The sequence below is a fragment of the Haliotis rubra genome, unplaced genomic scaffold, assembly GCF_003918875.1.
Source record: "Haliotis rubra isolate DU_JTF1 unplaced genomic scaffold, ASM391887v1 Scf1263, whole genome shotgun sequence".
In the NCBI taxonomy this organism is placed as follows: Eukaryota; Metazoa; Mollusca; class Gastropoda; order Lepetellida; family Haliotidae; genus Haliotis; species Haliotis rubra.
This window is the reverse complement of record NW_025765185.1, coordinates 125,267-237,144: the sequence shown is the minus strand read 5'-3', so window position 1 is coordinate 237,144 and position 111,878 is coordinate 125,267. Positions and strand designations below refer to the sequence as shown.

Below are 111,878 nucleotides of genomic sequence, written 5' to 3'. Positions count from 1 at the left end.
TGCCATCACTTCCTACACATATATATTCTATCATCCTCTTCAATACTCATATGTTGTTCCTCCTATACTTATATATATCACTTCCTACAACATCTTATATATATTACTTCCTATTACAACATCTTATATATATTACTTCTCCTTCTCAACATCAAGCATACATATACTGTTCCTTTCAACATCTTACATACATACTTCCTTTCAACACTTTTACATAAGCAATGCTCTCAAATGGTTTTACATACATTACTTCCTTGTATAAACACTTATATATATATTACTCTCCTACAATAATACTTTTAAGTATATTATTTCTCCTATAACACTTTATATACATATTTCCTCTTCTCAATACTTAGTATATATTATTCTCTTAAGCAACATTTTATATATACTCTCAAATACTTTATATAAGTTTTCCTCATGCAAATACTTTTATATATGGATTCTCTCTTTCAATACTTATATATATTATTTCTCTTTCAACACTTTATATTCTATCACTTTCCTAAGCAAATACTTTACATATTACTTACTCTCTAGTATAATAATGTATATACATTTCTCTTACTAAATACTTAGTATCTATCACTCTCCTTCTCAACATTTACTTACTTTTTACTTTTAACAATTATATCTACTTCACTTCCTAAGCAACACTTATATACATACAGCTATCACTTCAAATACTCAAATATATCATTCTACTATTGAACACTAGACATACATCACTTCTCTCCTTTGCACACTTATATTCTTACTTTCACTCTTCTAACACTTACATCCTATCACTTCTACAACACTTGTCATACATTACTTCTCTTAAATACTTATATTAAGTATCACTCTCCTACAAATACTCTTTCTACATATACATCACTTCCTCTCCAACACTTCTTATATACATATTCTCCTCTTCAACACTATATATCACATTACTCTACAATACTTTTATATATTATCACTTCCTACAGAATATTCTTATATACATCACTCTTCTTAACACAAATATACATCACTCTCCTTTCAATACTTTTACATACATTACTCTCCTTCAACACTTACATACAAGCACTCTCTCTACAACACTTTTATATATTACTTCTCCTACAACACTTACATACATTACTCTCCTTCAACACTTCTCATATACATTACTCTCCTCACAACACTTATATACATAAATTATTCTCTCAGACTATCACTTTATATAAGTATCACTTTCACATTCTTATATATCATCACTCTACTTCAACACTTTACATCATTACCCTCCTCTCAACACTTAATACATATTCCCTTGCAACAAATTTCATATATACTATATTCTTCAATACTATAATACTCCTACAACACTTATATACATTCTTCTCTCTTCTACAACACTCTACATACATTAATTTCCTACAACACTTCTTATATATATCACTCTCCTTTCAATACTTATATATATTACTCTCCTATAAACACTTTGCGATACATCACTCTCCTTCAACACTTTATATATAGCATTACTCTCTTCAACACTTATATTCACATCACTTCTTCTAACACTATATATACACTCCTCTCCTAACATATATTACATTCCTCCTATAACACTTATATATATTACTCCTTCAACTCTTTATTTACTACTCCTCAAATACACTATCACTGTCATCTCCCTTGAACACTTACATATATTATTTCTCCTTTCCCTCAATTTCTTACATACATTACTTCCTACAAACACTTACATATATCACTTCTCTTCTTAACATTTACATATGATTATTTCCTTCATATACATTACTCTCTCTTCAACACTCCTATATACATCACTCTTCTACAACACTTACATACATTACTCCTCCTACAACACTTACACATATCAATTTCTTCAAACACTTTTGTATATATATTACTTCCTCCTACAACCTCTCTACATACTTTAGTATCACCTCCTTTCAACACTTACATATAGATATTTCTCTTCACAATACTTATAACATTATTTCCTCTTACAATACCTTACATACATCTCTATCACTACTCCTAATAACACATTTATATTGTTACAACACTGTAACACTACATATACTTCCTCTGTTTCAACACTTATATATACATTACTTCAACTCTTCAACATTACTTTCTATTAACATTACATGTCATTTCCTTTTACAACACTTACATACATTACTTTTATCTTCACAACACTCTTATATATACATTACTCTCTCTCAACACTTATATATATTACTCTCCTAAGCAATACTTACATTTTACATTCACTCTCTCTCAACACGTCTATATACATTACTCTCTCTAAGCAAATACTTAAGATATATGATTCCTCTCCTTCAATACTTATATATTACTTCTCTCTCTCAAATAGTATATATCATTACTCTCCTACAACACTCCTATATTACTTTCACCATCACTCTCTATAATACTTTTACATATTTTACTCCTCCTACAATACTTATATCTATCACTCTCCTTCTACTCCTCCCATATATATCATTCTCCTTCAACTCTCTTACATACATCACTTCTCCTTCAAAATATTTCTTACTATCATTTTTCCACTCAATACTTAAATATACATTACTCCTCTCAACACTTATATACATCACTTCTCCTTCAATACAACACACTTCTAACTATCACATATCTTCATTACTCTCTACAACGCGTACATTAGTATCACTTCAACACTTATATACATCACTCTCCTACATACATCACTTTCTACATATTGCACCTAATTCTCTCTAAATACTTATATCTATCACTTCCTCCTTCTCAACACTTATATACATCACTTCTCCTTCAACTCTTATATACATACTCTCCTCTTTCAACTCTTCAATACTTATAACATTATATTACATCACTCTCCTTCAATACTTATGCATACATTACTCTCCAATATATACCACCACTATTATCTCCAACACTTACATACATTACTCTCCTACAGCCACTTACATACCATTATTTCCTACAACACTTTACATACATTACTCCTCCACAATACTTACATATATCTCTCCTCCTACAACACTTATATACATTACTCTCTCCTACAACATATACATTCATCACTCTCCTTCAACACTTATATACATTACTCTCCTTCTTACAACACTTATATATATATATTACTCTCCTACAACACTTACATACATTACTTCCTCCTCTTACATTCATCACTCTTCTAACACTTACATACATTACCTCCTTCTAAACACTTATATACATTACTCTCCTACAACACTTCTATATTACATTACTCTCCTTAACACACATATACTTTTCTCCAACACTACTTACATTAACACTCTTGCATACATTACTCTCCCTCTCAACACTTTACATACATCACTCTCCTTTATAACACTTACATACATACTCTCTCCTTCAACACTTCTTAAGCATACATTACTCTCTTCCTACAACACTTTAAGCATATATCAACTCTCCTATACAACACTTCCTATATACATTACTTCTCTCCTCTAACACTTACATACATCACTCCTCCTACAACACTTACATATATTATCTTCACTCTTTCTAACACTCCTAACTCTTATATACATACTCTCCTTCAACACTTAGCATATTATTACATACAACTCACTTCAACACTTCTCACATACATTACTCTTCCTCTACAACACTTATATATTCATTATCACTTCTTCAAATACTTATATACATTACTTCTCCTTCAACACTTGTATACATCACTCTCTCCTACAACACATATTCATCACTCTCCTTCAACACTTTACATACATTACTTCTCCTCATAACACTTAAGCATACATCTACTCTCCTTCTACAATTTTACATACATTACTTCTCCTACAACATCTTATACATTATTACTCTCCTTCAACACTTACATACATCACTCTCTCTCATTTCTTGCTCAACACTCTAACACTCAAGCATACATTACTCTCCTTCAACACTTACATACATTACTTCCTACAACACTTTTATATACATTACCTCCTTCAACACATTACATACATTACATTCTCCTTCTAACACTTACATACATTACTCCTCCTACAACACTTATATACATTACTCCTCCTACAAGACTCTACATACATTACTCTCCTCTACAACACTTACATACATTACTCTCTTCTTCAATTCACTATATACATCACTTCCTACAACACTTACATACATTACTCTACTCTCAACACTTATACACATACTGTCCTTCAACACTTACATTCATCTACAACACATAACATTTACATTCCTTCTCCTCCTTCCAACACTTACATACATCACTTCTCCTAAATTTCACTTACATACATACACTTCCTCAACACTTACATATCACTCCTCCTACAACACTTCCTAAGCATTACCTCCTCTCCAACACACTAGATACATTACTCTCCTACAACACTTACATTACATTACTCTCTACAACACTTACATACACATCACTTCCTACAACACTTACATACATTACTCTCCCACAACACTCTATGACATACATTTCTCCTCCTACAATACTTTCATATACATACATTACTCTCCTACAACACTTACATACATTACTTACCTCTTCAACACTTACATACATACATTACTCTCCTACAAACACTCTACATACATGACTCCTCCCTTCAACACTTTATATACATTTACTTCTCCTACATACATTACTTTTCTATATTGTATCACTTCTCCTACAACACTTCATACATCACTCCTCTTCTCCTGCATACATACCTCTCATACACTACATTATTACTCTCCTTCTTACAACACTTACATAATATCATTGCTCTCCTTCAATACTTACATACATTATTCTCTCCTTTTTAAAACAATTACATATATATCACTTCTCCTATAACACTTTCATATATCACTGTTCTTTCTTCAACACTTCTATATATTTTATTCTCCTACAAACACTATATTACTCTTCTTCAACACTTTTATATATTACCTCTCTTTAACTCTTATATACATTACTTCTCCTTCAACATTTCATACTATCACTCTCCTTAATATCTCATATATACTATTTACTCTCCCTTCAACACTTTGTATACATTACTTCCTCTCAACACTACATCACTACTCTCTCTTCAACACTTTATATATATCACTCTCCTTCAACGCGTACATATACATTTCTCTCCTTCAATACTCCTCCTATATACATTACATCTCCTATTTCTAACTAATTTCTTACATACATTACTTTCCTACTTATATAAGATATATATTACTCTCCTTAAACACTAAGCATACATTACTCTCCTTCAATACTTCATACATATTTCTATTCATAGCACATATCTACTTCTCCTACAACACTTATATACATTACTTTCTCCTTCAACACTTATACATATGAGCATTACTTCTCCTTGGCAACATCTTTATATATATACTACTCTCCTTCTAAATACTTATATATATATTTCCTCTTTCTAAATAATTTATATCTATCACTTCTCCTATACAACACTTTCTATATACATCACTTCTCTCCTTCAATATTTTATACATATCTTCCTTGCCAACACTTTCATATATACTATCACTTCTTCAACATACATACATTCTCCTTCTTCAATACTTAAGTATACATTACTTCCTCCTACAACACTTATATATTACTTCTCCTTATAAATACATTATATATATTTACTCTTCTCAATACTCTTATAACATACATTACTCCTCCTTCAACACATACATATATTATTTCTCCTCTCTTCAACACTTATATATTCTGCCATTCACTTCACATTACTATATACATCACTTCCTCCTCTATAACACTTATATATATTACTTATATACACTTCTAAACATTCCTCCTTCAATACTTATATATCTATCACTTCCTAGCAAATACTATACATACATATACTTCCTCTTCAACATTTATATATTACATTACTTCTCTTCAAAATACTTATATATATATCACTCTCCTACAACACTCTACTTATAAATACTTCTCAACACTTACATACATTATTTATGTATATACTTATTCTACATTTCTCCATACGCCATATATACATTTTCCCTCTTCAACATCTTATATTCATATTTACTTCCTCTCAACAATTTCATATACATTACTCTCCTCTTCACTTATATATATATTTCACTCTCCTCTCAACACTTATATACATTACTTTTCTACAACACTTATATATACTCGTATAATCAACACTTTATATATATATTACTCTCCTACAACACTTACATAAGCATATGACATTTCCTCCTACTATTTCACATATATCTTATTACACTCTCTTCAACACTTTCATATTATCCTTCAATTTCTCTCTCAAGAACACTTATATACACTTATATTCCTTCTACTTCTTCCAACATTACTTCCTTGGCATACCTATTATATTCATCACTTCCTCTCAACACTATATATACATAAATTAAATGTCTTATCATCTCATAACTCTTATATACATCACTTCTCCTTTCAACACTTATATATATATCACTTCCTTCAACACTTACATATATTACCTCCTACAACACTTTACATACATCACTCTCTAACAAATAGATTTTACAGATATGATTATATCTATCCTACAACACTTATATATATATTACTTTCTCTTCAACACTTACATATATTACTTTCTTCAACACTTTATATATATTACTTCTCTCTTCAATACACTTATATATATCACTCTCCTCTCAACATCTTAAGATATTATATCTCCTTTCAACACTTGTACATCACTTAAACACATAAGCATTACTCCCTACAACATATGTATATATTACATTACTCTCATAACACTTTTACATACATCACCTCCTTCAACACTTATATATTACTTCCTACAAATATATTCATCACTTACTCTCCTTCATACACTTACTTTACTCTCCTATATATACATATCCTCTTATACACTCTTCTACAACTCTTTCCTTATATATATTAATTCCTCCTGCAACAATTACATATATACTTCCCACAAACACTAATACATATCCTTATCACTCTCTCCTTCTCCTAAGCAATTTCTTATATTACATCACTCTCCTTGTCAACACTTATATCTATCACTTCTCCTACAACATTTTTATACATATATCTCTCAATTTTCATTTTTAATACTTTATTCATCATTTCCTCCTAAATACTTTTATATACATTCTTTCTCCTAATATTTATACATTATTTCCTCCTCTCAACTCTTACATACATATTCTCTCTTCAACTTACCTCAATTTTCATTATACTTACTTCAACACTCTCTACATACACTGCCTTTCCTCCTTCAACACTTACATATATTACTTTCTCTTACAACATTTTACATTACTCTCCTTCTCAACACTTTGTATACATCACTCATTTCTTTTCAACACTTATATTCTACATATGTTCTCCTACTTCAACAATTTCATATATCATTACTCTCTCCTTTCAATACTTACATATACATTACCTCTCCCACAACACTTATATACATTACTCTACTAAGGCTAAATATAAATATCTATCATCCTACAACACTTTATATACATTACTTCCTACAACAACTCTTATATATACATTTACTCCTCCTACAATACTTACATACATATTTCATTCAACACTTACATATTCTCACTCCTATCTTACATTACTCTCCTGTACAACACTTCATACATTATTCCTCCTCCTTTTACTTATATACATTACTTCCTACAACACTTACATATATTATTTCCCTACTTCACTCACATTAAACACTGTATATACATTACTCTTCCTTCAATACACTCCTTACATACATCACTCTACTGCTACAACTCTTACATACATTATCATCTCCTTCAACACTTATATACATCACTCTCCTTCAACACATACATACATTATCACTCTCCTAACAATACTTACATACATTACTCTCCTACAACACTTACATATATTTTTACTCTCCTTCAACACTTACTATATACATTACTCTCCTACAATACACTTTACATACATTATTTCTCTCTTCTTTATACAATTCTTATATATACATTACTCTCCTTCAACACTTACATATATTACTCTCCTTTCAACACTATATACATTTTCATTTCCTTCACTACTCCTTCAACACTTCATACATAATCATTACTTCCTCCTTCAACACTTATATTACATCATTTCCTACAACACTTATACATACACATTACCTCCTTTCAACATAATATATATTTTACTCCTCCTACAATACTTACACATTACACTTCCTCCTACAACACTTTATATATTGCATTACTATCCTTCTAATACTTACATACATTACTTCCTCCTACAACACTTATATACATACTCTCTACAACACTTACATACATTACTCCTCAACATTTTAGCATAGCATTACACTACAACACTTACATCTCATTACTCTCCTTCAACACTTACATACACACTTACCTTCACATTACTTTCATCACTTCTCCTACATCACCTTACATACACATTACTTCTCTCCTCTTATACACATTACATACAACACCTACAACACTACAACACACATACACTCCTCCCTTCAACACTTACATACATTACTCTCCTACAACACTTTACATTACTATCCTCCTCCTCAACACTTACATACATTACTCCTTCTACAACACTTATATACATTACTCTCCTTCAACACTTACATACATACATTACTTCTCCTCTTCAACACTTACATACATTACTCTCCTTCTACAACACTTACATACATTACTCCTCTCTTCTCAACACTTGTATACATTACTCTCCTACAACACTTACATACATTACTCTCCTTCAACACTTACATACATTACTCCTCCTACAACACTTACATACATTACTCTCCTACAACACTTACATACATTACTCTCCTTCAACACTTACATACATCACTCTCCTACAACACTTACATACATTACTCTCCTTCAACACTTACATACATTACCCTCCTTCAACACTTACATTCATCACTCTCCTTCACACAACACTTACATTACTTCTCCTCCTTTAACACTTACATACATCACTCTCCTACAACACTCTTACATACATCACTCTCTCCCTCAACACTTACATATTCACTCTCCTACAACACTTACATACATCACTCTCCTTCTCAACACTCTACATACATTACTCTTCTACAACACTTATATACATTACTCCTCCTCAACACTTCACATCTCACATCACTTCCTACAACACTTACATACATTACTCCCTTCAACACTTGTACAACACTTCTATACATACATTACCTCTTCAACACTTTACATACATTACTCTCCTCATTACAACACTTACATACATTACTCTCCTCCTTCAACACTACTTACATTACATTCCTCCTACAACACTTACATACATCACTCCTCCTTCAACACTTTATACATTACTCTACTCTCTTCAACACTTACATTCATCACCTCTCCTACACTTACATTACATCCCTCACTCTCAACACATACATAAATTACTCCTACAACACTTTACATACATCACTCCTTCCTTCAACATTTTTACATACATACATTTCCTCCTACAACACTTACATTCATCACTCCTCCTTCAACACTTACATACATCACTCCCTCCTACAACACTTACATACATTACTCCTACAACACTTTACATCTCATCACTCTCCTACAACACTTACATTTCATACTCCTCCTTCAACACTTACATATACATTACTCCTACAACACTTACATACATTACTCCTCCTACAACACTTAAGATACATTACACTTCCTCCTTTCAACACTCTTACTTCCTCATAACACTTACATACACCTCCTCTCAACACTTTACATACATTTACTCTCCTTCAATACTTACATACATTCACTCACTCCTTCACCTCACACTTACATACATCACTCCTCCTTTGTAACACTTAACGTACATACATTATCTCCTTCACTCTTACATACATCAATTCTCTTCTTACAACACTTATACATAAACATTCTCCTCTTCAACATCTTATATACTTCATTTCTCTCTAAACTCTTATATACATATTTCTCTTTACATACATTACTCTCTCTTCAACACTTAAATCATATTATTCCTTCCCCTACAACACTTTATATAAATTACTACTCCTACAACACTTACATACATTAATCTCTTCCTAATACTTTATACTTCCACTCCTATCAACACTTTATACATTACTTCTCCTTCAACACTCACATACACACCCTGACTTCAACATTCTATACTTACTACTCTCCTACAACACTTACATTCATCACTCCTCCTTCAACACTTACATACATTACTTCTCCCACAACACTTTTCTACATACATTACCTCCTCACTAACACTTACATATACATCTCCTCCTTCAACACTTACATTACATATTCTTACTTCCTATTACATTTAAGTTACATACATTACTTCTCAACACTTATATCATCACTCCCTCACTCTTCAACACATACATTCATCACTCTCCTCTTCAACACTTCTCACATACATTACCTCCTACACACACACTTCTACATTCATCACTTTCTCCTACAACACTTATATACATCACTCTCCTTCAACACTCTTACATACATTTTCCTCCCTACAACACTTACATATACTTTTCCTCCTATAACATAAATATTTACATCCTCTCTACACACTCTTACATACATTACTCTCCTTTTCAACACTTACATACATCACTCTCCTTCAACACTTTACATTACTTCTCTACTTCAACATTTATACATATTACTGTCCTCAACACTATATCATCACTCTCCTCAACAACACATATATTCATTTTCTTCAACACTTTCATACATTACTTCTCCTTTCAACACTTATATACATTACTCTCCTCTACAACACTCCTACATACTACATTACTCTCCTCTTAACACTTATATATATATCACTTCTCCTTTCAACACTTATATACATTTACTCTTTTTCATCAACACTTACATTACATTACTCTCCTTCTAACACTTTACATACATCACTCTCCTACAAAGACTTTACATACATCACTCCTCCTCTTCTCAATACTCTTACATACACTTACATATCCTACTACACTTCCTTATTACATTCCTCTCCTTCAACACTTATATACATTACTTACTCCTTCAACACTTACATACATTACTCTCCTACAACACTTTAAGCATACATACTATCACTCCTTCAACACTTACATACATTACTCTCCTCTTCAACACTTACATACACTCACTCTCCTACTTAACACTTAAGCATATTACCACTTCTAATCTCTTCCTTACATTACTCTCCTACAACACTTATCCTACAACACTCTTTCAACACTTATACATTACTCCTCTCCTCCCATAATTTCACTTCTAATATTCATCACTCTTCAATCACTTCTAACATTCATCACTCTATCCTTCAACACTCTTACATACACTTCTCCTACAACACTTACTTACATTACTCTCCTTCAACACTTACATACATTACTCTCCTTCAACACTTACATACATTACTCTCCTCTACAACACTTACATATTCTCCTGGCATTCACACTCTCTCTTCCCATAATACCTTCTAATACATCACTCTCCTTTCAACACTTTACATACATTACTCTCCTTCAATACTCCTACACTTCACTCTCCTTCACTTAACACTCCTATCTAAATTATATACATTACTCCCTTCTAACACTTACATACATTACTTCCTCCTACAACACTTTACATGACTCTCCTACAACACTTTACATTCTTCCTTCTTCAACACTTACATTCATCACTCTTCAATGACTCTCCTATTTAACACTTTACTCATCTTCTTCAATAACACTTATACATACTACTCTCCTACTAACACTTATTCATCACTCTCCTTCAATACATACATTTCTCCATTCTTCTCTTACTTACTTCCTATAACTTTGTTACTCTCCTCTAAGCAACACTTCCTCTTACATTACATCACTCCCATTCTTCTAACACTTCATCTCCCTACATATACTCTCCTCACAACACTATCACTATCCTTCAATCACCTCCTTCTAACATTTCCTAATATACATTACTCTCCAACATTCTACATATCATCACTCTCTAAGCTATAACCTCTTACATTACTTCTCCTTACTTAACACTTACATATCATTACTTCCTTCTACAACACTTACATACTTCTTACCTCTCTCTTCACTTGAACACATTACTTTCTCTTTCTAATTACCTTATACATTACTCTCTTCAATTTTCTCACTTGTTCTACATTATTCTTCTTCTAACAACACATTTCCTTCTATACCTTCCTTCTCCTACAACACTTAAGATCTTACTTACATACACTCTCCTCCTACAACACTTAATGATAAGACTTAACACTTTCTAATAATTTACATTCATCACTCTCCTAATCAACACTACTACTCTACATAAGCATCTACTCTTCTACACTTATTTTACATACATTACTTTCCTTTCCAACAATTTCTATATTTCATTACTCTCCTATAAACACATCCTATATTCATCACTCTCTTCAACACTTCTACATACATTACTCCTCTCCTACAACACTTACATACATTACTTCTCCTTCAATACTTACATATATTACCTTCCTACAACACTTTACATACATTACTCTCCTTCAACACTTACATACACATCTACTCTCCTCTAACACTTATATACACTTTTCATTACTTCTCCTTCAACACTTATATACATCACTCTCCTTCAACACTTACATACATTTTACATCTCCTTCAACACTTACATTCATCACTCCTCCTACAACAATATACATACATTCTCATTCACTCCTTCCAACACTTACATACATTACTCTCCTCTTCAACACTTACATTCTCTACATTTCTCTCCTTCAACACTTCCTACAACATTTACACTGCATCATTACTCTCTCCAACACTTACATACATTACTCCTCCTTCAACACTTACATACATCACTCTCCTTCAACACTTACATACATTACTCTCCTTTACATACACAATTCTCTTTCAACATTACATCACTCTCCTTCCAACACTTTTGTACAACACACTTACATCCATCACTATACTCCTCACTCTTCAACACTTACATACATTACTCTCCTTTTCAACGCTTACATACATTTCTCTCCTTCAACACTTCTACATACATCACTCTCCACTACAACACTTACATACATCACTCTCCTTACATACACATTACATCACTCTCCTTCAACACTTACATACATTACTCTCCTTCAACACATCTCTCCTATACATTACTCCTTCAACACTACATACATACTCTCCTACAACATTACTCTCCTTCAACACTTACATACATTACTCTCCTACAACACTTACATACATCACTCTCCTTCAACACTTACATTCATCACTCTCCTTCAACACTTACATTCATCACTCTCCTTCAACACTTACATACATTACTCTCCTTCAACACATTCAGTCATGACTCTCCTTCAACACTTACATACATTACTCTTCTACAACACTTACATACATTACTCTCCTTCAACACTTACATACATTACTCTCCTACAACACTTACATACATTACCCTCCTACAACACTTACATACATTACTCCTCCACTTCTCCCATATACACTCCCACATACTTACATACATTACTCTCCTACAACACTTACATACATTACTCTCCTTCAACACTTACATACATTACTCTCCTACAACACTTACATACATGACTCTCCTTCAACACTTACATACATTACTCTCCTTCAACACTTACATTCATCACTCTCCTACAACACCTACATACACCACTCTCCTGCAACACGTACATACATTACTCTCCTACAACACTTACATTCATCACTCTCCTTCAACACTTACATACATTACTCTCCTTTAACAATTACATTCATCACTCTCCTACAACACTTACATACATCACTCTCCTTCAACACTTACATACATTACTCTCCTACAACACTTACATACATCACTCTCCTTCAACACTTACATACATTACTCTCCTTCAACACTTACATACATTACTCTCCTTCAACACTTACATTCATCACTCTCCTTCAACACTTACATACATTACTCTCCTTCAACACATACATCACTCTCCTTCAACACTTACATACATTACTCTCCTTCAACACTTGCCCACATGAATGACCTCCAAAACGTACCTACAACGCTCTCCTGTAACGTTATACACTTGATGTTTTGTTTCATCCGGAGCAAAGCAGTTGTTACTTACATCTACACTAATTATGCCTCACACAATCTGAACACGTTATCTTAAAATATTTCAGGTAGTCAATTACATCAACTCAATCAACCTACTTTCATTGGTGAAGTCGTTGAGAGGCGAGCAGGTGAGTTGCCTAGAGATACGCATGATGCGTCTGTCATTGTGTCGGTGGCGACAATACGTTGAGGAGCGTCTCACAATCATAGAGAACGTTAAAGCATACTCTGATACGCAAGGCTTGGAAGCCTTGACAACTTATGGGGCGGTGTGGTCGCCTAGTGGTTAAGGCGTTTGCTCGTCCGACCGAAGCTTCCAGGGCACTGTGAAGCACTGGATAAAGTTGTCAAGTGAGTGAGTGGTGAGTTTAGTTTAACGCCGCTTTTGGCAATATTCCAACAATATCACGGCGGGGGACACCAGAAAAGGGCTTTACACATTGAACCCATGTGGAGAATCGATCCCGGGTCCTCGGCGTAACCAGCGAACTCTTAACCACTAAGCTACCCTGCCGTCCCGCATCATAACGAACAGTAGACGTCCCGCATCATAACGAACAGTATGGTTTCAGGCCGGGGCTTACTTCGGTGCCTCCCTTTGTACGGTAGATGTTAATGGAGACGACTTCGACGACCTGCTGGTCGGGGCTCCGTACTTCACCGACAGCAACGACGACAGTGATCACAAGAAGAAAATCTACATGGATGAAGGGCGGGTGTTTGTCTACCTGAACCTCCTCAATGACAACAGACAGGCAAGACAAAACCCACAACTCTCCATATCTTAGTTCATACGATCGATATCAAAAAGTTCTAATTATCACCAAGAATTCAGGGTACAAAAAATATTTTGCTGTCTTGTCCTTATGAGTTCTCTACATAGTCACCATCCCGAGCTACACAATTCTGCCACCGTTTCTTGACCTTGTGCAGACCGGCTGAATAGAAGTCCCCTGATTTCATGCACCTTGGCCTTTTTCGGAGGTGGTGATGAGGCATGTTTCCACTCTTTACTCTAAGCGAGGAACCCAGCGTGCTGGCACTTTGGACATGTGCAGCTGGTTATGAATGATGTCCAATGCACTGCCATAACTCCAGTCGGTCTCATGCATATCCATGTGTATTGTTACACGGCGATCTTCCAGATCCAGCGCCTCGACTTTGTTCGCGGTGTCCATATCATAAGTAAGTGAGGGGCGTCAACTTCTTGGCTCATCTGTGAGGGACATGTGACCGGTTTGGAAATACCTTTTCCATCTCACAACAGTATCATAGGATGGGCCATCATCACCATAAACAGATTTCATCTCATCGTTAATTTGTCGTGCAGTGCAGCCCTTCAAGTGCAAGAACTTAATTACACTGCGCGCCTCAATCTTCTCCATACCTGGGGATTGGTGTGTAGGGTCAAACTTGTATCCTGATTGCTTAGTAACTTCTTAGTGATAATTGGAACATTTTGATACCCCCTCGTATAACTTTCTATGGCTACAGGACATGTGAAAGTGTCCTGCTTACGTGTGCGAGCATGTTGCATGTGCCCCACCCTATTTCCTGAAGAAACCCAGTCAGTTTAGCGCTGTTATGTTCTCTGCAGAGTACACGAGAGCATTCCGCTTAAAGACTTGTTGAAGAACATGCATCTGTACTGATGAAAGAAACAGTTGACTTACCGTTGGCCATTATTTTCTCAGCGGCTTCTATTCGTTTATACGTTTCACAGCGGGTCTTGACACAGAGCTCGGTTCTCAAGGGGAAGAATGAATACGGAGCCAGATTTGGAACTTCCATCAGTAACCTTGGAGACATCAACGGTGATTGTTATGCAGGTGAGATTGAGATTATCGTGGTAGCCATCGACTCATCAACGGTGATGGCTATGCAGGTGAGATTGTGATTATCATGGTAGCCATCGACTCATCAACGGTGATGGCTATGCAGGTGAGATTGTGATTATCATGGTAGCCGTCGACTCATCAACGGTGATTGTTATGCAGGTGATTGCAGGTGGTAGACTCATCAGATTGGCTATGCAGGTCGTGTGATTAGCATGTCGACTCATCAACGGTGATAGCTATGCAGGTGAGATTGAGATTATCGTGGTAGCCGTCGACTCATCAACGGTGATGGCTATGCAGGTGAGATTGAGATTGTCGTGGTAGCCGTCGACTCATCAACGGTGATGCAGGAAGACATTAGTTAGGAACTGTTATCAGTAACCTTGGAGACATCAACGGTGACGGCCATACAGGCTACCTGGGGAATGACTTTGGTACCTTTGGGGACATCATAATTGATGGTAATATGTTTCCTTGAATACGTCTTAAGATATGTGTCGTTACTGTCGTAAATGCTGAATAGGCTTTAGTAACCCTACTACAGTTACCTACTAATGATGGCCGTCAGGGGAGATAGTAGCTCAGACTCTCCACTTGCTTGGTCCGTCCAAGGAGTGAGGGGGTCGGACGACCGTGACCCCTAACTAACCACATTATATTCATGTACTGGCACACATACATTAAAAAATGTACGCGACACCAGGTTCTATACTCACATACGTTTACTCTGTCTCAGTCCATCTCTCTACTACAAGTTCACCAACGGACATGGTAGGCTCGTGCCACAGGGGGAAACTGAGTCGCGTGGACTTTTAGGGATGCAGTTTTACCTGACAACATTACCATCTTCCAGATGTTGCTGTTGGAGCGCCATATGAGGATGAAGGACGCGGGGCGGTATACATCTACCACGGAGGGGAAGGAGGGGTGAACGCCGAGGCCATGCAGAGAATAGGAGGCCGCGACATCAACGACACGGAGACAGTGGCATCTTTTGGCTGGAGCATCTCCAAACCTGCCGACGTGGACAGGAATGGCTACCCCGGTACGACCACCGCACTCAACAGTAAAACGCTCTGTTTTTCTCATGTTAAATATAAGATCGGATAATGTCCAAAGTGTGCCATGCGTCTGTGAGTAGACTCTTTACATTTTCGTTGTAGTTTTGTTGCCTGAAAGTCTCAATACACTGTGCTACTGGATGATCCTGTTTTGATCCTTTGATCACCATCTGTTTTGATCCTTTGTCTGGCAACGTTCTTTCGGTTTCACCAATGTCGTTCATATCAACGGTTGACGACCATGATTACTCCGGGACTCCCCCTTCATGAAACAATTCTACAATAATAAAACTGAAACACTGTTCAGACCGAAATAACTGACCAAGCTGTCCTTTGCAGATATCGCTGTCGGGGCGTACCTCTCGGATTCTGCAGTCATTCTCAGAACGAGGCCCATAGTTGACCTCCACGCCAACGTCACGACTGACCCCCAGCTGATCATCAAGGACAGGTCTAATTGTCCGGCGGGGACTAGCGCCGACAGGTGTTTCCTGCTGAGGATCTGTTTCCACTACACTGGAGTCAGCCTACCTTCCAGCCTCAGTAAGGTTCTACTTCATTGTTGTTGTCTTTGCTTTTCTGAATTTCTGTATGTAATTTTTAAAACCCAAGCTCCAGTCCAACCGTGACGTATCGGACATACGGTTGTTTTAGGGTGAAACCTTGTTCACTGCCTATTCCTTCTTTAGTCATTGGTTTTTTTTATCATTTTATTACCTACGAGGGTGAAAATATCGGGGATCATATTTTTCATACGATGCCCCAGGGCAAAATATCACTTTATCATGGTGTCGTGACGTCATGAACAATGCTTTGACGTCACGTTTCTTCTCTAACGTTGCGTTCTACATGCGGCGACGGCGGGTAGCCAGCCTATGTTTGCAAGTAGATTTGAATATATTTTCCTCCATTTGACGACTTCGGTAATAAACAAAATATTATTAGAGTGCCCATGTTATAATATGTATTTTTTATTGTATCAACCGCTGATTTAATAATCTATAGGGTTCCTTCATTTTCGACATTACGGTGTTAAATTGAATGTGCATGGTGTAACAACTAAACAACATGGATATGTGTCATACAATCAATCCCTTTTGCTGTAACGCTATACAACATGGATATGTGTCATACAATCAATCCCTTTTGCTGTAACGCTATACAACATGGATATGTGTCATACAATCAAACACCTTTTGCTGTAACGCTACACAACATGGATATGTGTCATACAATCAATCCCTTTTGCTGTAACGCTACACAACATGGATATGTGTCATACAATCAATCCCTTTTCCTGTAACGCTACACAACATGGATATGTGTCATACAATCAATCCCCTTTTGCTGTAACGCTCAACAACATGGGTAATGTGTCATACAATCAATCCTTTTGCTGTAACGCTACACAACATGGATATGTGTCATACAATCAATCCCTTTGCTGTGCTGTGGATATGTGTCGCTACACAACATGGATATGTGTCATACAATCAATCAATCCCAACATTTGCTGTAACGCTACACAACATGGATATGTGTCATACAATCAATCCCTTTTGTAACGCTATACAACATGGATATGTGTCATTACAATCAATCCTTTTTGCTGTAACGCTACACAACATGGATATGTGTCATACAATCAATCCCTTTTGCTGTAACGCTACACAACATGGATATGTGTCATACAATCAATCCCTTTTAACACACAACATGGATACAATCAATCCCCTTTCCTGTAACGCTACACAACATGGATATGTGTCATACAATCAATCCCTTTTCCTGTAACGCTACACAACATGGATATGTGTCATACAATCAATCTTTTGCTGTAACGCTACACAACATGGATATGTGTCATACAATCAATCCCTTTGCTGTGTACACATGGATATCAATCCCTACAATCAATCCCTTTCCTGTAACGCTACACAACATGGATATGTGTCATACAATCAATCCCCTTTGCTGTAACGCTACACAACATGGATATGTGTCATACAATCAATCCCTTTTGCTGTAACGCTACAACAACATGGCTGTAACGCTATGTATGTGTCGTACAATCAATCCCTTTTGCTGTAACGCTATACAACATGGATATGTGTCATACAATCAATCCCTTTTCCTGTAACGCTACACAACATGGATATGTGTCATACAATCAATCCCTTTTCCTGTAACGCTACACAACATGGATATGTGTCATACAATCAATCCCTTTTCCTGTAACGCTATACAACATGGATATGTGTCATACATAAATCAATCCAACTTTGTGCTGTAACGCTACACAACATGGATATGTGTCATACAATCAATCCCTTTGCTGTAACGCTACACAACATGGGTATGTGTCATACAATCAATCCCTTTTGCTGTAACGCTATACAACATGGATATGTGTCATACAATCAATCCCTTTGCTGTAACGCTACGCAACATGGGTATGTGTCATACAATCAATCCCTTTTGCTGTAACGCTACACAACATGGATATGTGTCATACAATCAAACACCTTTTGCTGTAACGCTACACAACATGGATATGTGTCATACAATCAATCCCTTTTCCTGTAACGCTACACAACATGGATATGTGTCATACAATCAATCCCTTTTCCTGTAACGCTACACAACATGGATATGTGTCATACAATCAAACCCCTTTTGCTGTAACGCTACACAACATGGATATGTGTCATACAATCAATCCCTTTTGCTGTAACGCTACACAACATGGATATGTGTCATACAATCACCTAAGCTGTAACTCTATACAACATGTTTATCTGTCACACACCCCTATGCCGTAACACCATACAACACGTGTGTTACAGTATTTGACTACGTACTCTCGGTGGATACATACAAAGGAAATGGACAAAAGCGTATACTCATGAACTCGACACAGGGCTACGTCGACTCCATATCTGATGTAATAACTGCTAACAGCCAAACAGGGGCGTGCCGGGAGTTTCAAGCCATCAGTGTAAATGTAAGATAAGCACTGCATATATACAGTACAGCCGGAAATTATTGAGAATTTAAAGATTGTAAAATTTTTTTATTTTGTTCACTCATTACTCACGTATTAAATGTGAATATTAGCATAAATTAACTCCAGATTCAAAGGCAGGTGAACAGTTAGTATTTTGTCAGGTCACCATGGGCAGAAATGCAGGCTTCAATGCGGCGGGGCAAACTACTGATCAAAGAAGTGAGAAAGTCGTGGTCCATGCTGTCCCAATATCGGACCACCTCTTCTTTCATTTCAGCAATGTTAATAACATTATCACCAATATAATTATTTATTATCCTTTATGTATGAATCTTTGTAGGATCGAGCAGATAAGGATCCGTTCACTGTGGTCCGTGTTGAGGCCACGTACCAACTCCCACAACCGGCGGATCCCAACTCCGACATCCAGCCGGTCACAAACAAGTCACGTCCCGACAAACTCATCAAGGATGTGAGTGGTTAATAGCTGAGGTTATCTCCTCCTTACAAACTACATACTACATTTCCAGAACATCTTTCGCTATTTGTTCAATTGCATGATTAATCATGACGAAACAATAGGTTTTCAAGAAGAAACCAAATTTAGACTTAAGTCTGTGGAAAAAATCAAGTTTAAACTATTCGTTTATTTTTATTGAACGTCATCCGTTTCACAATCCACTATCTTGTCCGATGCCAGTACATGTATTTCCTTCCCCGTGAAGATCCTGGTTAGAATTGGTCTTCAGCAACTCATGCCAAGAGGCGACTAACGGGATCAGGTGGTCAGGATCGCTGACTTGGTGGACACATGCCATCGTATCCCAATTGCGTAGATCGATGCTCAAGGTCACTCGATTGTCTGGTCCAGACTCGATTATTTACAGACCGCCGCCATATAGCTGGAATATTGCTGAGAGCGGCATTAAACAAGAATTCTACCATGACTTTGGGAAAAACTTGATTGTGATTGGTTAATTAAAGTCATTCAGAGGTATATAATCACGTTATATACCTCTGACACAGTATGTATTTTTTTTTAAATCTTAATAACACGGGTATGGTAGAATGGAGATAAACATACTGTGTTGGAAAATCAGAGGTACATAACGAAATTGTTATAGCTCTATTTTTTTAATTTAAAACCTCACACTACGCGTTCGGTTTTAAATCAAATTTAGAGCTATTATAATCTTGTTATATACCTCTGCCACATGTTTATCTCCTAAATAAACGAAACATGTATTTCCTAACAAAATATCTATTCAAAATACCGTTTGTCCATGTAAGGATGTCAACATATAACAAATGATGAAGCAAATATCCTCAGTCAAATTTTCGTCAGACACTTTTGTCCTCGAAAGACTACCAACAAAACACGGGAACACGAGGTGAACCTTATCCCTCAATTGCATGTCAGTAGAGTAGCAATGGGTAACATGGACGATGTCCTGTCGCTTGAGAAAATCGATAAAGGATATTCAGTAAACATTATTTATGTGATGACTAGGAAACATGTCATTATTTCAGACTTGCTTGAAATGTTCCCCTGACAACCAGCTTCTTCAATGCCGTGATTTGATAAGTTACTGCCTTGAAGATTGTTCAAACCTTACAAAAACAGTAGATGGAAACCCAATTATGTGGCTATTTCTGTATAAAGTATCTACACATTCTGTAGATTGGGAGCTCCCTGTTGGTATTCTTCTGGAAGGTTCAAGTCGATGACAGTGAAATCTTTCCTATATATATTCTAACCTTACATTTACGCTTGATTACTGCCTTCTTGTAAGTTTGTATGGTGAAGCTTTCATGATTCAATGCTTAAGTGCATGATTCAATGCTTCAAGTGCATGATTCAATGCTTCAAGTGACTAGTGACATTTCGGTTGCTTCAGGTGGCCTTTCAACTTGAGTGTGGTGAAGACAACCAGTGTTGGTCTGACCTTGTCGTTGACCTGGAGGCGAGCATCAATAACGCGGATGGGGCCGTTATTAGGGAAGATATAAACAAGGATGTCGTTATCAACGCGACAAACGGCCTGGTGCTGAACGTGGCTGTCAGGAACGACATGGAAACCGCATTCGCCACAGTAGTTTATGTCACGTGGTCTGGGACTGTGTCGATGCAGACGACAGAGTCATCTTCTCAACAACCTGTCGTCTGCGACGGAGACGCCGAGGAAATCGGGGTATTCCGAAATCGGCTGAAATGTGACGTTCTCCTTCCGGTGTATTCCAAGGAGATGTTTGCCTTTCAAGTCTTCTTCACGGCAGATGATATCAGGACTGATATGTCCCCGCTAGAATTTAACGTCTTTGTTCAAACCGGAAGTAACGAGACGACACCGGATGATAACAAAGCCAATCTAACTACTCGCGTCTGGATCGATGCTCAAACAGGAATCATTGGGTAATTATACACACTACCTTGTTTCGAAATGGATCGATACTGATCGATATGTATTTTACGATCCGTAAAGATCTGGGTTAGAATTGGTCTTCAGCAACCCATGCTTGTCATAAAAGGCGACTGACGGGATCCGGTGGGCAGGCCCGCTGACCTGGTTTACACTTGTTGTATCCCAGTTGAGTAGATAGATGTTCATGATGATAATCACTGGATTGTCTGATCCAGACTCGATTATTTTCAGACGCCTGCCATATACCTGGAATGTTGCTGAGTGCGTCGATAAAGAACAAACAAACCAAATCATATTTATTTCTCCAAAGCATATCACCACGAAACGCAGACAAAATGTACACATTTTGGCTTTTATCACCATTTTTAATCGACTCAAATAGAAACACATATCTATGCATGAGATATGACAGTCACTTTAATGCACTGCAGAAAGTCAGATCCCGACCAAGTTCTGGTACGGATGGATGAACTGGACAAAACCAAGGTTACTATCGGGCACAAATACGTCATCAAGAACGCTGGTCCTAGTTTCTTGCCGTACCTTACACGTACACGAAGAAGGAGGCGCTGTCTCCGTCAACCTTCCATATGTGCTTCAACCAGATGAATGTAAGGCGTATGAGATGTAAGAAATGTGTGTATCTCAGGGTAAGGACACGATGTGAGATGTGCTGCTCTGCCTGGTGAATGTAAGGCGTATGAGATGTAAGAAATGTGTGTATCTCAGGGTGAGGACACGATGTGAGGTGTGCTGCTCTGCCTGATGAATGTAAGGTGAGTGAGTGAGTTTAGTTTTACGCCGCACTCAGCAATATTCCAGCCGTATGGCGGCGGTCTGTAAATAATCAAGTCTAGAACAGACAATCCAGTGATCAACAGCATGAGCATCGATCTGCGCAATGGGAACCGATAAAAAGCGTTCGATCTTCACGCCGAATACCCGAGTTCGCGTTACAATATGGGTACAATGTGGGAAGCCCATTTTCTGGTGTCCCCCGCTCTGATATTGCTGGATTATTGCTAAAAGCGGCGAAAACTAAACTCACTCGCTCACTCACTATCACTTCCGGCTCCATTGTCTTTCTCCTTGTCAAAACAAGGCCTGTAAATCTATCCACACTCATATGGTCCCCGCAGATCCTACATGAAGACGGAACAAGCGTCGGCTGTCAGCGATACATAAAAAGTAAAGGCATCGCGCAGAGTTCCACCACATCAACAACATCAACGACAACGTCGACTGAACCAGTGGAGACAACGACTGCTTTCTTACCCGTCCTGCCTCCTTCCAAATTAAAGGAGCGCAAAACAGGAGACATCGCAAAAAACATCCTGGACATGGTAGGTTGAGGGTCAGAGGGGGAGACTGAAAATTGGTTTTGGTTTGGTTTTGACGAGTTGAGGGTATTTTTTCGTTGTTTTAGTTGGGCTTGGGGGGTGATTTTGTATTTGTTTGGATTTCTTCGTAATCGCTTCCTTGCTTGGGGAGACAAGCCGTGTAATCCCATTTGTTTTCAAAATATATCTCTTGTCTCCTCGGAAAATCCTGCATGTATAGCAATTCAGAGTAAAACCTGAGGAAACATTTTCTTTTGTCAGTATTTTCTGGATTTTGTTATAGTTAATAAAGTTTGCATAGTTATGCCCATTATGTAATAAACTACTGGAGGTGGGTCTCTTTCAAATCCTATCTTATCTTTGAAACTAAAAAGTAATGTTTTCACCGTATTTGCACCATTTAAAACATAGGAGGGTTATTAGGTTCCAAATCCTTTTCTTACCAATATGTGTTTTCATAAATTACTCATTCAAACTGTTGCACGATTGTTGGACTGTTGGATGGAGGTGAAATTGACATAATCATAGTTAACAACAGTTCCTCTATAGGTGAAGTAACATAACAAACCCCTTATATTTGCTTTATGTCCTTCAGTCTAGATAAGATTCAGGTGATATATTTTGCCGTTATGATCACGTACGTTTAGTAACTACCTGGTGTTATCATTAAATGTATGGTTCAGTTTTCTTCCTGGCTTCTGATGGAGGCTGCTACTGAAGTCGCTGTGGTTGTCTGGTTCACAGGACTGTGCTGACTTCAAGTGTGTTGAGTACACGTGTCCTCTGCATCATCTGAGCCCGGGGAGTAGCGCCATCGTCAACATCACCGTCTGGATCCCAGGAAGCAACCTGCCCTTTTATGATGTGGGTAACTTCGCGTTCAAATTTAGACCCGTGAAGGTCCGAGTTAGAATTGATCTTCAGTAACACATGCTTGCCGTAAGAGGGGACTAACGGGATCGGGTGACTTGGTTGACACGTCATCGTATCCCAACTGCGTAGATCGATGCCCATGCTGTTGATCACTGGATGGTCTGGTCCAGTCTCGATTATTTACAAACCGCTGCCATATAGCTGGAATATTGCTGAGTGCAGCGTTAAACAACAAACCAGCCAACCAACCATATGCTATTACGGGTATATAACTATTTATGAAACTACGTGTCACTGCGGATGTGACGAAGCATGTGTAAATGTAGATGTAATAACGAACGTATTCAGCTGCATGCAATTCCGGTTGTAACGAACGACTAGTTGCTCCGGATGTAACGATCTGCGTTTTCTTGCAATGAAAGTGATAAGTGCAAAACGTGTTCGTTTGTTTTGGATCCAGCGGGTTGACTTCCTGAGGTACTACACTGAAGCCACCGTGATCCAACCTGACCACCCCCTGCTCTACCCCTGGGGACAGGCTGTCGAGACGAAGGTAAGACGGGTGGTATCCTAGCCATCCCTTCCTGTGCTCTTGGGACAGGCTGTCGAGACGAAGGTAGGGTGTATGATATCCTTGCTATTACATCTTGGGGACTTGTTTTGACGGAGGCAAGGTGGGTCATATATTGAATATTTGTTCCTGTGCACTTGGATACAAGCTGTTGAAACGAGGGTAAGGTGTGTGATATCCTGACAATCACTTCCTGTACTCTTGGGGACAAGTTGTCGAGACGAAGGTAAGGTGTGTGATATCTAACAATCACTTCCTGTACTCTTGGGACAAGTTGTCAAGACGAAGGTAAGGTGTATGATATCATAACAATCACTTCCTGTACTCTTGGGACAAGTTGTCAAGACGAAGGTAAGGTGTGTGATATCATAACAATTACTTCCTGTACTCTTGGGACAAGTTGTCAAGACGAAGGTAAGGTGTGTGATATCATAGCAATTACTCCTGTACTCTTGGGACAAGTTGTCGAGACGAAGGTAAGGTGTGTGATATCCTGACAATCACTCCCTGTACTCTTGGGACAAGTTGTCAAGACGAAGGTAAGGTGTGTGATATCATAACAATCACTCCCTGTACTTTTGGGACAAGTTGTCGAGACGAAGGTAAGGTGTGTGATATCATAACAATCACTTCCTGTACTCTTGGGAGAAGTTGTCAAGATGAAGGTAAGGTGTGCGATATCATAACAATTACTTTCTGTACTCTTGGGACAAGTTGTCGAGACGAAGGTAAGGTGTGTGATATCCTGACAATCATTTCCTGTACTCTTTGGAACAAGTTGTCGAGAGGTAGGTAAGGTGTGTGATATCATAACAATCACTCCCTGTACTCTTGGGACATGTTGTCAAGACGAAGGTAAGGTGTGTGACATCATAACAATCACTTCCTGTACTCTTGGGACAAGTTGTCAAGACGAAGGTAAGGTGTGTGATATCATAACAATCACTTCCTGTACTCTTGGGACAAGTTGTCGAGACGAAGGTAAGGTGTGTGGTATCACAACAATCACTCCCTGTACTCTTGGGACAAGTTGTCGAGACGAAGGTACAGGTTTACACCTGGCCAAATACGACCTGCAAGATGTAACCACACGATATTTAACGACAGTCCTCCTCTCGTTTAAAGGTAATGACGCCAATCTACCCAGAGAATCCACCTGGCAAAGTCAACATCTGGATCATCATCGGCAGCGTCCTTGCCGGCATCATCATCCTTATCATCATTCTCCTCATACTGTGGAAGGTAACCTTTGCCAAATTTGGTCACATATGATAAGAGTTAGTTAACATATGACAACGAAGAGTTATTGTTAGTGTTTCTGAGTTTTCTTTAAGGTGTAGTAAACTTGGATTGGGTTGTCTGGAAAACGCTCTGTGCTTGAGTGTCAGTCTTTCTCTGAGTTGCGAGTAATATTTAGTGTACTTTATGTACTATAGGCCTGTGGCCTTTTCAGTGCAAATTAAGATTTTACATCGGTTTTAGATATATAATATACATGTAGATAGATTGATACATAGATAGATAGATATTGATATAGATAGATAGATAGATAGATAATATTAATTTGAATGGTCTCTATTGTAAACTTTTCAATCTCTTGTTAGTATCGTAAAGAGAACTGGCTTTGAGCATTCAGCAAATTCCTATATTTGATGCCAGTATTGTAAAGTGCACTACCTTTACAGGTGTCTGTACAGTGGTCTCTGTTTGGGTTTTCTGTAAGGTGGTCTCTGTTTGGGTTGTCTGTAGGGTGGTCTCTGTTTAGGTTGTCTGTAACGTGTTCTCTGTTTAGGTTGTCTGTAAGGTGGTCTCTGTTTAGGTTGTCTGTAAGGTGTTCTCTCTTTAGGTTGTCTGTAACGTGTTCTCTGTTTGAGATGTCTGTAACGTGTTCTCTGTTTGGGTTTTCTGTAAGGTGTTCTCTGTTTGGGTTTTCTGTAAGGTGTTCCCTGTTTGGGTTGTCTGTAAGGTGTTATCTGTTTGGGTTGTCTGTAAGATGTCTGTAAGGTGTTCTCTGTTTGGGTTGTCTGTAAGATGTCTGTAAGGTGTTCTCTGTTTGGTTTGCCTGTAAGGTGTTCTCTGTTTGGGTTGTCTGTAATGTGTTCTCTGATTGAGATGTCTGTAACGTGTTCTCTGTTTGAGATGTCCCTAACGTGTTCTCTGTTTGAGATATCTGTAACGATTTCTCTGTTTGGGTCGTCTGTAAGGTGTTCTCTGTATGGGTTGTCTATAAGGTGTTCTCTGTTTCAGCTGTCTGTAAGGTGTTCTGTGTTTGGGTTGTCTGTAATGTGTTCTCTGTTTGGGTTGTCTGTAATGTGTTCTCTGTTTGAGATGTCTGTGAGGTGTTAACTGTTGGGTTGTCTGTAAGGTGTTCACTGTTGGGTTGTCTGTACAGTGATCTCTGTTTGGGTTGTCTGTAAGGTGTTCTCTGCTGGGTTGTCTCTAAGCTGTTCTCTGTTTGAGATGTCTGTAAAGTGTTCTCTGTTTGGGTTTTCTGTAAAGTGGTCTCTGTTTGGGTTTTCTGTAAGGTGGTCTCTGTTTGGGTTTTCTGTAAGGTGCTCTCTGTTTCGGTTGTCGATAAGGTGTTCTCCGTTTGGGTTATCTGTAAAGTGGTCTCTGTTTGGGTTGTCTGTAAGGTGTTCTCTGTTTGGGTTATCTGTAAGGTGTTCTCTGTTTGGGTTGTCTTTAAGATGTCTGTACTGTGTTCTCTGTTTGGTTTGTCTGTCTGTAAGATGTCTGTAAGGTGTTCTCTGTTTGGGTTGTCTGTAAGATTTCTGTAAGGTGTTCTCTGTTTGGATGGTCTGTAAGGTGTGTGTAAGGTGTTCTCTGTTTCGGTTGCCTGTAAGGTGTTCTCTGTTTGGGTTGTCAGTAGTATATACAATGATAGTCCGAGATCAAGTCCAACAAAAGCCTCTGTAAAGCTTTATTTCACAAATAAAGCTTTTGTCAGGCCCTTAGATCTCGCCCCCATCGTATATACTACTTTTGAATCCCCAGTTAACTTCCCGGACACACGTGACACTATTGGGTCACTATGACTGCAATCCTGATCATGTGACACTATGTCGTGTTGACCTCGAGGAAACAGTTTAATGTGAGTCGCCTATGATCTCTTTGGTGTTCGTAATAAAGGCTTGCTGGGCTTTTCGTACCCCCTGTTCTATGTACTTTTTTTTCTCGTCTTCACTGATAGCAGGTTTGCGAGACTTGGACCGGATTTCTTGTTTCATCTTACGGTACTTGTCGAGTTCAGAGAGGATTGAACGAAATTCCTCCTCTGAGATCTTACTGTCAGTGAGTGCCGTGGAAATACGTTCACTTACCGTGTTCAGCTTTGATTCGGCCAGAACCCTGATCTCGTCATGTTTCAACGCTTTACGATGCAGTCTGCGGGATGCAAACTTAAACACCAACCCTGCCACCCCTACCACCCCAGCTGTTATTTCAATGCCTAGCACTATAGGTGCGGCCACGATGGTGGCTAACAACCCAACACCTGCTGCCCCTAGTCCCATGCTGGTTGTCGTCAGGGCAGTATCAGTCCCGTCCACGATATTGAAAGCTATATGGTACTTCTTATATAGTGCTTTCCGTGTGTCGCGGTCTTGTTCTAGTTGGCGTTTTACATCACATAACTGTCTCAAGCGGAACCCGTCTATGGTTTCCAGGGTCTTCGCGACTTCTTCTACGACAGGGTACAGCCCCATCCTGTGTGCATATAATTTATCTTATGAGATACTTTCTAATTGTGTGCTATTTAATTCTTGCTCAGTGTATTTGAGACTTACAAGGTGTAGACTCTCAGGCAGGGAAATAGGTGAGAGGCTAATAGGCCACTCTGCTCTCACACGAACCCTATGGAGGCTTACTAAGGGGTCTATAGGATCCTTGGAGCCCGGTCCCGGTTGTATGACGATACAACAACGTTGGTTCCTGTGTATGGCATCCCAGTGTATTGTCAACCCGGGTAAAAGTGGTAGTGCTGAACTATAAAGGGTTCCCCTGAAATGGACTTCTATGATGAGTGTGGAGCGTAGTCTCACACCCATAAACCTCAATTGGGAATCGGGGGCGTCAAACCTTAATTCATTATTTTTGTCGGAAACTAACATGCTGCTCGTTCGACCCGGGGCTAGCTGGACACTTGCATCAGACTCCGGAATGAAAACCCTGAGAAAGGTACCGTTGTTCCTAATTTCGGAGACATAGCCATCTTTGTTTAACGAGATATAAGGTGCGGTGAGGGTCATGTTGATCAACCATTTGGGCTCTCTAAGGCCGTCTGCCAGAGGCTGCCGTATGTACACGCCGTCTCTTAATAGCAGGACGTACGAGCCGCTGTCCTCGCCGGGCAGATCGAATCCCTCCGTGTCCCCTAGGTCGTTAAGTGGGGCGTTGGGTCGATGACGATTGGACATTGCTATAATACTATTATGAGATAGTTTCCAATTGTTTTTCTGATAATTTCTCAGGGGGGCACTTCACCCTCATGAAGTGTATGTTGTCGGGTAGGAAGATCTTGGTGAGTGATATCGTGTCTTCCACAGTCACGGTGACCCCCTGCGGACTGGTGTGAGAGTCAACACCCACCCGCACGTAAACAGTGCAAACCTGATATTGCCGTTTCACCACCCGGAGTTTGATCCCCTTCACGATTTCGACTTCATCCGTCGATGGTTCCCCTAGGTAGACTTGTATGACCAGCGTGGAGTTCACCGGTAGGCTCGCCAGGATGTTGACCACGCCAGCGAATTCAGACACCAACTGCAATGCCCCGTCTTGCACTCCCGGTTTACTCGATAGCATGTGGGCTGCCATACTGGAGAGTGGGCTGATGATTACACTACGTCTATGCGCCGGAACGTACGCCACGAGCAGGGTTCCGTTGTTCACGACTTTGTTTAGGTAGTTGTCTTTGCTCTCCGTGAACACGTAGGGGGAGCCGAGACTAATGTTGAGAAACCAATCTACTCGAGAGGGTAACAACACCCACTTGTCGTCGTCGGTGAAGACGAGGGTATACTGCTTGTTTCGGGCGACGGTCGTGCTATCAACATCTTCTAAGTCGAACAGTTTGCCTCCGAACGATTGGGATACCACCCATCTATCATCACCGATTCGGACTAGGTCGAACCGAGTGTTGAGGGCCGCTCCTGAGACATCTACTATGTCACCTAGGGTTCCACCGATGGAGGGGACTTCAACGCGTTTGTAAATGTTGTTTTTCAGTTGCAAGTTACCTTCTACTCGGGGATCGTCGAATCCGCGTGTGTCCCCGAGGTCGGAGATCCCCGCATTTATGCATTTTTTCAACCTCATTCCAGGCGCTAGTCATTTTATGTGCAGCGTTATCCTGAGGTATCCTATATTCACAGGATTATGCTTTATATCTAACACCGATATTATCAACTCAGGGATGTTGCCCCGAGTTAACTTCTTATAGTGACGTGGTGAAAACGACTCGGTTCTGCCGTCGTTGTATTTCTCCGTTTTCACCGGTACGGCTCTCAGTATCGTGGAAGGGTGACCACCTTGAATGTTGTCCGTTGTGCTCAACTGACTGAGATGAATGCACAGCGGTACGGCACTAGGTCGGGTAACTTCGTGCCTGTGACGGTAGTTGTGGGTTTTATCTCGCCCGGCGACATCCCGAGTGCCCTCGCCAATGGTCGGCTGAGCCTCAAGGGGTTTATTCCGTTGTTGGTTAACACCACTGTGCCGTTTGAGTCGTTCATCTTGAGTTCGGCTCCCAAGGGTTTGAAGATCTCGTCGCTTAGCGAGCACACGCTGTAGTAGCCGTCAGTTATCTGGTTGCGGGCGCCACTGACGAACAGCTTCTTGTTGTTGGCGTTGATGTTAATCCATCGCGGTAGGTAGGTGATATCGCAGAGTGCAACTTCGAGTTGGCCCGACGTGTTATCGATCGCGTGCATCAGCTGAACGGACTCGCCGCTCTATATTCCTGGAAGTGTTACGTACATGTTAGAGTATATATACTCATTATATAATACTTTAAAAATGTGCAAGCCGGGAGGATTCTCCTCCCCAGGAGTGTTTTACCCTAAACTGGATATAGATTTCCCACATATGAAGATCGTGGTCTCTGATGAGTTGTATTTCGGCACCCAGTTTATAGATGTATTTGCCAGGTATAGGTTTTCGGTGACTAACGTTAAGGTAGTCCACGCTTGGTTCAACAACCCGATGCAGTTCTGGCAGAATCAACTCAACTTCGCCGTGTGGTGCGCTACAACGGGGTGTGGCTTGACATTGACCGACACTAGGCGGGGACCGCTGAGTCAGTCTGTGTTCACGTTTCACGTGTACTACCAGGTCAGGCGTATCCTCAAAGAGATCAGCGCTCTGCTCCCACAGGACAAAGCATGGGACGACTCAGTAAACAACCAGTACGATAGACGGGCCTACGAACGCGTTTGCAACGAATTTAAGCTAGACCCGAAGACGGATTGGCGTTTGCCGGGCCCGAACCATGGGTTGGTTATCCCCATCGCTCACAATATGTACATCGTGGAAGCCAGCGAGAAGATGAAAAAATGGGGGTACAAGTCGTATCATTACATCCCAGCAAACGAGTGGGATGACCCTTACATGGCTTTCGACACCAGCAAGGATTACCAAGTCTGGAGGTTCGAGCAGGGGCCCACGGACGATTGGAAAATGTTCATGGTGGACACGTCGAAAGGGTTTACTCGTGCCGGTGTCACCAGATTGAACGACTCGATTCGAACGTACGTGTGGGCGCTGTTAGGTGCGCAGACGCAAACGCGTTCCAGTATCATCGGTAAGGGGACTGCTTACGATGCGCAGAAACAGTTCGTGTCCAACGTCGAGAATGCCATCTCCGCCCCAGTTGATATACCAGGTGCCATCCGACGATACGTGTTGGAATATGCCCGCTCGAAAGTCGCCTACGAGTTCAACGTGGGACTGTACATGGCTCCGAGCGACACGCAACTGAGAATCAACAAAGTGGTGGGCTACAACAACAAAATCGTCATAGCCACGACCGACCAGAAGCAGGGTATCACGTACCAACCCCCACTACCGGTGAAACGGGTATAGTCGTACCACCCCCAGAGCCTAGGGTTCAACCAACACCACCACAGCCCAAATCCCCACAATCCAATCAGCAGCACACCGACCGTAAAACAGCGCTGGTGGTCTGGGGGATCGCGGTTGGTTTGGGTCTCATTTGGTTAAAATTCCTTAGCCGCTACGTACACCAGACCCGCCACGGCAACGATGGCTGCCAACAGGTTTTGGCCGAGCCACGTGACAGTTTTTGCCATCGTGCTAAGTAACCACAAGACAATGCTACCCAGGATGCCCGGCAGGGCTTCGGCGGCCTTACCAGCGAGTTTAGCCAGGGCCTCCCCGAGTGATTTCAGGTGTTTTTTTATCCAGTCTCTAACATCACCGCCACTTGGTGGTGTGCCACCACTTGGGGGAGTACCACCACCCCCACTCAACGGTCGTACACAGGGTCAGTCCAATGTTGGGGAAACCGCAACTGGGGGGTCGCCGCGTGATCAATATATTCATGATCCAGCGAGGTGATAAGTATCACTACACGTGGATAAAACACCTCAGCAGGCTGTTGCACGACCAGTCAAAACACGTTGGGAAAAAACATTTTTGCGTACGGTGCCTGCACGGTTTCAGCCGACCCACCCTGCTGGAATCCCACCGGTAGGATTGCCAAGGTGTGGGGCAGACAGCCATACAAGTCGACATGCCCAAGGAAGGCGACAATATACTAAAATTCGACAACCACAAGAACCAGATGCCTGTTCCTTACATCATCTACGCCGACTTCTTCGAAGCCTTGGTCAAACCTGTTGAGGCTGCTTGGGGTACCCCCAACACACAAAAAACACAGGAGCACGAGGCCTGTGGGTTTGGATACGTGGTCGTCCGATGTGATGGGGAAACGAAAACTCCCGTAGTGTACAGGGGTCCTGACGCGGCTGAAAAGTTTCTAAAGTGTTTGCAGGAGGAAGAGAAAACTATCAGGAATGCGCTGTATACAGTCGCTCCCATGCGTATGACTCAAGCCGACCGGCTAGCTCATGGCTGCAGCACTCACTGTCATGTGTGTGATAGCCCGCTGAACGGCGATTTGGTGAGTGATCACTGCTACGTCACCGGTAAGTATAGAGGCGCCGCTCACAACGCGTGCAACCTCAAGCTCAGAATCAACCCCAAGACAATAAACATCCCCGTGGTCTTCCACAACTTGAGAGGGTACGACTCTCACTTGATCATGCAGGCCATCGCGAAAGTCGACGGCAACCTGACGTGCATCCCCAACAACATGGAGAGATACATCTCCTTCAGCTTGAATGGCCTGAGGTTCATCTACTTGGTTCAGTTCCTCCTGTCATCACTCGACAGTTTGGTCAAGGCCAACGATACCTTCCCCATCACCGATCGATACACCGACGCCGAGACTCGACCCCTGCTGATGAGGAAAGGGCGTGTACCCCTAAGAGTACATGGATGGCTGGGCCAAGTTCGCCGAGACCCGACTACCCCCCATCAACCGATTTTACAGCAACCTGACTGACTCAACAATCACCCAAGACGATTACTCGCACGCGATTAACGTATGGAATAAACTGGGCTGTAAGAATCTGGGTGACTACCATGACCTGTACTTGAGAACAGACGTACTCCTGCTAGCCGACGTGCTTGAGACGTTTAGGAGGACGTGTTTTAAGCAGTATCAACTCCACCCCGCATGGCACTACACCAGCCCATGTCTATCTTGAGATGCCTTGCTGAAGAAAACCGGAGTTAAGCTGGAATTTGCTAACCGATTACGACATGCACCTGTTCCTTGAGAAAGGCTTGCGAGGTGGGATTTCCATGGCCTCTAAACGCTACGCGAAAGCCAATAATCAATACGTGAAGGGCTACGACACGAGCAAGCCAACCACTCACATCCTCGACCTTGATGCCAACAACCTGTACGGTTGGGCCATGAGCCAGTATCTACCGACAGGGGGATTCGAATGGGCATCACCCGAGATCGACTTTATGAGCATCGCGCCAGATTCGAAGTGGACTTGGAATACCCTAAGGCATTGCACATATCACACAACAGCTACCCCCTGGCCCCAAACGTTTGAGGGTTAACCCAGACTGGATGTCCGAGTACCAACATAACTTGCTGGGTGGGCGGGTGGCAGACGTTGAAAACCCGTGCCCAACTTAATGAATAAGACCAAGTACATGGTGCACTATCGCAACCTACAGCTGTACCTGTCATTGGGTATGAGGCTGACCAAAATACACAGGGTGCTCGTGTTCGACCAGAGCCCCTGGATGGAGCCCTACATCAGAATGAACATGGACCTGTGAAAGCTTGCCACCAGTGACTTTGAGAAAAACCTCTACAAACTCATGAACAACTCGGTGTTCGGTAAGACTATGGAGAACCTGAGGAAACGCGTGACCGTGAAGCTGGTTCGGTCTAACGAGGAAGACAAGCTCAGGAAACTGATAGCCAGCCGGGCATTCAACCGGAGCAAGATATTCACCGACGACCTGGTGGCCCTACACATGAAGAAAAGCCACATCAAATTCAACCGGCCTGATGTACGGCTTTTACTACAACGAGCTCAAGAAGCAGTACGGTGCCAGGTGTGAAGTGCTGTACACGGACACTGATTCCCTGCTGATGGAGATTCGAACCGAGGACGTGTACGAGGACATGAAAAAACGCCTCGATTTGTATGACACCAGCGACTACCCCAAGGACCATGCCATACACAGCACGGTAAATAATAAGGTCCTCGGTAAGATGAAGGACGAATGTGCTGGCACGACCATAGCTGAGTACATAGGCTTGAGACCCAAGATGTACTCCATCCTGAAGGCCGACAATGGGGAGATCCGAAAGGCGAAGGGTGTCAAGAAGTACGTGGTGAAACAACACATCAAACATGCCAGATCCAAGGAAGCCCTGTTCAAGACCCACACCTTCAGCATCAAATGAATATGCTTAGAAGCGACGGGCACAGGATATACAGACTGACGATAAACAAGACGTCCCTGTCGCCAATGGACACAAAGCGTTGGATAGCCATCAACGGGATCAACACGTACGCGTACAGGCATGAGAAAATTGAACCAAGAACATAGGTGTATAAATACAATGTCACGGAACCCAAGAAAGTTTGAGGCTATTTACTACAGCCCGCGTGGGTACTGGAAAGGAGCTAGCGCCGTACATAAGCTGGCTAAAATGGCGCGAGTACCCCCGGACGAGGCCAAAGTGTGGCTTGAAAAACAAGCCCTGTGGCAGATCTATTTACAGGCACCACGCTACGTGCCTAGAAGGAAGTTCGGTATTAACATACCCAATAGCGTTCACCAGGCCTACCTCCTGTTCCTACCCCACGACAAGAGGCACAAGTATGCCCTAACCGTCGTGGAATTGGCCAGCCGCTACAAAGAAGCCGAACCCTTGACCGCGAAAGACTCGGCCCAGGTAGCCCGTGGATTCAAACGCATATACAAACACAGCCCGCTGACGTGGCCCACAGAGCTGCAAGTCGACCCCGGGCGGGAGTTCATGGCTGCCATGTCACAACTGCTAACCAAACATGATACCAAGGTCAGGCGTGGCGCGGCCGGAGCCCATCGCAGCCAAGCCATAGTTGAGAGATTCAATCGGACTTTGGCCGAGCGCTGATTCGGGCATCAGTATGTGAGAGAGATGACCAACCCGTGGAAACGATCGACGGAATGGGTAGCGCGGCTACCTCAGGTGGTGTCGGCCATCATCCACGAAACCACCCGTCTCACCGGCAAGAAAACAGCCGACGCTATCAAACTGAAATCAGTGATAGCCGAACCGGCTGCACCATTGCGTGGGAAGGAGAAACAGATACCCAATAGGGCCCTCGTGAGGTACCTCTACCAGCCGGGGGAACACGAAGGGGACACTCGGAAACGAGCCACCGATCCGATATGGTCAGTCAAAACTTACAACATAGATAAAGTGGACATCAAAGCCGACGAGCCGAACTTGTACTACTTGAGAGATGGGCCAGGGAGAGGTTTCGTTAGAGAGGAATTATTAGTCATACCGTACGGCACAATGTTACGCCCCAAGCAAAATATTTAACACTTACCAAGTAATCCCAATAGTATCCTGTCACATTAAACTGTTTCCTGTCAACACAACATGTCACATGATCAGGAAAGTGCTAGTTCACGGTCATAGTGACCCAATAGTGTCACGTGTGGCAGGGAAGTTAACTGGGGATTCAAAAGTAGTATATACGATGGGGGCGAGATCTAAGGGCCTGACAAAAGCTTTATTTGTGAAATAAACTTTACAGAGGCTTTTGTTGGACTTGATCTCGGACTATCATTGTATATACTACTTTGTCTGTAATGTGGGCTCTGTGTGGGTTCTCTGTGAGGTGTTCTCTGTTTGGGTTGTCTGTAAGGTGTTCTCTGTTTGAGGTGTCTGTAACGTGTTCTCTGTTTGGGATGTCTGTAATGTGTTCTCTGTTTGGGTTGTCTGTAAGGTGTTCTCTGTTTGGGGTGTCTGTAAGGTGTGTTCTCTGTTTGGGTTGTCTGTAAGGTGTTCTCTGTTTGAGTTGTCTGTAAGGTGTTCTCTGTTTGGGTTGTCTGTAAGGTGTTCTCTGTTTGAGGTGTCTGTAAGGTGTTCTCTGTTTGGGTTGTCTGTAAGGTGTTCTCTGTTTGGGTTGTCTGTAAGGTGTCTCTGTAATGTAAGGTGTTCTCTGTTTGGGTTGTCTGTAAGGTGTTCTCTGTTTGAGGTGTCTGTAATATGTTCTCTGTTTGGGTTGTCTGTAACGATTTCTCTGTTTGGGTTGTCTGTAATGTGTTCTCTGTTTGAGTTCTCTGTAATGTGGTCTCTGTGTGGGTTCTCTGTGAGGTGTTCTCTGTTTGGGTTGTCTGTAAGGTGTTCTGTTTCAGATGTCTGTAACGTATTCTCTGTTTGAGATGTCTGTAACGATTTCTCTGTTTGGGTTGTCTGTAAGGTGTTCTCTGTTTGGGTTGTCTGTAAGGTGGTCTCTGTGTGGGTTCTCTGTGAGGTGTTCTCTGTTTGGGTTGTCTGTAAGGTGTTCTCTCTGTTTGGGCTGTCTGTAAGGTGTTCTCTGTTTGGGTTGTCTGTAAGGTGTTCTCTGTGTTTGGTTGTCTGTAAGGTGTTCTCTGTTTGGGTTGTCTGTAAGGTGTTCTCTGTTTGGGTTGTCTGTAAGGTGTTCTCTGTTTGGGTTGTCTGTAAGGTGTTCTCTGTTTGGGTTCTCTGTAAGGTGTTCTCTGTTTGGGTTTCTGTAAGTCTGTTTGATGTCTGTAACGTGTTCTCTGTTTGGTTGTCTGTAAGTGTTGTCTCTGTTTGTGGTTGTCTCTGTAAGGTGTTTCTGTTTGGTCTGTAAGGTGTTCTCTGTTTGGGTTGTCTATAAGGTGTTCTCTGTTTGAGTTGTCTGTAAGGTGTTCTCTGTTTGGGTTGTCTGTAAGGTGTTCTCTGTTTGGGTTGTCTGTAAGGTGTTCTCTGTTTGAGTTGTCTGTAAGGTGTTCTCTGTTTGGGTTGTCTGTAAGGTGTTCTCTGTTTGGGTTGTCTGTAAGGTGTTCTCTGTTTGGGTTGTCTGTAAGGTGTTCTCTGTTTGGGTTGTCTGTAAGGTGTTCTCTGTTTGGGTTGTCTGTAAGGTGTTCTCTGTTTGGGTTGTCTGTAAGGTGTTCTCTGTTTGGGTTCTCTGTAAGGTGTTCTCTGTTTGGGTTGTCTGTAAGGTGTTCTCTGTTTGGGTTGTCTGTAAGGTGTTCTCTGTTTGGGTTGTCTGTAAGGTGTTCTCTGTTTGGGTTGTCTGTAAGGTGTTCTCTGTTTCAGTTTTCTGTAATGTGTTCTGAATTGTTTTGAAGGTATGTGATGTTTGAGTTTTCTGTAAGGTAAAGTACACTTTGTTTGAATTGTTTTGAAGGTATATGATGTTTGAGTTTTCTGTAAGGTAAAGTATATTTGGTGTGAATTGTTTTGAAGGTATATGATGTTTGAGTTTTCAATAAGGTAATGTACACTTTGTTTGAATTGTGTTGAATGTGTACTCTGTTTGAAGTTGTCTGTAAGTTGTATTATGTCATATCACAGGTGAAATCAGTACAAATCACTCTGTGTCAACTCTTGAGGACCCGGCTTAGAATTGACTTTCAGTAACCCATGCTTGCCGTAAGAGGCGACTAACGGGATCGGGGGGTCAGGCTCGCTGACTTGGTTGACACATGTCATCGTATTCCAATTGCGTAGATCAATGCTCATGCTGTGATCACTGGATTGTCAGGATCAGACTCGACTATTTACAGACTGCCGCCATATGGTTGGAATATTGCTGAATGCGGCGTAAAACTAAACTCACTCACTTTGTGTCACACACCGTGAGGTTTTATACCGTGTAAACGGTAACCAGGTCCAGAACCATGTTCGTGGTTTATCATGGTGCTCGTAAATGATACTTTGGAGCTGAAAGTAGCGTTGATGAATGTATGTAATTTGGGCCAGTCTGTCACTTTGTGCAAACTGTTATGTAAGTTGCCCTTGGTGTTTTGGTTAAATTCTATTTCGGCTTTGTTGGCCTCACTGTGCTGTTGCTTGATGTTAAAGGCACTATTTCACATCACAATTCTCTAAAAATAAGTAATGCATTTCTCTCAATAATACTAACTATCAGCCCTCAGGGAATCTACCATATAATTTATTCCAAAAGAATACGTATTTAGATAACAGTAATATATGAATGTTCGAGTGAATTAATCCAACGTTGCATTAAATCGACTCTCGCGCCCACTACCGGCTGAACATTATTTCAAGCGAACCCCACAGAGTTATGTCCCTTGGAGCGCTCTTACGAATATCCTATAACTTCTTTGGAGAGAGAACTCAGTCCTAGACAAAACATACGCGCAACTTGTGATTGAAACCAGTTAGGCAAACACCGACAACACCGGGTGCGACAGCTTTCGATGTACGGAACAATTGTTTACATCCATATATGGCAGGTGTTCTCTGTTTGGAAGCTGTTCGCCTCGAAGTTTGAATTCAATTATAGATTTTAGGCATGTCGTAAGGGATAATAAGTCTTTTACTGCATAAATAGGAAGCTAAAGTGAGTGCATATGCCCCAACATATATAATATCGGCCAAAATATTGTCGAAAATGTATGACATGGTGCCTTTAAGATAGAAATTCATTAATTTTGTTCCATTCATGAATCTGTTGAGATTAATGGGTCTTTGCGTGAACTGGCTTATAAAATTGCCAAGGTCATTTGTAGAGGTGCAGCTCTCTATGGCTCGCGGACAACCCCAGAGTCACATAGTTGTGTTACTTTACGATGTACATATTCTATTACATCATGAATAATATATATGTAATAAAGGTTGGTATTGTCATTTACAGTGCAACTTTTTCAAGCGTGAGAAGAAAGGCCAAGTCCAAAAATGGAAGCGAGAAAGCGGTTACTACGGGAAAAAAACGTCAGGTGCTCCACGAAACAGCAAAGTCCCTGGAGAATCGACCCTAGGAGAATAGAGTTAGGGGTGGGGTGGGGTATTAGAGAACCTATATGTATTGTTGGGACTGAGGACCCCGGGAGTTTACCGTAAGTGACGCTGTGATGACCGAAATCCCCAGAGAGTTGTTGATGTGGTGTGATCATCGGAAGTCATTCACTTCGTGTTGCTCATTTTATAATTTACTTTTTGTGTTACGTCCCAGTAGAACACAAAACAGAAGTACAAAATGGTTTAACTCCACGTATGATATTCTCTGAAATGTAAAGCTGTGCCTTGGTCTGTGCAACGTCAAGTTATTGCCAACTCCTGAAACATGATGCCTACTGCCTAGTACATAATGCCTGATGTCTAGTCCCTAGATCATTATAACTCATACCTTTTGCCTAGTACATAATGCCTGATATCTAGTCTCTAGATCGTTATACCTTATGCCTACTGCCTAGTACATAATGCCTGATGTCTAGTCCCTAGATCGTTATACCTCATGCCTACTGCCTAGTACATAATGCCTGATGTCTAGTCTCTAGATCGTTATACATCATGCCTACTGCCTAGTACATAATGCCTGATGTCTAGTCCCTAGATCGTTATACCTTATGCCTACTGCCTGATGTCTAGTACATAATGCCTGATGTCTAGTCCCTAGATCGTTATACCTTATGCCTTCTGCCTAGTAGATAAGACCTGATGCCTAGTCCCTAAATCGTTATACATCATGCCTACTGCCTTGTACATAATGCCTGATGTCTAGTCCCTAGATCGTTATACCTCATACCTTCTGCCTAGTACACAATGGCTGTTATCTAGTCCCTAGATCCTTATACCTCATACCTTCTGCCTAGTACACAATGCCTGATATCTAGTCTCTAGATCGTGATACCTTATGCCTTCTGCCTAGTAGATAATACCTGATGTCTAGTCCCTAGATCGTTATACCTCATACCTTCTGCCTAGTACACAATGGCTGTTATCTAGTCCCTAGATCCTTATACCTCTACCTTCTGCCTCCCTGATATCTAGTCTCTAGATATACCTTATGCCTTCTGCCTAGTAGATAATACCTGATGTCTAGTCTCTAGATCGTTATACCATCCTACTGCCTATACATAATGCCTTCTGCCTAGTACACAATGCCTGATATCTAGTCTCTAGATCGTTATACCTTTTATAATTTCTGCCTAGTAGATAATGCCTGATGGTTTAACTAGTCTCTAGATCGTTATACGTCATGCCTACTGCCTAGTACATAATGCCTGATATCTAGTCCCTAGATCGTTATACCTCATGCCTACTGCCTAGTACATAATGCCTGATATCTAGTCCCTAGATCGTTATACCTCATACCTTCTGCCTAGTACATAATGCCTGATATCTAGTCTCTAGATCGTTATACCTAATGCCTACTGCCTAGTACATAATGCCTGATATCTAGTCTCTAGATAGTTATTCCTAATGCCTACTGCCTAGTACATAATGCCTGATGTCTAGTCTCTAGATAGTTTTACATAATGCCTACTGCCTAGTACATAATGCCTGATGTCTAGTCTCTAGAGCGTTTTCATCATTCCTGCAGCCTAGTACATAATGCTTGATGTCTAGTGTCTAATGGCTGATGCCTATTGCGGAGTACGTAATGACTGATACCTAAAGCTCATTGCCTATAACCTAATGCCTTATGTTTGATGTTGATACAGTAATCTACGGTTATAACGAAATCAAAGGGACCACTGACTTCAGTTCAGTTCGTAATACGCTACTTGAATATATATTTGATAAAAATAACAGTTATATGCCGGATTAAAATATATTGTATCACGTTGCGTTATAAGCGTGTTCTTTATAAACGTAGTTTACTGTACCTGATACCCATTGCCTGTAGTGTTGACGCCTGATCTCTGATGTTTGGTGTATGATGTCGGATGGATTTTACATGCAGACTGACACTGTTCGACTGACTGACTGACTGAGTTTGGTTTTACGCCGCTTTTAGCAATATTCCAGCAACATCACGGCGGGGGACACCAGAAATGGGCTTCACACATTGTACCCATGTGGGGATTCGAACCCGGGTCTTCAGCGTGACGAGCCAACGCTTTAACCATTAGGCTACCCCACCGCCCCTGACACTGTTCGACAGACCATAGGGCCTGTTAGTATCGCGAGGCGCTACTTCCGGTACTAAGCTGGTTCCCGGCTCCTTCTGCGCGCACCAACTTGCGATGTGCGAGACGGGGCCCAGTTTACTTCCGGTACCAGATTTCCGGTGACAAGGGTATATTCAAGAACCAGTTCTGGTTCCACATTGCGCGACCGCCAAATATGACTTTACTAGACCGGACCAAGTGTACAACCATGCGTGGCTGTCACAACTCTTGACAGTCGTAATAGTTGGTTAAGTTGGAGATGGTTAGATCGGGAATGTGTTATTCCTACAAGGAATATCGGTTCCTTACTGTCAACTGACAACCATGAGACCAATCGAAAAGCATTCGTAACCACTTGCCCCTTTCCGTAACCTCCAAGAAGATCGCTATTCAGCTTGTCCCGGACTAACACGAGTTGGTCACCAATGTTCGAAAAGGTATGAAACGTTGTTTGTCACCGGAAGTACTAAACAGCATAAGGTCTCGCGAAGTGCCGTGACCTACTTACGGGCCCTCATGTTACTGTTGCTCTATTGTTAAACATACTATATAGACCGTTGTGATATTACTGTGATATTACCAGTTGCAGCTCACTGAGGCATACGGGAGCAATGCTGAACGATGTTCACCTTGACTTCATTGTTGAATTCAGGCTGTCGCGTTGGTTGAATTGAGCCTTTTAGTAGGGTCTTCAGTATTGTGAAGTGTAATACGTTTTGAGATGTCTGTACAGGGTGCGATTTCGGTTCATGTTAACAATGTTGTACCCGGTGCAGATGACAAATGAATAAATCCTCCAACATCTTATATAGCTGTCACTGTGTGTTTTAATTGTTTTGGTTCGTTGGTTTGTTGTTTAACGCCGCACTTAGCAATATTCCAGCAATATGGTGACTGTCTGAAAATAATCGAGTCTGGACCGGACAATCCAGTGATCAAAAGCATGAGCATCGATCTATGCAACTGGGACACGATGAATGTGTCAACCAAGTCAGCGAGCCTGACCACCCGATCCCGTTAGTCGCTTTTACGACAAGCATGGTTTGCGGAAGACCAATTTCAACCAAAATTTCACGGGTTGTTTTAATTGGGAAGTAAGTGACTGGAAGTAATACGTTTCTCTCCGCATGACTTGTTACAGGCAGAAACATTTGTGTACTCATAAATCAGTTATATAGCAGATTCTTGTGTGTGTTTGTTGTCATGGTAGTAAGTGCAGAACTGGTGTTATGAGCACACATTGAACTGACGTCTAATGACAGGTCAGGGGTCACTGTGCTATATGTCATCAATAATGGGTCCTTGACTTTTAAACTACAGGAAAGATAAGGTGATATGTAGATCTAAGCAGGGTCAAACTTTCCCCAAAATGTTCGTTCTTGAATGGCTAGTATCACGAGTATTAAGAAACAACCTTCGCTGAAATCATTTTTTTTCATAAGGTGCAAGCAATACGTGAACTGAATAAGCACTTACAATCTCCCATCTGCCGATATTGTTTGCCCCTAATACATCCAGTGGCGATAAGCGTAAACAGAATCATTCATCGTTTATCTGGTTACTTGTTATGAAAATTGCTAAACAATTATTATGTTACTTTTCAGAACCAGTGACATTATTTTATAATGCAACCAATATTTTAATGGTGTAGCCGAACGTATGATCCAGGTTTTACAGTACTGAAAAAACAACGAAATCGCACCCTGACACTAAGCTCTACTATATTCGAATTGTTTATAAGGTAAAGGGTTATTTGTGTGAATTCAAGCTTTCGTGTCGATTGGATCAAGACGTATTAAGGGACCGTTCATAATTTATGGCAAGGGGTGATGATGATGTTCTATATACAGAAGCATGTACAATGTGACTGACTGACTGAGTTTGGTTTTACGCCGCTTTTAGCAATATTCCAGCAACATCCCCTTGCATGTCATATGCAGAAATGGGACACACACACACACTGCCCATAATTTTTTCGCATAATTTAATTACGAGCCAACGCATTTACACCATTAGCTGACCCCTAGTACATGTGTACAAGATGAATGACACCCTACCCAACCCCTGAAATTGACGTACAACCAAAGTTTTACGCCGCTTTTAGCAATATTCCAGCAATATCACGGCGGGGGACACCAGAAATGGGCTTACACATTTTGCCCATGTTTTAATCATAATTTAATTACATTTTTCGTGACAAAATTGCCAACGCTTTAACCAGTACACCCCACCGCCCTGACCCCTACTCCCTACAACAAAATGGGTTCCCCTTAAGTCATCATCTCACACCCTCCCACCACCACCACCACCACCACCCCTAGCCATTAATTGTGAATGGTCCCTTAACCACATAACTGTATAATTGTTGAACGAACAATGTCACATCTTTCAATATCACTTATTGACAGGCTGCCGTACTTATGGCTGAAAAGTAATTTTGTCCTTTCCTGTAGTCCATATGTGTTGTTTCTCTATTGTTGTTTTTAATCTGCCGTATTTACCACGGACTGTGCATATACTATTCAGACTTGTAAAACATTTACGAAAAAAAGTAGCAAGTTTGTTGATTTGATTTCGTTGTTCTTTGTTTGTTTGGGGTGGGGAGGGGTTGAAGGAAACTTTGATTCTGTATAAAAAAGAAAATTGATGAACGCTATTTTACAATTCGGCATACATGGCAAACTGCAACGCCTTTTGAAACATGTACTCGGAGGTAAGTCTTCCCCTGAAAACGAATAAACACCCAAGTCCAACCAAGACAGCGACACCCGATCCCGTTAGTCGCCACATACGCGAAAGCATGGGTTACTGAAAACCAATAAATCACGCAACTCTAACTCAGATCTACACGGGGTGTAGGGGGCTGTGAGGAAGGCTACTGAAGAATAAACATATGCATTTTCCATAGAATCACGGCGAAAATTACATGATGGATCAGTGAAAATCAGGACACCTTATGTGAAGAGTAAACCAGTCCAGCCCTACCATACCCATAGAAACAGGACTGAGTGACCGAGTTTGGTTTTACGCCGCTTTTAGCAATATTCCAGCAACATCACGGCGGGGGACACCAGAAATGGGCTTCACAAATTGTACCCATGTAGGGAATCGAACCCGGGTCTTCGGCGTGACGAGCCAACACTTTTATCACTCGGCTACCCCGACGCCCCCATAGAAACAGGAAGATGGACTAGCGTTGTAAGATCTGACAGACAACGTTCATAATGTAAAGAAGCACGGTGTCCGTATGGTGTCTCTTACGTCAGGGGTTCAGCATGTCCGGAGCACTTGATCACCCTTTCCGCTGGGCCCCTCGCCTCTGAAGCTGACGACCCTCGACCAGTGCACACTTACACTGTATCCAACATGGCGACAGCTGGAGCCGCCATTCTTCCACTTCTTCTCTGTTTATGTCTGGTAGATGTGTGTTCCGGTTACAACATTGACGTTGTCCACGCCCGTGTCCTCCATGGACCAGAAAAAAGTATGTTTGGATACGCCAGTGCCTTCAAGTGGACTCAGTCTGGATATAAGTAAGTGCAAGAACTTATAGTCACATCTTTCAACAGGAAGTTATTGCAAACGAGACGATCACAGTCACTACCACGCTTCCCCACTTTCTTAGTGATGTAACTATCATATGATAAAATGTGATAATTTATAATGAATTTAAAGGGTAGGACTTAGAGGGCTTTGTGGAACTGATCACAAGGTTGGGCGTGATGGCACTATCATTTTGTTTATGACTAAACACAGCCACCGCCTTTATTGTTGCCATTTTGTGTCAAGGAAGTAGATCAATATATTTAGGACCTAGTTAGTTGTTTCGCCACTCAAGTGTCCATGTTAAACAGACACCCTACTCTGGGAAACAATGGGCTGTCTGCAGCTTACTTTAGCTCTATGCCAGCGACCAACCATCCCCATCAACGCTTATCTATAGTTTAACGTTAACGCAATGCTGTTGTCACTGCCTGTAAGTGGAGAGCAATTTGCGGGATGTCATCCTTCACGCCGACCGTATCTGCATCCGTATATTCTCTCAAGAGTACTCAGTCTGGATATAAGTAGGTGAAGGAACTTATAGTCACATCTTTCAACAGGAAGTCACTGTAAACGATCGGAATCTGTACCCAAAGTTATCTGTTGCTACAATTTTCGTTACCTTTACGTTAAAATTTTGAACTATGCTAAGATCGCTTCGTGGAATTGGATCAATGTATTCAATTATAGGTCTTTTTAAATGCTTGCAAGACGCTTCCCGAGTCGATATTAACAACTCGTGAAGGTCCGTGTTAGAACTGGTCTTCAGTATCCGACGCTTGTTGTAAGAGGCGACTAACGGGACCGTGTGGTAAGGCTCGCTGACTTGGTTGACATATGTCATCGTATACCAGTTGTGTAGATCGATGTTCATGATATTGATCACAGGATTGTCTAGATTGACTCAATTATTTACAGACGGACAACATTACTGAGTGCGGCGTAAACAACAAACAAAACTATATTAACACGTTCTCAAATCTTCTTTGTTATTTGGTTATGGCTTAAACGTACAATGTACGAACTGGATTAGGCTACCAATGTCCTTGATTGTTCGGTGAAGATTCACTGCTTGTATTCCATTGTATGTAGTGAGGTGTAATGTTATTACCTAAATAGATGCAGCATTGAGTTGTTTCATGAAGTTGATTATAGTCCTATGTAGTGTCAACAGCTGGTTGTAGTTCAATGAGGTGCCATAACGTTGTTGAGGCCACACATATCCCAGCCATATGACGTCGGTGTTTAATCGAGTCTGGGCGAGACAACCCAGTGATTGGCTCATGAGCATAGATCTACGCAATTTAGAAACGATGACATGCGTCAGCGAAGACAACGAGCCTGACCATCTGGTAGTAAAACTATTTGTGTCATACAGCTGACTGAAGGCCGATATATTGTCATATTGCGCAGTATAGCTGGCTATAGTGCAATGTAGTGTCATACAGCTGACTATAGTCCAATATTATACAGTATAGCTGGCTATAGTGCAATGTAGTGTCATACAGCTGACTATAGTCCAATATTATACAGTATAGCTGGCTATAGTGCAATGTAGTGTCATACAGCTGACTATAGTCCAATATTATACAGTATAGTTGGCTATAGTGCAATGTAGTGTCATACAGCTGACTTTAGTCCAATATTATACAGTATAGCTGGCTATAGTGCAATGTAGTGTCATACAGCTGACTTTAGTCCAATATTATACAGTATAGCTGGCTATAGTGCAATGTAGTGTCATACAGCTGACTTTAGTCCAATTTAGTCCATATATTTAAGTGTAGTCATGAATCGTGACATATTGTTGTAAGGGTGCCTCTGCACCACATCTAGTTTGTAGTTTCAATTACAACCAACATCTCGTGTCTATCCCTGTGTCGGTTCCACCTCGTTTGTCTTCCTGCCTCGCTCTTATCTCTACAACAAGCCCGCAGCACACACACATATCTCGCATTATAGTCATCGCTGCAGCGGTATTCGGAAACCACCCTTCCTTTCGCTTCAAACTTCCTGAATCCTATGAGAACGCTTTGTCACTTTATGATATTGCATGCCTTTGTGCCCCATATGCTTATTTAACACAGGCAGATGCAAATGCAGGGGTGACAATATACTTTTATGGCATAGTCAGGGTGTACAGGTGATAAACAGATACAGTCTTAGTCAGAGTTTTGTAGGTATTATCTATCAGTGCGTGAGTGAGTTTAGGTTTACGTCACACTCAGCAATATTCCAGTTATATGGCGGCGGTCTGTAAATAATCAAGTCTGGACCAGACAATCCAATGACCAACATCATGAGCATCGCCATCTATCAGAGTTCTTGGAGAGAAACGTAAAGCAATGATATGTTACAGAGAAAGTCTTCTCCTAAAGAGAGATGCATGCAGTCATTTTCTACACACACACACACACACACACACTCTCTCTCTCTCTCTCTCTCTCTCTCTCTCTCTCTCTCTCTCTCTCTCTCTCTCTCTCTCTCTCTCTCTCTCTCTCTCTCTCTCTCTCTCTCTCTCTCTCTCTCTCTCTCTCTCTCTCTCTCTCTCTCTCTCTCTCTCTCTCAATATCAATCCAACCGGACTCCCCGTGCAATTCTTATTTTTCGTTCCAGGCTTACTGTGGGGGCCCCCAAGGACAACTCTACACGAAGGAACGCTACTGGCGCCACGCACGAATGTGACGTGACAGCACCTCTGAATTGTGTACAGACATATAAGATCGATCAAGATGATCGTGAGTTATCTATTTGTCATTCGAATTTCAACATCGAAACTTGTTTTACATCGAGTTCATACATTAGGTGTGGAGTCAGGATAATTGTTGTGTTTTTGCTGTGTTTAAAAAGATCAGATTACTGAAGTCCTCGGGGTTCCCAAACCATGTTTCATTCTGCAATCTCTGAATGCAACGACTGTCTATGCAAGGTTGGTGGGTTTGTTGTTTAACGCCGCACTCAGCAATATTCAAGCTATATGTCTGCGGTCTGTAAATAATCGAGTCTGGACCAGACAATCCAGTGATCAACAGCATGAGCATCAATCTACACAATTGGGATACAATGACATGCGTCAATGAAGTCAGCATTCCGACCACCAAATCCCGTTAATCGCCTCTTACGACAAGCATGGGCTTCTGAAGATCAATTTTAACCCGGATCGTCACTGGTCTATGCATGGAGATGCTATTGTCCAACAGTCTCAGTTCCCTGAGCAAACATACCCAACAGTTGGTGTGGCCTTATTGTTATAATGGCGACATGACGAATTCATTGCACAACTAGTAAGACGTGTATCACTGAGCAGAAAAGTTTCCCTATAATGATGAGAGATGCATGCAGTCATTTTCTACACATACACACACACACACACACACACACACACACACACTCACTCTCTCTCTCTCTCTCTCTATATATATATAAATAGAGAAATTTGGATTTAAATGTTGTTACTCTTTGTTAACAAATAGCTCTTAGTACCTTCACATTTTCCGTTTTGCCATTAATTCTTATCCACTGTCAAGTAAAATAGAGGAGACTTTCAATTACTTTGTAAAATGACTAACATACGTACGGATTCTGAAAATGGCCAAGACGAATAACATTCTAGGACTGACTGAATTTACACACTGAAGTCATGAAGTATTGAAGATTTTTTGAAAATGTTATGTTTTTTTGTCTTGAAGTTGATCTGGAGTCAAAATCTGGAACCTGGTACAATGCCCATGAGATGTATGGTTCTATCATCGTGCAGTCAAACGACTCAACAACGGTAACTATGTCAACGCACAGGCACAACCCTAGTTCAGTCCCCCCACACGTAGCCATTCACTGTCCAGAGTTGCGTCCCTTGGCATACCAGAATTGAATGATCTTCAGTTCGATTTCCATAACTGCCCTGAACATGATGCCCAGCTGCAGGTTCTCTGTACCTTCACTGTGCGAGTGTGTTTCACGATATTAGTGGGACGGTGGAGTAGCGTAATGGTTCGATATTCCACATGACTAAAATGTGTGAAGCCTATTTCTGGTGGTATATTGCTAAACTCGGCAAAAAACTCACTCACTCACTCACTCACTCACTCACTCACTCACTCACTCACTCACTCACTCACTCACTCACTCACTCACACACTCTCACTCACTCACTCACTCACTCACTCACTCACTCACTCACTCACTCACTCACTTACTCACTCACTCACTAGAGTAAACAGACACAACAGTGAGTCAGCATAAATCTTAGAATAAAAAACACCACAGTGAGTCAGAATAAATCATAGAGTAAACAGGTATTACAGTGAGTCAGCATACATCATGGAATAAACAGACACCACAGTGACTCAGCATAAATCATAGAATAAACAGGCATTACAATGAGTCAGCATCAATCATAGATTAAACAGACACCACAGTGAGTCAGCATAAATCATTGAAAAACCGACACCACTGTGAGTTACCATCAATCATAGAATAAACAGGCATTACAGTGATTCAGCATAAATCATAGAATAAACAGACACCACAGTGAGTCAGCATAAATCATAGAATAAACAGACACTGGAGTGAGTCAGCATAAATCATATATTAAACAGACATTCCAGTGAGTCAGCAGAAATTATAGAATAAACAGACACCACAGTGAGTCAGTATAAATCATAGAATAAAGATACACCACAGTGAGTTAGCATAAATCATAGAATAAACAGACACTACAGTGAGTCAGCATAAATCATTGAATAAACAGACACTACAGTGAGTCGTCATAAATCATAGAATAAACAGGCATTACAGTGAGTCAGCATAAATCATAGAATAAACAGACACTGGAGTGAGTAAGCATAAATCACAGATTAAACAGACACCACAGTGAGTCAGCATAAATCATAGAAAAACCGACACCGCTGTGAGTTACCATAAATCATAGAATAAACAGACATTACAGTGATTCAGCATAAATCATAGAATAAACAGACACCACAGTGAGTCAGCATAAATCATAGAATAAATAGACACCACAGCCAGTTAGCATAAATCATACAATAAACAGACACTGCAGCGAGTCAGCATAAATCATAGAATAAACAGACACTACAGTGAGTCGTCATAAATCATAGAATAAACAGGCACTACAGTGAGGCAGCATAAATCATAGAATAAACAGACATTACAGTGAGTAAGCATAAATCATAGATTAAACAGACATTCCAGCGAGTCAGCATGAATCATAGAATAAACAAACACCACAGTGAGTCAGCATAAATCATAGAATAAACAGACATTCCAGTGAGTCAGCATAAATCATAGAATAAACAGACATTCCAGTGAGTCAGCATAAATCATAAAATAAACAGACACAACAGTGAGTCAGCATAAATCATGGAATAAACAGACACCACAGTGACTCAGCATAAATAATAGATTAAACAGACAGTACATTGACTCAGCATAAATCATAGAATAAACAGACATTACAGTGAGTCAGCATAAATCAAAGAATAAACAGACACTACAGTGACTCAGCATAAATCATAGAATAAACAGGCATTACAGTGAGTTAGCATAAATCATAAAATAAACAGACACAAAAGTGAGTCAGCATAAATCATGGAATAAACAGACACCACAGTGACTCAGCATAAATAATAGATTAAACAGACAGTACATTGACTCAGCATAAATCATAGCATAAACAGGCATTACAGTGAGTCAGCATAAATCATAGATTAAACAGACATTCCAGTGAGTCAGCAGAAATCATAGATTAAACAGACACCAGAGTGAGTCAGCATAAATCAAAGAATAAACAGGCAATACAGTGAGTCAGCATAAATCATAGATTAAACAGGCATTACAGTGAGTCAGCATAAAACATAGATTAAACAGACACCACTGTGTGTTAGCATAAATCATAGAATAAACAGACACCACAATGACTCAGAATAAATCATAAAATAAGCAGGCATTACAGTGAGTCAGCATGAATCATAGGTTAAACAGACAACACAGTGAGTCAGCATCAATCTTAGAATAAACAGGCATTACAGTGAGTCAGCATAAATCATAGATTAAACAGACACCACTGTGTGTTAGCATAAATCATAGAATAAACAGACACCACAGTGAGTCAGAATAAATCATAAAATAAACAGGCATTACAGTGAGTCAGCATAAATCATAGATTAAACAGACACCACTGTGTGTTAGCATAAATCATAGAATAAACAGACACCACAATGACTCAGAATAAATCATGAAATAAACACGCATTACAGTGAGTCAGCATAAATCATAGGTTAAACAAACAACACAGTGAGTCAGCATAAATCATAGAATAAACAGGCATTACAGTGAGTCAGCATAAATCATAGATTAAACAGACACCACCGTGTGTTAGCATAAATCATAGAATAAACAGACACCACAGTGAGTCAGAATAAATCATAAAATAAACAGGCATTACAGTGAGTCAGCATGAATCATAGGTTAAACAGACAACACAGTGAGTCAGCATAAATCTTAGAATAAACAGGCATTACAGTGAGTCAGCATACATCATAGGTTAAACAGACAACACAGTGAGTCAGCATAAATCATAGAAAAACACGCATTACAGTGAGTCAGCATAAATCATAGATTAAACAGACACCACTGTGTGTTAGCATAAATCATAGAATAAACAGACACCACAGTGAGTCAGAATAAATCATAAAATAAACAGGCATTACAGTGAGTCAGCATGAATCATAGAATAAACAGACAACACAGTGAGTCAGCATAAATCATAGAATAAACAGGCATTACAGTGAGTCAGCATAAATCATAGATTAAACAGACACCACTGTGAGTTAGCATAAATCATAGAATAAACAGACACCACAGTGAGTCAGAATAAATCATAAAATAAACAGGCATTACAGTGAGTCAGCATAAATCATAGATTAAACAGACACCACTGTGTGTTAGCATAAATCATAGAATAAACAGACACCACAATGACTCAGAATAAATCATGAAATAAAAGACATTCAGTGAGTCGCATTACAGTGAGTCAGCATAAATCATAGGTTAAACAAACAACACAGTGAGTCAGCATAAATCATAGAATAAACAGGCATTACAGTGAGTCAGCATAAATCATAGATTAAACAGACACCACAGTGAGTTAGCATAAATCATAGAATAAACAGACACCACAGTGAGTCAGAATAAATCATAAAATAAACAGGCATTACAGTGAGTCAGCATGAATCATAGGTTAAACAGACAACACAGTGAGTCAGCATAAATCTTAGAATAAACAGGCATTACAGTGAGTCAGCATACATCATAGGTTAAACAGACAACACAGTGAGTCAGCATAAATCATAGAATAAACAGGCATTACAGTGAGTCAGCATAAATCATAGATTAAACAGACACCACTGTGTGTTAGCATAAATCATAGAATAAACAGACACCACAGTGAGTCAGAATAAATCATAAAATAAACAGGCATTACAGTGAGTCAGCATGAATCATAGCTTAAACAGACAACACAGTGAGTCAGCATAAATCTTAGAATAAACAGGCATTACAGTGAGTCAGCATAAATCATAGATTAAACAGACACCACTGTGTGTTAGCATATATCATAGAATAAACAGACACCACAGTGAGTCAGAATAAATCATAAAATAAACAGGCATTACATTGAATCAGCATAAAGCATAGAATAAACAGACACTACTGTGAGTCAGCTTGAATCATAGAAAAAACACGCATTACAGTGAGTCAGCATACATCATAGAAACAACAGACCTTCTAGTGACTCAGCATAAATCATAGAATAAACAGACATCATTGTGAGTCAACGCCAATCATAGAATAAGCATGCATTACAATGAGTTACAATAAATCATAGAATAAACAGACGCCACAGTGAGTCAGCATAAATCATAGAATAAAGAGACACCACAGTGAGTCAGCATAAATCATAGAATAAACATACACTACAGTGACTCAGCATAAATCATAGAACAAACAAGCACAACAGTGACTCAGGATAAATCATAGAATAAACAGACACCACAGTGAGTCAGCATAAATCATAGAATAAACAGACATTCGAATGAGTCAGCATAAATCATAAATTAAACAGACACGACAGTGAGTCAGCATAAATCATGGAATAAACAGACACCACTGAGAGTCAGCATAAATCATGGAATAAACAGGCATGACAGTGAGTCAGCATAAATCATACAATAAACAGACACCACAGTGAGTCAGCATAAATCATAGAATTAACAGGCACCATAGTGAGTTAGCATAAATCATAGAATAAACAGACACTGCAGTGAATCTGCATAAATCATAGAATAAAGAACAAGACAGTGAGTCAGCCGAAATCATAGAATAAACAGACGCTGGAGTGAGTAAGCATAAATCATAGATTAGACAGACATTCCTGTGAGTCAGCATAAATCATAGAATAAGGAGACACCACAGTGAGTCAGCATAAATCATTGAATAAACAGACACCACTGTGAGTCAGCATAAATCATAGACTAAACAAGCATTACAGTGACCCAGCACAAATCATAAGTTAAACTGACAACACAGTGAGTCAGCATAAATCATAGAATAAACAGACACTACTGTGAGTCAGCTTGAATCATAAAATAAACAAGCATTACAGTGAGTCAGCATACATCATAAAATAAACAGACATTCTAGTGACTCAGCATAAATCATAGAATAAACAGACACCATTGTGAGTCAACGTCAATCATAGAACAAACAGGCACTACAGTGACTCAGCATAAATCATAGAATAAACAGGCACCACAGTGAGTTGGCATAAATCATAGAATAAACAGACACCACAGTGAGTCAGCATAAATCATGGACTAAACAGGCACCACTGTGAGTCAGCATAAATCATAGAATAAACAGGCATTACAATGACTCAGCACGAATCATAAGTTAAACAGACAACACAGTGAGTCAGCATAAATCATAGAATAAACAGGCATTACAGTAAGTCGGTATGAATCATAGATTAAACAGACACCACTGTGTGTTAGCATAAATCATAGAATAAACAGGCATTACAGTGAGTCGGCATAAATCATAGATTAAACAGGCAACACAGTGAATCAGCATAAATCATAGAATAAACAGGCATTACAGTGAGCCGGCATAAATCATAGATTAAACAGACACCACCGTGTGTTAGCATAAATCATAGAATAAACAGACACCACAGTGAGTCAGAATAAATCATAAAATAAACAGGCATTACAGTGAGTCAGCATAAATCATAGGTTAAACAGACAACACAGTGAGTCAGCATAAATCATAGAATAAACAGGCATTACAGTGAGTCAGCATAAATCATAGATTAAACAGACACCACTGTGTGTTAGTATAAATCATAGAATAAACAGACACCACAGTGAGTCAGAATATATCATAAAATAAACAGGCATTACAGTGAGTCAGCATAAATCACAGAATAAACAGACGCTACTCTGAGTCAGCTTGAATCTTAGAAACAACACGCATTACGGTGAGTCAGTATAACTCATAGAATAAACAGACACTGCAATGAGACAGCATAAATCATAGAATAAACAGACACCATTGTGAGTCAACGTCAATCATAGAATAAGCATGCATTACAATGAGTTATCATAAATCATAGAATAAACAGACACCACAGTGAGTCAGCATAAATCATAGAATAAACATACACTACAGTGACTCAGCATAAATCATAGAACAAACAGGCACTACAGTGACTCAGGATAAATCATAGAATAAACAGACACCACAGTGAGTCAGCATAAATCATAGAATAAACAGGTACCACAGTGAGTTAGCATAAATCATAGATTAAATAGACACCACAGTGAGTCAGCATAAATCATGGTCTAAACAGACAACACAGTGAGTCAGCATAAATCATAGGTTAAACAGACAACACAGTGAGTCAGCATAAATCATAGAATAAACAGGCATTACAGTGAGTCAGCATAAATCATAGATTAAACAGACACCACTGTGTGTTAGCATAAATCATAGAATAAACAGACACCACAGTGAGTCAGAATAAATCATAAAATAAACAGGCATTACAGTGAGTCAGCATACACCATAGGTTAAACAGACAACACAGTGAGTCAGCATAAATCATAGAATAAACAGGCATTACAGTGAGTCAGCATGAATCATAGATTAAACAGACACCACTGTGTGTTAGTATAAATCATAAAATAAACAGACATTCTAGTGACTCAGCATAAATCATAGAATAAACAGACATCATTGTGAGTCATCGTCAATCATAGAATAAACAAGCGTTACAGTGAGTCAGCATACATCATAGAATAAACAGACATTCTAGTGACTCAGCATCAATCATAGAATAAACAGACACAATTGTGAGTCAACGTCAATCATAGAACAAACAGGCACTACAGTGACTCAGCATAAATCATAGAATAAACAGGCACCACAGTGAGTTAGCATAAATCATAGAATAAACAGACACTACAGTGACTCAGCATAAATCATAGAACAAACAGGCACTACAGTGACTCAGGATAAATCATAGAATAAACAGACACCACAGTGAGTCAGCATAAATCATTGAATAAACAGACATTCGAATGAGTCAGCATAAATAATCAATTAAACAGACACCACAGTGAGTCAGCATCAATCATGGAATAAACAGGCATGACAGTGAGTCAGCATAAATCATACAATAAACAGACACCACAGTGAGTCAGCATAAATCATAGACTAAACAAGCATTGCAGTGACCCAGCACAAATCATAAGTTAAACAGACAACACAGTGAGTCAGCATAAATCATAGAATAAACAGACACTACTGTGAGTCAGCTTCAATCTTAGAATAAACAAGCATTACAGTGAGTCAGTATACATCATAGAATAAACATACATTCTAGTGACTCAGCATAAATCATAGAATAATCAGACACCATTGTGAGTCAACGTCAATCATAGAATAAGCATGCATTACAGTGAGTTATCATAAATCATAGAATAAACAGACACCACAGTGAGTCAGCATAAATCATAAAATAAAGAGACACCACAGTGAGTCAGCATAAATCATAGAATAAACAGACACTGCAGTGAGTCAGCATAAATCATAGAATAAACAGACACCATTGTGAGTCAACGTCAATCATGGAATAAGCATGCATTACAATGAGTTATCATAAATCATAGAATAAACAGACATTCTAGTGACTCAGCATAAATCATAGAATAAACAGACACCACTGTGAGTCATCGTCAATCATAGAATAAACAAGCGTTACAGTGAGTCAGCATACATCATAGAATAAACAGACATTCTAGTGACTCAGCATCAATCATAGAATAAACAGACACCATTGTGAGTCAACGTCAATCATAGAACAAACAGGCACTACAGTGACTCAGCATAAATCATAGAATAAACAGGCACCACAGTGAGTTAGCATAAATCATAGAATAAACAGACACCATTGTGAGTCAACGTCAATCATGGAATAAGCATGCATTACAATGAGTTATCATAAATCATAGAATAAACAGACATTCTAGTGACTCAGCATAAATCATAGAATAAACAGACACCATTGTGAGTCATCGTCAATCATAGAATAAACAAGCGTTACAGTGAGTCAGCATACATCATAGAATAAACAGACATTCTAGTGACTCAGCATCAATCATAGAATAAACAGACACCATTGTGAGTCAATGTCAATCATAGAACAAACAGGCACTACAGTGACTCAGCATAACTCATAGAATAAACAGACACTGCAGTGAGACAGCATAAATCATAGAATAAACAGACACCATTGTGAGTCAACGTCAATCATGGAATAAGCATGCGTTACAGTGAGTCAGCATACATCATAGAATAAACAGACATTCTAGTGACTCAGCATCAATCATAGAATAAACAGACACCATTGTGAGTCAATGTCAATCATAGAACAAACAGGCACTACAGTGACTCAGCATAACTCATAGAATAAACAGGCACCACAGTGAGTTAGCATAAATCATAGAATAAACAGACACTACAGTGACTCAGCATAAATCATAGAACAAACAGGCACTACAGTGAGTAAGTATAACTCATAGAATAAACAGACACTGCAGTGAGACAGCATAAATCATAGAATAAACAGACACCATTGTGAGTCAACGTCAATCATGGAATAAGCATGCATTACAATGAGTTATCATAAATCATAGAATAAACAGACATTCTAGTGACTCAGCATAAATCATAGAATAAACAGACACCATTGTGAGTCAGCGTCAATCATAGAATAAACAAGCGTTACAGTGAGTCAGCATACATCATAGAATAAACAGACATTCTAGGGACTCAGCATCAATCATAGAATAAACAGTTACCATTGTGAGTCAACGTCAATCATAGAACAAACAGGCACTACAGTGACTCAGCATAAACCATAGAATAAACAGGCACCACAGTGAGTTAGCATAAATCATAGAATAAACAGACACTACAGTGACTCAGCATAAATCATAGAACAAACAGGCACTACAGTGACTCAGGATAAATCATAGAATAAACAGACACCACAGTGAGTAAGCATAAATCATTGAATAAACAGACATTCGAATGAGTCAGCATAAATAATCAATTAAACAGACACCACAGTGAGTCAGCACAAATCATGGAATAAACAGACACCACTGAGAGTCAGCATCAATCATGGAATAGACAGGCATGACAGTGAGTCAGCATAAATCATACAATAAACAGACACCACAGTGAGTCAGCATAAATCATAGAATAAACAGACACTGGAGTGAGTAAGCATAAATCATAGAGTAAACAGACATTCCTGTGAGTCAGCATAAATCATAGAATAAGCAGACACCACTGTGAGTCAGCATAAATCATAGACTAAACAAGCATTACAGTTACCCAGCACAAATCATAAGTTAAACAGACAACACAGTGAGTCAGCATAAATCATAGAATAAACAGACACTACTGTGAGTCAGTTTCAATCTTAGAATAAACAAGCATTACAGTGATTCAGTATACATCATAGAATAAACATACATTCCAGTGACTCAGCATAAATCATAGAATAATCAGACACCATTGTGAGTCAACGTCAATCATAGAATAAGCATGCATTACAGTGAGTTATCTTAAATCATAGAATAAACAGACACCACAGTGAGTCAGCATAAATCATAAAATAAAGAGACACCACAGTGAGTCAGCATAAATCATAGAATAAAGAGACACTACAGTGAGTCAGCAGAAATCATAGAACAAACAGGCTCTACAGTGACTCAGCATAAATCATAGAATAAACAGGCACCACAGTGAGTTAGCATAAATCATAGAATAAACAGACACTGGAGTGAGTAAGCATAAATCATAGATTAAACAAACATTCCTGTGAGTCAGCATAAATCATAGAATAAGCAGACACCACAGTGAGTAAGCATAAATCATTGAATAAACAGACACCACAGTGAGTCAGCATAAATCATAGACTAAACAAGCATTACAGTTACCCAGCACAAATCATAAGTTAAACAGACAACACAGTGAGTCAGCATAAATCATAGAATAAACAGGCATTACAGTGAATCAGCATAAATCATAGATTAAACAGACACCACTGTGAGTTAGCATAAATCATAGAATAAACAGACACCACAGTGAGTCAGAATTAATCATAAAATAAACAGGCATTACAGTGAGTCAGCATAAATCATAGATTAAACGGACACCACTGTGTGTTAGCATAAATCATAGAATAAACAGACACCACAGTGATTCAGAATAAATCATAAAATAAACAGGCATTACAGTGAGTCAGCATAAATCATAGGTTAAACAGACAACACAGTGAGTCAGCATAAATCATAGAATAAACAGGCATTACAGTGAGTCAGCATAAATCATAGATTAAACAGACACCACTGTGTGTTAGCATATATCATAGAATAAACAGACACCACAGTGAGTCAGAATATATCATAAAATGAACAGGCATTACAGTGAGTCAGCATAAATCATAGAATAAACAGACACCACAGTGAGTCAGAATATATCATAAAATAAACAGGCATTACAGTGTGTCAGCATAAATCATAGAATAAACAGACGCTACTGTGAGTCAACTTGAATCTTAGAAAAAACACGCATTACAGTGAGTAAGTATAACTCAGAGAATAAACAGACACTGCAGTGAGACAGCATCAATCATAGAATAAACAGACACCATTGTGAGTCAACGTCAATCATAGAATAAGCATGCATTACAATGAGTTATCATAAATCATAGAATAAACAGACGCCACAGTGAGTCAGCATAAATCATAGAATAAACATACACTACAGTGACTCAGCATAAATCATAGAATAAACAGGCACTACAGTGACTCAGGATAAATCATAGAATAAACAGACACCACAGTGAGTCAGCATAAATCATTGAATAAACAGACATTCGAATGAGTCAGCATAAATAATCAATTAAACAGACACCACTCTGAGTCAGCACAAATCATGGAATAAACAGACACCACTGAGAGTCAGCATAAATCATGGAATAAACAGGCATGACAGTGAGTCAGCATAAATCATACAATAAACAAACACCACAGTGAGTCAGCATAAATCATAGAATAAACAGACACTGGAGTGAGTAAGCATAAATCATAGATTAAACAGACATTCCTGTGAGTCAGCATAAATCATAGAATAAGCAGACACCACTGTGAGTCAGCATAAATCATAGACTAAACAAGCATTACAGTGACCCAGCACAAATCATAAGTTAAACAGACAACACAGTGAGTCAGCATAAATCATAGAATGAACATACACTACTGTGAGTCAGCTTCAACCTTAGAATAAACAAGCATTACAGTGAGTCAGTATACATCATAGAATAAACATACATTCTAGTGACTCAGCATAAATCATAGAATAAACAGACACCATTGTGAGTCAACGTCAATCATAGAATAAGCATGCATTACAGTGAGTTATCATAAATCATAGAATAAACAGACACCACAGTGAGTCAGCATAAATCATAAAATAAAGAGACACCACAGTGAGTCAGCATAAATCATAGAATAAAGAGACACTACAGTGAGTCAGCAGAAATCATAGAACAAACAGGCACTACAGTGACTCAGCATAAATCATAGAATAAACAGGCACCACAGTGAGTTAGCATAAATCATAGAATAAACAGACACTGGAGTGAGTAAGCACAAATCATAGATTAAACAAACATTCCTGTGAGTCAGCATAAATCATAGAATAAACAGACACTTGAGTCAGCATAAATCATAGAATAAACAGACACTGGAGTGAGTAAGCATAAATCATAGATTAAACAGACATTCCTGTGAGTCAGCATAAATCATAGAATAAGCAGACACCACTGTGAGTCAGCATAAATCATAGACTAAACAAGCATTACAGTGACCCAGCACAAATCATAAGTTAAACAGACAACACAGTGAGTCAACATAAATCATAGAATAAACAGACACTACTGTGAGTCAGTTTCAATCTTAGAATAAACAAGCATTACAGTGATTCAGTATACATCATAGAATAAACATACATTCCAGTGACTCAGCATAAATCATAGAATAATCAGACACCATTGTGAGTCAACGTCAATCATAGAATAAGCATGCATTACAGTGAGTTATCTTAAATCATAGAATAAACAGACACCACAGTGAGTCAGCATAAATCATAAAATAAAGAGACACCACAGTGAGTCAGCATAAATCATAGAATAAAGAGACACTACAGTGAGTCAGCAGAAATCATAGAACAAACAGGCTCTACAGTGACTCAGCATAAATCATAGAATAAACAGGCACCACAGTGAGTTAGCATAAATCATAGAATAAACAGACACTGGAGTGAGTAAGCATAAATCATAGATTAAACAAACATTCCTGTGAGTCAGCATAAATCATAGAATAAGCAGACACCACAGTGAGTAAGCATAAATCATTGAATAAACAGACACCACTGTGAGTCAGCATAAATCATAGACTAAACAAGCATTACAGTTACCCAGCACAAATCATAAGTTAAACAGACAACACAGTGAGTCAGCATAAATCATAGAATAAACAGGCATTACAGTGAATCAGCATAAATCATAGATTAAACAGACACCACTGTGAGTTAGCATAAATCATAGAATAAACAGACACCACAGTGAGTCAGAATTAATCATAAAATAAACAGGCATTACAGTGAGTCAGCATAAATCATAGATTAAACGGACACCACTGTGTGTTAGCATAAATCATAGAATAAACAGACACCACCAGTGAGTCAGAATAAATCATAAAATAAACAGGCATTACAGTGAGTCAGCATAAATCATAGGTTAAACAGACAACACAGTGAGTCAGCATAAATCATAGAATAAACAGGCATTACAGTGAGTCAGCATAAATCATAGATTAAACAGACACCACTGTGTGTTAGCATATATCATAGAATAAACAGACACCACAGTGAGTCAGAATATATCATAAAATGAACAGGCATTACAGTGAGTCAGCATAAATCATAGAATAAACAGACACCACAGTGAGTCAGAATAAATCATAAAATAAACAGGCATTACAGTGTGTCAGCATAAATCATAGAATAAACAGACGCTACTGTGAGTCAACTTGAATCTTAGAAAAAACACGCATTACAGTGAGTAAGTATAACTCAGAGAATAAACAGACACTGCAGTGAGACAGCATCAATCATAGAATAAACAGACACCATTGTGAGTCAACGTCAATCATAGAATAAGCATGCATTACAATGAGTTATCATAAATCATAGAATAAACAGACGCCACAGTGAGTCAGCATAAATCATAGAATAAACATACACTACAGTGACTCAGCATAAATCATAGAATAAACAGGCACTACAGTGACTCAGGATAAATCATAGAATAAACAGACACCACAGTGAGTCAGCATAAATCATTGAATAAACAGACATTCGAATGAGTCAGCATAAATAATCAATTAAACAGACACCACAGTGAGTCAGCACAAATCATGGAATAAACAGACACCACTGAGAGTCAGCATAAATCATGGAATAAACAGGCATGACAGTGAGTCAGCATAAATCATACAATAAACAAACACCACAGTGAGTCAGCATAAATCATAGAATAAACAGACACTGGAGTGAGTAAGCATAAATCATAGATTAAACAGACATTCCTGTGAGTCAGCATAAATCATAGAATAAGCAGACACCACTGTGAGTCAGCATAAATCATAGACTAAACAAGCATTACAGTGACCCAGCACAAATCATAAGTTAAACAGACAACACAGTGAGTCAGCATAAATCATAGAATAAACATACACTACTGTGAGTCAGCTTCAATCTTAGAATAAACAAGCATTACAGTGAGTCAGTATACATCATAGAATAAACATACATTCTAGTGACTCAGCATAAATCATAGAATAAACAGACACCATTGTGAGTCAACGTCAATCATAGAATAAGCATGCATTACAGTGAGTTATCATAAATCATAGAATAAACAGACACCACAGTGAGTCAGCATAAATCATAAAATAAAAGAGACACCACAGTGAGTCAGCATAAATCATAGAATAAAGAGACACTACAGTGAGTCAGCAGAAATCATAGAACAAACAGGCACTACAGTGACTCAGCATAAATCATAGAATAAAGCAGGCACACAGTGAGTTAGCATAAATCATAGAATAAAACAGACACACATAGAAGTGAGTAAAACAGCTGAAATAAAGACAAATCATAGATTAAACAAACATTCCTGTGAGTCAGATAAAATCATAGAATAAAGCAGACACCACAGTGAGTAAGCATAAATCATTTAAAACAGACATTCCTGAATAAACAGACACCACTGTGAGTCAGCATAAATCATAGACTAAACAAGCATTACAGTTACCCAGCACAAATCATAAGTTAAACAGACAACACAGTGAGTCAGCATAAATCATAGGTTAAACAGACAACACAGTGAGTCAGCATAAATCATAGAATAAACAGGCATTACAGTGAATCAGCATAAATCATAGATTAAACAGACACCACTGTGAGTTAGCATAAATCATAGAATAAACAGACACCACAGTGAGTCAGAATAAATCATAAAATAAACAGGCATTACAGTGAGTCAGCATAAATCATAGATTAAACAGACACCACTGTCAGTAAATCATGAAATAAACAAGCATTACAGTGTACCAGCATAAATCATAGAATAAACAGACACCACAAATGAGTCAGAATAAATCATAAAATAAACAGGCACAGTGAGTCAGCATAAATCATAGGTTAAACAGACAAACACAGTGAGTTAGCATAAATCATAGAATAAACAGGCATTACAGTGAGTCAGCATAAATCATAGATTAAACAGACAATTCACTGTGTGTTAGCATATATCATAGAATAAACAGACACCACAGTGAGTCAGAATAAATCATAAAATAAACAGGCATTACAGTGAGTCAGCATAAATCATAGAATAAACAGACTCAGCATTGTGAGTCAGGCATGGAGGAATCATAGAATAAACAGACATTACAGTGAGTCAGCAGCCAAATCATAGAATAAACAGACACCATTGTGAGTCAACGTCAATCATAGAATAAGCATGCATTACAGTGAGTTATCATAAATCATAGAATAAACAGACGCCACAGTGAGTCAGCATAAATCATAGAATAAACATACACCACAGTGAGTCAGCATAAATCATAGAATAAACAGACACCACAGTGAGTCAGCATAAATCATAGAATAAACAGACACCACAGTGAGTCAGCATAAATCATAGAATAAACAGGCATACACATAGATTAAACAGACACTGCAGTGAATCAGCATAAATCATAGAATAAAGAAGCATGACAGTGAGTCAGCCAAAATCATAGAATAAACAAACACTGGAGTGAGTAAGCATAAATCATAGATTAAACAGACATTCCTGTGAGTCAGCATAAATCATAGAATAAGCAGACACCACAGTGAGTCAGCATAAATCATTGAATAAACAGATACCACTGTGAGTCAGCATAAATCATAGACTAAACAAGCATTACAGTGAGTCAGCATAAATCATAAGTTAAACAGACAACACAGTGAGTCAGCATAAATCATAGGTTAAACAGACAACACAGTGAGTCAGCATAAATCATAGAATAAACAGGCATTACAGTGAGTCAGAATAAATCATAGAATAAACAGACACCACAGTGAGTCAGCATAAATCATAGAATAAGGAGACACTGCACTGAGTCAACATAAATCATAGAATAATCAGGCATTACAGTGAGTCAGCATAAATCATAGAATAAACAGGCATTACAGTGAGTCAGCATTAATCATAAGAATAAACAGACACCACAGTGACTCAGCATACATAATAGAATAAACAGGCATTACAGTGAGGCAGCATAAATTATAGAATAAACAGACACCACTGTGAGTCAACATAAATCATAGATTAAACCGACACCACAGTGAATCAGCATAAATCATAGAATAAACAGACACCACAGTGACTCAGTATAAATCATAGAATAAGCAGACAGTACAGTGAGTCAGCATAAATCATAGAATAAACAGACATCACTGTGAGTCAGCATAAAACATAAGTTAAACAGACAACACAGTGAGTCAGCATAAATCAAAGAATAAACAGGCATTACAGTGAGTCAGCATAAAACATAAATTAAACAGACATCACAGTGACTCAGCATAAATTATAGAATAAACAGACACCACAGTGACTCAGCATAAATCATAGAATAAACAGGCATTACAGTGAGTCAGCATAAATCATAGAATAAAGAGACCTTCCAGTGAGTGATAGTAGTAGTAGTGGTAGTAGTAGTAGTAGTAGTAGTAGTAGTAGTAGTGATAGTAGTAGTAGTAGTGATAGTAGTAGTAGTAGTAGTAGTAGTAGTAGTAGTAGTAGTAGTAGTGGTAGTAGTAGTAGTAGTAGTAGTAGTAGTAGTAGTAGTAGTAGTAGTAGTAGTGGTGGTAGTAGTAGCAGTGATATGGTACTGGTAGTAGAGGAAGTCGTAGTATCAGCATTTGTAGGATATGCCCTTGTTCAATACTCGACAATACCGGTTTATTTACCAGCGAGAGTCTACATTTATCCACATGTATCCCTTCCTGCAGATGTGCGCGCCCCGATATGTTGACTTAGAGTTCGAGGCACAAAACTATGCGTTCGTCACTGGACGATGCATCACAGCCAAAGATACAGACGTCAAATACTCGTATCCGTTGAAAATCTCGAAGGCAGACGGCTATCTTAAGACCAGAGCAGGGTCTTCCAAGTACATATACTGGAACGGTATGGGAGAGAGCGGAATGTCAGGTGATATAATGGAGGTAAGGAATATGATGCTTATGATGATATAAATCATCAACATTATAATCATTCAATCAGAATAGAGTATCCAATACTTATGTGCCATCCTTGTGGTGATCGTTCATATAATTATTACAATTATTGTTTGTGCTGTTAATATTAATAGCATGATAATGAGCATAACGCTTAATGTGTCTTTTTTAAATCTAACTTATCTTTTTTCACAAATTGTGTGTGATAGCTTCTTTGTAAGATGTGAAACCTAGATGATTTGGAGTTATTACTTCAGTTAACTGTCCTAAACTACATTTTGCAAAATATCCCATACTGTTTAAAGGTACTGTTTACACATGAACTGATTTATTGAAAAACGATTTCGTAACGTTGAAAAGATTATTGTCATGAGTTCAATAAATGATGAAACTCAGTGGAAATTGGCGAATTAGTAACAAAACCTTACACCAAAACGCAGCTGTGCACATGCACGATATTTGCACATATTTGCACGATCCTCGTGCAATTCATCTGCATAGAGTTTGCAGTTGGTTCCATCAAGAGAAATTCATCTTCATTGTAACCATATATGCATAACATATAGTGAATGCTTTAAGTGAGTCTAAACTTTTGATGGGTAGTATATTTGTCCAACATTGTGTTTTCTGTCATTGTGGAATTCTTCCCTACTTCCGAGTAGTGTTTCAGCTTCCTGTTCTCATTTCAGGACGGTTCAGTTCTACTAGGGATCCCAGGCTTCAAGGAGTGGAGTGGTTTGTTACCAGACTTCGTTATACATCAGAATCATATCTATAGTTTAGACCTCAGTGCTGCCACTTTGGTAGCAATGGGTTGGGGTTTTATTTACTTTCACATCATTTTTTTTATCGAAGGTTCCAGTTTTCCTATGGTGTTTAGTATGATGGCTGATTAGGGCCATCGCTTTCTCGCATAATCATACTACAGAGAGAAATTTCAAATGCATCAAATGTATTGAATTGACGAGATATTTCGGTTTAATAATATGTTATTCTACCGAAGGGGGACATTAGGTTTTTTTGTGAGAGTTGAACATTCCTACATAACACGCATCACAGCCAAAAGGCATATTTCCTGAGGAAACTCTGCAAAGTTTTAGCTTTAGTCTAATGAAAACAAGAAACATTGTAACAGCTGAAACAATTTATTGCTCGAACGGGTCTTTTCCACTTAAACTATAGTCTGTTAGCAGTGAAAACGTTTGCAGTGAAAACCAAAAAATAAATCGAATAAAGTGAAATTAAGATTATTGAATCCTCATAATTTTACCTTGCCAATTGAAAATTTAAATCTCAGACTTAAATTCAACTTAAGATAAAAGTTGTTTAACAAACGATCATCGTTTCATATCGCTACTATTGGTTTGTATTACAGGGGGTATGCACATTAAATGAAACACCGAGAACAGGTATGGCTGGTCTAAGTTAACGCTCATCACGTCCCGCCCGTGCATTTGTTTCACTGTTCCAACTACTGCGCTTATCCCCTTGTAATACAACCCAATAATAGTGATTCGAATCTATGATCGTTTGTTGAACAACTTTTATCCTAAGTTGAATAAAATTCTGAGATTTAAATGTGTAATTGGCTAGGTAAAATTATGAGGATTCGCAATCTTAATTTCACGTTATTTAATGTACTTTTTTGTTTAAAGTGAAATTCATCGGTACGTTTTCACTGCAAACAGACTATAGACAAGAGAAAATTTGAGAAGTATATCATTCAATGAATATCAACAACATAATATGTGATGAAAATATAAACCAGTTTAGATCTAACAAAACTAAACAATATATATTGTATAGTTTGGTTTGAATTAGAAGATGGTGGGATGGGACAGCTAGCACATTATCAGATGAAATTGGGCAAATTATATTTTAAAAATGGGCAAAAACACATTTGAAACAACACAGAGTCTTTTCTGATGAAACTTAAAAGCGTCTCTGATGAAACTAGAAAGCGTCTCTGATGAAACTATCAAACGTCTCTGATGACACTAGAAAACGTCTCTGATGAAACTAGAAAACGTCTCTGATGAAAATACCCTCATTCACTCCCGTGAGCAGGACAAACCCTGGACTGAAATTCACGACGAGAAATTTCCAACACACATTCTCATGTGACCCTCAATTCGAATGAATGTCTTATATCAGCATGCTGTATATAAATTAACATATACTCACCCACTGTCGTTGTTATGACAACTGATGTTTGTTTGTTTTCACAGGGGGCGTAGTGATGCTGAAGAACAACATCCTTAAACCAGTACAAAGATTTGATATTCCCTTCACTGTTCCCGATTACTCTTATCTCGGTAGGTTGGCAAGTGATAAGATGTGATAAGTTGCAGTAATCTGCAGTGTTTAAGTCTGTTAGTATACACCTCGGTAAGCTGACAAGCTATAAGATGTGGCAAGTTGCAGTAATCTGCAGTGTTTAAGTCTGTCAGTATACACCTCGGTAAGCTGGCAAGTGATAGGATGTGGCAAGTTGCAGTAATCGGCAGTGTTTAAGTCTGTCAGTATACACCTCGGTAAGCTGGCAAGTGATAGGATGTGGCAAGTTGCAGTAATCTGCAGTGTTTAAGTCTGTTAGTATACACCTCGGTAAGCTGGCAAGTGATAGGATGTGGCAAGTTGCAGTAATCTGCAGTGTTTAAGTCTGTCAGTATACACCTCGGTAAGCTGGCAAGTGATAGGATGTGATAAGTTGCAGTAATCTGCAGTGTTTAAGTCTGTCAGTATACACCTCGGTAAGCTGGCAAGTGATAGGATGTGATAAGTTGCAGTAATCTGCAGTGTTTAAGTCTGTTAGTATACACCTCGGTAAGCTGGCAAGTGATAGGATGTGGCAAAGTTGCAGTAATCTGCAGTGTTTAAGTCTGTCAGTATACACCTCGGTAAGCTGGCAAGTGATAGGATGTGGCAAGTTGCAGTAATCTGCAGTGTTTAAGTCTGTCAGTATACACCTCGGTAAGCTGGCAAGTGATAAGATGTGGCAAGTTGCAGTAATCTGCAGTGTTTAAGTCTGTCAGTATACACCTCGGTAAGCTGGCAAGTGATAGGATGTGGCAAGTTGCAGTAATCTGCAGTGTTTAAGTCTGTCAGTATACACCTCGGTAAGCTGACAAGTGATAGGATGTGATAAGTTGCAGTAATCTGCAGTGTTTAAGTCTGTTAGTATACACCTCGGTAAGCTGGCAAGTGATAGGATGTGATAAGTTGCAGTAATCTGCAGTGTTTAAGTCTGTCAGTATACACCTCGGTAAGCTGGCAAGTGATAGGATGTGGCAAGTTGCAGTAATCTGCAGTGTTTAAGTCTGTCAGTATACACCTCGGTAAGCTGACAAGTGATAGGATGTGGCAAGTTGCAGTAATCTGCAGTGTTTAAGTCTGTCAGTATACACCTCGGTAAGCTGACATGTGATAGGATGTGACAAGTTGCAGTAATCTGCAGTGTTTAAGTCTGTCAGTATACACCCGGTAAGCTGGCAAGTGATAGGATGTGATGTTGCAGTAATCTGCAGTGTTTAAGTCTGTCAGTATACACCTCGGTAAGCTGGCAAGTGATAGGATGTGATAAGTTGCAGTAATCTGCAGTGTTTAAGTCTGTCAGTATACACCTCGGTAAGCTGGCAAGTGATAGGATGTGATAAGTTGCAGTAATCTGCAGTGTTTAAGTCTGTCAGTATACACCTCGGTAAGCTGGCAAGTGATAGGATGTGGCAAGTTGCAGTAATCTGCAGTGTTTAAGTCTGTCAGTATACACCTCGGTAAGCTGGCAAGTGATAGGATGTGGCAAGTTGCAGTAATCTGCAGTGTTTAAGTCTGTCAGTATACACCTCGGTAAGCTGGCAAGTGATAGGATGTGATAAGTTGCAGTAATCTGCAGTGTTTAAGTCTGTCAGTATACACCTCGGTAAGCTGGCAAGTGATAGGATGTGATAAGTTGCAGTAATCTGCAGTGTTTAAGTCTGTCAGTATACACCTCGGTAAGCTGGCAAGTGATAGGATGTGGCAAGTTGCAGTAATCTGCAGTGTTTAAGTCTGTTAGTATACACCTCGGTAAGCTGGCAAGTGATAGGATGTGGCAAGTTGCAGTAATCTGCAGTGTTTAAGTCTGTCAGTATACACCTCGGTAAGCTGGCAAGTGATAGGATGTGGCAAGTTGCAGTAATCTGCAGTGTTTAAGTCTGTCAGTATACACCTCGGTAAGCTGGCAAGTGATAGGATGTGATAAGTTGCAGTAATCTGCAGTGTTTAAGTCTGTTAGTATACACCTCGGTAAGCTGGCAAGTGATAGGATGTGATAAGTTGCAGTAATCTGCAGTGTTTAAGTCTGTTAGTATACACCTCGGTAAGCTGGCAAGTGATAGGATGTGATAAGTTGCAGTAATCTGCAGTGTTTAAGTCTGTCAGTATACACCTCGGTAAGCTGGCACAAGTGATAGGATGTGATAAGTTGCAGTAATCTGCAGTGTTTAAGTCTGTCAGTATACACCTCGGTAAGCTGACAAGTGATAGGATGTGGCAAGTTGCAGTAATCTGCAGTGTTTAAGTCTGTTAGTATACACCTCGGTAAGCTGGCAAGTGATAGGATGTGATAAGTTGCAGTAATCTGCAGTGTTTAAGTCTGTTAGTATACACCTCGGTAAGCTGACAAGTGATAGGATGTGATAAGTTGCAGTAATCTGCAGTGTTTAAGTCTGTCAGTATACACCTCGGTAAGCTGGCAAGTGATAGGATGTGATAAGTTGCAGTAATCTGCAGTGTTTAAGTCTGTTAGTATACACCTCGGTAAGCTGGCAAGTGATAGGATGTGATAAGTTGCAGTAATCTGCAGTGTTTAAGTCTGTCAGTATACACCTCGGTAAGCTGGCAAGTGATAGGATGTGGCAAGTTGCAGTAATCTGCAGTGTTTAAGTCTGTCAGTATACACCTCGGTAAGCTGGCAAGTGATAGGAGGATGTGGCAAGTTGCAGTAATCTGCAGTGTTTAAGTCTGTCAGGTATACACCTCGGTAAGCTGACAAGTGATAGGATGTGGCAAGTTGCAGTAATCTGCAGTGTTTAAGTCTGTCAGTATACACCTCGGTAAGCTGGCAAGTGATAGGATGTGATAAGTTGCAGTAATCTGCAGTGTTTAAGTCTGTTAGTATACACCTCGGTAAGCTGGCAAGTGATAGGATGTGATAAGTTGCAGTAATCTGCAGTGTTTAAGTCTGTCAGTATACACCTCGGTAAGCTGGCAAGTGATAGGATGTGATAAGTTGCAGTAATCTGCAGTGTTTAAGTCTGTCAGTATACACCTCGGTAAGCTGGCAAGTGATAGGATGTGGCAAGTTGCAGTAATCTGCAGTGTTTAAGTCTGTCAGTATACACCTCGGTAAGCTGGCAAGTGATAGGATGTGATAAGTTGCAGTAATCTGCAGTGTTTAAGTCTGTTAGTATACACCTCGGTAAGCTGGCAAGTGATAGGATGTGGCAAGTTGCAGTAATCTGCAGTGTTTAAGTCTGTCAGTATACACCTCGGTAAGCTGGCAAGTGATAGGATGTGATAAGTTGCAGTAATCTGCAGTGTTTAAGTCTGTCAGTATACACCTCGGTAAGCTGGCAAGTGATAGGATGTGATAAGTTGCAGTAATCTGCAGTGTTTAAGTCTGTCAGTATACACCTCGGTAAGCTGGCAAGTGATAGGATGTGGCAAGTTGCAGTAATCTGCAGTGTTTAAGTCTGTCAGTATACACCTCGGTAAGCTGGCAAGTGATAGGATGTGGCAAGTTGCAGTAATCTGCAGTGTTTAAGTCTGTCAGTATACACCTCGGTAAGCTGGCAAGTGATAGGATGTGATAAGTTGCAGTAATCTGCAGTGTTTAAGTCTGTCAGTATACACCTCGGTAAGCTGGCAAGTGATAGGATGTGATAAGTTGCAGTAATCTGCAGTGTTTAAGTCTGTCAGTATACACCTCGGTAAGCTGGCAAGTGATAGGATGTGATAAGTTGCAGTAATCTGCAGTGTTTAAGTCTGTCAGTATACACCTCGGTAAGCTGGCAAGTGATAGGATGTGATAAGTTGCAGTAATCTGCAGTGTTTAAGTCTGTCAGTATACACCTCGGTAAGCTGGCAAGTGATAGGATGTGGCAAGTTGCAGTAATCGGCAGTGTTTAAGTCTGTCAGTATACACCTCGGTAAGCTGACAAGTGATAGGATGTGGCAAGTTGCAGTAATCGGCAGTGTTTAAGTCTGTCAGTATACACCTCGGTAAGCTGGCAAGTGATAGGATGTGATAAGTTGCAGTAATCTGCAGTGTTTAAGTCTGTCAGTATACACCTCGGTAAGCTGGCAAGTGATAGGATGTGGCAAGTTGCAGTAATCTGCAGTGTTTAAGTCTGTCAGTATACACCTCGGTAAGCTGGCAAGTGATAGGATGTGATAAGTTGCAGTAATCTGCAGTGTTTAAGTCTGTCAGTATACACCTCGGTAAGCTGACAAGTGATAGGATGTGGCAAGTTGCAGTAATCTGCAGTGTTTAAGTCTGTCAGTATACACCTCGGTAAGCTGGCAAGTGATAGGATGTGGCAAGTTGCAGTAATCTGCAGTGTTTAAGTCTGTCAGTATACACCTCGGTAAGCTGGCAAGTGATAGGATGTGGCAAGTTGCAGTAATCTGCAGTGTTTAAGTCTGTCAGTATACACCTCGGTAAGCTGGCAAGTGATAGGATGTGGCAAGTTGCAGTAATCTGCAGTGTTTAAGTCTGTCAGTATACACCTCGGTAAGCTGGCAAGTGATAGGATGTGGCAAGTTGCAGTAATCGGCAGTGTTTAAGTCTGTCAGTATACACCTCGGTAAGCTGACAAGTGATAGGATGTGATAAGTTGCAGTAATCTGCAGTGTTTAAGTCTGTCAGTATACACCTCGGTAAGCTGGCAAGTGATAGGATGTGGCAAGTTGCAGTAATCTGCAGTGTTTAAGTCTGTCAGTATACACCTCGGTAAGCTGGCAAGTGATAGGATGTGGCAAGTTGCAGTAATCTGCAGTGTTTAAGTCTGTCAGTATACACCTCGGTAAGCTGACAAGTGATAGGATGTGGCAAGTTGCAGTAATCTGCAGTGTTTAAGTCTGTCAGTATACACCTCGGTAAGCTGGCAAGTGATAGGATGTGGCAAGTTGCAGTAATCTGCAGTGTTTAAGTCTGTCAGTATACACCTCGGTAAGCTGACAAGTGATAGGATGTGATAAGTTGCAGTAATCTGCAGTGTTTAAGTCTGTCAGTATACACCTCGGTAAGCTGGCAAGTGATAGGATGTGGCAAGTTGCAGTAATCTGCAGTGTTTAAGTCTGTCAGTATACACCTCGGTAAGCTGGCAAGTGATAGGATGTGATAAGTTGCAGTAATCTGCAGTGTTTAAGTCTGTCAGTATATACACCTCGGCAAGCTGACAAGTGATAGGATGTGGCAAGTTGCAGTAATCTGCAGTGTTTAAGTCTGTCAGTATACACCTCGGTAAGCTGACAAGTGATAGGATGTGGCAAGTTGCAGTAATCTGCAGTGTTTAAGTCTGTCAGTATACACCTCGGTAAGCTGACAAGTGATAAGATGTGATAAGTTGCAGTAATCTGCAGTGTTTAAGTCTGTTAGTATACACCTCGGTAAGCTGGCAAGTGATAAGATGTGGATGTGGCAAGTTGCAGTAATCTGCAGTGTTTAAGTCTGTCAGTATACACCTCGGTAAGCTGGCAAGTGATAGGATGTGGCAAGTTGCAGTAATCTGCAGTGTTTAAGTCTGTCAGTATACACCTCGGTAAGCTGACAAGTGATAGGATGTGGCAAAGTTGCAGTAATCTGCAGTGTTTAAGTCTGTCAGTATACACCTCGGTAAGCTGGCAAGTGATAAGGATGTGAAGCTGAAGTTGCAGTAATCTGCAGTGTTTAAGTCTGTCAGTATACACCTCGGTAAGCTGGCAAGTGATAGGATGTGGCAAGTTGCAGTAATCGGCAGTGTTTAAGTCTGTCAGTATACACCTCGATAAGCTGACATGTGATATGATGTGGCAAGTTGCAGTAATCTGCAGTGTTTAAGTCTGTCAGTATACACCTCGGTAAGCTGGCAAGTGATATGATGTGGCAAGTTGCAGTAATCGGCAGTGTTTAAGTCTGTCAGTATACACCTCGATAAGCTGACATGTGATATGATGTGACAAGTTGCAGTAATCTGCAGTGTTTAAGTCTGTCAGTATACACCTCGGTAAGCTGGCAAGTGATAGGATGTGGCAAGTTGCAGTAATCTGCAGTGTTTAAGTCTGTCAGTATACACCTAGGTAAGCTGGCAAGTGATAGGATGTGGCAAGTTGCAGTAATCTGCAGTATTTACGTCTGTCAGTATACACCTCGGCAAGCTGACATGTGATAGGATGCGGCAAGTTGCAGTAATCGGCAGTGTTTAAGTCTGTCAGTATACACCTCGGTAAGCTGACAAGTGATAGGATGTGGCAAGTTGCAGTAATCGGCAGTGTTTAAGTCTGTCAGTATACACCTCGGCAAGCTGGCAAGTGAAAGGATGTGACAGGTTGCAGTAATCTGCAGTGTTTAAGTCTGTTAGTATACACCTCGGTAAGGATTTGACATGTATTCCGTAGTGTTTAAGTCGGAGATTAAAATTTGTAACCATCTCACAAACTTTCTTCTATACAGTCAAAACATCACAATGCCAGTATTGCACAGTTAATTAACTTTCATGATCCATTTTATTTATTTTCCTTGACTGATATTGCAACCATAGTAACTAACTCATCAACAGGATACTCCGTGGCAACGGGGACGTTGTGTGGACAAGGAGACCCGTGCTTCGCTGCAGGTGCCCCTCGGGCAGAGATGGTCAAAGTAAGAGCCAAATACTATATCACCTGTTATATACTCTCCCAAAAAAGAAACGCATCATGAAAATAGAAATTTCATGTAGCAATGAATTAAAACGTGATCCATTTTACAAAGGGTTTTGCTCTGTTTATGAGTCCTATGGTGTTTATGTTTTGAAACATCACAACAAAACGCACCATCCGTAAAATACCCGTATTGAACAGCATGATTTTCAATTTCGACGTGTAGTGTCACAGAATACACAATTCAAATGCAATGCACGTGAAAGTTGGGGATCAGATAGTCTCAATGATGGGTATAAAAGGTTGATCGCTGTCTGTCGATTATTCACTGTATTTGGAATATTGTTGACGAACGCAAAATGCCACGTCTAAGTGAAGCCAACCGTCATATCGCCATTGGTTTGCTTGAAGCTGGCCAGTCTTCACGTGCAGTTGCCCGACGCATGAATGTTCACCAAAGCACCATTTCACGGCTCTGGGAGAGATATCGCCGGCAGAATTCGGTAGCAGATGCCCCTCGTAGTGGGCGACCTCGAGCGACCACTGCGGCGCAGGATCGCTACATCCGGGTACATCACCTGCGTCAACGAACAGCTACGGTGACCAGTACCGCTCGACAAATACCCGGATTGAGGAGGCTTTCTGCACACACCTTCAGGAACAGGTTGAGAGGCTGGTTTACGTGCCAGAAGACCTTATTTTGGCCCTGTGCTTCGACAACAACATCGTCGACATCGAGTTCAATGGTGCACCAACGTTCAGGCCTGGAACCTACCGAATTGGCGAAGAATCTGGTTCAGTGATGAATCACCATTTCTATTGGAACGACGCGATGGAAGAATGCGGGTGTACAGACGTCGACGTGAACGTTTCGCCGACGCTTGCGTTCCCCAGGTGGACAGATTCGGCCGGGGAAGTGTTATGATGTGGAGAGCGATCACCTGCCGTAGGAGAAGTGATTTGGTGATGATCCAGGGCAACCTGACAGCTCAACGGTACTGTGACGAAATCCTACGCCCACACCTCCTTCCAATCATTGATCGCCAGAAGGAGTTGTTTCAACAGGACAATGCCAGGCCCCACACAGCACGTCACACTAGAGACTTCCTCCAGAACCACAACATCAATGTGCTCCCCTGGCCCTCAAGATCACCGGACTTAAACCCGATCGAACATCTGTGGGATGCCCTGGACAGACGGGTGGGACGCCGTAACCCTCAGCCCCAGACACTTCAGCAACTCGCACAGGCACTACAGGCAGAGTGGGCTGCGATTGGGCAACACGAGATTCTGAGACTTATTTGTTCGATGCCGAGGCAATGCCGTGCAGTTCTGGATGTCCACGGTGGTCACACGAGGTATTGACTTCAGCGCCACCACACGTCTCCATGTGACACTCAAACTGACTTTCCTCGAGTTGGTGCCAAAGACGGATAAGTCTGCATTCCCAGTGTGCAATTTCGCTATATTTCATTGACTCATAAAGCCTACAAGATGTTTCAAAATAAACATAAAAATACAGCTAAAATTCCTATATGCGTTTCTTTTTTAGGAGAGTATATTATTTGCATGAATATAATACAAAGTGAGATTACGAGGAGTGGACGGACTTGATAGAGTTGTCTGCTGATAATGTTTCTGCCGACATCCTTCCACCAATGATGTTTACTTTATGCAAACTACTAGTATGAAACACTCCTTCCCGATGGTACCCGTGAAGATCCGGGTTAGAATTGATCTTCAGTAACCCATGCTTGTCGTTAGAGGCGACTAACGGGATCGGGTGGTCAGGCTCGCTGACTTGGTTGACACATGTCATCGTATCCTCATGCTGTTGATCACTGGAGTGTCTAGTCCAGACTCGATTATTTACAGACCGCCGCCATATAGCTGGAATATTGCATAAAATGTGCTCAAAGCTGCGTAAACCTAAACTCACTCACTCACTCTATATGACTAAAGCCCTGATATCTGTGGACGATGTTGTTTGGTTGTGTATTTGATGAAATGTGTTTGTAAACATAGGAAGCCGTTTAGGGGTGCGCTGTAATCCTTCTTAACAGCTTCACTCATCAGCTATCCCTCGTCAAAGTATCTAGAAATTCTGACAACGTGTGTGAGTGAGTTTAGTTTTACGCCGCTTCGAGCAATATTCAAGCAATGTAACGGTCGGGGACACCAGAAGTGGGCTTCACAAATTGTATCCATGTTGGGATTCGAATCCGGGTCTTCGACGTGGCGAGGGAACGCTTCAACCACTAGGCTAATTTATAAACCTAACCCTTCCCCTAAATTATCCCTATCCCTATCTCCCTATGTCATTTCCGGAACCACACATCATAAACCATAAAGTCGCCATTGGCCCGGTCAAGGCCTAAGCCCAAGCCCAAGCCCAAGCCCAAGCCCAAGCCCCTAGCCCAAGCCCAACCCCTAGCCCAAGCCCAACCTAACACCCAACCATAACGAAAATATTGCCTAATAGTGAGTGACACTTCTTCTTCATTTTTCAGATTATAATTTACATCAAGTCAATAAACACGCTTTCTCAGGTTCAGGCCCTGGAAGGCCAAAAGGTAAAGTATCTTTAAAAGTATTATAGCTCCATTTAGCTCAGATTCGAGAGGTGCGGCAATTTTATTTGATTTTAATAATGATGTAGAAATAGATATACATAAATTTAAGAAAGTCATCAATTGTAATTATATAACTGCAGACACAAGTGTGGACGGCACGAGGTTGACTTTAACTAATGTCTATGGACCAAATAAGGATGATCCAGCATTCTATAATTCCCTTTTTGAAGAAATTGATGAATTTGATAATGACTCAATGGTGCTGTGTGGAACTTAGATATGGATCCAATCATTGATTTAGAGAACTATAAACATGTAAATAATCCTAACGCAAGGAAAATAATCATGGATAAAGTAGATGAATTAAACCTTGTGGATATCTGGCGTGACCTCAATATTGATACAAGGAAATATACCTGGTGGAAAAAGAATCCTAGACAGCAAGCCAGACATGATTTTTCTTTTTAATCTCTCAAGATATTTCTAATGTAACTGTAGATTCTGCAGTCATACCAGGATATAAATCAGATCATTCAGCTATTACTTTAACTGTATCTTTAGACTGCAAATCTAGAGGAAAGGGCTTCCGGTAAGTTTAACACATCGTTCTCGAGAGACAAGGAATATGTTAAATTAGTTAAAAATGAAAAAAATAATTATCGAGGCAACTAAAAGACAATATGTAATGAACTCTCAAACTAATGATATGAACGAGGTTGATAATGGTGATTTGAAACTAATTATAGATGATTGTCTGTTTCTGGAAACTTTGCTGATGAACATCAGAGGAAAATCCATCTCATAGAGCACCTTCTGAAAAAAAGAAAGGAATGAAAAAACTTTGAAAGTAGAATCTAAAATTAAAGACTTGGAGGATACAATACGTAGTAATCTTCAAAACATTGATGAAACCCTTCTCTCTGATCTATACAAACACAAGATGGAGTTCGAAAAAGTTAAAGTTAAATTTGGAAATTAAAGGAATACAGGTCAGAAACCGAATTCAGTGGTATGAAGAGGGAGAAAAGCCATCAAAATAGTTTTGCAATCTTGAAAACAGATACTATGTTAGTAAGTCCATCACTAGTCTTATGTCCGACACAGGTGAAATTATTACTGATGGTAAATATATATTAGACAAACAAAAGGCTTTTTACCAAAACCTGTATTCGGACCCTGAGCAGGACCCTATTGAAGACCCAAAAACTATTTGGTCTCTTTTTTAACTAAATACTCCAACCCTTCCAAAATCTTTTAAAAATGAATTAGAAATCCCAATCGACAAGAGCGAAATTCTTAGAGCAATCAAATCAATGAAAAACAACAAGAGTCCAGGTATTGATGGATACTCAGTAGAATTTTTCAAATTGTTTTGGCTGGACTTGGGACAGTGGATTCTTCGATATGTAAACCGAACTTTCGTGAATGATTACCTAACTTTGACGATGAAATTGGGGTTATCACCTGCATACCCAAACAAGGGAAAGACAGAAAATACCTAAAGAACTGGCGCCCCATGTCACTACTAAACTCCATTTATAAGATAATAAGTACCTGAAACAAATAGATTGAAATGTTCACTGGACTATTTAATTCATGAAAACCAAACAGGCTTTATTCCAGGGAGATGTATTAGTGAACATATCAGATTACTATATGATGTATTGTTTGAAACCAGAAAACAAAATAACACAGGCCTTCTATTGTTGATTGATTTCGAAAAAGCCTTTGTTTTAAAATCATTTGTAAAATAAGGTGTTACAAAAACTTGGATTTGGCCCATATATCATGAGATGGATCTCAATTCTCACTAAAAATGCTACCTCCTGTATTATACAAAATGGACATCTATCCGAATTCTTTCTAAACAACAGAGGCTGCAGGCAGGGGGACCCTATCTCACCATACCTTTTTTTTTTGGTCGCAGAGATCTTGGGTATCATGATTCTTGAAAATGTAGATACTAAGGGTATTGTTTTGAATGGCAAGGAATATAAGCTAGGTCAATATGCAGATGACACCCAGCTCCTCTTAGATGGCTCTGAAATCAGCCTAAAGGCTGCTATGGACACCCTGACTTTATTTTTTAAGGTGTCGGGATTAAAAATTAACATTGACAAAACAAATGCTTTATGGATTGGAGCTATGGCAAACAGCCAGGATACAATTTGCAGTGAGTATGGTTTGGATTGGCATACAGGTAATTTTGAGGCCTTAGGGGTAATCTTAAATGCTACCTTGAGTGATTTGTGGGTTATTAACACAAGGAAGAGACTAATAGCTATTTCAAACATTCTTGGAAATTGGAGGAAAAGTAGCTTGACCATTCTTGGGAAGATTACTGTTATAAAAACTTTGGCTGTATCTACACTATTTCATATTTTTACATCTCTCCCTAATCCTCCAAAACGTTTTATCGATGATATTACGAAGCTGTTTTTTGTTCTCATTTAGTTGGAATGATAAACCGGATACGATAAAATGAGTAAATTTGAAAAAAGATTATGGGGATGGTGGAATTAGAATGATTGATATAAAGTCCTTTATTGATGCATTAAAAATGTCCGCCATAAAGAGATGTTTTAAGAATGTAAGTTATAACAACCCATGTAATGTTCCCATCGGACAAATTGCGAGTATTGGTGCTAACATACACCAATATTGTAATGTGGACAATCCATTATAGAGGTCTTTTTTATAACTGATCAGAATGACATTTCCAAAATACTTGCGGAACCGCTCTGGTTCAATCATCAGCTTTCGGATCCATCCAAATTTATAAAAGATTGGTTTGATAATGGAATCACAGACATAAAGGACCTCTGTAACTCTAATGGTCTATTGTCGTTTGATGATTTCAAGACCAGATATCCAGTTAGAGGAACATTCTTAGACCATTTCCAGTGTCCTGGAGAGATGCTGTTAGTAATCAGAAATTCGTAAACCAAAATCTAGTGATCAATGATGCTGTACATTCTCTTCTTGTAGCTTCCAAAGTTTGTAGTATGTTTTATGACAAATTGACAAGAACTGATGTTTTACCCGAGGTGTGTGGTAAATGGGAGAGCTTGATTATTATCCCTTTACTATGGAGTAATATTTTCACGAACTATAGAAACTGTACACGTGATACTAAGCTATTGGATTTCCAGTTCAGGTTTATTCATAAGATTATATATACCAAAAGAGAATTAATGAAAATGAAATTAGTAAATAAAAATATTTGTACACTTTGCAAAACAGAACCTGAAGATATTATCCATGTTTTCATCTCTTGTGAATATGTACAGACGTTTTGGAATGATTTAAGAGTGTTTCTTAGAAACATTCTTAATATTGATTTAATACTCAAACATTTTACAGTCCTGTTGGGATTTAATTCTGGCTATGATTTTATCAACAACATTACACTGGCTGGTAAAAGATTTATATTTACTTCTAGTATTAATAATAAAATGTTACATATAGCAGAATTCATGAAGATCCTACGGGATATTGTAATAGTTGAAAGATACAGCATTGACAAATTTTACAAAAAGTGGCCAAATAGATAAATTGAATACTTAGAGAACCTCTAATATGTCACTGTCATGAAACGTATATCTCCTGTGTTGTACGGTTTTGTAAATGCTGTTATATCAATTTCCATTCCACCTTGCAATGTACACCTCCCGAAATGAATCTTCGGGACGCCGTCACAGATGTTTCGGGGAATGTGTGCTTGTAATCTTACAATGATATCATAAAAACCACAGAGTTATCTAGGGCTATACATTTTCAATCAATGCTGATGTCATGTAATACATCGGTAATACCAGTTAGAAGTGGTATTCAGTAGTTATCCATGCTTGTCGTATGAGGCGACTAACGGGATCGGCTGGTCAGGATCGCTGACTTGATTGACACATGTCATCGGTTCCCAGTTGTGCAGACCGATGCTCATGATGTTGATCCCTGGATTGTCTGGTCCAGACTCGATTATTTACAGACCGCCGCCATATAGCTGGAATATTGCTGAGTGCAGCGTTAAACAACACTCGCTCACTTACTCATGGTGTCAATCACTGGGTTGTCTGGACCAGTCTCAACAGACAGCGGTCTGGTTTTATAGGTGAGTGTGACGTTGTATAACAAACAAAGAATTTGGTTCCAGGCAACAGAGCTTAAAATAATGATGTTTTCATATTGAAGTTGCAAACTGTTATTTGCACGCGTGCATATATTATGAATATCTGTCTTATAAAAAGTGAACATGCACGTTAAAATTGTCGAACAAATCACCCAAACATATGACTTGACATTTCTTCTTAGTTTAATATCTCTTGGTTGTGTCGTTTGATTAGCAAGGGAAACAATTGCATGCTATATCACACTTACGTGATGTTTATGGTTATGGTTAAGCATTACAGTTGTATCGAACTTCCGGCTGTCACTCACTCACACACTCACTCACTCACTCTGTATTAATTACATACAAATATATGTGAACGAACTCCAAGCATTGTCAGCATCCTGTTTAAGTTATCCCTTAATTTAGGTTGACGGTATTCAATTAACTGAATCGTGCTCAGGTAATACAATACCTAGAGCAAAGTAGTCACGATTTCATTACGGGGGCAGAGTGATTGGGACAGCTTCGTCCTGCTCCTATATAACACAACGATGCTGATGAGGTAGAGTGCACACTATTTATCGCTAGCATCGAATTCACGTCTACGTTATCTCTGACTCACTCACTAACTCACTCACTCACTCACTCACTCACCCACCCACCCACTTACTCACCCACTCACTCAGTCACCCACCCCCTCACACATGATTTCCGTGTGTAAATGCATTTAACTGCACATGCAAGGTCATGTATTTGTAACGCAAAGTAACAGGATTTTCAGGTATGTCAAAATTATGTAAAATATATCATTTAAAACAACAGATAAATGTGAATACGACATGACGCAACGTATTATTGTATTATAATACAAAATAGGAGCTTTAGAGAGGTTTTCTGAACGTCCTTCTTTGTGATTATAGAGGACACGCTTCGCTGAACGCAACCCTATTGGAGGCTCAGTGGTCATGATTCCCGCTCATGCCAAACCCACTCACTCACCCACTCACTAACTTAATGTTTTCAGACAGGTGCTTACTTCGGTGCCTCCCTCTGTACGGCGGATGTAAACGGTGACGGGCACGACGACCTGCTGGTCGGGGCTCCGTTCTTCACCGACGACAACGACGGCAGTGATCAAAGCAAGAAGATTTACATGGATGAAGGGCGGGTGTTTGTCTACCTCAACCTCCTCAATGCCAATAACCAGGTATGATTTTTTTAATTAGCTTTTACCTAAATGTACATTTATGATAGCATACGGTCATTATGTGAGCTTTCTTGATTTTGACGTTTTCAATTAACGTCGAGTAATATCTGTGGACCTGTAGGTCTTGTTGCTTCTGATGATTTAGTTGATTAGCTCTGATTTCTGTGGTTACATTTCTTGCTATAAATACACAAAGAACTTAATCAAGCAGCCTCTGTATTTTTGCAATGATAGGTTTTCAACACGTATATGAAACTTCTCGTGGTGACCCCGGTGGAAAGCATGAGATTTTACACCCAACTGTATGACAGCCAGCACTTTCCTTCTCATACCCCATGTCAGCCCCCTGATCCTCTGAAGGGGTAGTCTACGCCATTCCTCGTGTAAAGCAGCTTCCAATTGGGCCAGGTTCTGTACAGCAGGATCCCTTTGTTGCACACGACGAACAATCATGTCCCAGATATGCTCCAAAGGGTTAAGATCGGGGCTCATTCAATCGTGAGATATGTCAGGGGGTGCTTAACTAAGTTCTTTGTGTATATATAGGGTCCATGCAGCGTCTGTCATGCGCAGTGCATCTAAGGCCAAAGATAGGATGGAAACTGACAAAATACTCCATTTTCTTACCTTCATTGGGATTAGTCTCTGACTAGAAGACTGTTAAACCGATACCAACAAGTACAATATGTGATTAGAAGACTGTTAAACCGATACCAACAAATTCAATATGTGATTAGAAGACTGTTAAACCGATACCAACAAGTACAATATGTGATTAGAAGACTGTTAAACCGATACCAACAAATTCAATATGTGATTAGAAGACTGTTAAACCGATACCAACAAGTACAATATGTGATTAGAAGACTGTTAAACCGATACCAACAAGTACAATATGTGATTAGAAGACTGTTAAACCGATACCAACAAATTCAATATGAAGACTGATTAGATTAGACTGTTAAACCGATACCAACAAGTACAATATGTGATTAGAAGACTGTTAAACCGATACCAACAAGTACAATATGTGATTAGAAGACTGTTAAACCGATACCAACAAATTCAATATGTGATTAGAAGACTGTTAAACCGATACCAACAAGTACAATATGTGATTAGAAGACTGTTAAACCGATACCAACAAGTACAATATGTGATTAGAAGACTGTTAAACCGATACCAACAAGTACAATATGTGATTAGAAGACTGTTAAACCGATACCAACAAGTACAATATGTGATTAGAAGACTGTTAAACCGATACCAACAAGTACAATATGTGATTAGAAGACTGTTAAACCGATACCAACAAGTACAATATGTGATTAGAAGACTGTTAAACCGATACCAAGTACAATATGTGATTAGATGACTGTTAAACCGATACCAACAAGTACAATATGTGATTAGAAGACTGTTAAACCGATACCAACAAGTACAATATGTGATTAGAAGACTGTTAAACCGATACCAACAAGTACAATATGTGATTAGAAGACTGTTAAACCGATACCAACAAGTACAATATGTGATTAGAAGACTGTTAAACCGATACCAACAAATACAATATGTGATTAGAAGACTGTTAAACCGATACCAACAAGTACAATATGTGATTAGAAGACTGTTAAACCGGCGGTCTGTAGACAATCAAGTCTGGTCCAGACAATGCAGTGATCAACAACAGGAACCATCGATCTACGGAATTGGGATACGATGACATGTGTCAACCAAGTCAGGGAGCCTGACCACCCGATCCCGTTAGTCGCCTCTAACGACAAGCATGGGTTACTGAAGATCAATTCCAACCCGAATCGTCACGGGTACCATCGGGAAGGAGTGTTTCATACTAGTAGTTTGCATAAAGTAAACATCATTGGCGGAAGGATGTCGGCAGAAACATTATCAGCAGACAACTCTATCGAGTCCGTCCACTCCTCGTAATCTCACTTTGTATTATATTCATGCAAATAATACAACAGGTGATATAGTATCTGGCTCTTACTTTGACCATCTCTGCCAGAGGAGCACCTGCAGCGAAGCACGGGTCTCCTTGTCCACTCAACTTCCCGTTGCCACGGAGTAGCCTGTTGATAAGTCAGTTACCATGGTTACAATTTCATTCTAGGGGAATAAATAAAATGGATCATGACATCGTCCATTGGTGCATTGTACATCCTTTCTACTGAGGCGCATCGCTCATTAGCTACCTCTCGTCAAAATATCTTACATTGGATGGGAGTGAGTTTAGTTTTACGTCGCTTTGAGCAATATTCCAGCAATATCGCTTCAGCGGACACCAGAAAAGGTCTTCACACCTTGTATCCATGTGGGAAATCGAACCCGGGTCTTCGGCGTGACGAGCGAACGCTTCAACCACTAGGCTACATCAACCCCTCAACCTGTAAGCCTGTGAAAAAGGAAAGTTACCTGTATCACCTACTAGGTTCACGTATTTTGTCATGTAAACTTCAACTTAATTATTCTCTGATTATACAGCGGTTCTTGACACGGAGATCGGTTCTCAAGGGGAAGAATGAACACGGAGCCAGATTTGGAACTTCCATCAGTAACCTGGGAGACATCAACGGTGATGGCTATTCAGGTGAGATTGAAACTGGCATTAGTAAATTTGGAGACATAAAAGGTTTGGGATATTGAGCTGAGACTCTTTTGCTGTACTGGGGGCGTACTAGAAACGTTCTTCACACATAGTACCCATAAGTGGAATCGAACTCTGGCCTTCAGCGTGATGAACACTTTAACCACTACCCTACCCACCATTCCATCTGTTTGTTTGTTTGTTGTTTAATGCCGCACTCGGCTTATATATGGCGGCGGTCTGCAAATAATCGAGTCTGGACCAGCCAGTCCGGTGCTCAACAGCATGAGCATTGATCTACGCTACTGGGATACGATGACATGTGTCAACCAAGTCAGTGAACCTGACGACAAGCATGGATTGATGAAGAGCAATTCTAATCCGGATACAACGGGTCAGGTGAGACTGGTATTGTCATTGTTAACCGTGGAGACTTAATCATGGGCCAGTGGTGGGTGTTGATGTGAGTCCATAACAGTCATCTGTAACCAGTACAATTCTGAGGGGTTATGGAAGTGAGAAGTTAACTGTCTTTGGTAGCCTTTGAGAGATAATACATGCCTTGCATCTCATGAATATGTCGTTACCATCTTCCAGATGTTGCTGTTGGAGCGCCATACGAGGATGAAGGACGCGGGGCGGTATACATCTACCACGGAGGGGAAGGAGGGGTGAACGCCGAGGCCATGCAGAGAATAGGAGGCCGCGACATCAACGACACGGAGACAGTGGCGTCTTTTGGCTGGAGCATCTCCAAACCTGCCGACGTGGACGGCAACAACTATCCGGGTGCAGTTGGATGTCGTCTCTTGTAGTGTCATACAGATGGATGTAGTTCTGTGTAGTGTCATACAGATGGATGTAGTTATGTGTAGTGTCATATAGATGGATGAAGTTTATGTGTAGTGTCATATAGATCGATGTAGTTTATGTGTAGTGCCATACAGATGGATGTAGTTTATGTGAAGTGTCATATAGATGGATGTAGTTTATGTGAAGTGTCATATAGATGGATGTAGTTTATGTGTAGTGTCATATAGATGGATGTAGTTTATGTGTAGTGTCATACAGATGGATGTAGTTTATGTGTAGTGTCATACAGATGGATGTAGTTTATGTGTAGTGCCATACAGATGGATGTAGTTTATGTGTAGTGTCATACAGATGGATGTAGTTTATGTGTAGTGTCATACAGATGGATGTAGTTCCGTGTATCGTAATACAGATGGATGTAGTTCCATGTAGTGTCATACAGATGAATGTAGTTCCATGTAGTGCCATACAGATGGATGTAGTTATGTGTAGTGCCATACAGATGGATGTAGTTTATGTGTACTGCCATGCATTCCTGAGTGGTGTGACGCAATGTGCAGCGTCAAATATTTATTACCATTCGTTTTCACACCATTATATCAAACGATGAACCTGTCTGTGAACATACTTCGTGAAACTGTCTTGCCCACTTGACATGACTGAAATATTTGACATAACTAAATTGTCCACTCCTTGTAGATATCGCTGTCGGGGCGTACCTCTCGGATTCTGCAGTCATTCTCAGAACGAGGCCCATAGTTGACCTCCACGCCAACGTCACGACTGACCCCCAGCTGATCATCAAGGACAGGTCCAATTGTCCGGCGGGGACTAACGCCGACAGATGTTTCCTGTTGAGGATCTGCTTCCACTACACCGGAGTCAGCCTACCTTCCAGCCTCAGTAAGGCTCTACATTCAAGTGACAGAAGCATATTTTTAAGGGACGGTGGGGTAGCCCAGTGGTTAAAACGTTCGCTCGTCACGCCGAAGAGCCGGGTTCGATTCCCCACTTGGGTATCATGTATGAAGCCCATTTCTGGTGTCCCCCGACGTGAAATTGCCGGAATATTGATAAAAGTAAACTCACTCACGCACTAAATACATATGTCTTATACAACTCCACATGGTGTAATGTTACACATTATGTCTTATATTACCCCATAACACAATAACCCGTGAAGGAGCGGGTTAGAAATGATCTTCAGCTTATCGCAAGAGGCGACAAACGGAATCGGGTGGTCAGGCTCGCTGACTTGGTTGACACACGTCATCGGTTCCCAATCGATGCTCATGCTGTTGATCACTGGCTTTTCTGGTCTCGATTATTTACGAACCACCGCCATATAGCTTGAATATTGCTGAGTGCGGCGTAAAACTAAACTCACTAACCACAAGATGGTGTAACGCTGCAGCTGTATAATTAGCATAACCGCCCTATGTAACGCTACACGTGTATATGTTACGAAACCCACTTGGTGTAACGCTACACGTGTATATGTTACGAAACCCACATGGTCTAACGCTACACGTGTATATGTTACGAAACCCACTTGGTCTAACGCTACACGTGTATATGTTACGAAACCCACTTGGTCTAACGCTACACGTGTATATGTTACGAAACCCACTTGGTCTAACGCTACACGTGTATATGTTACGAAACCCACTTGGTCTAACGCTACACGTGTATATGTTACGAAACCCACTTGGTCTAACGCTACACGTGTATATGTTACGAAACCCACTTGGTCTAACGCTACACGTGTATATCTTACGAAACCCACTTGGTGTAACGCTACACGTGTATATGTTACGAAACCCACTTGGTCTAACGCTACACATGTATATGTTACGAAACCCACTTGGTCTAACGCTACACGTGTATATGTTACGAAACCCACTTGGTCTAACGCTACACGTGTATATGTTACGAAACCCACTTGGTCTAACGCTTGGTCTACACGTGTATATGTTACGAAACCCACTTGGTCTAACGCTACACGTGTATATGTTACGAAACCCACTTGGTCTAACGCTACACGTATATGTTACGAAACCCACTTGGTCTAACGCTACACGTGTATATGTTACGAAACCCACTTGGTGTAACGCTACACGTGTATATGTTACGAAACCCACTTGGTCTAACGCTACACGTGTATATGTTACGAAACCCACTTGGTCTAACGCTACACGTGTATATGTTACGAAAACCCACTTGGTCTAACGCTACACGTGTATATGTTACGAAACCCACTTGGTCTACGCTACGTGTATATGTTACGAAACCCACTTGGTCTAACGCTACACGTGTATATGTTACGAAACCCTACTTGGTTACGAAACCCACTTGGTCTAACGCTACACGTGTATATGTAAGGCTACACGTATATGTTACGAAACCCACCACTTGGTCTAACGCTACACGTGTATATGTTACGAAACCCACTTGGTCTAACGCTACACGTGTATATGTTACGAAACCCACTTGGTCTAACGCTACACGTGTATATGTTACGAAACCCACTTGGTCTAACGCTACACGTGTATATGTTACGAAACCCACTTGGTGTAACGCTACACGTGTTATGTTACGAAACCCACTTGGTCTAACCCAACTACACGTGTATATGGCGCTACACGTGTATATGTTACGAAACCCACTTGGTCTAACGCTACATACGTGTATATGTTACGAAACCCACTTGGTCTAACGCTACACGTGTATATGTTACAGAAACCCACTTGGTCTAACGCTACACGTGTATATGTTACGAAACCCACTTGGTCTAACGCTACACGTGTATATGTTACGAAACCCACTTGGTCTAACGCTACACGTATGTTACGATGCTACACGCACGAAACCCACTTGGTCTTAACGCTACACGTGTATATGTTACGAAAACCCACTTGGTCTAACGCTACACGTGTATATGTTACGAAACCCACTTGGTCTAACGCTACACGTGTATATGTTACGAAACCCACTTGGTCTAACGCTACACGTGTATATGTTACGAAACCCACTTGGTCTAACGCTACACGTATATATGTATATGTTACGAAACCCACTTGGTCCTAACGCTACACGTATATGTTACGAAACCCACTTGGTCTAACGCTACACGTGTATATGTTACAAACCCACTTGGTCTAACGCTACACGTATATATGTTACGAAACCCACTTGGTACTAACGCTACACGTGTATATGTTACGAAACCCACATGGTCTAACGCTACACGTGTATATGTTACGAAACCCACTTGGTCTAACGCTACACGTGTATATGTTACGAAACCCACTTGGTGTAAGGCTACACGTGTATATGTTACGAAACCCACTTGGTCTAACGCTACACGTGTATATGTTACGAAACCCACTTGGTCTAACGCTACACGTGTATATGTTACGAAACCCACTTGGTGTAACGCTACACGTGTATATGTTACGAAACCCACTTGGTCTAACGCTACACGTGTATATGTTACGAAACCCACTTGGTCTAACGCTACACGTGTATATGTTACGAAACCCACTTGGTCTAACGCTACACGTGTATATGTTACGAAACCCACTTGGTCTAACGCTACACGTATATGTTACGAAACCCACTTGGTGTAACGCTACACGTGTATATGTTACGAAACCCACTTGGTCTAACGCTACACGTGTATATGTTACGAAACCCACTTGGTCTAACGCTACACGTGTATATGTTCACGAAACCCACTTGGTCTAACGCTACACGTGTATATGTTACGAAACCCACTTGGTCTAACGCTACGTGTATATGTTACGAAACCCACTTGGTGTAAGGCTACACGTGTATATGTTACGAAACCCACTTGGTGTAACGCTACACGTGTATATGTTACGAAACCCACTTGGTGTAACGCTACACGTGTATATGTTACGAAACCCACTTGGTCTAACGCTACACGTGTATATGTTACGAAACCCACTTGGTCTAACGCTACGTGTATATGTTACGAAACCCACTTGGTCTAACGCTACACGTGTATATGTTACGAAACCCACTTGGTCTAACGCTACACGTGTATATGTTACGAAACCCACTTGGTGTAAGGCTACACGTGTATATGTTACGAAACCCACTTGGTCTAACGCTACACGTGTATATGTTACGAAACCCACTTGGTGTAACGCTACACGTATATATCTTACGAGACCCACTTGGTGTAACGCTAACGCTACGTGTATATCTTACGAAACCCACTTGGTGTAACGCTACTACGTGTATATCTTACGAAACCCACTTGGTGTAAGGCTACACGTGCATATCTTACGAAACCCACTTGGTGTAAGGCTACACGTGTATATCTTATGAAACCCACTTGGTGTAAGGCTACACGTGCATATCTTATGAAACCCACTTGGTGTAACGCTACACGTGCATATCTTACGAAAAACACGCGCATGTCTAATTTAACCCTCTTGTTGTAACGCTAAAGGCATTCATTTTAAAAAAACAATGTAACTTTACACGCATATATTTTATAGAGACCCAACAATGTAACGCTTCACGCGTATGTTTTATAGAAAATAACACGGTGTATGTTTTCTATAACCCCAGGTTTTAATGATATACGTGTGTGTGCCATATGTCCCTTTTGGTGTAACGCTACACTTGTACATGTGTGTCTCATATAACCCCAGGTGTTAGTTATACACTTGTATGTCTCATATACCCATTTAGTGTAACTCTGTGCGTGTTTTTCAGGGTTTGCGTTCGATCTTTCCATGGATACACAAAAAGGAAACGGACAAAAACGTATATTGCTGAACTCCACACAGGGCTACGTGGGCTTCATATCTGATGTAATAACCGCAAAAAGCCAAACAGAAGTGTGCCGGGAGTTTCAAGCAATCAGCGAAAATGTAAGATAAGTTTTGTGCATCTTGTTTCAGCTTCACCCGCCAATGAATGACGATTTGGAACAGACATTTTCGCTTTGTATCAGGGTGATGCCAGTTTACTATCTATTGCCAGTCAGCCTGACCACCCGATCCCTTTAGTCGCCTCTTACGACAAGCATGGGTTACTGAAGGTTCATTCTAACCCGGAGCTTCACGGGTTGCTTATGAAACTGCGCGATACACTTTAATATACTCTCCCAAAAAAGAAACGCAAATAGGAATTTCAACTGTATTTTTATGTTTATTTTGAAACATCTTGTAGGCTTTATGAGTCAAATGAAATATAGCGAAATTGCACACTGGGAATGCAGACTTATCCGTCTTTGGCACCAACTCGAGGAAAGTCGGTTTGAGTATCACATGGAGACGTGTGGTGGCGCTGAAGTCAGTACCTCGTGTGACCACCGTGGGCATCCAGAACTGCACGGCATTGCCTCGGCATCGAACGAATAAGTCTCAGAATCTCGCGTTGCCCAATCGCAGCCCACTCTGCCTGTAGTGCCTGTACGAGTTGTTGAAGTGTCTGGGGCTGAGGGTTACGGCGTCCCACCCGTCTGTCCAGGGCATCCCACATATGTTTGATCGGGTTTAAGTCCGGTGATCTTGAGGGCCAGGGGAGCACATTGATGTTGTGGTTCTGGAGGAAGTCTCTAGTGTGACGTGCTGTGTGGGGCCTGGCATTGTCCTGTTGAAACAACTCCTTCTGGCGATCAATGATTGGAAGGAGGTGTGGGCGTAGGATTTCGTCACAGTACCGTTGAGCTGCCAGGTTGCCCTGGATCATCACCAAATCACTTCTCCTACGGCAGGTTATCCCCCCCCACATCATAACACTTTCCCGGCCGAATCTGTCCACCTGGGGAACGCAAGCGTCGGCGAAACATTCACGTCGATGTCTCTACACCCGCATTCTTCCATCGCGTCGTTCCAATAGAAATCGTGATTCATCACTGAACCAGATTCTACGCCAATTCAGTAGGTTCCAGGCCTGAACGTTGGTGCACCATTGAACTCGATGTCGACGATGGTGTTGTCGAAGCACAGGGCCAAAATAAGGTCTTCTGGCACGTAAACCAGCCTCTCTCAACCTGTTCCTGACGGTCTCAGAAAGCCTCCTCAATCCGGGTATTTGTCGAGCGGTATTGGTCGCCGTGATGTACCCGGATGCAGCGATCCTGCGCTGCAGTGGTCGCTCGAGGTCGCCCACTACGAGGGGCATCTGCTACCGAATTCTGCCGGCGATATCTCTCCCAGAGCCGTGAAATGGTGCTTTGGTGAACATTCATGCGTCGGGCAACTGCACGTGAAGACTGGCCAGCTTCAAGCAAACCAATGACGATATGACGGTTGGCTTCACTTAGACGTGGCATTTTGCGTTCGTCAACAATATTCCAAATACAGTGAATAATCGACAGACAGCGATCCACCTTTTATACCCATCATTGAGACTATCTGATCCCCAACTTTCACGTGCATTGCATGTGAATTGTGTATTCTGTGACACTACACGCCGAAATTGAAAATCATCCTGTTAAATACGGGTATTTTACGGATGGTTCGTTTTGTTGTGATGTTTCAAAACATAAACACCATGGGACTGATAAACAGAGCAAAACCTTTTGTAAAATGAATCACATTTTAATTCATTGCTACATGAAATTGCTTTTTTCATGATGCGTTTCTTTTTTTGGAGAGTATACTTTACAATATTAATGTCATTATCATCGCATTTAATTATTGATTATCATTTCTGTACGGATCTTTGTAGAAACGCGCAGATAAGGATCCGTTCACTGTGGTCCGTGTGGAGGCCACGTACCAACTCCCACAACCGGCGGATCCCAACTCCGACATCCAGCCGGTCACCAACAAGTCACGACCCGACAAACTCACCAAGGACGTGAGTGGTTAATAGTAATTCAATGTACTCATGGAAAACCAACATGTACTAAATTTCTAAGAGCACCTTGCACCTTGCGTTATCATTGATGAAGTTACAATGTATCCAAAACGAAGTTTGTCTGAGAATAAAAAGTGACTTGACATTGCGGGTAGGTATAACTTGATCAAGGTACTTTTTTTATATTAATTTGTACTGCTGAAATAGATTTATTTCATTCATAACAATAGTGTTTTTTATGCACTTGCATAAATGGATCTTTATGATTTATTCATAACAGTTTGTTTTCTATTGAACTGGCTAACATTCAACTACTATTCATTCATAACGATATGTTTTCTAACTGCACCAGCTGATAATGAGCTATATGGTTTATTATTATCGATATATATTATTCTTGAACTTGGTAATGAAGATACCTGTGAAGATCCGGGTTAGTATTGATCTTCAGTAACCCATGCTTGTCGTAAAAGGCGACTAATGAGATTGGGTCGTCAGACTCGCTGACTTGGTTGGCACATGTCATCGTAACCCAATTGCGTAGATCGATGCTCATGTTAATCACTTGAGTTTCTGGTCCAGGCACCATTTTACAGGCCGCCCCTATATATCTGGAATATTGCTGAGTGCGACGTTAAACAACAAAGCAATCAACCAAAGCCTTCTTTTTGCACATGTTGTTAGACACAATATAACACTTGCTAGCCTAAGCCTATTTTGTAAGCTTCATTACTGATTCTTGTTGGTGCATATTATGGTCAAAGTTTACTGACCTTGCATCTGTACAGTCATTGAATTTGTACTGCTACTCTATTTGGTAGTGGCATTGACATTCATTTCTAGTAATCTGTTATTTTATAAACCTAGTTTATCATAGTAATAACACACTTGTTAATTTCTAAAAATTCCTTGATATTTATTGGCTCCATACTGAATTCTTGACACGTAATGATTGCCATAATATATAGAGATTATTACACGAGCAAGTGTGTCATGAGTTTCACGAGTTTCTTATTGGTCATATGACACACTCGCTCGTGTGTAATTCCTTTATTATCCATTTTATGTACATTTGTGCAGTAAAACACGGTAAGCAAGTGTGACGGCTCTCTTCATGAACGTTACGTTCAATTGTTTAATGACGTCACAGACGACGAAATACAGAAACAATGGCTTCTTGGCAAAAATGATATGTGCACATTTGCGCATATGATATATATGACACTGGTTATGTTTCACCATATGGTTAATAAATATTTTTATAATTCAGTAATAACAGCATTATTTATCAAAGTTGCAATTTTGTAATTGTCCCTTACAGTCGAGGTTTAGATCTGATAAATGTATTCAAACCTTACATGTAGTTCCTGTAATTGAAAATGAATGAAAGAATTAATGAATGAGTATGATTTTACGCCGCTTTTAGCAATATTCCAGCAATACAATGGCGGGGGGACACCAGAAATGGGCTTCACACATTGTACCCATGTGGGGAATCGAACCCGGGATCTTCGGCGTGACGAGCTAACACTATAACCACTAGGCTACCTCACCGCCCCGAAAATAATTCTAGTGAGATTTAATAGCCAACATAAAAATTTGACTGCTTCACAATTCACTCCATTTTGTTTATCTTTTGTTGTATTTTCTTCCCAGGTGGCCTTTCAACTTGAATGTGGTGACGACAACCAGTGCTGGTCAGACCTCGTCCTTGACCTGTATGCACGTATCAATAACGAGGATGGGGCCGTTATTAGGGAGGATTTGAACAAGGATATCGTTATCAATGCTACAAAAGGCCTGGTGCTTGACGTGGCTGTCAGGAACGACAAGGAAACGGCATTTGCCACAGTCATATATGTCACCTGGTATGGGAGCGTGGCAATACAGACGACAGAATCATCGCCACAACAACCTGTCATCTGCGACGGAGACCCTGAGGAAATGGGAGTTTCCCGATATCGGCTGAAATGTGACGTTCTTCTTCCGGTGTATTCCAACGCGAAATTTGCCTTTAACGTCTTCTACAGAGCCGATAGTATAAGGACGGATATGTCTCCTCTACAATTTAACGTCTCTGTGCAGACCGGAAGTAACGAGACGACACCGGATAACAACAAAGCCAGTCTAACTACTCGCGTCTGGATCGATGCTCAAACAGGAATCAATGGGTAACTGCTTGTCTGTCGCACAGTCCCTGAACCACATTATTTTCCCTTATGCCTAACCCTCCCTGAAATGCTAAGCCCTGAATGAAGCAAGTCTAGACTTCCTCAGGTTCAGAATCCCCATCTCACTGGGCTCCTTTTCAATGTAAATGTGATTATTTTTCACTATCAAAATCATGTATTGCCATAATATATCTTACAATTTGGATAGGAAGTATAAGCGTGAACAAACCTTTCAAGGACAGACGTTTTATGAACACACCACCATTTCTCTTTATCACCACCTCTAAACACAACGCATTGGATGCATGCGCACAACGCAGTAGCCCCATACACGTACATGGGGTGTCATTCTTGATTTTGACGGTTTCCAAGAAGGTCGATAAATCACTGTAGACCAATCATCTTGCATCACACAGTTGTTAGTGTTTGTTTCTAGCTTTTGTTTGAAAATGAAAATCGTGCACATGAAAATTTCACGTCATACACCAATCATCTTTCAAGTGCGATTACTGGACGAACAACTATGGTCATAAGGAGAGAGTGAGTGGGTTACTTTTACGCCGCAATGAGCAATATTCCAGCTGTATATGGCGGCAGTCTGTAAATAATCAGAGTCTGGACCAGACAATCCAGTGATCAACAGCATGAGCATCGATCTGCGCATTTGAGAACCGATGACATGTGTCAACCAAGTCAGCGAGCCTGACCACCCGATCCCGTTAGTCGCTTCTTATGACAAGCATGGGTTACTGAAGATTCATTCTAACCCGGACCTTCACGGGTACGTAATAAGGAAGTGCAAGTGGTGATGCACTCTCAAACCATTCAGTATTATCATGTCAACATTGATTGACTCCGATATATTTCCCAGTCTTTTAAATTGTAAAGGAAAAATGAAGTTCTCCTACTTTTTTTAAGAGTATATTATCAACATCTCTCAGTCCCTAATATTCGTTATGACCAAAATATACGCCTAAAGCACAGGTGTATGGAAACACACATGTATATGACATATCTTTTTGTGCACTCCAGAAACTCCGATCCCCACCAAATTCTGGTACGGATGGATGAACTGGACAAAACCAAGGTTACCATGGGGCACAAATACGTCATCAAGAACGCTGGCCCCAGTTTCTTGCCGCACACACGTGTCTCCGTCAACCTTCCATACTTCAACCAGAAGAAGGAGGCGCTAGTGGAGGCAGTAGACATCAGGGTAAGGACTCGATGTGAGGTGTGCTGCTCTGCCTGATGAATGTAAGGAGTATGAGATGTAAGAAAGGGGCGGATCTCAGGGTAAGGACTCGATGTGAGGTGTGCAATGTAAGGAGTATGAGATGTAAGAAAGGGGCGGATCTCAGAGTAAGGACTCGATGTGAGGTGTGCTGCTCTGCCTGATGAATGTAAGGAGTATGAGATGTAAGAAAGAGGCGGATCTCAGGGTATGGACTCGATGTGAGGTGTACTGCTCTGCCTGATGAATGTAGGAATCATGATATGTTACAAAGGAGTAGATCTCAGGGTAATTGCTCGGTGGGAGGTGTACAGATCTGTCTGGTGAATGTAGGAATCATGATATGTAACAAAGGAGTAGATCTCAGGGTAATTGCTCGGTGGGAGGTGTACAGATCTGTCTGATGAATGTAGGAATCATGATATGTTACAAAGGAGTAGATCTCAGGGTAATTGCTCGGTGGGAGGTGTACAGATCTGTCTGGTGAATGTAAGAATCATGATATGTAACAAAGGAGTAGATCTCAGGGTAAGGGGTAATTGCTCGGTGGATCTTAGGATAAGTGCTCGGTGGGAGGTTTGCAGATCTGTCTGATAAATGTGAGAAGCGTGAGATTTAACAAAGGAGTAGATCTTAGGATAAGTGCTCGGTGCAAGGTTTGCAGATCTGTCTGATAAAAGTGAGAAGCGTGAGATTTAACAAAGGAGTAGATCTTAGGATAAGTGCTCGGTGCAAAGTTTGCAGATCTGTCTGATAAATGTGAGAAGCGTGAGATTTAACAAAGGAGTAGATCTTAGGATAAGTGTTCGGTGCAAGGTTTGCAGATCTGTCTGATAAATGTGAGAAGCGTGAGATTTAACAAAAGAGTAGATCTTAGGATAAGTGCTCGGTGTAAGGTTTGCAGATCTGTCTGATAAATGGTGAGAAGCGTGAGATTTAACAAAGGAGTAGATCTTAAGATAAGTGCTCGATGCAAGGTTTGCAGATCTGTCTGATAAATGTGAGAAGCGTGAGATTTAACAAAGGAGTAGATCTTAGGATAAGTGTTCGGTGCAAGGTTTGCAGATCTGTCTGATTAATGTGAGAAGCGTGAGATTTAACAAAGGAGTAGATCTTAGGATAAGTGCTCGGTGCAAGGTTTGCAGATCTGTCAGATAAAAGTGAGAAGCGTGAGATTTAACAAAGGAGTAGATCTTAGGATAAGTGTTCGGTGCAAGGTTTGCAGATCTGTCTGATTAATGTGAGAAGCGTGAGATTTAACAAAGGAGTAGATCTTAGGATAAGTGCTCGGTGCAAAGTTTGCAGATCTGTCTGATAAATGTGAGAAGCGTGAGATTTAACAAAGGAGTAGATCTCAGGGTAAGTGCTCGGTGCAAAGTTTGCAGATCTTTCTGATAAATGTGAGAAGCGTGAGATTTAACAAAGGAGTAGATCTTAAGATAAGTGCTCGGTGCAAGGTTTGCAGATCTGTCTGATAAATGTGAGAAGCGTGAGATTTAACAAAGGAGTAGATCTTAAGATAAGTGCTCGGTGCAAGGTTTGCAGATCTGTCTGATAAATGTGAGAACCGTGAGATTTAACAAAGGTGTGGATCTGAGGGTAAGTGCTCGGTGTGAGGTTTGCTGGTCCATCTGTTTCTTCCCAGCTCGAGGTATGGAAGGAGCCTTCCTCTGGTGTATATCAAAGGAACGGATTGTAAACACACTCATCTATCTTTTTCCAAAGCTTATACAAGAGGATGGAACCAGCGTTGCCTGTCCACAATACCATGAAAGTGAAGGTATCGGCCAAAATACAACCACATCTCCGACCACGACTACGACTACGACTGAGTCAGGAGAGAGAACTACCGCCAACCTACCTCCCATGCCACCTTCAAGTTTAAAAGAGAAACCGCTGGCCGTCTCAAGAAACATCGGTAGCAACGTCATTCGCATGGTAACTGGACTGACGCAGTCTCTAAAATTGTACTCAAATGCACTCAAATGCAATCAAACATCATCACGTGTGTAAGGTGATGCTTTGATGTTGTGTTATTTTGTTATCAAAATAATAATAACGATGATGATAATAATGTCAAAATACACTCGACTCAGGCAGTTATGGGAGCGGTGGGGTAGCCTAGTGGTTAAAGCGTTCGCTCCTCACGCCGAAGACCTGGGTTTGCTTCCCCACATGGGTATAATCTATGAAGCCCATTTCTGGCGTCCCCCGCCGTGATACTGATGGAATATTAAAGCCGGCATAATATCATACTCGTCCATATCTATAATGCGTTGTTTGAAAATACATCTGTACTACTCCCACACTCATACTCACTCACTCACTTCAGTATGCTCAAAGCGTCTTGTACGGTAGAGGTTTCAGGGACTGTAATATCGACAAAAGAGTTGAATGTTGGTCCTGAGTTTGCCCCTACTTTCAACACGGAGGCAATGTTAAAGCTGGTAAAAGATTGAACTAAAATCCCTCTTGTTTTAAATCTGCCTTATGTTTTAAATTATTGAAGAACCCGTATCATAACACACGCGTTGCTGTCATTTGTAAAACATCCAAAGACGGTTAGTGATTGAAGATTTGTGTGATTGTCTGCTTTACAGGACTGTGTCGACTTCAAGTGCGTTGAGTACACCTGTCCCCTGCATCATCTCAGCCCGGGGAGTAGTGCCATCGTCAACATCACCGTCTGGATCCCAGGAAGCAAACTCCCCTTTCAAGATGTGGGTAACTTCGTGCTCAAATTGGGACGGTGGGGTAGCCTAGTGGTTAAAGCGTTCGCTCTTCACGCCGATGATCCGGGTTCAATTGCACACATGGGTACAACGTGTGAAGCCCATTCCTGGTGTCCCCCGCTGTGGTATTGCTGTAATATTGCTAAAGGCGGCGTAAAAGTAAACTCACTCAAACTTCCCTTTTATGATGTAAGTAGCTTAATGCTCATATTTGGTTTGTAATCTTGATGTTGACCGCCAATTAGAAAAGTCGACAGTTGTTTAGGGACAATCCTCCTGTACCCAGTTGCACAAAGTCTTCAAACTGCCCTTTTATTAATTGGGTAATTTCGTGCTCATATTTGGTTTGTATTCTACATGTGGTTGATCTTCAGTTGGTAAGGTCGACAGTTGCTAAGAAGAAACCTTCCTGGACCCACTTGCACTAATTGTTCACAGCGCTAAGATGATCCATGGCCAATAAAGTATGGATGTAACGATCACCTTAAGTCTAAAATCGCTTTGTGAAACTCCTGGAGCGCGCGCGCGTGCGTGCGTGCGTGCTTGTGTTTTCATGTGTGTGGGACGTATTTCTCTGACGTGTGTACAGTGTGTGTTGTGTGCGTGCGTGTGTGTGTGTGTGTCTGTTTGTGTGTTGACTGCATCGTACATGCCCCAGTTGTCCAATTCGCTGTACATGTAATCAAGATGATATATGAACAGCTAGGCTGATGTCGCACCGTAATCTATCGCAAGTTTTGTAACTTGTGGAGCAGACGATTAAATATTCATGGCACTAGTTGAGGGAATATAATAACGCGCTTTTCCAGGCATCAGTGTTTTGTTGTGTCACTCGTAGCTGTTCGTAGTTGACGATGTTGCATTGCTGATGTCGTACTATGCACACGTACAGCTCTTTGTCAGTTAACGAAAATACATCGTGCTTTAACATCATTCCAGCGGGTTGACTTCCTGAGGTACTACACTGAAGCCACCGTGATCCAACCTGACCACCCCCTGCTCTACCCCTGGGGACAGGCTGTCGAGACGAAGGTAAGAGGGGGACATCCCGCCCGGTCCTCCTGTACACATCCCTTACATAACATCGACCGAAACCAATCATGTCGGTATCTACAACAGGTCTTATACGTCGGTAGCAGGATACGCTAATCGTTATGCTGACTCAACACAGATAAGAAGGAAAAGATTGTCCAACACTATGGTGGTGCGCACTCTTGAAAATTGGGGGCGCACACTTCATTTCCACGAGAGTTTCAATGATGGTCATTTAAAAAACTTTCAGGACAAAAGGGGGGGGGGGGGGGAAAGAGTGTGTCCGGATTTCTTGCCAGGAACACAGCCCTTCTGACACTGAGGTAAATGCCGAAGTCTGCGGGGAGTGTTCGGGGAGTCTACATATTCCCGAAACGTTTTCTGTGGGTTTGACTGGCCAGCGCTTCCAGTGAGAAGTTTGGTTCACTGTCTGGGATGCGTGCAAAGGGGGCTACAAAGGCAATGAGCTGATGATGAGCCTTACCAGCCTGACTGTGCCAGGATCACCCACACCCTCTTTTCTACATTTATGTATTTTAATCTGTTAATATCAACCATCATCATCATCATCATCATCATCATCATCATTATCATCATGTGTCATGATCTGACACAACCCAACTAAACCTTCCCTTGATTACAGGTAATGACGCCAATCTACCCCGAAAATCCACCCGGCAAAGTCAACATCTGGATCATCATCGGCAGCGTCCTTGCCGCCATCGTCATCCTCATCATAATCTTCATCGTGCTGTGGAAGGTACATTGTCCGGCCTGAAAATTGTTCATCGTTGTAGTTGTCCGGCCTGAAAATTGTTCAACGTTGTAATTGACGGGACCGTAAATTGTTCAACATTGTAGCTGTCTGGTCTGTAAATTGTTCAACATTATAGTTGTCTGGTCTGTATTTTATTCAACATTGTAGTTGTCTGGCCTGTAAATTGTTCAACATTGTAGTTGTCTGGTCTGTAAATTGTTCAACGTTATAGTTGTCTGGTCTGTAAATTGTTCAACATTGTAGTTGTCTGGTCTGTATATTGTTCAACATTATAGTTGTCTGGTCTGTAAATTGTTCAACATTGTAGTTGTCTGGCCTGTAAATTGTTCAACATTGTAGTTGTCAGGTCTGTAAATTGTTCACCGTTATAGTTGTCTGGTCTGTAAATTGTTCAACATTGTAGTTGTCTGGTCTGTAAATTGTTCAACATTATAGTGGTCTGGTCTGTAAATTGTTCAACATTGTAGTTGTCTGGTCTGTATATTGTTCAACATTATAGTTGTCTGGCCTGTAAATTGTTCAACATTGCAGTTGTCTGGTCTGTATATTGTTCAACATTATAGTTGTCTGGTCCGTAAAGTGTTCAACGTTGTAATAGTCTGGTCTGTAAATTGTTCAACGTTGTAGGTAACGGGACCGTAAAGTGTTCAACATTGCAGTTGTCTCGTCTGTAAATTGTTCAACATTGCAGTTGTCTGGTCTGTAAATTGTTAAACATTGTAGCTGTCTGGTCTGTATATTGTTCAACGTTGTAGTTGACGGGACCGTAAATTGTTCAACGTTGTAGTTGTCTCGTCTGTAAACTGTTCAACGTTGTAGTTGACGGGACCGTAAATTGTTTAACATTGTAGTTGTCTGGTCTGTATATTGTTCAACATTGTAGTTGTCTGGTCCGTAAATTGTTCAACATTGCAGTTGTCTCGTCTGTAAATTGTTCAACATTGTAGTTGACGGGACCGTAAATTGTTCAACATTGTAGTTGTCTCGTCTGTAAACTGTTCAACGTTGTAGTTGACGGGACCGTAAATTGTTCAACGTTGTAGTTGTCTGGACTGTAAATTGTTCAATGTTGTAGTTGTCTGGACCGTAAATTGTTAAACGTTGTAGTTGTCTGGCCTGTAAATTGTTCAACATCGCAGTTGTCTCGTCTGTAAATTGTTCAACATTGCAGTTGTCTGGTCTGTAAATTGTTCAACATTGTAGTTGTCTGGTCTGTATATTGTTCAACGTTGTAGTTGACGGGACCGTAAATTGTTCAACATTGTAGTTGTCTCGTCTGTAAACTGTTCAACGTTGTAGTTGACGGGACCGTAAATTGTTCAACATTGTAGTTGTCTGGTCTGTATATTGTTCAACATTGTAGTTGTCTGGTCCGTAAATTGTTCAACATTGCAGTTGTCTCGTCTGTAAATTGTTCAACATTGTAGTTGACGGGACCGTAAATTGTTCAACATTGTAGTTGTCTCGTCTGTAAACTGTTCAACGTTGTAGTTGTCGGGACCGTAAATTGTTCAACGTTGTAGTTGTCTGGACTGTAAATTGTTCAACGTTGTAGTTGTCTGGCCTGTAAATTGTTCAACATCGCAGTTGTCTCGTCTGTAAATTGTTCAACATTGTAGTTGACGGGACCGTAAATTGTTCAACATTGCAGTTGTCTCGTCTGTAAATTGTTCAACATTGTAGTTGTCTGGCCTGTTTATTGTTCAACGTTGTAGTTGTCTCGTCTGTAAATTGTTCAACATTATAGTTGTCTCGTCTGTAAACTGTTCAACGTAGTAGTTGACGGGACCGTAAATTGTTCAACGTTGTAGTTGTCTGGCCTGTAAATGTTCAACATTGTAGTTGTCTGGCCTGTAAATTGTTCAACGTTGTAGTTGACGGGACCGTAAATTGTTCAACGTTGTAGTTGTCTGGCCTGTAAATTGTTCAACGTTGTAGTTGTCTGGCCTGTAAATTGTTCAACATTGTAGTTGTCTGGTCTGTAAATTGTTCAACGTTGTAGTTGTCTGGTCTGTAAAGTTGTCAACGTTGGAGTTGTCTGGAATACCAACCGCAATAACAAGATATTTAACTGTAACAGACAACCAACCATTCGTACCATATTTCCTATCATAGTGAATGAAACTGGATTTTAATCTTAGCTTGGAAAGACAAACATGAACTCCCTTTAAGTCCATATTTATCGACTTCATTTTATATGATTGTCCCTTAAGACCCTATAAACTAACAATGTGTTTCCAGTGCGGCTTTTTCAAGAGGGAGAAAAAGGCAAGGTGCAGAAATGGAAGCGAGAGAGTGGTTACTACGGGAGAAACCAATCACGTGCTCCACGAAACAGCAAAGCCCCAGAAGACGCCAAAGAGAGTCCAGAAGAGTCCAACGAAAGCCCCATGGAGTCGGCCAAAGATGAAAATGGAGCCATGCCATCATAAAGAACAATAGATATTTAAAAAAATATTTTCTTTAAAATAATGGAAAGCAAAAACTTTGTCTAGGTTTTTACACATAATACCTTTTGTCCAGCAAACAATGTTGCAATGAAAGAAAATGTTTAGTCTCTCCTCTCAAAGAGGAAAATGTTAAAAAGCAACAAAATATTGTACTAAAGAAAACGTCCCTAAACCTATTTATGGTGTACTCAAATGTTCAAAAAAGAAAAGAATGTAACAAAAGCTAAAATATTCTTATAAAAAATATGCAATCCTCACTAAACCTATTTAGGGTGTACACAATATGAATAACTGAACTGTTCAATTTCTCCTTGAAAAGAAAAGAATGTAAAAAAACTAAATACTCTTCTAAAAAACGTCCTCACTAAACCTATTCAGTGTGGACACAGTGTGCTCGACATAATGAGAGTTCAAGAGACAGTGGAAGCAATTTACGACTTCGCTTACTTATATATGCTTGTAAATCCCACCTTTGCATATGGCTAAACAGTTATTGTAAACATTTGAATCATTCTGTACCAACACACATTTCCACAATGAATCCACGTAAATGCATATCTAACATAAGTTTCCATAAATTTAGGTCGACATTTACATGCTGATCTAAAGATCATGTATTCACAGAATGGACGTCTCCCCTTTAATAAATAAAAATATCATTTACTATATCTACATTATATCTGTATAGGGAGTATTTACAACATATGATTGCTACTAATATATGTCACTGATTAAATATTTGGTATTAGCTATGTAAATAAAACAAATATAATTTACTTTCGTTTTACCGTGTGTTCTTGTGCAGTAAATATTCAAGGGTCTAGTACAGTCAGCCCATCATGACTGTCATGTGATGCCGCATCCAAACTGCCAGCGTCGGATAATCCCCGGATATAGATTAACAAACCTCTTCAGCGTTGTCAGCTACAACAGCAACGTCGTTACTGATGTCTAACATCGTCACTAAAAGTATTCAGACTAGTATTCACAAACAAGTAGTGCACATACACAGAGTGAGCGAGTTTAGTTTTACGCCGCTTTTAGCAATATTCCAGCAATATCACTTCGGGGGGACACCAGAAATGGGCTTCAAACATTGAACCCAGGGTACACAGAACCCGGTTTACGGCGTGACGAGCGAACGCTTTAACCACTAGGCTACCCCACCGCCCCCTCATACACAGAAACCATTACGACTAGTATTCACAAACAAGCAAGTCAAAACATTGATTACACAACAGTCTCGTTTCCTGTTGACTGGGTTTCGTCCTATTGCGCAACATAGTACAATGACCAGTCCAGAATTTTTAGACCAATTCATTCAACTGGATACATAAATATTAATCAGTATTATTTGATACATCTAATCACTTGTATATTGAAACACTACGCCCCTTCCAATCCTTACAGACACGTCCTACAGCGTGCTCTGTCGTACAGCGTGCTCTGACAGACAGAAATCTGGAAATCGTGGAAATCCCAAAACGAGGCTCTGCCGCTACAAAAGTTTGGCGGTCTGATAGACTTGATATTATATCAATCAGATTGTGCGTTACAAAACTACACAGAATAAGCACCAAGAAAACACATAACAGGTGTCCCTAGTGAGCCAGATGAATTGTGAATTATTTTACGACCTCATCAAACTGGGCCAGTCTGTGACGTCTTAGTTAAGGTCATGCTGCATACACCTCGCCATAAAAAATAGAAATACGATGTTATTAAAGTTTGAAATTAAAATTAACTTCTTATGAAACAAGGAATTGGAATTCAGTGTAACCATAGTTGTTTGTGGTGTCTCTTCTCACTTTTACACGAGAGTATTCGGATCGGCTGAAAATGTCTGAATAGGTTAGTGAGACTCATGTTTCGGTTTGATAATTCATACACAGAAACCATTATGACTAGTATTCACAAACAAGTATTATTCATACTCCAAACTCACACCAAGAAGCCATTACGATAAGCATTCACAACCAAGTACTCTTTATAAACAGAAACCTTTGTGACTAGCATTCACAACCCGGTATAACTCATACACGGAAGCCATTACGATAAGCATTCACAACCAGGTATTACTCATACACGGAAGCCATTACGATAAGCATTCACAACAAGGCATTACTCATACACGGAAGCCATTACGATAAGCATTCACAACAAGGTATTACTCATACACGGAAGGAAGCCATTACGATAAGCATTCACAACCAGGTATTACTCATACACGGAAGCCATTACGATAAGCATTCACAACCCGGTATTACTCATACACGGAAGCCATTACGATAAGCATTCACAACCCGGTATTACTCATACACGGAAGCCATTACGATAATTCACAACATTTACTCACAAACATAAGCATTATTACTCATACACGGAAGCCATTACGATAAGCATTCACAAACAAGTATTACTCATACATACACGAAGCCATTACGATAAGCATTCACAACAGGTATTACTCATACACGGAAGCCATTACGATAAGCATTCACAACCAGGTATTACTCATACACGGAAGCCATTACGATAAGCATTCACAACCAGGTATTACTCATACACGGAAGCCATTACGATAAGCATTCACAAACAAGTATTACTCATACACGGAAGCCATTACGATAAGCATTCACAAACAAGTATTACTCATACACGGAAGCCATTACGATAAGCATTCACAACAGGTATTACTCATACACGGAAGCCATTACGATAAGCATTCACAACCAGGTATTACTCATACACGGAAGCCATTACGATAAGCATTCACAACCAGGTATTACTCATACACGGAAGCCATTACGATAAGCATTCACAACCAGGTATTACTCATACACAGCAGCTACTGTGGTCACGGAGTCCGCCTCCAAACAGTGTTTATACACACAGAGTGTCCACATCCCAAACCACGTGGATTTGAAAACACCCACATCAGGTCCAGTGACTAGAAACACAAGGCGACATTCAGATAAACAGCTGTGAAACCAGAAACTACCACGCCAGAAAATACGCTGTCTCGATTATCTGAAACAGAGTCTGCTTTGAGCGGCATTTAGAAGCTGGTATGATGAACAGGGACGATTTTGGACAGACAGCTTCTTTATTGCAAGGGATGCGACGTTTCGGTGTAGATGGTAGCACCGTTATCAAGCAAGAGATACACAACGTTATGGACAAGGGCGCAAAAGGCAAAATAGTTGTGAAAACTGGGTGACTGTCCTACATATTCAGCTCCAAAGAATGAGTGCTGAATTTAAGTACTTGGTGGATAGCGCAGAAGATGACTCCAGATATGGTCGTCCTGTAAACGCTTGCGAAACGAGTGGAGGTTGTCCACTACACGGGTATGGCTGCAGGCGATGGCGTTGTTATAAGGACGTGGAGCGATGGGTGAAGCTTTCGCTCGTCACGCCTAGGTTCGATTCCCCACATGGATACAAAGTGTGATAATTAATCAGGGTTAGAATTGGTCTTCATTTACCCATGCTTATCGTAAGAGACGACTGACGGGATCGGGTGGTCAGGCTCGCTGGCTTGGTTGACAAATGTCATCGTATCCCAACTGCGTAGATCGATGTTCATGATGTTGATTACTGGAGTGTCTGGTCCTGACTCGATTTTTACACATACGGTTGGAATATTGCCGAGTGCAGCGTTAAACAACAAACAAACAAAGGCAAAAAACATGGGTATAATGTATGAAGGCTTTTACTGGGGTACCCCACCTTGATATTGCTGGAATATTGCCAAAATGGCACAAGACAATACCCACTCACTAATATGCAATATATGGCTCACACTATTAATGTGGAGACAGCACAGCCCGTCTCAACTGACCACATAAACAAGTTGTCCGCGACACCTACTATGACACATTGATGATGAGAAGCTGACGAGCTCAACGTGTCATGGGATCTTTGACCAGTTATTAAGAGAACCCCGATACAAGGCAATTTATAGAATGATACCTTGTCTAATATTGTCCAAACATCAAAGAAAACTTTATGAACGTTTGCCCTTACCCTCAAAGAAGACCTTCAAGGCACAGGCCCTCGTGTCTTTGCGAGGATTAAATATGTTAAAAACACATAAAACATTTGAGATGACCCCCGACTCGAAATGCTTCACAGTACAATACATTATGATAGTATGTGTGGAATTGAACCCGGGCCTTAGGCAAGACGAGCGAACCACTAGGCTACCCACCGCCCCGAGAATGCCAACACCGTTCCCCGGACGTATTTATTGGCCCAGGCCCCACGTGTTATCGCCAATATGACCGGGACTCCCATACATCAACACAAACCATTCAGGACTCCCAGACATCAACACAAACCACTCAGGACTCCTTCAAATCAACAAAAACCACTCAGGGACTCCCATCACATCAACACAAACCATTCAGGACTCAACACATCAACACAAACCATACCAGGGACTCCACTCCCACATCAACACAAACCATTCAGGACTCCCATACATCAACACAAACCATTCAGGACTCAACACCCATTCAGGACTCCCATACATCAAAACCATTCAAACCATTCAGGACTCCCATTCAAACATCAACTCCCACACAAACCATCCTCACATCAGGGACTCCCACACATCAACAAAACCATTCAGGACTCACAAACCATTCAGGACTCCCTCACATCAACACAAACCATTCAGGACTCCCAACACAAACCATTCAGGAATCCCCATACATCAACACAAACCATACAGGACTCCCATTCAGGACATCAACACAAACCATACAGGAATCCCACATATCAACACAAACCATTCAGGACTCCTCACATCAACACAAACCATTCAGGACTCCCTCACATCAGCACAAACCATTCAGGACCCTCCAACACAAACCATTCAGGACTCCCACACATCATCACTCCCTCACATCAACAAGGACTCCTACATTCAGGAGTCCCATACATCAACACAAAACCATTCAGGACTCCCTCACATCAACAAAAACCATTCAGGACTCTCATACAGCAACACAAACCATTCAGGACTCCCTCACATCAACACAAACCATTCAGGACTCCCTCACATCAGCACAAACCATTCAGGACTCCCTCACATCAACACAAACCATTCAGGCCTCCCATACATCAACACAAACCATACAGGACTCCCATACATCAAAGGAAACCATTCAGGACTCCCATACATCAACACAAACCATACAGGACTCCCAAACATCAACACAAACCATACAGGACTCCCATACATCAACACAAACCATACACGACTCCCATACATCAACACAAACCATACACGACTCCCATACATCAACACAAACCATACAGGCAGATCTCGCACTACATCTGTTACGTAATCGTCCTACAAGCATAGGAACAACAAAACCGGAACTGTTTACAAAATTGTTCAAGTTTATTTCAGACAGGCTATTTAATGTGGTTAAGAAATGACAGAATCTCATCTGACATGTGTTTACTTGGAGACACCCCTCAGTCGCCAGTCTCCAAAATACTCAGGCAAAACATTGATTCCTCAACAAAAGAAAATATTTGAAAAATAAATGATCCTCATGGAATCCATGTAACAATTTATTCTTCCCAAGCGTTTCGTTCTAACAAAATGTTCATTTTATACAGCTGAATTTCCATATACGCTTAAGGGGGCAGAATGCATTTGGTCCAAAAATCCTATTAGTACCATTTTGGATGGAAGAATCTCTATTGTTAACACAGTAACATCTAAAGTATTACCAATAACACATTGAAAAAAAGGAAGAAAACTTTACACTGTTATATTAAGTTACTCAACGCAAAACAAGGGAAAGGTAACTGCAGATTGTCCTCATTCAAACATTGATTAAGTTCAGAAGAAAGTAACCTATATTATATTTGGGATTATACTTTCTCAGTAAAGTACAGATTCTAGTACTTTTGTTGGGTTGAGTCCCATGTGGGATTCGAACCCACACATGATATGATCATATACTACCCATCAAAAGTTTAGACTCACTTATAACACTCAATATATGTTATGTATACATGTGGTTACATCGAGGATGAATTAATTTTTCCACTAACTTAGGGGAACCAACTGCAAGCCATATGCAGATGAACTTCATGAGGATCATGCATCAAATTGCTGAAAAGCATGTGCACATATCGTGCATGTGAACAGCTGTGTTTTGGTGTAAAGTTTTGTTAAGAATTCACCAATTTTCATCATTTACTGAACTCATGACAATAATCTGTCCAATGTTACAAATTTGTTTTACAATACATCAGTTCATGTGTAAACAGTAGCTTTGAACAGTATGGAATATTTAGTAAAATCTAGTTTAGAACAGTTGACTGAAGTAAGTGGCTACATTTACACTATTGAACTTTTGCACTTGATGGGTAGTATATGTTTTCACATCAACTGCTTATGCTCTTTCAATAATCATTAGCTAGTAAGTACCAGTTCTGAAAGTGTTGACTGAGAGGTTCTCTTGATTGCTGTGATAGTTTAAGACATTACTTATAAGCATCCCCTTCTCAGAACTTCAGTGCCTGGGTCAACAATGATCCTAGCACTAAGGTTAAGTATCTTAGTTACGATCACTTTAGTGCTAAAGTCACTTTGAGGAATATTCTTTAATGTTTGTATAACTTTACACATCAGCTGACAAAAAGGTCAATAATGAATATGAATTTTGACTATTTTCTTCCATTTTAAGATTATTTCCAATTGAGAGTAATATCAACTTTGAAAAATTAATATAAAAATAACCCTGTTTATCCTTCACAGAATTCAATACTGTTGAGCAGTCATTTTAAAATGTTTTGAAATATTTTTCATAGTGTGGCATTTAAGAAGAAACTTGTAAGGAAAACTACTAAGTAACAAAAAGAGAAACAGGAATATTTTTAGATCATTTTAGAGCAGTTCTGAAGTTCAATCTTCTTTCACCACAAAGCCATCAATGTTGTTCCAGAACAAACTGCTTTGTTTTCTACATACCAGGACCACATTTAACATGCCAGAAACAAAATATTCCTACTCTCCATTACACTTAGAAGTTTCTCAGTTTACGCAAAGAACATTTAACAAACAAGCATGAAATTTGTTGTGACCTGACACAGATCTTTTTTTAATGTATGACTGTGTTTTAGTTACAAAAATCATGAAATATTAATAGCTAAATTGTCAATACGAGATAAAACATTTCTATCTAGATGAACATATTTTTACATCATAATGATAATGTTATATGTACATACTGTATATTTTCATTCCAAATTACATGTAGATACTATTTGGTTAAACAGTCTCACAAATACACAACTGTCATGACTAACTAACACTTTCTAAGTATGTAAAAGGCCATTAATGTCTATGAAGTTATAATAATATAACAATTATGCTTTTGTGTGTGCTGAATTTTTGGTACGAAGGACTTGATACAATGGTAATGAAGCAAACATTCTAAACACTACTTACAGCACTGATAAATCAGGCTGTTGCAACACCAAACTTTTGAGAGAAATTACGCTTCTCAATTCATGTAATTAGAAGTGAATTAACACCATTAGAAAAAATTTCACTTTGGATAAGCAAAATTTTAAGTTTTTAATATTTAACTGACATTTAAAAAAAAATAAAATCAATCATTACGTTAATCAACAAAAACTTCAAAACATTCAAGACTGAGCCAAAAATACATTCGTCAGAGTTAGCTGATGGGACCATAATAATTGGATGCAGTTTACAGACCAAGAGGAACACTTTTTATGGATAGCCAACTTCTTTATTGCAATAGATACGACGTTTCTGTATAGATGCCAACGTTATCAAGCAAATGATGATCTTGCCTTCATGTATTGTAAATGCTTAATACAGTTTCACTTGCACCACCAAGAATGGTTTTCTTTGAGAATAAATGAGTTTGAGTTTAGTTTGAGCTTGATATCAGTGTTAACATCTACACCTATTGCATCTATTGCAACAAAGAAGTTGTCTATCCATAAAAGGTGTTCCTCTCCATCATACCATCTTCTAGATCCCACTTAAAAAACTATACAGACCGTTTACAACATTCATAACCATGACAGAGGTTAGGAAGCCACATACTTGTACCAGGCACTTCAGCAGCTCGCGACAGTTCGTAGTTCCATTGCATAGTTTTAGCCTAACAACGTCCAGAATATTCAGACAGCTTGGGGGTGGCGTTCCCTTGCAGTGACTTCATATACAGATACAGTATAAACCTGCTGACTCAGCGTATGTACCTTCGCCACCATATATAGCAAGCTGGCATATAGACATGACATATAAAAATAC

At 40.2% G+C, this 111,878-nt stretch overlaps 2 protein-coding genes across 2 annotated transcripts; both read left to right on the top strand.

Annotated features, from left to right (window-relative positions):
* Nucleotides 1-14,831: 14,831 nt before the first annotated feature.
* On the top strand, nt 14,832-40,267 carry LOC124266545 (integrin alpha-3-like; the record flags this gene model as incomplete). The annotated part of the gene is made up of 14 exons (XM_046701344.1): nt 14,832-15,014; nt 15,983-16,088; nt 16,951-17,142; nt 17,498-17,701; nt 20,005-20,162; nt 20,506-20,637; nt 22,064-22,578; nt 23,020-23,127; nt 23,318-23,336; nt 23,728-23,931; nt 24,673-24,792; nt 25,262-25,354; nt 26,498-26,614; nt 39,820-40,267. Coding segments are annotated over 14 exons (2,283 nt in total), but the record flags the coding sequence as incomplete, so codon positions are not given.
* A 5,025-nt stretch (nt 40,268-45,292) lies between these two features.
* Nucleotides 45,293-104,335, top strand: LOC124266543 (integrin alpha-3-like). The gene is made up of 21 exons (XM_046701342.1): nt 45,293-45,612; nt 48,239-48,360; nt 49,312-49,397; nt 65,900-66,115; nt 66,817-66,862; nt 68,356-68,442; nt 74,926-75,008; nt 77,518-77,580; nt 82,716-82,898; nt 85,401-85,506; nt 86,101-86,292; nt 87,016-87,219; nt 91,066-91,223; nt 93,031-93,162; nt 94,819-95,333; nt 96,366-96,549; nt 98,293-98,505; nt 99,168-99,287; nt 100,239-100,331; nt 100,975-101,091; nt 103,351-104,335. The coding sequence occupies exons 1-21, from the start codon at nt 45,446-45,448 to the stop codon at nt 103,549-103,551; spliced, it is 3,288 nt and encodes a 1,095-aa protein (XP_046557298.1). The 5' UTR covers nt 45,293-45,445; the 3' UTR covers nt 103,552-104,335.
* Nucleotides 104,336-111,878: the final 7,543 nt, after the last annotated feature.

Excerpts from the sequence above, each read along its gene's own strand:
- LOC124266543 (XM_046701342.1), top strand. The coding sequence starts at position 45,446 with ATGGCGACAGCTGGAGCCGCCATTCTTCCACTTCTTCTCTGTTTATGT. Across the intron at positions 93,163-94,818 it reads CCGACAAACTCACCAAGGAC|GTGGCCTTTCAACTTGAATG; the intron begins GTGAGTGGTTAA and ends TTTTCTTCCCAG. Across the intron at positions 101,092-103,350 it reads TCTTCATCGTGCTGTGGAAG|TGCGGCTTTTTCAAGAGGGA; the intron begins GTACATTGTCCG and ends ATGTGTTTCCAG.